Source organism: Lycium ferocissimum, chromosome 3, assembly GCF_029784015.1.
Source record: "Lycium ferocissimum isolate CSIRO_LF1 chromosome 3, AGI_CSIRO_Lferr_CH_V1, whole genome shotgun sequence".
Taxonomy (NCBI): domain Eukaryota; kingdom Viridiplantae; phylum Streptophyta; class Magnoliopsida; order Solanales; family Solanaceae; genus Lycium; species Lycium ferocissimum.
Genome location: NC_081344.1, coordinates 14,732,404 through 14,873,310, shown reverse-complemented (window position 1 = coordinate 14,873,310; position 140,907 = coordinate 14,732,404). Strand labels below are relative to the sequence as shown.

Below are 140,907 nucleotides of genomic sequence, written 5' to 3'. Positions count from 1 at the left end.
ATATTAGCTTGTTTTCCCCCGTGAGTGTTGTTTGAGTCACATGTTGTTCTCGAGAAATATGTTATGGATAGTAGTATAGAACCCCATGTTCACCGGAAAATCATATCTCTTGAGACCAAAATGACATTTGCTGATTTAAAAGATGAACTGGACTTTGCATGTCCCATTTTATGACCTCGCTTTCAAACTAGCGAGGTCTATGCTTTGGTGCTTGTGACATACTACTTGACTTAATAAGTGACCAAGACCTTTGTATGCTCCCTTGATAACTCTGTTTCAAACCCTGAGGATTGTGCCATTTGGTTTGTTGTTGTTTTAATGTCACAAGTCTCAGAAATTTTATTTTAAAAGGGTTTAAAGGATTTTGAATCTTGTCTCAGTGTTACACTCTACAAAATTTCGCGTTACTAAGGCTGCAGACGGCTTAATGTGAGCTCAAGAAGGAGCAAATATTACAAGTATAAAGGATGAAATTCTACTGTATTAGCATGAGGATAGCATGAGTATGATATTTGGAATTCGTACAATATGATAGGAATGATACGTTAAAAGATATATAGCCCTCGTAACCGTAAGCTGAGGTGGGGCCCACATGATGGGGGTTTTATAAAGGACATATGACAAGTTATATAGACAATATATGTGAAGTTAAACACAACTCAAGAAGGACCCTTGAGCCAAATCCAAGTGTAAGCCCTCCAAAAGATGTTTTTAAGTTACGTTTTCGGGTGATGCGACCGAGAGTTGATAACCCCATCATTATTTGGGAATTTGGGAAAACTTCCAAAAATGAAAGTTGTAGATAATTGAAATACCTTTCCAACCATATGTCGTAGGCCTTCATGAGACATAGGGATAAAAAAGATATGGACGTTTTAAGGCGAAGGTCAAGCGCAGTAAATGGGCTCGGCCCAACCCGGCTCCAAGTTGGGTCGAGGTGCCCACTTCCTTGCTATTTAAGGAACATTTTCACCATTATCTGCCTCATTTTCATACCAAAAAAGATCCGAAACTTTTAGAGAGAGATAGGAGGAGAGTTAGAGAGAGAAAGTGGAGAATCGAGCAAGTTCGAGGTCCCGAATCCCGAGGCTCGTAAAGGGTAAAGTATGAATCAAGTTGTTGCCATCGTTTCAAGCTAAAAGTTGAACTTGGGGGATGTTGGTTTCTGTGGTGGCTGCTCATATATAGGTATTTTTAAGATGTTAATGATGTTCTTAACATGACCATTGATAGATTTGACGGGTTATAATAGAAAATGACGTTAAAAGTTAAGTATCATTTTTGGATATCAAATAAGTTGGGGTCTGTTTTGGTATGATTAAATGGATAGAATTAGTTGGATATTGATATAAAATGATTGTTGATATTGTTGTTGATAAGTTGGTGTTCTTGAATTTGGGAGAATAAAGTGTATGAAGATATCGTATACAAAGCGTATCTGCATTTTGGCCGTGTTGTGTATATCTTTGGGAGTTGATGCTTTGAGTTTAAAAAAGAGGCTTATATGAGATAGTTGTTATTGTTGTTGGTTGCTGATTGCGTTGTTAAATTGAATTGGAATTAGAGGAAACGAAGATTTCGGGGAAAATCGCCCGAATTTACTTAAGTTAATTACGAGCCAGAGAAGTATATGAACCTCTTTCAAGTTATCTACGGTTTCCTTTACCTTGATTGTATATTGGCCGTTGTTTGGAAGCATAAGTTAAGCTAATCACGTGCGACAAGGTATGTCGTGCAAACCTTCTTCTTATGCGCTGATTGTTGTTATTCATTCTATAAGTACTCCCCATATGATTCCATTCTTAGACGAGTAAGGTCTAAATGTTTTTGCAGATGCCTTATTGATATCGTACTCCTATGCTTCCGGGCGGAACACCCATAAGGTGCCACGTCGAGTTGTGTATATAGTTTTACTAATGATTTGAGGAAATGAGTTTTATACTAAAGAAAACATAAAGTTTGATTTTCAAAACCACTCAAGGGGTGCGAGATTTTACTACTTCATTTCATTTACGATTTATATTTACATTCCATAGTATCATCCCTTTGTATTGACATGATCATTTATTCTTTGGGTAAGGCCATAAGATAAAATTGAGTAGAATATAGGTAGTAAGAATTTCATAATAATTCTACCCTCAAACCTGGAGGTATGTCCTTCTAAGTCTAGTCAGATACAAATTTGATAACTTCGTATGAAAAACTAAGGCTAATAACTGGATTGTGATGAATTGATTAGTGACTTATGATATGAATTGAAATTGATATTTGTGGATTGAGTTTGTGTTGATATGATGGTGATATTAAGCCGAGACGTCTGAAGGGCCATCATTATTAAGCGAGGCGTTTTCCGAAGGGCCCATCATTATTATGCCGAAAAGCTGCCGTCCGAAGGGACTATTGTGGTACTAGCCGAAGCGTGTGTGTGTTGGATTGCATTATTTACGAAAGATTGTTTTGAGATTTCGTGTGCACATTTATGTTTCTTCCAAATGGGCCGGCAGTATTGAGTTAGATCGTGTTTCTTCTATCCTAAATCAAATTATGATTATGATTTGTTACCACCTTACATACTCAAGTACATTGTCCGTACCGACGGCTTTTCACTGGGACGCCGCGTTCATGGCGTTGACCCCGCATTGTTTGGTTATGTTAAGTGTATAGCTAGGATGCTTGACGTCACGGGACCGGCAAGTTCACCTTTTCTCGGGAGCTTCTGCTAAGTCATGTATAGATATGTATGATTATGGGTATGTCGCGGCCCGTCCCCGACTCATAATGTTCGCTTACTTCTTAGTAGGCTTCGACATATTGTCCTATGGTATGTTTGTCGAGATGTCGACAAAGTGATGTCGATTGAGTCATTTGTGAATTTTAAAAGAGTATGTATTTTAGATGATTTCAATTGGCTTAAAGTATTTATTTGATTGAAAGTTTTCATAATCGTTATAAAGATAATGATTTCTATTTAGAAAAGTTTCATGTTTTTAAAAGTTTTGAAATGACGAGGTTTGATGAGCGAATGCCTAAGGGTTCGTCGAATCGATGAGTCGGGTGCCCGTCATGCCCTACCATTGTTAGGGTGTGACACTCAGTATATGTGAACTTGTACTAATGATCTGTGAACTTATAATAGTGTTTAAAGTCCCATATTGATAAAACATGCTAAATGTGTGATGTATGACCATTTTTTCTAAGCTGGAACCTGTTCATGCCTACTTAACAATACTGTATGGACTAAGTGAGTGTATATCCTTGTATAATGTTTGTCTGGACTTATGTGAATAATGGGATTGTCATGTCTTGTTAGTATACTGAAAAGAAATAACAAATGCATGTTCATATGATTACTGCCTATGCATATATTTGATTTACCCATGTCTATTAGAGGATAGCGCTTTTTCATCTCGTCTTTTGTGTATACGCATCGAACACGACTACTTAACTTAGAGCTTGGTATATGGTTTTCAAGTGTTAAAAGACTAAGTTAATGGGAGGTTGTCTACTAGGTATGGTTGAATACGAGGGGTGACTTACCTAGGACCCAAGGAGAAGGGGAGAGGACTTTGAGTTTCTAGCTAACTCACTCCAAATCTTTTATCCTAGGTTGGGCGGGGTTCCCTCATAGAATCCATGTCCCATGGGACCCTCCAAGTGATTAAAAGAACTAGAAATCCGTGTATATCATGTCTACTTACATGGGTATTTGTCTTGTATATTATCCTTCCTGATTTTACTTAACCGTATCTAAGTGAAACTTCAAACATTTAGGGTCTTAGCATATTTCTTTGATTGTTTGCTTTTGTATGATTGGTTCTTAGTGGTATACAAAGGGATATACTCGTATATACAGAGTATATTCAACTCTATATACACCCAGTGTATATAGGATGTACGTAGTATATATACGGTTGTATCACTCCAGTAGTATATAATTTCTTGTTGGGTTTTGTTGACTTATAGGCCTGTTTCATTCTTCAAACCTATTGGGCCTCTGCTATGTGTTAAATCTGATACATACTCAGTGTAGTCCGTTCATTTCCGCTGTAATAACTAATTTGGGCCTCGAATTCTTTTTGCATTATCAAGCTAAGGCTTGTTCGTTTTATATCATTTGTTTTATGTGTTTGCTTGATTTGCATATTTTATCTCGTTTAATTATGAAATTATATGATGTTTAAGTACTTAGATTAGTTACTAATCCTTATCCTTTTCCAAGCTTATATGATTCCTACTCGGGCCATTTGGGCCATATTCCTGCATAAACCTGTTGGGCTAGAGACGCAACTATCGTATTTCATCAAGTCTGCGTGATAAAAAGTAAGGGAAGCTAATATATTGAAGGCTCAACCATCGGTGAAAATGGTCAAGGCCCAACTATGGGTGAAAATAGTAAATGGTGGGCTTAGGTAGGCCCACCAACCTAACTCCCTTCTTATTTGATTCTTTATATGTAAAAATGTATTTTTAGAACACTTGATGATTATTGGAACCTTGTGGATGTAGAACTTAAGAACTATTTAGTATTCTAGGAGGTTGTTAAATCGTTTTAAAACTCGGACATTATCTACTTTGAAATTAGAACTTAAGCCCGATTTTGAAGTTTTAGAACGGGTTAAGACTATGCTAGGTATATGAATAAAAATGAGATTTTGATTAAATTTGAAATTGGATAAGGCAAAACGACTTTTCAAAATGATTAGTAATAAGATTTGGACCTTGGACCCTTGTTAAAGGAAAAACAATAAGCCGCTTTCAATATTGCTATTAAAATTGAATCGAATTTGGACAAGTTAACTTCGTAAATTTGCATCTTTTTTTAATACCCAAAGAACAATTTTTGGACTTGGGCTGATTTGGTCAAATTCAAGAACTGGAATCTTGACTTGATAGAATTCTGAGAAAAAAAATAAGACTACTTTGGGGTTCGAAGTCCAGAACTTATTTTTGGACCAAAAAAGTAAAAGAGAACTTCGTCATGGGCCCCAGAGAAAACGGATTCCGTACGGAATACTTTGACATATTATGGGCTGCAATGATGAAATTGGACTTAAGTAATAAAGCTCGTATTTTTTCTTTTATACATATATATATATATATATATATATATATATATATATATATATATATATATATACACACGTATAAAATCGGATATATACTCCATTTTCTATATATGTATAATAAAACCCGTAGGTACTAAACTCATTTTATTAGGACTAAAACGGTAAAGAGCGACTCTACTCAGAGAAATCTCGGGCGTGTCTTAGTCCCAAGACTTGAACACTTATGTGGATTTTTTAAAACCCAAAACCCCTTTTCTAAAGCAAATAATACATTAATCACACATTAAAGTTCGTAGGTCAACCGTATTCTATAAATCTTTAATACTAGGGTGCGTAAAACCTTCCCTAAGGGATCACCAGAACCCTTACCTCGAACTTTGATCCAAAAAAGATTTTCTCTTGTTTGATAAACCCTTTTAAACCTCGCTTTCCTAGTTTTCCTTTAATAAATTAGGTGGCGACTCTATCTAAAATCCAATTAGAACACCAACAACCTCTTTGTAGCTTTTACGTGCCCACATAAAAGTGAACCGTAACAAGTGGTTATTATCCATTTGGAGGTGTTTAACTCGGATGATAATAAGATAACCGGAGTAAAAAAGAAAAGAAAGGAAACAAACGCGGAAGTTATTTATCCAAAGGCACTAAAGGTGTGCATAATTCGCACATGTATGTTGTTTTCAAAGTAAAATGGAAGAGTCCATTTGCCTTGAAAAGAAAAGGAGTCCGAGTGAACAAAAGATTAAAAGCTAAGTTCGGGTACAATGCATCCGAGTAAGCTTTGATTATTTGCGTATCTTTATTTTTACATTAGAATAAGGAATTGTTTTCAAAATTATAATGATAAAGTGGGATGAAGAATCATATTTATCAAATTCGAAGTCAAAGAGTACACATTGAGAAATTAGAGAGGTACGACAAAAACCTAAAGAAAATACAAAAATCGAAAGGGTTATATTGTATAGTAGGTCACTAGTCTCAAACCATTCGTCATTCAAAGCATCTATTGTTCTCATCAAAATTGCAAGAAAACTCTTTCTACAAAGAAAAGCAATGCCTATAGTTCCGTAGAGTTAGCTTCTACGAGTTTCCTCTTCAAACCCCTCTGGAACCTTATGCGAGGATAAGTAGGGAACAACTTGGCAAGTCCATCAGTAGACATGTCAAGAAGAGCATCTAAGCTTTTTTGGTTGCTGCCCAATAGCTTCGCCTTCATATTCCATTAAGGGCAAGTATGAGGGCTAAGTGTCCGGAGCAACTCTAGCAGCAGGTGGTGACCTGAAATCTTCACTCCCCGGTCTGTCAACTTCAAGATCATAGATTTCCTCGAGAGCCATCTCTGCAGCCTCTAAGTTGATTCTCGCCAAGGCCGACGTAGGCAAGATCAAAATCGGGAGCGCTTGCCTCTTCGAATGTATCCTCTCGAGTTTTTAGAATGGCTAAATCAACGCATTTAAGTCACAATTTTTTTGCATCAAGCACGAAGGCGGTCTCGGAAAACTCAACACTAAAAATTTGGCCCCAGATGTTGTTCAAATCATCCTCAAACCTAGTAGCTTTATTCTAAAAACCTACATATGAGGAAGTCAAAATCTGAAGAGAGCTCTCCCGGTCCTTTAGTGAATTAGCTGCATCTTAAAAGCGCATTCTCAAAGAAGCCTGGAGAGAATTAGAATCTCGAATTTCAGCTTGCAATCTATCAACTTCAGCCCTTAAACGATCGTTATCTTCCTGGAGCTTGATTTCTCCACGGGAAGGAGCAATTGATCGAGCAAGTTCGGCAATGAAAATGGCAGCCACATGACTCTGATGGAAGAAAGATAAGGGGGTTCAACCAATAATATCGGGGACTTCCAAGGGAGTTTACAAAGAAGATAGAATAAGTACCTGCAGGAACAGATTCGCCAAGTGAGCCAGTGAGCATTCCAAACGGACAACCGGAGGTTTTGGATGTAGAGATGAGCCCGAAGTTTCAGCTTCAACCGGTGGAATGAAGCTCCTCTGCAATGGTTCACAGACTGGAGCAGCAGGGCTCTGCTCCCTGGACACAATTCAGTAGGACAGATGCTTTACTGGAACCATCGTGTAAAGGGTCCCGGGGGACAACATACGGTGCTCGCCATCATCATCAATAAAGACCCTTCGGGTTGAGCATCTCATTGTGCTTTGTACTACGCTTCCATGAGCCGGCGTCGGGTCCGAACTCTAGAGCCAATTCCCGTCGGGGAGGTTGATGCAAAGTTTGGCTTACGCTTTCGGATGGAAGAAGCAATATTGACAATGTTCGACAGGATAATTTTTTGAGTGGGGACTCTCCGAGAAATAGTTTGTCTCACAGGAAGGCCTGCAAGGAGAAGATGAATATATAAGGAAAAAGGGGGGGAGGAAGAGGTGTGAAGTCATACACTATTAATAAAACTAAGTGATAGAGGTTGTGCGTCCACCAAACAATATACGTAGGACCCGATTGTTTACCGGTTCACTGATAAATGAAGTAAGTAAATAACACAGGATATTACCATGGAAAAATCCTTGCTCGAGGGATTAAAAATCACAACCTATCACATAGGATTTCAACTCCATTACACCGAGCAACTTCAAAATACAACTCTTGCAATCTAGAAATTAACTCCCATAATCCCTCAACCCTTACAAACAGGGTATCAAGGTGAACTCTTGGCTACCTCTAGCCAAGCCACTAATACACCTAGACTAACCATAGCCTAGTGTACAACTCAAACGCTTATGAAGATTCACTTCCTACAAGAAGCCTTTGAGCGTTTAACACTGTTTGACTACCTCCAGCCAAACACACTAATACACCTTGACTAACTCTAGTCAAGGGTAACACCCAATATAATGAAGGTAAACTACCTATACAAAACTACTAAGAATTCGGAGTACCTACTGACGGCTTCTTTTCGGTAAGATAGTAGTTTACAAGCTTAAGAACAAACGAATGTAAACTTAACACTTCTAGACTTAACACAAATTTTTCCTGTAGAAGAACAAGTCCTTGGATTTGTTGAAGCTTTGTTCGGGAAGCACACCTTGATGTGTGAGACTTGCCTTTCCGGATCCGAACAATTTTTGGATTTTGCAAGAATCAAATCTTCACTTTTAGCATGATGTTTGAATATGTAGAGAAAGAGTGAAAGTGGAAACCCGTAAAGAACTCGCTATTATATGTTGCTTCTCGTTGTCTATCATCACATGAAGTGACAGTAGCTGACAACTGCAGTTGATCGTACGACACTTGGTGAGACTTGGTATTTCTATCATCGTGAATCGGTTCTCGCAGGTTTGTCAAGTCATCAAAACACCAAAATATAAGGTAGCATGGCTTATCAATTTCCCCCTTTTGATGATGACAAACACATAAGTTGTATTCCCCCTGAGGACCAGATCCCCACTTATTCCCCCTGAGGGCCAGGCTATAGCAACCAAAGATTAAAACAATCAATCCCATATCAAACAGAACAATGAATCAATCCAATCCCTCATTACCACTTATATCCAATCCCATTGTACCCATTATTCCCCCTTTTGGCATCATCAAAAAGTAAACTATGTTCATCATTGCTAACTCAGAGTCACAAGGTCAACACAGCATTAAAGAAGTTAGACAAGCAATTTTTCAAACATTGAATTCCCAAGTCAAACAATGTATTATAAAAACGTAGTAGTCAAATCAGAAAGTGCATAACAGAAAAAGTCATAGGTGCCAAATATCAATCAAACATGTGAGATCAAAACGGGAGAGCCTAAAAAGAGGGAAATTAATTATGGGAGGATTAAGGATTTTGGGAGGTCAGAGCATTTAGAAGTTTGTCCATGCTTTCACTGTTGACACATTGGTCCTGAAGCATCCGGTCCTTGAGCTCATCCACTTTTAGAGTTAATTTCTCATTTTCTATTTTGAGCCTTTCGATTTTAGTTCTTGCAGCCTTCAAGACATCTTGGGACCCAACTTCTTTCTCTCTTTCGGTTAATCAGCCAAGAAGCACATTATCGCCCTTTGACCTTATTGCGGTTAAATAGGACTCCTTTCTCGTGCTCCGGCAGAGTCGAGATTGTGGAGGTGCTTCCAACGCCGCTTTGCCTAGGTATACAATCACACTCTTCTAGAGTTTCCATGGATAACACATGTTTCTTGGATCCATTGGTAGCTCTGTCAGTTCTAACTTTAAAATGCTCAAACACTTTGGTCAGAAAGAAACCATAGGGAAGTCCATATTTTCCTTCTGGTGCATTCAACACCTTGATTATGTGCTCAAACATGATTGTAGGATGGTTGATGGTTTGAAAATTGGCTAATGCTTCTATAAGAACTGGTCCGCGATGGAGGCAATGGTGCGACCTCGATTCTTGGAAGCGGTGGTACGGTCAGCCAACAGAATGAGTTGATCGATACTCGTTTCATTTCCTTCTTCAGAAGTCTTGCCCTCGCACCTGCATTTTCAGCCATGTTTTAGGCAATCATGACCTTGAAGCAGTCCCAATGATAGTCCTTATTCCTTCAGTGGGAACCTTCAGAATCGCTCCTGATACCTTTTCGGTTAACTCAAAATTTGTTCCACTGACAGATGTAATAAGGGTGCCATAGTCGTCAGAGTAGTAGAGGTTTGCAAAGAACTCAACTACATGTGCCTCATAATTATTTGGAATTGGTGGAGCAAACAGATGGCTCCATTTTTGAAAATCAATAATTTTTGTCAGCGATTTTTGGGTCGACCACCCTACCAAGTAATACTTTTTGCTTCTTTAGATTTTCCCTTCTTTCATTTTCATTCTGAGAAACATATTTGCCCACTCTCAGTTTCTTTGAGGAACCAGATTCCTCATTGCTTAAACTTTTCCTTTTTTTTTTTAGGACTTAGATTTGTCACCCCCCCCCCCGGTGTGACTCTTTGTTTTCTGCTCCTTTTTTTTTTGCTTCCTTTCTTTGCTAAGAAATTTCTTTAGCATCATCATTTAAGGTGCAATTTCCACATCCACTACTTCTGGTCTTCTCAGTACCTTTTTCTTTGTTTGCCTTAGGAGTTGATTGTGTCGTTCGAGCAAAAGTAGTTCTCACTCTGGATGCAAGTTTACTCCCAGATCCTTTTCTTAACTTAAAGACAAGTGGTATGTCCTCGTCAGTAGATTCATTTGCATGATCATTTTGACCATGATCTTTCTCAGGTGCAATCTCAGCCAAGGGTACAATATTATGGGATACGGGTTCAGGATTTAACATCAAGTCTCGATTCAAGTTGGGAGAACCTGGTGTCTCATCCCGCACAGGAATTGTCTTGTGTTCATATTCAGACATTTCTTGTGTTGAAGGAACATGTCTCTCCTCTTCTTCTTCTAAAGGTCTAACATTTCCCATTTTACTTAAGGATTTGCAAAACCTGCTATAAGAACAACATCACTATCTATCTTACTGGATTGATTTTGACCAATCCCAGAGATGGTCCCGTTTACTTTTATAGGCCATTCCTTTACTGACTCTTTCACTAAATCATCTCCTTCTCTATGACACCCAGAAGTGAGAGAGTTACCCTTTTTCACATTACTATCTTCCTCAATTCCTTTGTTGATTTCTCCAGTTTGCCCCTCCTAATTGCACATAATTTCTTCCTTATACATGTCTTGAGAGATCGGGTTTTTGTTCTCTTGACTAGATTTCTCTGTTCTCTCGATGGATTGACTAGTAAGTTCTGCTTCATTTTCTTGTCCCTCAATCTCATCAGTATCTCAAAAATATTTTGAGACAGACATGGAGTGCTCACTATTGATGGAGTCAGGTCTCTCAACTTAGTCTGACGATTTTAGAGGAGGTGCTGACTCTTCAGGGGAGTGACTATTGACAGGAGATTTTGGTGAAGTGACAAAGGGATTCTGATCTGAGCAAGTTTGGGGTTTCGGGGAAGATAGAGGCTGATTCAATTTGGGTGAATTTTTGGATTTAGGTGGAGAAGAGGTGAGGTTTGTCCCAGAAGGGGCTTGAGAGGTGAATTCTTTGTTAGACATTATGAGATTTTAACTTAGAGAAGGATGAAAAGGTTCTGAGAGAGAGAGAGAGAGAGAGAGCAGGTTTGTGTGACGACGAGGAGAAGTAAGAGAGTGATTTGAATTTCTGATTTCAAGTGAGGGAATAGAGGAGCTATTATGGCTACTTGAAAAGGGTAAAGTGACGATTGGGTCGAGTTAGAAAAGGTGTAATATTCGGAGGAAGTTTTTAGTATTTCAAGAGTATTGAGACGACACTTAAATGACTCAATTTTTGTTGATGACATAAAAAAGGCAGATCTTGACTCCTTTGTTAATGACACATTATGCTATGTCTCTTCAAGCTTGCATTGTTTCGAGACATCTATGCATGTAGACTGTGAGAAATAGGAGGCATCAAGTATCTTTATGTTTGCTTTGACACGAAATCTTTGATTTCGAGCCTTCTGCACCTTTTCTACATTTCCTTCAAAATTATCCATTTACAAAGTCGTGGGAAGGTATCCTTCCTTAAGCACACGCTTTTCTTTTCTCCATTTAGGCAGATCTTCTCTTTTCTAGTGGTGATCAGGTTCCTCCCTTTTTGTCTTCTGCTTAGCAGTGTCTTCATTTCTCCTTGGTGCATTTATGTTGATAGGATGATTCTCTTCCAAGGAACTGGCTTGTTTCCAATAAGAGTACTCCGACCCTTCTGTTTTAAGAATGTTTTTGCTAAGGGAATGATAGGAGGCAGTGGTCTTTTGTTTTTGCCAAGGGAATGATAGGAGGCAGTGGTCTTCTGAGTTCCACATTCATGTCTGTCCTTTTATGTTAGTCATATCTATGGATGGGGTTGAGGACCAGGTCTTCTGCGGAGATTTTTCCAGCTTGATGTACACTTCACACAGGTTCTCCTGAGGCTCCTTATGCTTATCAGCTTCAGGGCTGATTTTGACTTGCTCAAGTTTGCTTTCGTGCTCACCCTGAGCTTTGTATGATACCTCAGATGACATGTTCATCAGTTCTTTGATGTTGTTGTTTAGAAGAAGGTTTTCTCTAGTAACTTCCTCAACTTGTTCTGGTAGATCTACGAGTCATACGACCATATCGTCCCTCTCTTATTCGCATCTTACTGTCAAGTTTCTCAGCTATCTCCTTCTTCTCTTTAATGAGTCCATGAAGCTCATTTATCAATTTTTTTACCAGGGAGACTAACCTTTTGTGAGAGTGACCTACGAGTCTTGCTTGATTGTCAAGAGGATCTACCTCATTTTATTTGGTTTCATCATTTGAGTCGGTTTCCTCTTCAAATTCCCTCATAGAGTCCTTTCATGCATCCAAGGCCTGCCTCATTGAGTCTTCAGATGCCTCCTTTCTTTTGAGCCTTTTGTCGAGCTCCATATTTCTTGTAACTGTTATGTTGAGGTTGTCCTTGAGGTTTTCACTATGACCCCTTTTCTTGAGGGATTCAACACCTTTCCGAACGATTTTCTGAAATCTATGAGTGAGATATGCAATTTCTAATTCGTCGTCATCACTTGACTCACTTTTTCTTTCAGCATTCAAATTCTTTCTCTTCTCTTCTTTATTTAGTAGAGCAGCCATGTGAACAATCCTTTCTAGGTGTTAACCTTTTAGAAAGAACTTGCTCTGATACCAATTGATAGAGGCTGTGCGTCCACTAAACAATATCTGAGGGACCTGGTTGTATACCAGTTCCCTGATGCAGTGCAGTAAGTAAATAACACAGGATATTACCGTGAAAAACTGCTCGCGGACTAAAAATCATGACCTATCACGTAGGATTTCAACTCCATTACACCAAGCAACTTCAGATTACAACTCTTGCAATCTAGGAATTAACTCCATAATCCCTCCACCCTTACAGTACCCCTACTGCAAGGAACTTTTGACTACGTCTAGCCAAGCCACTAATACACCTAGACTAACCCTAGCCTAGTGTACCACTCAAACGCTTCAGGAAGATTCACTTCCTACAAGCACTTTGAGAGTTCAACACCGTTTGACTACCTCCACCAAACACACTAATACACCTTGACTAACTCTAGCCAATGGTACCACTCAATAGAATGAAGGTGAACTACCTATACAAAACTACTGAGAATTCATAGTACCTACAACAGCTTACTCTTGAGAAGAGTAGGTTTACGAGTTTAAGAATAAACGAACAGAAACTTAACACTCCTGGGACTTAACACAACTTCAGTTGTAGAAGAACGGGTCCTTGGGTTTGTTGAAGCTTTGTTCTTGAGTACACCTTGATGTGTGGAGACTTGCACTTCTGGATCTGAACAATTTCTGGATTTTGCAAGAATCAAATCTTCACTTTAGCATGATGTTTGAATATGTAGAGGAAGAGTGAATGTGACAGCCCGTAAAGCAACTCACACGTTATCTTTGCCCGTTGTATTACTACGTAGTAGTAGCAGGCTTTACAACATAGAGTTGACTGTACGACACTTCAGGAACCTGATCTTTCTGTCATCATAACAGCTTCCTCGAGTAAGTTTGTCAAGTCATCAAAACACCAAAACACAAGGTAGCATGGCTTATCACTAAGCTTCACTCACCGTAACTTTTTCCTGTTCACCAATTTGAGGTCATGCTTCTCCAAGATCGAGTCATGTTGGGAGTGGCACGCAATAGTGCAACAACCCATTCAAAAATCCCGACTAAAAGCTCAGGCTCAACAGGAACCGCTATAAAGTAGCATAGATATGAAGAAAGGGTTAAGGAAAGTAAGAAGCGGTATTATAAAAAAAAAAAAGGAATTCCAGTAAAAGGCTTACGAGTATTATTCCATGCCTCCGGAAATGACTCGGGTGTGGAACGGTGAAGGTGACAGGTCCGGATCATCGCACACCTATGAAGTCATCGCCGGTCAAAATCATTTTCTGGGTTGACCAAATAGCGTCTTCCACGAGGATATAGATGAACCAACCCTCCACAGAACACCCGATGGGCATACAAGTGCATCAAGTGGTCTAGGGTGAATGCAACACCGGCTTGGTCTGCCAGAATATTAATACCGTAGACCAGGCGCCAAATTTAGGAGCAACTTGACCAATAAAAACTCGGTATTGATGGAAAAAGTCTTCAATGATTTAGGGAATTGGGAGGTTGAAACCTATCGCAAAAGGATAGGTATAAACCATGGAGAAAACTTTAAAGTGATGCTTCATCCTGGCTTCAGAGTTAACGGCAGAAATTTCAACTTCGGGAGTGAAGTTGCAGTCCTCTCGAACTTTGGGGATAGTATCAGCAGTTATGAAGAATTTGATTTCCTTGACAGATTGATAGTGGTCGATGATGCTAAAAGCTTCATGATACTTGTTATACCCCATTTAGACCGGGTCAAAGCGGAGTACAACATATTGGTGATTTCCAACTATTTAATTTAAGGAGCGCCACCTAATTTATTTTAAGGGTGAATTAGGACACCTAATTATTAACTAATCATTGCTAAACTAAACTCTATTTTTAAGGGTCTCACGAACCTAATAAGTCCTAGGTAAGGGTTCTAATTATCCTAAAGGGAAGGGGTTAGGCATCCTTTAAGATCCGCTAAATATTTACACGACCAAACTTAGGTTAGTATTAGAAATTAAGACGAAGTACAGTAAATTAGTATCTTATAAATAATTTAAGAAAAAGATATTTCATAAAAGTATATAAGTAATTAAAATAGAGGGCTTTGCAAATAAATAATATAATGCATTTTCTAGACTTAAATAAAGAAATAGCTATTTTCAAAAAGGACTGAAAATCATTTTGTTTTTATAAATCATATATCTTAGTGTCACTTATTTTCAAATAAAATATCTCGTATGAATTTTAAGGGGTTGTAAATAAATGTTGCTTTAAAGAAACTTGAGGGTTTGGGTTTGAAGTTAGCAATAATCTGACTCACATGTTGAGAAAATTATTTGAATAAAACAAAAAAACTTGAGCCTTTTGTTAAAAAAAGGTTTTGATAACTTAAAGATGAAATGCCACTTTTATTTAAAGGGGAGTTGAGTAAAAGTGATAATTTTTTAGTTCACAAAAGGGTTGCTCAATTAAATTAAAAAATGTAAGGTTATTATCCAAAATTTGTTATTAGTGCTCAAAGACATTTCCTTATTTCGGTTGGTGACCGGGTAAAACAAAATTGCTATTGATCTAAAGTATAGTTAGAGGTACGCTACTGTAAAATTAATGACTAAAAAAAATCCTTAACCTATGAAAATATATTAAATTAACAAACTCTTGAAGACGTGTTTCAAAATCTATTGAATTCTAATCCATCATCTCTAACTACCCCCATAAGATTAACTATTTGAAGTACTCTTAACTTAACCGTATCTAGGAAGTAAAATACTCTAACAAGTCAAAAATCCATAAAATATATAAAGTATAAAATTGATGACGCGATGGGAGGGGAATTCCGTTGTTTCTTCCCCTCTGTCGTATTCTGTTTGGGTGCGTTTTCGAGAACATGAGAGGTATCGCTGGAGATGTAAATGCAGATCTTTGGTTTAGCGGCAGCAAATATTAATCTCAAATGAGATTGCTTGCGGCGATGAGAGTCTTTTGTGAAGACTCCATGTCGCTCCCAAAGTGTACATGCAAAGAAAAAGGGAAATAAAGATTAGTATATGTCTAAGTATTTGTATTAAGGCATAAACAATTTACATTTAACCTAAGCGAGCACACAAATTGAGCAAATAAGTCACTAGGCGTCAGCGTAGTATTTAAGAGAAAAACAGTTAGATAGGATCGAGTAGGAGTTTTAAGTTACTTTCATTTTTTTTTTTTTTACAAAAGCATATCCAAAACATCTCTGGAAATGTAGTAATTTGAAGCTAATGCGAACAAACCAAATTAACTCACAACCAATGACCTTTAAAGAGACGAGTTTAATCTGATACTAGAGATCCTGAACATGACAATGATTTACGCACAAGAGAAAATTATGCAGTTTGGTTATAGCATGCTAAAGATGTGAAAAACACATTTCACTCATGCTTCACTACTTCTAAAAAAGACAAACATAAGGAGAAATGTTGCTGAGAACAAGACTACATGCTTGCATTCAGAAAATCATAAATGGAAGACGAGACAAGGTTATTTCCGAGGACTTTAACAAATTCAAAGTGGAACACATAACGGATTAAAGGTATAAGCTGGACATTGAATCGATCTGGGAGACACATCAGAGGAGGACAGCTCTCAAATGTATTTGATGCCTCAACCCTAACATAAACAATTGAAGCTCAAACTTTAAACATATGACTATGGTACATAATCTAATGGTAAGTTTAGATCGCCTAAACTCTGATTTTAAAGGACGGTTTTTAAAGAAAACATCCTAATCTTGTACTGGTTGAAAGAGAAACTGACTAAAGCAAATAAATTCCCAAGTTAAAGCATTAATTTCTAATTTTGTTATTTATATTAATATGAGCATGCCTTTGAAACCAGTACCTCATTAACTCCTAGCAGGAATTCATAATACAAATTAATCTCACATTAAGGCAGCAGCCAATAGCTAAAGCACATTGATTCATTAAGGAATACATAGCTTGAATTTAAATCCACAACACAACAGAAACAGAAAAACATTTGAAGATTTATAAGATTCTTATTACTCTGAAAGATTTATTCACTCAGCTTACCCATGATAGCAGGCCCATACTTTACTCTAAACTATTATTGGTTGTCTTAAAAGGTCACCTTTCTTCATTAGGATATAACAGAACAACTTATGGGAGAAAAACATCTATCCTTTTTCACTTTGATGACATTTATAAGCATCTGACGAAACCTAACATGCTTGAAACATTTTGGAAGAGAGAGGCCTCAAGGATTTCAAATAATGAATCAAACTAGAAAGAGATACTTAAACTATCACACCCCCTATTTCAACAAGATTTCCTTCAAGCTGTTTCGAGATACAATTTAAGCTAGGGAACATACTATTAACCAAATTACGAGACAACTCCAGAGAAAATGCTTCTAGCTACAAAAGGGAAACTTACATTAACTCATGATTTTTCCATAAATCTTTAACACTCAAGGTAATCACATTATTAAGAGATAGAGGCCTATTTTAATGACAAGCAGCAGTTTAAACATCAAGCCTAAATCAGTTTAACTAAATGGAAATAAGAAGGGAAAACTTATTAAAATTGTGATTACATTCGTATATATCAAAACTGGACACGATGGTGATAGCAATCATCCAAAACACATTTTTTCACCCGAATGAATTAAGGCAGCCAATAGCGAGCAAATAAAGGGTTGTAATAAGCAAAATGCTGGGAAAAAAAATGAGAAGGTTACTGATTTTGGTTAATTCCTACATTTGGACTGTAAGACGACCTATAGAGAGAACACAAAATGAGCTGTAGATATCTAACAACAACAATCTGAAAATAGGACTAAAAGTGAGGGAGAGGTTGGTTCGACAAACAACTAGCTATTCAACATTCATGTCAGTCCATTCCTGAAAGTGCAAGCATACAGTTTCGAAACATAATAATGATCTAAAGGGACCTAAATAAGGCAGGAAACAGAAAAGAAACACTCATCATAGGATAAGACATGGTAGCAACATAAGGCACGGGCATGCGTTTTGACAGTAGAGAGGTTAACGGATTCGAGGGCTGACCTATGCTACTATTTAAAACCTAAGGGGGTAATCTCAGACTAGTATCGCCAACGTTGAAGAAAAACATGGATATCGAAGAACTAACGATAACATTCTGACTGTCATTCGGACTTAGAACCAAACAGAACAACTGACCTAGCACACTTTCTAAACCAAAATATCATATGACTAAGTAGAACAGATTCCAATTATGGGCATACCAATAAATTAAAAACCAAACAATAGTAACTTAATCATCCACACATGAACTTATATGAAGACATCAACACTACTAAACTGAAACCAAGCTAAACTAAATTAGGGCATGAGCACATAAACACTGTTAACCGAAACTAAATTAACTAAAACGACATAAACATATACAGATGTTACTGAGCTACTAAACCGGAACTAAATCAACTAAACAACGAAACATACATGAACAAATAAGTGCTACTAAGCTACCGGAACTGAAATTAAAACTAACTAAAAGAAGGATTGTTTACCTCTTTCGAGTGCGTCAACCGAGGCTTCGAGTCTCGGATCTATACTCGAACGCGACGAACCCGAATCTACTTAACTCAACCCGCTTTCGATCAAAAAAAAAATGGAGCGATTTCTTGACGATTTTTCTGCCCTCTTTCTTTCTCTTTTTTTTTTTTTTTTTTTTTAAAACTATAACTATATATTTTTTTTTAAGGATCAGATTTCGCCCTCCCCTTATGACCAAACAAGGAAAATATTAAGCCCCTATTTTCAGCAACTACAGCTAACTTAAGGCTTTTTAGAGATGAACGATCGTTAGGAAAACCAGAAATCCTCCTCCCCCTATTTATAATCAAGAACTAGGGTTTTCAAGGTCCAAATTTTGGGCGGGATTTTGAGATCCCTTTTCGAAATCTAGTCCAAAAATCTGGTCAAAGTGAACGTTGACATATTTGGACGAACTTGCGGACCATCACGTGATCGATTCAGAGTTTCCCGAAATGGTGATACCTTGACTGGAATGAAGAGATTCACGCACCTTGAAGCGTGACAATGGCAACATGAGACAGAGAGGCGTCTGGGAAAAGTATTCTCTTAAACAAAAATGGCAAGACAAAATTTTCGTTTCAACTGATGGAGTTGGCAATATCGTGAAAGAGGAAATGAGAGAGAGAGAGAGAAAGGGGGCGCCACTTGATGCAGCTGAAGAGAGAGAGAAATTAACTGTCACACCCTAACCTTATTAGGGTGTGATGGGCACCCGACCCCATATTCGGAGCCGAGCGAACCCGCTGACTCTTATTACACATGTGAACTTATGAATCAGTTAGAAATGAATACATAGAATTTTTTTTTCCCATAAGTAAAATCCGACATCACATAAGACTCGTGACACGAAACATAATAACATGTAAATTTTCTTGGAGCCCTTACGACCGAAAACCCAATACCCACGACTGCGTCTGCCGCAAAGTCTCTAACTTCTAACAAAGCATCATAGCATCTATACTCCGACTCGGCAAAGACCGGCAAGCGGAGCCTACCAACTCATGCCGGAACATCCTCTATGCTAGATTCAAACTATCCGGGTGTACCGCGGCACGAAACGACCCCAGAAGCAGGGTCGCACGAGCAATGTCGAGTATGTAAGGCATGAAAAATAATACAAACAGAACATAAGTATGAATACCATGGGATCACGGAACATGTGATGAGATAAAAGGATAACCTCAGCATACGTGAATGCCTTTTTGGCCGGATGCCATGCATGCTTGTCTTTCATTTGAAAACATTTCTTTTCCATATACATAGAAAGTAGATCTTATATCGTATCATGTTATATCATAGCATATCATATCATATCATATCAAGTCATAGTATATCATGTAGTATCATAGCACCGAATAGCGTCGGCTCGCCCACATTGCGCCGAAATACTCGCCGCCCATAAATCCCGCGTCCGGCATCCCGCGTCCGGATGATAAACACCGACGGTGGCAATGAAACATGTTTCCCTTCCCATTCCCATGTATCCCTTCCCCACCCCACGTGCATATACATATCTCATATACATATATCATATAAGCGTAGGAGAGCCCAAAGAAAGTCATGTACCCGTCGGAGTGACATAAGATCGAAACCTCCGATTACATTGGAGTAACCGGTGGTCGTCATGTCTCGCCTTCGAGGAACGATTATCATAAGGCGAGACTACCAACGGAAAATAACATTAAAAGAAAACATGGAATGAAATCATGGACACCATAAACGTTAATTTATATGCTTTGAAATCTTAAAAAAAAATAGTATCATAACTAAGGAATAGAATTAAAGGTCAAGAACTAGTTTAACACTTTCATACTCGCATTGGACTCTTGACTTAAGGCTCTTAGTCATGGAATCATTCTTGTCATACTCATCATAGACATATCATTTCATATACTTTGAAACCTTTAAAATAGTCATTATCCAAAAATAGCTTAACATTTCATATCGTCGTATTCGTGGTAAGAACATATCCTCTTCCTTACATCATCGTTATCATTATCATCATAGAAATATTCTCATTAGAATAGTTACAACACTTATCGTTTGATAACGGAGCAATAGAGAAAATCCATCAATGCTGGGCCCACCTCGAGTCAAATGAGGTGGCGTACACAATTTACATATGTTACATTCCAAGAGGTCACTTATGAGAGTTTTAAGGTAGTCGGGTCCTATTTGTGCGAGTTCTAGATATTTAGGCAACTTTCCAACATTTTATGCAAAATATTAATTCACTTCTATTGAATGAAAAAGGGTTAATTTCAATCTCGAATTTCTAGGAAAGGAAATGTCCCCCGAGGCCCGTGTCCAAACCTACTACGTCTAAGACATGCCAAGAAAGGAAGGTGAAACCTTACATACCTTTTTCCGCTCCTTACGCTACTCCAACTTCAAGTCCCAAACTCTCCAAAATCTACAATTGGTCACATTTACCAAATATTGATTAGAGCTTTTAGGAATCCAATCTTGAATTCACATTTATCTAAAAAAATTTCAAAAGCATTTTCCTGTAAATGCGCCATCCCTAATTTCGAGAATCTAACCCGCCAATTCAACAACAACAAAGCGAGAATGGAACTCGGCCACAACAATATCAATAATCATATCTTCCAACATTCAACAATTAATTCAAAACACACACTCCAACATTAGTAGCTCCTTTACATAATTCAATAACATTTCCTTAATATTGCACTCATTTCTTGACATTACAACAACAAACAACATACTACATAAAATCGGCCCCTTAACCTTACACAACACACACTACCACACACATGCATATTCTCATGTTTTTTTTCATTCATTTTTCAATTCCACAACATACATGAATTATTCTTTCAACTATAAGAAATCATACTAATGTCTCACCAACTTCTTCCATAATCCTCAAACAATCACAATTTCATTTCTAACCATTAAATCCTCATTTCCCATCATAGAATCCACAATTACAACAATCAACATACTAAATAAAAATTAACTCATCATCTCTACACAACACTATTCCATCTTGGCCACAACATCAACACATACATGTTTCATGAATTCAAATCCACTCCCACATACAACAACATACATAACCATCCATAATACATATAAAAGAGAATTGAACACATACCTTCCTTTCCACACAACTTCTTTCTGGCTAGGGGTTTAAAATTGCACAAATGAATGGTTTAATGGCTCCAACAATGATCTCATGTTAATGAGGGCCTTCAACTTGCTTAGAATACTAAAATAAATAATTTTCTTGATCAACTTTTCCATGGCTCAAATTTTTTTTTTTTTTTTTTGGGAGCCATGGCCGAAACTCTTCACCTCTCCCTTTTTTTTTTTTTTTTTTTTTTTTTTCTCTTTCCAATTTCTTGAACTAAAATGAAGACTCCTCTTATATATATACACATCTCTTCCAAATCATGTGAGGGGCACATGCCCTCTCTCTAAATTTTTCTAGCAATCTCTCAAATTTCTAGGAGAAGATGACTTATTTTGTCATCCTTTCTTTTTTTTTTTTTTTTTTGTCACATGGCCAATTTGGCCCTTTTGAACTTTCATGAACCCTTTGGTGAAATTCCCGTTTGCCCCTCGACTTTCCTCAATATTACCATCTTGCCCCTACCTTCCACATTATTTCCATAGGCCATTTTTCAAAATTCTTTTTTACCTTTGGCCTTTCCCTTTATTTCCTACTAATAATATTCATAAATAATATTCATAACCAACTTGCTCATTAATATAATTTTGGGAACGGTCTTGCCCTTAACTTCTCGCAATTGTCCCGAACTATCCAAACGTACGAAATACGGGTCATAACATTAACCTAGTTGCTCCCCCCCTTTTTTTTTGACGTGTGGGTCGGGTAAAATGTTGGGCCGTATATTGGGTCCGTTTTTGGGCCTGAAAAATGGGCTGCCCCCCTTTTAAAAGATCTAACACTTTTAATAAATCATGCATTAGTATATGCTTAAGTGAATAAATTATGCAATGCAAAGTGTAATTACTAGTAGTTATATGGTAGTGAAAACTATACGATATCATAATAGTTGCGCGATAATATTTATAAGGTTTAAAAGTAAGTAAATGCTATTGTCTAATTATATAAAATAAATGCGACGCGTTTTGCATAAGACGGTAAATAGAAATGTTAAAAGCGACCATCGCGATTATAAATTAGGTGCTCGCAGTATGATGAAAAATAATAGCAATAATAATAATAGTGATAATAATATTAAGACGGCAATTATAATATTAATAATTATAATATTAAGTGCTTAAAGAGATAATAAAATAATAATAATAGCAATAATAATAATAATAAATATAATATTAATAATAATAAAAAAAATAATGATAATAATATTAATAATAACAATAATAATAATAAAAATAATAGGTGATGACTATAGTTGGACAGTGGGAAACGACCCAAATTAATAGAAAGCAAATAATTGTGGTAAAGTGTACATAACTATTTGCAAATAAATATTTTGGAAAAGGGGCGGGACAAAATCGGGTGTCAACAATACTTAAACCCAGCAAGAAGGATATCGGTGGCAAATGAATTAAGGTCAACTTCTTGGCTTGCTAGTGAGATTGGAGCTTTCCCAGAACAACGTCCAAGAGATAGAGTGTTATTTTGAGAAGAACGATTGAGGGATAAAGAATAGTTAGAATCTTTGCGAGAAAGGAAAAGATAAAGATAAGGAAGATTTCAAGAGAAGTTTCTTTTGTTTAAGGAAAAGAAAAGATTTGGTTGAATTTGGGCTTGATCTTTTGCCTTCTTTTGCCTTATATACACTTAATTGAGGAAGACGAAGTGTTTGGTATTCAAAGAGGCACAACTTTCCAGAAACGGCAGCTTTATGTCAGTCATCATGATTAAGGTTGCCGGCGCTTCGCAGTAAGAGCATTGAATTCAAGTTTTTGACGGTTGTATTTTTGAATGAATCATCGAGACGATTCATTTTCCGGCCATTAAGTGGAGATTGGTCCGGTGACGTTTCAAATCCACCCCCGGTGTCATTTCTCTCCATCGGAGAGTGGGGGGACTATGTGTATACATGACAAAATATAGGTTGACACATAGCATAACGAGAAAAAAAAACACGTGGTAGTTAAAGGTGAAATGCTGCTTAGTCGTTTAACTTAATCAGAATGAAGGACCTCGGATAAACCCAGAGCAATCCATCTAGGGCAATTGTCTCGGGTTAATGAAGGTTGAACGTTGTGTGACTAGTCCGGGTTCGAAGCAGGCATTACGATTTAGAATTAAAATAACATTTATTATCTATTATTACTCATTATTAGAATTTAATCACGGCTTAAGTGCTGATGTATTTGTACTATAAAAGGAGCTTAAAGGCCACCAAGAAGCATATCGAATAACAACTACTTATACACATTCATACTATTCAATCCTTAGCAATTAAGTTTACTTTATCATTCTTTTGTACCGGGTTAACATTAAATCTGCAAGGCTAGGCAAATAACTATTCCACTAGAGGAAAACCTATCAAAGGATTCTCTTCAAGGATCAACAGCCCAGACTTATTTAATTCATTATCGCTTTATAATTTCTTACTAATTTATTCATTCAATTTATCTAGTCATTACAAAGTTGAGGTAAAATATGAGTGGTGTATTATGAAGAAGTAAATATAGATACATAACTAGAAAGAATAAATCTGTATATGACTATGTGACAATCAATGGTAAAAATACTCCATTTGAAAGTTATCAATCTCATGTGCCCAAAAAAGAATGACTACTCTGTGCCATGTGAGCATGCAGGGGCAAAAGCTACCAAATAGCTAAATATAAGGGGATTATTAGGACCAAAGATTTGAAAATATACATTTATTTATTTATAATGTATAATATTTGTTTATAAAAAAAATTAATATCCTATACCGAAAGGGTGTATTTTGAGATGGAATGATACAACGTAGAGCGTCGAATAAAAGTGTCGGCCATTCTGTCCACCGTCCAGCTAAGACACTCAACGTCATTATACTCATACTTTCACCCAATACAAAAAGACAAACCCCACCTGGATTTTATCAACCTCGTATCAGAAAACAGTAAAAAAAAATCTTTGCTTTTCATGTGCTTACGGCGTACCTACTGAGCACAATAATTGAGTCTACTTTTCCACATTTTCTGATTTTATTTTCTTATTCATTTTCTTTCATTCACACCACAGAAAGGTGACAGCGGATTCTTGGCTGACTATTCTCATTCATAGACCTTAAATACCCAAATCACATTAATCACTACTACATACTCTAGATATATTTAACGGAATATATGGACAACTGTTTAAAGTTGTTACTAGTATAACTTAAGACACTCAAATTACAACTTATTTACATTGAGCACGTAAACACATGATAAAATGTTCATATTAGACATTTCAGGCTCGAGTTTTGGAAAGCTTTTATGGGTATTTTAAAACGTCTATTACGTATAAAAGTTAAGCACTTAAAATGTCACAATTATGCAAATCAACCTTATTGGAACAAGCTTAAAAGTTTACGCCTTAAAGGAAGTGACATATTTTAAATGGTTAACTTATTTATCTAATGACGCGCCTTTAAAATGCACAGACTTCTTAAAAATTTGAGTTGAAACTTGAAAGTATCTAATAAAAATATTTTTCATATATTCGGGTATTCAATGACATAAGCTATAATGTAAGCATTCAAATTAAATTTATTAATAAATTTAAGGGGTTATTAATGTATTGTGATATACATTTATTGCAAATTTAAGCAGCCACCAAATCGTGATGGCAGTTCAAGTGACAGACAAAAAAGAAAAAGGAGAAGATTTTGCTGCCTTTCTGGCAAATTCAGAGACCTTTTGACACTTCTCTCTCTTTCATGTACACAAACACTTTTCAAGGGTTCTATCTGTCTACTTGTTTCTTGTCTTCTCTTTTTCTGTCTTCTGCCGCTGTAGACATAACTTCAGTTAACCCATTTAACTCTTACTAAGTATATACTTGGCCTAAAAAAGGTATGTCAGGTTTATATAATCATAGCTACTCACCTTCTAGAGCTGCATCTCCACAGATTAGAACTAATCCAGATGTTGACACGTATGTTTTTTTAATTTTCTTTTTCTTATAATCTTGCTGAATTCTACATTTTCTTGAATTTTGTGATGTGGGTTGTGATTGCTATGTGTTTATTTTTCAGTAATCAGTACTTGTCAGAATTGTTGGCTGAGCATCAAAAGATTGGTCCTTTCATGCAAGTTCTTCCCATATGTAGCACACTCTTGAATCAAGGTAACTTCATTTTTATGTCCAGTTGCCTATTTCTTGATTCAGTTGAGTTAAATCTGCATTTTCTAGGGGCTGGGGGGTTGGGACTTGGGAGTTTAGAGGTTTAGCTGCATTAGTTCTGATTTCTTGTGGTTAATAGATGACAAGTTAGATCTAGCTTGATTGGTTTGTACCTTCATAGACCACCATTTGTTTTACTTTATCTGTTCTTGCCTACTTCTCACTGTTGACTGGTTGCGAATGTGGCCCAATTAAGGAAACTCTTTTTGGATTCTGTGTATATGTAAGTGATCATCATGTATGATTCTGTTGTTGGAACAGATTTGATTAGCTAATAGAAAGAAATTTAATCCTTAAGGCATTGGGGAGACATTTTTACTCCTGGTGAAAAAGGCTCATTTGCACCTTGATGTTCATAAACAAGACTCTATTTGTAAAATTATGCACATGGCAGGAGGAAATGATAAGGACGTACAAAAAATTAATTCTTCTTCAGGAAGTTGCATCTTTTCAAATGTTATACATGGCTAACCAATGTCCATGAAATTTTCTGCTATTATTTATCTTCAGAGGATTTGCAAGGACATATGAAAAAAAGTTACGGGGGAAATTGTAACTTTGACAGTTTAGTTCTCTTGTTAATACTTTTGGGAAATCTCGAATAATTAAAATAAGAAAAATATGACTTAGCTGATCACACAGTCATCCATGGAATAACCTGCTTGAGAGTGGACATTCTAAGCTGATCTTTGTTTGAAAGAATATCTAGGCCAGCTTGGAAAGTTCCAGACTTGTTCAGATGCAAATTAAATGTATGTTCTTCATGCTAACGTCCTTGATCTGGTTACTTTTGGTGGATATGCCTCTTCAGTTATCAAGAATTCTGAATTCGTGAGGTTAATTCAAATTTTAATCTTTCATTATCCAGATACAGATAGCATAAGATGTTTATTTCTCTTAACCTCACGGTACTCTATTGGCTTTATTTCTCAAGGTTTTGATGATTATGTTAGCAATTTTGTTGTTAAACTATTCTGTGCATTGTAGTCAAAGTGCTACTTAATCTTAATTGATGCTTGATCACCATAACTAGATTCTGGTTTTCAGGATTTTACATGTAATTAACTATTTTTTGTCATACTCATCATGCTATTATTACAATTTTGATTTAGTGATTGATTACTTTGACTACATTCTGATTTTCAGAGATTATGAAGATATCAGGAATGATGCCAAACCAAGGTTTTGGTGAGCTTGATCGGTTTCGGCATAGAAGTCCCAGCCCTATGACTTCACCAAACCTTATGTCAAATGTTGGTGGAACAGGATTGGGTGGTTGGAGTGGACTTGCGCAGGAGGTAATTGCCTTTGTCATCTTTTATCTGACATGTTGAAATTTGCCCTATACTGTTGGATTTCTTCTATTAACAGGACCGTCTCTTTACTCTCTCTGTGTCACATATACAAGAGGAAAAAAACTGTAAGATCAGAGCTATACAAATCTAGATCTAATGATTCAGCAAAATGTTTAGTAGCTGGTAGCATTTCTATGATTTTCTCAACAGTAGTATAACTTTACCGTAAGTTGCTTTATTAAACGGATAAGCACTAAGCTCCAATCCTTCAAGAACTTAGCTTCTTAACTTACCATACATACCATTAAAGCCTACAAGTAACGATATTGGGAAAATTCGCCACTAAAGTTGGAGTAGGTGGATTCACACTGAGTGTTGTAGCTAGGATTTGAACCTCAAATTTCAAGATTCTTTTAGACTATTATTGTAAAATGTATATTGTCTTGCAATAAATGATGGTCTAGATGAAGTAACCTGACTGATTTATATTATTCTTGAGGATTCTTATTATTGGAATTCTGCTGCCACCTAACATTTGATAGACTGTAAATGATAAACTATCTTTAGCAAGCTGAAGGGCATTCTATTTTAAGGCAGAGTGCATTACCATCTAGATAGTAGGGAATGCAGCAGCACTGCATGTCAAATAATTTCAAGTGAAGCAGCTAGCGAGCTCTAAATGGTTTCCTGAAATGCATAATGCTGCTCGATATAATACAGATATATTTAACTTTTATGGATACTTTTGGTGGGACCAGCAGTGAGAATTTGAGCAGAACAGGTGAATTGGTATTGAACACTATGGAAATTACTCTGGACCAAAATGGTTAATACGTGTAGCTAATACTCAGATCACCAAGCAGAGTTAGTTTAGTGTATGCAGATGGTGAATATATGACAAATAACCTTGATTTAGATTTCAATTAGAATTTGCATTTACTCATATAATTTCTGATGAACTTGATTCTTTCACATTTAAGAACTTTTAATAATGTCATCACTGACCTTAATGAATTATTCAAGTACTCTGGCAGTCTGGCTTTGTAATAAACTTGGATAGATATCTTAGATGAAAATATTTCATATTCTAGGTTCTGTTAGCCTCTTGGGGTGTTACATTATGTGCAAAAACCATATGTTATTACTTTTAATCGTAACTGTTTCTTATTTTCTCTGTTAGTATTTACTATTAGAACTAGTTTGCGTTTATTTGAATTCAGCGTGATGAGAAGTCTTAGATATTTAGAGCAATCACTAAGCAAGGTTCACAAATATTTGTTCAAACCTAATAGAAAACCGTTGTAAGTACACAGGCGAGTGCATAAGTTAGTGGAAGTTAGCAAGATCAATAACGGGGCGAACAAAACAAAGATCCTTAGTATATTTATTGCCTAATGGTGGTCATGATCTTGTTCTACTTGCAGCTTGACAATAGACTAGTTCTTTGCTTTGTATGAGAATGAACAAAATAATGAATCCTGGCATTCCTCCTTTTCAATTGCATGGTAATGTCCAAGAGTCCATAATCAAGGTCCGGATAAGGTTAGCTGGAACCAACATTGACAATTACCAAAGTGAGATGAGCTTGCCTGGTCTTTGCCTGTAGAAGTTGGAGAGTAAAGGTTTATATGTTGAGATGATGATTGTTGCAACTAGTTGTGACATTTATATTCGTGAAAGAGAGGATATTCTTCTGACATTTATATTGGTTCTTGTGATTACTTCCCATGACATTTTTTATCTAATAGCATCAGGAGATGGACCTGTTTGATCTAGAAACAAGAATATAAGGGGTTCTGAAGTTTTTGACTTGCATTCCATGTAATACTGAATCCACAAGGATGTGAATATGATCGATTATGGACATACAATTTGGGATTGACATAAATTATTAGGCAACATGGCTGACATGAATGTCTAATTTGGCTGTTCCCCCCTACAGCCTTGGAACAATTATGTTTCTTTCAGTGGTTATATCAACGTTCAAAGTAAATGTTAGAATGTTGACGACCTAAAAGAATATGGATGGGCCCTTACACAACAGAATTGGCCCACTCAAAATTTTGATTTGATTAGTTCTTTAGGCATAGCGGCGTGAAGATCAGAATTTGAAATTTATTGGTGAATGAGTGAAGAAGATGCAAATGATTTTGGAACTGTTTGAGCTGTTATATTAAGTGAGCGAATCATCTGGCATGTGAGACGCAAGGAAATCCAATCTGTCACTAGTTAATCTCTATAACTGTGTGCATCTTTAGTTTGCCCATGCTGGTGATTCATTTGATAATTGATTTCTGATGCATAAGAATATATCAATGGATTTTCTTCTTGTCTTTTTGCCCCTTTAAGTGTCAAGCACTTCATGTCGTGTGTTAACTGTTTTTTTTTTCTTTAAAAAAAAAAAAAAAAAAAAAAACTTATTTTCCCTATTTTATTCTAAATCCAGTTTCTCTATTTGTGGCAGAGATTAAGTGGAGCTCCTGGAATGTCAATGGACTGGCATGGGGCACCAGGTCCTAGTTCATACACTGTGAAACGGATATTGCGTTTAGAAATTCCATTAGACACTTATCCAAACGTAAGGGATTTATTTATTGTTTTCACACACTGGCTAGCAGTGCTGTATATTGGTTGGGCAAATAAACCCTTGTTTGAACTAACTTCTCGGTGGATTTCAGTTCAATTTTGTTGGGCGACTTCTGGGTCCCAGGGGAAATTCCTTGAAACAGGTGGAAGCTACTACAGGGTGTCGTGTATATATTAGAGGAAGAGGGTCAATCAAGGACCCGGAACAGGTAGTGCTAGTATTCTATTCTTTCTTAGTCCTGTTGAAATTTTGATTGACTAGAACATAAGTAGTTCATCTCATATATTTGACCATCCCAATTAGATAAGATGATTTTAAGTTAATGCATGTCCTCCTGTTTCTTCTTTTCTATTAATATCTGTATAGTTCTCTGACCTAGTTTCTTTCAGTATCATCATATAAGAAGGGTTATATTGAACTTGTAACCTAGGTCAGTAGGTCATTAAGGGTACGTATCCTTTTTGATTATTGAGTGGAGTCAAGATACCTATTAAAACAAATAAATTAAGTGAAGGAATGGGAAAATCTTGATTATATCTCCTCTTTTTTACTCTTTAGTGTATAGCTGTTTTCTTGTCATCACCTAGGTTGTATATTTATATATCTATTCACTTATTAGTTGTCATTTTTGCATAGGTCACCTAGTAATATTTGAGCAATAGAGAAGACTGTTTTAGATATTCCAGTATTGACTGGGCAAAAAAGATACCCCTATGTTAGGAGGAAGGGCCGGACTGACGGGGCCTGTAGGAGTAAAAGTCCTACTTGTTAGTCTAAATAAAGAAATTGTCATGACCATTAGAAGCACTGTTAAGTTTAGGTAGAGCTAAAGTTGGTGCAAATCAAGTTTCAGCCAATTTTACTTAAACTGATTAAGTAATAGATTTGTATTGCACATTTGCACATGTTAAAGCTTTGCTACAATGTTCAGTTTATGTACAAAAAAGGAATAGCATAGGAACATTAACATTCAAATTTTTCTGTCTGACGCTTATACTCTTATGGGTTTATGTTAAAAGAAGTTTCATCAGTGCTGCTAGAAATTTTTGAATGGTTCCTTTGATTTGAGTCATGGACCAAAATTGGTACTGATAATTTTATCTATACAGATCAATTAGTACCAACTGGAACTCATTCCTCTGTAGTTGACTGTAAAGCTATGGCTTTGTCAAAATCAGCTTGTTCCTTTGACTTCATGAGAATTAGATACTTATTTGTGAAGTTCTTTCAAAACTTCAATGGGCCATTTGTGCGAGCTGATCTTTGGAGTTCTAACATATTTTTATGTTTGATAATCTCAAGGAGGAAAACCTACGTGGAATACCAGGATATGAGCACCTGAATGAACCACTCCATATTTTAATCGAGGCAGAATTACCAGCCAATATTGTGGATATTAGATTGAGACGGGCACAAGAAATAATAGAGGAGTTGCTCAAGCCAGTGGTACGTACCTCTAATTTGCTCCTTTGAGGATTATTCTAGAGTTTATGCTACTATTTGAACTACACATGATTCTTTTTATATCTTTGATATCATCCTGTTCCTTACAAAGAGGACAAAATTCTCAAATTATTAACAGGTTGACTACCTGTTAATAACTGGGCTTCTTGTTGTTGTTGTATTAACAGGTTGACTACCTGTCAACAAAAAAATATTAGTTGACTATATAGGTGCTCTATGATGGAGCGGAACTGGTTTAAGTATCTGGCACCACAACAACTTATCATATAGTAGAGAAAAGTAATTTAAAGAAAAAGTATCGGAAACTTAAGCTTCGTCTCTATGTTTTCTGCATATTCAGAAATCATATGGTGGATTATAGTCCGTCATATCTATTTCTTTCACCTTTTCTTATAATTTGTACCTCTTTTTTGAAGCATAAACCTTTTCTTTAATTAGGCACATTTCAAGAAAAACCAAGATAAACCAGTTTCCATTTTCACGTAATCTTCACTGCCTTATACTTTGTTCGATGCTACTATTTACAGGACGAATCACAGGATTATATAAAGAGACAACAATTGCATGAACTTGCGATGCTAAATTCAAATTTCAGGGAAGAGAGTCCCGGACCAAGTGGCAGTGTCTCTCCTTTCAATACTGGTGGATTGAAACGTCCCAAGACCGGTCGTTGAGAAGTTCAGACATTCAAGTTCTTCATCTCATATCCGCGTAGCTACCTAAACCCAAGATATGAATAGAGAAAGAGGTCCCTTGTGCAGGTGACGTTGTGGTTGGCTTGTGGATTTTATTTATTTGTCAACAGAAGAAACAAAAAAAGGAAGGGAGTATATAGGAAGAATACATCTTGTGGGTTACAGTTGGCTCTTTGGATTAATTTTGGTCCTACCAGTTCTAGTAAACTTCCTACATTGGATTTATTTATGTGTTAGTAATTGTTGTATGAAAGGCGCTGCGTAAGCGGGTAAAAAATTCTTCTTGGTAGTAGGGAGGTCGCGAGTTCGACGTAAAGCAATATCTTATAAAAATGCGGTGGCTGCGTACGATAGGCACTTTTGTGAGTAAGTGGCACTTACATTCCATGGCATGGCAAGCTTGAAACAGGCTGAAATTTCTTATTTTAAAAAATTGTTGTATGAATTATTCTGTTACTGTCTCATTATAGTGCTAATGGTTTGTAAGCCTATAGGTATTTCTTCGACTTGGCCATCGTGTCAAGTTAAATCGAACAATTATTATCAAAGATGCACCAATGTAGGTGCTTTTACTACAGTTGGATTCATCACACATTTTATAATTTCAACACTTCATAAGTTAAAGCAAGCTTGTCCTGCACATACATGAAATATCATTTAAGTCGTTGTTTCGAAGGCATGAATTAATCTAAAAACTCAAAAGATAGTGTCAAGCTTAACATACCTCAGTGTAATCCTTAAATTACCAGTCCTTAGTTCTAAATGTTAAAGAATAAGTCGAGCGATCCCAATTTTCCGGTCTCCTATAAGCAAATCAAAGACATATTTTGCTCCCTGGGAAATATGACCAGTTTAGAATGGGCCACCTCAACTCCTAGGAAGTATTTTAACTTGTATATGTGGTTCTTGACCCGTTGACGGCTGAGGTGTATTTGCACCACTTTTATAGTGGGGATATATCTGCTTTAAATCGCAAAATTGAGGGGTATATTTGTATCTTTTCCCTATGGAGAATAATGTTGGTTCTTTTTTCAACTTTACTATCTAGTCCATTTGTTTCATCTTGAGAATTGCCTAAAATATCCCAAAAGCATAGCTTTGGAGTTTGGTGGTTTAGACAAATCTCTTTCTGAGTTGCGATGTTGATGTTGTGGGTTCATATGTACCATTCTGCTACTATAGTTCATTTGGTTTCAATGTGGCGTAATGAATATGAAAAGGTGACAGTTGACACCATATGAAAAAATCAAGAAAGAACCAAAAAGAACTTTCAGATTTGACTTTCAACGTATAAGTAGCAGCCTAGCACCAAACTCCGAAAATGTATCAGTCAAAGTTTGGATGTGACTATAAGGCAGCGTGTGCTAGTTGTACTGATACATGTTGTTTTCAGTTTTTCGTTTTTATTACAGTATTTTTTTTTTTTATAGAGAAAATTGAGAAGGGTTGAAGTAATTCTTTCTTCGTTTCATTTTGTACAATGATATTTAATTATGCACAATTTTAAGAAAGGACTTTTTATGACAATTTATACTTTTTACAATTTAAACGGAAGAAAATGAGATTTCGTATATTATTTTGAGATCTTTACGTGTTAAAATAAAAATATTTTGAGATTTTTTACCAAAAAAACTTATGTGTCACTAATATAATATGATATCAAGGATTAAGGGGAAAAAAGAAAACTAAAACAGTTTATGATATTATTTAGGTTGATGAGATCTGTGATATATAAATAGATACAATAGTATATTTGTTCATAAATTAGAATTTGAATGAAATAAGGCAGAAAAAAAAAGAAAACAAAGACCTCTGAACGAGCAAGAGGATTGGTTCCCACCTTAAAACACCGAGCATTTTAGGGGTCTAGCTTGCTGATAAAAAAATCAAAAGATTCAATCCAGTCCCAAGCGTCCCAGCTAGCTGATTGTGTTGAGCAATTATTGTGTTTTGATAGGGATGCATTTAATTGTGGAAATCTCCTTGTTTTAGCTTTTTATTCATAGTAACAATCTCCTAACTTTAAATTATCCAATTTGTAACATCTAAATTAATTGTAATATCTATAATTAACTCTTACAAATCTTGCATTTATGAAAAATTTCCCAATAAATCTTGTCCTAGTAACACTGATTACTTAGTTCAAAGCCACCAACCTCAATGTGGAGTTGGTGCTGATCGATGACTTTAAAAGGTTAACTCAACAACCATTTTTCCCATTTGCCATCATTTACATTTTCAGGCCCAGTGGGCCATTTTCACCAACTACTTCCCACTCTAATTACAAGGTTTTCTTCATTAGTTTATTTGCTACGTGTAACTTCCAAACATACTGCTTCAGACACCGTCCATTTGTCATATGCCCTTGTTCCTTTTTTTAAAACCTTGCCGTCTAGTTGCATTTAGGTCATAATAAAAGATTCCCTTATTTAATCTCTTTATTTCCATGCAGTTCCCCATTTTAGTCCCACTGTCATTTTTTGCACTGCTGATCTGAGAGCAAAAAATAAGTAGTAAGTAGTACATTATATTACATGATCTGCAGCAACTGAAAGAACTGTTAATATTTTCTTCAAAGTAACACTCAGAAATCACAAAAAGGTAACCCCTTTTCCTTTTCTTGATTTATTATTGTTAAATCCCTCACTTTTTTTTTCTTTTTTTTATGTATATTTGTTGCTAAAATAAAACTCATTTTTTGATCTTTTAGTGAATCTTTCTTCTTCCATTGAAGATCTCTTTTTTCCCTCTGTTTTCTCATGATTCTATATTTTGAGTACTAAAGATCATTTTATTGATGTATAAATATATAAGTAGTATTTTTTTTTTTTTGTATAAACATAACCCCTTTTTTGATCTTTCAGTGAATCTTGTTCTTCCATGAAAGATGTTTTTTCTTTCTTTGTTTCCTCGTGATCCCATTTGTGGGAGATCTTTATGATGTATAAATAATACCATTACTTTCTTTTTTCCCATTTTACTATATTTTTGTTGAAAAAAAAAAAAAAAACCCGCTGGTCTTTTAGTGAATCTTGTTCTTCTTCCATGAAAGATATTTTGTTTACTTTGTTTTCACATGATGTAATATTTTGAGTGCTGGAGACCATTTTATTGATGTATAAATAATGGCCATTTTTCAATTTTAGGGTGGCGGTACAAAATGGTGGCAATGTCTCAACTTCGTTATACCCCATTTACAGGCTACTATCAGAATCATACTCAAAGTTGTTACCTTTCTGGTGTCTCATCCAGATTTTCTAACAATAGCCTCTCTTTTAACCCTTTAAAATCTAGCCATAATATTGGTTATAAACAATTGGATCAAGGTTTGAAATATCAAATTATTCCTTGTGCTGGTGGAGGTGATGGAGGAAGTATTGGGATTGGTAGAGGTAGTGGGGGTGGTGGGGGTGGTGATTCAGATGAATCAAGATCCTCTTGGGATGGTATTGGACCAATAGGTGCTTTTGTTAATGGTTGGAGATCGAGAGTTGCTGCAGATCCACAGTTTCCTTTTAAGGTTCTTATGGAGGAAATAGTTGGTGTTAGTGCTAATGTTCTTGGTGATATGGCATCAAGGCCTAATTTCGGGCTTAACGAGCTCGATTTCGTGTTTTCCACGCTCGTGGTTGGTTCGATTATGAATTTCGTGTTGATGTATTTATTGGCACCAACGGCTTCCGCTTCGATCCAAACTCTCCCGTCCATTTTTGCGAATTGTCCGCCGAGCCACATGTTTCAGTCTGGTTCTTATGGGGTGTTAAGTAGGCTTGGTACATTTGTGTATAAAGGAACTCAGTTTGCTGCAGTTGGATTTGCTGCAGGGCTTGTTGGGACCGCGTTGTCGAACGGTTTAATCAAGATGAGGAAGAAGATGGATCCGAATTTTGAGACGCCGAATAAGCCACCTCCAACACTTTTAAATGCTGCAACTTGGGCTATACATATGGGTGTTAGTAGTAATTTGAGATATCAAACACTAAATGGTGTTGAGTTTGTGCTAGCTAAAGGTCTTCCTCCTTTGGTGTTTAAGACCTCGGTTATTGCCTTGAGATGCGCGAATAATATTCTTGGGGGAATGACATTCGTCATGTTGGCAAAGTTGACTGGATCACAAAAAGCGGATGAAGGAAAGGTTGTTGCCGTTGACGACGCACTAGCTGGAGAGAAAGAGAGGTTGTTGGACCAGAATGACAGTATGCATACTGCTGATTCTGCTTCAAAGTGATCGAGCCATTTTTTCCGTTTTTTCTTAGTATGATCTATAAATAAAAATGAATTTTGTTGTCTTTTTAGTCCACGGAATAGTCTTTCTTGTAGGAGCTTGGAGCGTGTCAACCACGTCTAACTTTGTTTCCCTAGAACAGAACAGGAGTTTACTGATATCGACTTGAGGATTGTTTTCTGTTCCTTTGTGTGCTTGAAGATGAGATGTTATGTTAAAAACTTCTGAAGATGACATTGTTGCTTTATTATTGTATGGAATGGTAACTAATGACTAAAGGCAATCAAAGGCTTTTCCCTGTTTTGTTGTGTATGGTACTGTCAATTATGTCGCTTGGACGCTTCAGAATGTTGGCGGTTGCTTTTCGGATCCTCCAAAAGTAGTGCACTTATGGAGGATCAAACATAGATGCGTTGACATTTTTTTGAAAATCCGAGTTAACATAGACTGCCAATGTAGCTATAGATGGTATCTCTCTTTTTGGTAATTATCTAAATAATTTTCCAAGGTACAACAAGAAGCTTATAGTTGAGTGATTATTTTACGTACTTTTCTTAACATTACATTGCATCTCCTGGTTGGAATGTTCTTTTGAGGAATTGGTGGGTATAAGTGTCTTGCCAACTAATAGCAGTACCTATATCAGTTCATTTTGTAAGTTGTTATAATACCCTGTTAACAACCTCCTACCGGTAGCCAAGTTTTGGACGGTGAAAACATATACAGTCCAACCTCAGTCCAACCTCTTCGCAATGACGTCGTCTGTTTGGATAGTCTTTGACTGCCGTAAAGAAATTCTCTCATAGAGCACATATAATTTAATATAACATAACATGAATAATCGGTTCCAAAAATATCTTTGCAGTCATAGTGAAATATTATAGAGAATAATTATCATAGAGATATCTGTCTCTATTGTACTGGTACTACAACAACATACCCAGAACATACAGAAATCTCAGTGGTCAGGAAGTACGATAAGAGGTTCTCGTTAACAAATCCGTGGTCAGGAAGTACGATAAGAGGTTCTCGTTAACAAATCCTTGGAATACAGATAAACAGAAGATATTAAGGTAATTCCCTATCATGTTTTTGCACGGATTCCCCTTCAAAGGCGCTGGCCTTTAATTATTGTCCCTTCAGTTGTTAGTCTTTAATTTTTGTCCTTCGTTTGAAAAAGTAGCAGAAAATATCCCGATGTTCTGAGTTCGAACCCCACTCAGTCAAAAAACAATTTTGCAAGGCAAGGTTTCGCGAAAATTCTACCTTCGCGAAATTTACTCTGCTAAAATTCTACAAAAGTTAAAGGCCTAACTTTTGCTCCAAATTCTGCCTTGCATTTTTTTTTTTTTTGACTGAGCCTGGGTTCGAACCCAGAACTTCGGATATTTTAGGCGAAGAGCAAAAATTAAAGACCAGTAATTTGAGGGCCAAAAATTAAAGACCACCCCGAAGAAGGGCAATCGTGCAAATTGTCCATTCCCTATTCTACACACTATTTTTTCTAGTACAAAAGCCAAGCAACTACTCTCTTAGAGAACCTATTAAGGTAATTATCTATTATACATACTAATTTTTCAATTATACAAAAGATAAGCAGCTAATCCATTAGCGAGGCATAGAAAGGCTGAGAGAACTCAGACTGTAACATCCCGACACATTGGACGATAGAAATGCGTCTCTGCTAGTGCTATCGGAAAATGAAGACGATGACTTTGGTTCGTTGAATGTGGCTTTAGAATCTACTGAATCCGCGTCAGTATCTGCCATCATGTTGAGAATAGACTGAATAGTTTGCAGCTCCCTCACCACATCGGACATTGAAGGTCTGTCTTCTGGTTTGTCCTCGCAACAATTGAGGGCCAAAGCAGCAAACTTTTCTATGCATTCAGAAGGGTAAGGTCCCATTGTACCGTCCATGACAGAGTGCATCTTCTCGGAGTTACGAGCAAAATTTACCTGCCAGTCATGGTTCAATGTTGTAATTCAATATTTCCGAAAGGGACTATTTAAACACGATAGAGGTGCTCTTTTGGCGACTTATGTCACTGGTTCGAGGCGTTAAGCCTCTTTACAGAATGCAAGGAAAGATTGCATGAAATAAATGTTCACGCTTCCCCTATCCCTTCCGTATGAAAATCACTAAAATTTAACAAATATTAAATTGTACAAACATCGTTTCAAAAATGAAATGTGTGCAGTTGTACTGAACCCATCAAGTTTAAATCTTGACAATGTGTTTATTCTAACCCTTGTTTTAGTAGGACTCAGGATTATTCACTTCGTGTTACACGGATAAACCACCTATTGAACACATGAAAGCAATAAGAAATGGGAATGGGAAGTTGTCTATGAGAGCAATACCTCGCGAACTATGTTTTTCCCGTGTGAGATTGGACGCATTCCGGTTAAGATTTCAAGAAATACAACTCCCAGGCTATAGACATCACTTTTATCTGTCAATTTATGGGTCAAGAAATATTCGGGATCAAGGTAACCCTGCATATATAAGTAGAGATTCAATACAGCTAAAACAGGTAGCCATGATAATTAGCTTTCAGATAGGGACTTGAAACAAAAGGATTTTAAATATAACTTTGTTGAGAATTTTAAGAAGGTAAAGACTCCAATAAAATAGAAGGAAAAAGTTGTGCATTTAGGGAATGTGTATATATATATATATATTTTTTTTTTTTTTGGGAAAAAAGGCATCCAGGGAATGGTATACTGTCCTTTTTGATACTGTAATGGCTCAACTTCTAATGTGAGTACTGTAAGTTTTTAAGCTAGAACAGAGGTGATGTAGCATTGCCAAAGTATAAAATAGCCATTATGAGTTGGCAGAACCCTGGCCACTATGAGGGAACAGATTCAAGTCCTGATTTGTCCGTCTTATTTATCAACAATGAAACTTAAACTTTCAAGCACTAGAATGAAAAAGAAATATAAATTACTTGCTTATAGAAAGGTAGGTGCAATTAGAAAAAAAAAAAAAAAAAAAAAAAAAAAGGAAAAGAAGAAATATGATAAAGAGTGTGTAAATCAGAAACTTTGACCCCACATTACTACAAAAAAATCCAGCTTGATGATGCTGAAACTTTACAAATCTAATCTCAATGCCACATTCTTCTTATTAATTGGAGACCTTTTTTTGCCTGCTTGTGTAAAGAAAACATGGACTTTTTACTGCAATTTCTTGATCTAATACCTTGGTATGAAAGAAAAAGATTTCCGAACAATATCTCCAGGATAAGTCATTTTCTGGTGTTGGTCCTTAGAAAATATTCTCACCAAAAGGAGGAAAAAATGACTTCCCACACTTTTTGTCGGAAGTCATATATCTTCCGAAAAATCTCAAGTCTTAACTTTATATCAGTACTTTACCCAAATTATTATCAATCATTGACACTCAAAAATTCATAAAAGACCATCTGGGTTCCTAATTTTATTATCAATCTTTACTAAATGTGTTTTACGGAAAGTATTTTCCACTCTACAACCAACATCGGAAACTATATTCTTGAAAATAAGTCTATTTCTGGAAATGACTTCCATTGTATTAAACACATCCAAAATTTTATTGCAGTTTCTTTCTACACAAGCAATCAGAAAATGCAGTTGAATAACTAGACTTACAGGTGTTCCCTTCACAATAGTTGAAACATGATTAGGTAGTACACCTTCATCATCCTGGACAGGTGCAAGCCTAGACAAGCCAAAATCAGCAACTTTAGCTGTCATTTTTGAGTCTAAAAGAATATTGCTGGCTTTGATGTCCCTATGGAATATAGGTGGATTAGCTTCTGTATGCAGGTAAAGTATGCCCTTTGCTGCACCTAGTGCAATCTGCAATCTTGCTCCAAACTTCAAACTTTCTTTACATGTAACTGTCAAAAAAATGGGATTAAGAGCCTAGTAAAGATATCAAATGTTATTTTGTATAGGCAAAACATGAAGTTTAATTTTTAATTTGCTAGATCTGGTTATTGGCTTGTTTAGGTGATATCTATGTAGCCATACAGCTATAGATCAAAGTCAGCTTCTTGACATCTAATTTTCCGTTTACAGACATAATAGTAATATTTATCATCTTTCTTCTTTTCCTTTTTCTTTTTTTCTAGTCAAAGGTAGTAGGTGTTCGATAGATCGTGAGCAAGCTAGTCCAAACAGCCACAATTATTTAAAAAAAAGATAAATATCACAGGTGTATTTGGTAGGGAGGAAAATGTTTTCTACAGAAAATATTTTCCTCCATACCAAACACACCCCAAGTCCCTCGCCTGGCTCTATAGACGCCCTAACTAAAAATAAGAACATGAAGATGATGGATCAAAATCAACCAGGAAAAGCATCTAGGAACTATTTCCTTACCAGAAAGCCAGTCTCGCAAAGTTCCATTGCACATGAATTCATAAACCAGCATCTGCAAATGCATAAACAGGAATACAACTAATTGCTTCACACGGATGATTTCACGGTATATATACTAAAGAAATGTGAGAATGAATGATGAAAGATTGCTACGTAGCAATATAGAAGCTATAAAATACAATGTGAGCCTGATCGCATATGATTGTATGACTGGGGAAAGGATCAACATGATGAATTGCATGTTAATGAGTAGATTCAAAAAGATTGGAGTTTTGAAGTTTTCAGGTTTATCATACCTGATCTCCTTCTTCATCACAGTATCCTAGCAATGAAACTAGATTCCGGTGATGTAACCTTGATAACAAGGATATCTCTGTCAAGAATTCGTTTTGCCCTTGTAGTGATCCTTCTTTTGCTCGTTTGATAGCAACAATTGTTTTGTCAGCTAAAATTCCCTTAAAGACAGTCCCATATCCTCCTTCCCCGACTTGATTTGAGCTATCAAAGTTGTTAGTAGCCAAGCTCATTTCTCTGAAAGTGAAGCTTCTAATTCCATCCATTTTTATAAAGAGATTCGACGCTGCATTAAGAAATATATGCTCGTCAACTTTGCAGAGGAATAGTTACAAGAAACATATAGTTCATATAAAGAAAAGGTAAAGCTCATCAAATGAGAGAACTTACATAAACGTTTCCTTGATAGGATGCTTCGGTATTTGACATGTCGTCTTTTGATTAATACGGCGACAATTATTGCAAAAATTGAAGCAAAAGAAACTGCTACTACACCAGCTACCAAAGCACCTTTGCTTTTATGTTTAGGTTGAATATCAGGATTCACTGCAGCAAAATATGGATCATATGCTAAAACCAACATTTGGAGAAAGGAGGTACTAATCATGTCAAAAAAGATCAACCATGCCCCAGTCTTTATGTTACTATCAATTTTATAATAATGGTAGCATCAATGATCAACTATGCACTGAATATTTAAAACTTCCCTTTTAATTTCATATTCAACCCTCGTATTGTTATGATGTGAGATTCTTTTTCTCTGATTGACTAGAAATGGCGATGACAGTTACAATCTTATCCACGTGATTTAACTCAATCAAGGGAATTTCGCAATTTTAATAACACAGACTAAATGATTTAAATTTGCACTAGAGACACATTGAAGAGATGAGAACTTACAATAGGAATAAGGTCCCAGCAGAGTGAAGTTCAGAAGCTCATAAGGTCCAAAAAGGTCAACTACTGAGATTTCCCAGAATTGCAGAATGTCGCTGATACGAATGACCTCACTTTTATTAAATGTACTGACCCCAACTGCTGGGAAAAGCTTCAATTGCATCCGGAGACGAGGCCCTTCTTCCCAAGAACTTGACTCGATCAACATTTGGTAACGGTCCAAATGAAGATCACTAGTCATATACTGCTCAAATTGATGCACATATGGATTGAAGTAAGAAAAACTAGGACTTTTCAGCCGCCATCCAACTCTGAGAGGCGAGGCACACGAGCAAGGAACAGGTGACCTTGGGACATATTCGTAATAGTTATCCTTAGGGCATGCATTAACAGGACAAGCACCATTGACGTAAGTCAAGTTACTCGTCTTTTCTGCTCTGGCTTCAGAGTCACAGAACTTGATGATATTTCTCACATTCTCGTTGCGGCAGACAGGATTGCCCTGCAATCTAAAAATTGTCTGATAATGTTAGGAGCACAAGATATGCCAAAAGTTAGCACAAATCACTAATTATTGAAATGTGGACATAAAGTGACAGTCACATTATACAAGTACTAATCAATAGAAATTCTAAGGTTTCGTCATTGAATATGGAAAGAAAAACCATACCTTAGAGTGACATTCACAGGAGGTTGAAGAGTACCCGAAATGTCCGAAAGTGAATTATTCCGAAGATCACTAGGTTTGAAAAGAAGATAGAAGGGTTAGAAAGACTCCCTCATAAAAATTTAGTCTTATGTGTAAAGGTTCATTTTTGAAGTAAATGATAGTACTCCCTCTGTCCCAATTTATGTGACATCCGTTCCTTTTTAGTCAGTCCCGAATAGAATGACACCTTTCTATATTTAGTAACAATTTAACTTTAAACTTCTCATTTTATCCGTAATGAGATATTTATAGCTACAGAAATATCTGTGGTTTATTCTAGACCACAAGTTTCAAAAGTCTACCTTTCATTCATAAACTCTATGCTCAGCCAAACACCTTCACATAAAATGGGATGACGGAAATGCTATTTAATATCAGAAATTTGATGTTACAATTTGAGATCAGATCTTACATCATAAGTGCCGAAGTTGAAGTAGACTTATTTTGCCAAATGTCGGTATAAAAGGAACCATTCAAAAGGTTGTTCTCCACTGACCTGTGACAAAGCCATCCAATCGATTTGTTATACATAAAATTGCCAAAAATGGTATATTGCCTTAAAGAAACAGTACTAAAGAGAAATTATTACAAGACACAGTGAAAGATCCTCACAGTTTCTGCAACAAAGGAAGAGATGAAAAACTCTTCGGAATAGGTCCATCAAGACGATTGTGTGACAGAATACTGCATGATGACAATGTACGACAACATATTAGACAGGGCAAAGCACCGAGAATTAGGTAATCATGATAAACATGAAATAATGAACTAACACAAAATATGGCTGAACTGAGACACTAATTATATGAAAAAAATCATGTAGCATGAAATCAGCAAGTATACATAGTTGTCATATTGTTGGAAAGCTTATTCTGTGGTATAGATCCAGAAAGTTGATTCCAGCTGAGATCACTGTACAAACAGTAAGCAGGAAGTTAAACAATTTAGAAGGCCTATCAGTCAAATAATCATGAAGCATGAAGTATAAAGGTCACTATGAAAGGATACAGAAGAAACAATTGCAAACTTGAACTTACAGATAGCGTAGGCTCTGTACTTTGCTAAGATCAGGAACGGATCCTTGTAACGTGCAATTCCTGAGACTTCTGCAATATTATCAGAAGGTTTGGGCATTATCAGGCTCTAAACACATGATTTGATGAAAAAAAAGGAAATAAGTTCTTGTGTGATGGTGTATATTTTATTGCATGTACAATAATTCTACTTGGGGGGGACATAACAACTTCGAAAATTGATAAAGATTTGTAAACCAATTTCTAAATTGCATGTAATATTACACAGGAGGAGGAAGCATTTAAAATGTCAAAGGTGCATAGCGCAAATTTATTCATCATAGAGTCACTTCCCTTATTGCTCTAGTAGCTCAATCTTTACTATGCTGTCCTTCAAATGTAAAACTAATAATGCTGTCATAGAGATAAATTAACTTTGTCTGGTCAAGCAAGAAACTAAAAGGAAGGAAAAGAGGATTAGGAAAGAACAAAGCGGAGGAATTTGTTCAAGGTGCACTTACAGTTTCACTAATGATGACATGTTTCCATAAGAAGCTGGAACCTCAGCACGGCTGAAATTGTTGTTATCAAGTTGGCTGTGCATAAGAAAATTCAGAACTTTAGCATAGTTTTCACCCCCATGCACTTCTCAGTGGAATTTCTAATGGCATAGCAGTTGTTGTATGACAGGAGAGGTTCTTAATTCAATCCAAAAACAAGGATTATTATATTTGTCTTATGTAAGATCAATATTTTAGTATTGCATATTACAAGGAATGACCATCGATGAATTTTTAAATTAACAGAAAGATCTAAAGATGATAATCAGAGGGTTCTAAGGACAGATCTGTAACGAAATGTTCTTCATCTTCAGTTATCCGGTCATAGGCAACAAGGTATCAGCATCCTTGAAATTTATAACTAGTTACTTCCAAAAGTTCAGTTTAAAGTTGCCCGTATATTCCATATCACTGCTAAGGAATTAGAGTAGCTTGTCAAGATATAGTGATACCCCTTGAGCAAAATACAGATGATGAAAGTAGCATATGAGGTTCAATATCATATTATATGTGTGTGTGTATAGACACTTACATTATTCGAAGACGCGGAAGTGCTGAAAGCTCAGGAGGAAGGTATCCTGAAAGATTATTATTGTCCACAAGCCTGTTGACAAGAAAAATTACCATCATGAAAACATTAATACATTAGTTTACAGGCATCAACAGATAAAGGTCATTTTAGAGTTACACAGATGTGTTTCGCCTCTATGAAAAAGAGAAGCTAAAAAGAATCTCTTCCGTTATCTTACAAGTGAAGCAGAGTGGACAAATTGGAAAGCTCGGGGGGGATTTGACCACTCAGTGAGTTGTTGTTCAGGTGGCTGCAAACACATAATATGTCACATAAGATTACAAAAGACAGAACCTTAGACTTCTTATAATTTCTATAACAATCAAATGAGTTGTACTCACATATGTTGGACACTGTTTAAATTGGAAAAGGATTTAGGAATTCTTCCGGATAACTGGTTCTCGTCTATCTGGAATATTCTCAGGTTGGGGAGATACCCAAGCTGATCAGATAAAGATCCTGAAAGCCGGTTTCCAGTCAAGAGCCTGCATGAACATAGCTAAGGGATTAAACCAATCGACAAATCAGGTTTGAGATCATGATCTTCCCAAGCATTAGGCTTTACTTCTTCCTGAAATAATCTTACATCAAGCACACTTTTCTGGAGAAATTCAAGAAGAAAAAAAATCTTCCTCTACTCTATCTAGAGGCGGATGGAGCAACAACAACATACTTAGTGTATTCCCACATTTGGGGTCTGGGGAGGGTAGGATGTACGCACACCTACCTTTGTGGGGTAGGGAGGCTGTTTCTAGTAGACCCTCGGCTCGAAAGAACAAAGCAAGATACAAGGCAAAAGAAGCATGATATCATGAAGAATATGACAAAGTAGCAAGTAAAAGCAAAAGAAGAGACCTATAGTAGTACACCTTGAAAAAGAATCTACACTATTACTAATTAATACTACTAATAAGGAGAATACTCGGCTACCTACTAACATACTTTCCTAATCCTTGACCTCCCCGCTTTCCTATCCAGGGTCATGTTCTCAGTAAGCTGAAGCTGTGTCATGTCTTGTTTAACCACCTCCTCCCAGTTCTTCTTCGGTCTATCTCTACCTCTCCTAACTTCTGTTATAGCCAACCCTCACATCTCCTTACTGGCACATCCACACACCTCCTCTTCACATGCCCGATCTATCTCAATCTCACTTCCTTCGTCTTGTCCGCCACATGAGCCACTTCCACCTTGTCCCGTATAACTTCATTCCTAACCATATCCATCCTAGTATACCCACATCCACCTGAGCATCCTCACCTCCGCTACACTCATCTTCTGGACGTGGGCGTTCTTGACTGGCCAACATTCTGCACCATACAACAAAGTCGCTCTAACCACCACTCTATAGAATTTACCTTTAAGCCTTGGTGACACATTCTTATCGCACAGTACCCCCGATGCGAGCCTCCATTTCACCTATCCCATTCCAATAAGATGAGCAACATCATCATCAATCTCTCTGTCTCCTTGGATTATGGACCCAAGATACTTGAAACTATCTTTTTTAGGTAGGACTAGTGCATCGAGCTTTGCTTCCACCTTTGCCTCTTGCGTCACGCCACTGAACTTGCACTCTAGATACTATGTCTTAGTCTTGCTTAGCCTGAAACCTTTAGACTCCAGGGTCTGTTGCCAAACTTCTAACCTATCGTTAACTCCATCGCGTGACTCGTCAATCAGTACTATGTCATCTGCGAATAGCATACACCACGGCACCTCCCATTGAATATGTCGTGTCAATTCATCCATCACTAAGACAAATAGGAACGGGCATGACCGGGAGATATAATTAAAAGGTTCAACTGAACTCAACATATTCGACAGGAAGCATAGATAAATATGAGCAAAAATCAATAACATCTGAATCCATAGTTTCGAAAATGTAACGGATTCAGTAGCAAGAACGTAAAGATAGAAACCATCAATCTCAAATTATAGATCCACCTCTGACCAGGGGCGGAGCTAGAGCTTCATCCATGGGTTTGGTAGATCCTAGTAACTTCGGCTTGAATCCTGTATTTGTGTTTAAAAATCCACTTAATATGTATAAATAATTTATCAAGAACCCAGTAAGCTGCTCTTTTTAAATCTAAAACCCATAAACTCAAAATCCTAGTTCCGCCTATGCCTCTTACTCTATCCAATATAAAGTATATCTCCATTAAAGCCGAATGACTATCTAGATCTCCTTTATGAGATAGTTCAGGGTTCAAAGCATTAGGGGAAACATGAAAGGTGAGTGCAAAATCAAGAAGATGGGAACAAAACAAAAAAAGGAATTAAATTTCATTCAACTTACAGAAGTTTCAAAGTCTTGATGTTTCCAATTTCTTCCGGTACACTCCCAGTCAAATCATTCCACATGAAATTCCTTTTAGAAAGAGAGTTACAAAGATAGTAGTAAGTACTAGCACATATAGAAAAATATCTTATTAAAACTCTATATCTTATTATCAAAATATCTGCATAATGTAGTATGTGTAACAACTCACAAAAAATGAAGATGAGATAGTTGTCCAATCTCAGGTGTTAAACTTCCAGAAAGATTCATAGCCATCATACGGCTGCACAAAGGAGGAATATGCTTAATGCATTTCATGCATTCACTCACACAAAAATACAAGATAATCACAGTAGTAAAGAAACATCTTTTGCTAGAGTTTACAGCTAATTATAAAATCGAGCTACGGAAAAGGGTGAAAAATACCCTTTTACTTTACGAGATAACTGAGTTATTCATACCCTTGTCGTTAGCAAGTCGTCTCGTATTTGCTAATAATGGTAGCGGAACACCAACTTGAAACATAACAAAGTATAATTTTTAACCATGTCCCAAATTAGAGGAGTAAATTTAGACCTTTTTCCGAATTATTCTTACACCTGGAATCCACCTGGTCCGCACTGGAACTCCATTAAAGATACAAGAGGCTTTGCTAACAGCAAGGATATGTGATGGCCCAAAGTGTAACAATGGTAAAATAAATAAGTTTATAAATAAATTTTGTATAGTAGAGAAGTAAATTTGGACCATTTCGCTATAGAAAATACATATAATGAGGCTTTGAATCTACCTAATTTCTCTTTGATGTAATAAAATAGAAAAGAATAACATACAGTTCCCTGACATGCAAGTAGCCTTCAGCTCCAACTTTGTGAAAACAAAAAACTCCAGTCCAGTTTGATGTACATGGATCACCCTTCTCCCAATCTTTCAGGTACCCCATATTATCAATCAAACCATTCTTTATAGATGCCAAAGCTGACACTGAAAACGGCACCAAGAATTAGTGGTTAAGAATATTCATAATGGACCTCACTATATTGAAATTAAATTAAAGTACCCATGCGTCAAGATTTACCACAGAAAATCAAAGCATCAGCTCTATCAAAGACAACATGAGACCAGCTTTTAACATGGATTACTCCCTCAGTTCAAAAAAAGAGTGACAATATTTATTTGTTAGTTTGTTTAAATTCGAAATCATTTAACTTGAATTACAAAAACAATTATTACGGCATGTTTAATACCATAAGTTTATAATCACACAAATATTATGACATATTTAAGACTAAAAATTTCACAAGATTACAAACAAAAAAACAACATTTGGGGAAAAATTAAGATCGCAAAAGGACAAAAAATTAAAGTACATATCAAAAAATGGTATGGCTGAAAAATTGCAAAGAACCTGTCTTTTGAGATACCACATGAATTGTGGCCCCTAGAGAACAGGCCAGTTTGTTTTTAAACTTTTTTTAAAAAAAAAAAAAATTATATAGGGGGTAGGAGAAGGGGATTTTAAGGTGGGGAATCGAACCCTCTCCAATTAGGTAAAAGTTTGGGTAGCTAACCAACTGAGAACATGCCATTGTGATGTGTGAAAGACAGCTCAAAGTTTGTCGCAAACATTTTACCACTAGCATCTATTAAAGGACAGATGTCTCTTGTTATTTAATTACACCTGAAAGCACTTCTATTTTATGAACTATATTGGCGAACCATAACTCAATTGTGCTCAAGAATACAGTAAGAACGATAATATAAGCTTTAAGAATGAGAGAAGAATTGCGTACCTTCAGAAGGATCAGTAACTTGAGCAACCGTAAGCAGCATAAAACAATAAATTGCTGTTGTAAAAACACATCCAGAATATCTTACTCCCTCCATCTTCAACCCCTACAAAAGTATTTTATTTGGTCAAAGATAATTAGTCTTTTCAAATTCTTATGAAGCCAGACAAGATATAAACAATAGTGGCTTAAAGGTAGTCCTGATTCTCTAAGAAATACCTAGACATGTATTGAAGTCCCAGTGTGATATAAAATAGTACCCTACAACATGACATATATATTACAGAGTTTAACTAATATCCACTAGCTTGGCTTGCAATAGCACATAACCTGTCTTATTTTGCAGGATTAATGAATCCCATTTTTGTGGAGGCCAGTTATCTATAAATATTTTTAGGATGACCTGATAGTATAAATACTCTATTTTTTAGTGGATAATATGTATATAAGTTAAAATTTCAAATTTGAAATAGAGAGATTGTTCTCAATAGACCATCAGCTTATATAAGTAAAGCATTTTAAAGCAGTTTGAAAAAGAGAATACAGAATAAAACTTGTAAAATCTTCATTTAACTTAATTAGAGTAATCTATTTATTACTGGAAAGAAGAACTCAAAGACATGAACATGCAGAAGAAAAAATGGTGAGAGAGAAATTCACCTGTTCTTTTTCTTTTCATCCAAAAATCCAAACGTGGGGTAAAATGCTCACCCACATAATACTATATACCCCAAAAGAGGAAGATTTGGTCTTGGTTTTACTGAAGTAATAGTGTAAAAAGATTTTGAAGAAGTCTTGGTGTTGCTGAAGTAATATTGTAAAAAGATTTTGAACAAGTCCAAAGGATAATTATGAAAATTGTCAACTGAGATATCTTGTGGGAGATGATGAATTGATGGTGGACTTCACCCGACGAAAATATAATAATGCTAAATGCTAATGCATGTGTTTTGGTAGGACTTAAATATTTTTCAGAAATTATGTCACTTTCTGTATTTGGTTCCCAGAAGGTACTTTCTTAATGATTCACCAAAAGCAGAAGGCTGATATTTTTCTCAAGTTTGGATCAAGATGTCCCTCCGCTCACTTTTACTTCTTGAGTATTTTAAAAAAAAAAATATCACTTTTAGCATATTAAGATAAAATAATTTATTTTTTTATATTTTACTCATAGTATTAATTACTCATTTCAAATTATTTTTAAAATTTAATCAAGATAGAGAAGCAGTAGAACCAGTCGCGGAGCCATGATTAAACAAAGAGAGTTAAAAAATATAAAGAAGCTGACAAACTTAAAAGTCGAGAAAATTCAACGTCTACTATATATATATATATATAAAATAATTTACACCTTGCATATGCAGAATAATTTTTTAGCTCCGCTACGGAGTAGAACCTTCTTCACTGAGGAAGAGGACGTAAAAGCAGGAGAAAATCAACAGAGAGAGGGTGACTGGGGATTGGGGGTTTTTGTTGAAAAGACAAAAATGTCTCACTATTAATGAATAAAACAAATAAATGTGAGGGTATTTTGGGTAAAGAGAAAATGAATACATTGTTAACACACTACCTTCGTGTACCCATATATATCAGTACTTTAATTAAAAAGCACATAAATATTATTATCAATTTTTAATACTTAAAAATCTCATCAAACCGCAGTCTTCTTCTTCTTATTATTATTATTAATTATTTTTATTATAAAGGTCATCCACAAAAATATGTTACATCCAGTAATCAAATGCCAGACTTTTTCCAGACCATATTGTCAAAAACACATGAGTTTAGGTGAGAAAGAGATGGCATTGTCGTTGTCTGATACTTTCAACATTAAATACATAAAAACCAAACATTGTGATAGCTAAAGATACACAGGAAAAGAGAGAGAAAAAGAATGGGTCATCAGAGAGTTGATATATTTGGAAAAAAAAGGATGACTTATTGGTGTTTGGATTATATGGAGAAGCAATAAATTACTGTCTTTTTGAGCAGTTGACTGTTGGATGCTGCTGGCCGACACTAGAGACTAGACACCATTAATAAAGGTTGCGGCAGAATAGATAAGATTTATTTAACCTTAATCAGGTCTCGGTCGAGCCTTAAGTATAGAAAAAATTCTATTAGGTAGCTATTTCTTTAAATGGGCCTTACGTGGCGCGAATTTGAATTAACCGGGGCTCAAATGTGGATATCGGACACCGAGTGACCAAAAAAAAAAGGCAATACCGACTAGACATTTAGTTTAAAATGGAAATGCAACAGAGATTGATGAAGAAAATCTGAATATATAATTAGTTGAATATATGTATCCAGATTTAGTAAGCCATAATCAAAGGGACGATGATGTTGCTTTGTTGTTGTTATATACAGCCTCACACAAAGGGGGTAGTTAATGCTTGGTGATGAAGGCCTTTTAACGACCTTTTAAAGTATGCAAGTCCCAAAATAACAAAGTTGCAACAACCCGAGAAGAAATCACTAAATCGTACCATGACTCATGAGTATATTGTTTAGATATTTTTTCTTGTGTTCGAAATTTATTGACCGACTAATCTGAATTCATATGGCGTCAGATATTATTGGTCTCCAATTGAATTCTAATATGATCAAGCATTTTGAACGATATATATTTAATTTTGTTGATATTATCGGTTTGTAGTTAAATGCTAATGTGGTCAAGCATCTTGAATGATATGTCTTAATAGCATATGGTCTCTGTCGGTCTAACGATTTTAAAAGATATATCTTGATTCGTATGTATTTCTGAAAGTTATTGTTAAAAACATCTTTGAAGATATAATTAGATAAAGGGATAATTCTGGGTCGAGCTCATCGCACGGGGCTTGCCTAGTGCGGGTTATCTCTTCTGTATGGTTTGCGAGCTATTGCACGGGAGTGTTGCGGTATTTGGCGGATCATTGAGAAAATTTGAAATCGATTTTGACTATGGCTACAAGAATGAAGAAGACGGTGTTTGATTGTGGTTAGGGTTTTGCCATGGTTATGTTTTCAAAGGGAAATGAAGACAAAATGGTAAAGGAGTATTTTTCCATATCTTCACGTTTGGGCCTGACCTGGGCTACACGAATTGACCAAAGCAGATCAGATGGAAATGGAAGAATAAAGGCCCAAAGTTAGAATATATCACAACTGTACATATACAATGTCATCATTATATTCCTTGTAATCATTTCTAGTTTGTTAGGGGTTTAGAAAATAGCCAAGTGTCATTTCTGTTGTAGAGGAAATGCCTTCATACTTGTATAAATATAGGACCATGTACAGATTACAATTCATCAATCAAAAGCACGAAAAAATTTATTTACATTGTTCTTCTACATGGTATCGGAAAGAAATGTGTGTAAACAAATGCTTCTTTCTTTTTTCTTTTTCTTGTTTTCTTGCTTTACATCTCTTGTTTGCTAGCTTTACATATTTTTGCTATGTCTACTTTACCAGAAAATACAAATGAAAGCAATGAAGTAACAGCAGAAACCACCTTAGTTGGTGATACGCTCGCCATACTACTGAACCCGATACAAAAAATGTAGTTGATTCTAGTCATCCTTTCTATATACATCCCTCGGATTATCCAGGGATGAGTCTTGTTTCCACAGTGTTTGATGGAAGAGGATATGGTGGCTGGAGAAGAGCAGTCATCATAGCTCTTTCAGCCAAGAACAAGCTGGGATTTACCGATGGATCTCTCGTTTGTTCTCACTTGATCGGCTTCTTCTCGAAAGCTTGGATCGGATGTAATGACATGGTTTTTTCATGGCTTCTTAATTCACTCTCCAAGGAGATAGCGAAAGTGTCTTGTACTCAATCGATTGCATAAAAGCCTTTGGAAGGACTCGGGAAGATAGATTTGGTCGGGCATCGTGCTAAATCGTTTTCTAATTACAAAAGAACTTAGTGTTGTTATTCAAGGAAACACTAGCATTTCAACTTATTTCACTAAAATGAAAAGTCTATGGGATGAATTAGATGCCCTAAACACTTTTTTCAGTTGCACTTGTGACTGTATCTGTGGTGCGAAAAAGAAAAGTGTAAAAGCTCATGAAGATGAAAGGCTACTTCAGTTCCTAATGGGACTAAATGACACATTCATAGGGGTTAGAAGTAATATTCTCAGAAGTAATATTCTCATGTCTTCTCCCTTACCCAGTATTGGTCAAGCATATTCCCTTATTGTTCAAGATGAAAAACAAAGAGAAATTCATGCTAATCCCATATATCCAAGAGACTCAGCAGCTTTAATGAGTAACACTTCAACAATAAGAAGGTTTAATAACTACAAGGGACAAAGGAACAATTATGATGCTAAGAAAAACTCTCTATTTTGTAACTATTGCAAGAAAACAGGACATACTATTGACAAGTGCTACAGGCTGAATGGTTTTCCAGAGGATTTTAAGTTCAACAAACCAAAGAAATATCAAGGAGTAGCACAGTCTAATAATGTTCTTGCCTCAATAGAGGGTAGCCAGCATGAAGACGACATAAGTTCAGAAATGAAGTCTCTAAGTCGGGAAAATGTCTCGCGAACTTCTACAACTTCACGAGAAAATGAACCGGTAATGGTGCGGGGCCATCAAATGTTTCTGATTTAAGTTGTCTTTGGTATGGTTAAGTTTTTCAATACTTTTGCTTGTCTTTTACATATTAACAGTGACTCTTGGATACTAGATAGTGGAGCAACTGAGCATATGACTTTTGATGAAAGTTTCTTTTTATCTATTAAGCCCCTTCCTAAACCCATTATGGTAAATCTGCCTAATTCACAACAAGTAAAAGTTACTCATTCAGGATCTGTTTCTCTCTTATCCAATCTAATCTTGCACAATGTTCTCTTTATACCCTCTTTTAGGTTCAATCTTCTGTCTGTGCACAAGTTGTGCATACAGCTTCAATCATATTTGCTTTTCACTCCTAACACTTGTTTTATGTTGCAGGGCCCTTCAATGAAGAGCCCTCTGGTTCTTGGTAGGCAACAAGGAGGTCTATATATTCTGAAGCAGAGTCAGCCAACAGTTTCTACAAAGAGTCTACCACAAAACAACCCTGATAGCCTATCTTTTAATTCAGCTCATGTATTTACTTCCTGTTTTAGTTTATTTAATTCCAATGTAAAAGAAAAGTTGTGGCATTGTAGACTTGGCCACATGCCTTTGAGTAATATGAAGAAAATTGTTTCAGATTGTGTTTCTTCTCCTTGCAAATTCCCTCTCCTTATGTTATTTGTCCTATGGCTAGACAAAGCAAATTACCTTTTCCTACAAGTACAATTTCCACTAAAGCTAAATTTGAGTTAGTACATGTAGATACATGGGGACCATATAAAACAATCACCCATGATGGTTTTAAGTATTTTGTGACAATTGTTGATGATTTTAGCAGAGCCACCTGGAGCCATTTAATCAGTACAAAGTCCAATGCTTTTTCTGTTATCCAATCTTTTCTTTCAATGGTAGAAACACAATTCAACTCTAAAGTTAAAATCATAAGATCTGATAATGCATTTGAGTTAGGTAGTGGAAAATTACAATCAGATTTTCTTCTTTCAAAAGGAATAATTCATCAAACTACCTGTGCTTCTACTCCACAACAAAATGGAGTTGTGGAAAGGAAGCACAAGCATTTGTTAGAAACATCAAGAGCCTTACTATATCAGTCCCATTTGCCTATTGCCTACTAGGGGGAATGCCTGTTGACAGCAACCTATCTTATAAACAGATATCCTTCTAGAATACTCAACTATAAAACACCTTTTGAACTTTTATTTCACACTAAACCTTCTTACTCTAACCTCAAGTGTTTTGGGTGCTTATGTTTTGTTTCTACCTCACCTACTCATAGAACTAAGTTTGATCCCGGAGCTTTACCTTGTGTATTTGTGGTTATCCCTATGGGAAGAAAGGATATAAAGTTTTCAATCTTAAAACCAAAAGAATTCAAGTTTCAAGAGATGTTGTTTTTCATGAGGAGTACTTTCCTTTTTATTCACCTAGTTCCCAACCTAACAGTATTTTTTCTCCTACACCAAATAATGTTTATCCAAATCTTCCCTCTGACTCTACTGATCCTTTTACTGATTCTCTTTATTGTAAATTTCCCTCTAGCACAGATATAAACTCTAATTCTGGTTGTTCTGAAAATGATGATCCTTCCTCCATTTCACCTTGTCAAGATCTTTCCGTTAGCAGAAATGACAGTTCTAGTCCTTCTTCCTCTTTTCCCCATTCTACTGAAGTTCTGTCACCTTCCACTACTCAACCTTCCACTACTCTATCTCCCATTATTCCTGATCCTCCTTCAGAACCTATCATCCAAACCATTCTCAAACAAACATCTCGAGCTCATAAGAGGCCAACTTACTTAGATGATTACATTTGTAATGCCTTACAACTTACAAATGTTAGTACTAATTGTTTTCTTAGTCCTGTCACCCCTGAATCTTTTTCTTTCAACAGTTTGTCTTCTAAAAATCAGATAATGCTCAATTCTGTTTCTAGTATACAAAAACCTGTTAATTATGTTCAGGCAGCACATCATCCTGGATGGCAAGAAGCTATGGATAAGGAAATTGCAGCACTAGAATTGAACAAAACATAGGAAGTTGTTGTCTTGCGTACTGGTAAAAAGGCTTTACCATCTAAATGGGTGTATAAAGTAAAGCAACATTCTGATGGGAGCATTAAGAGACTTAAAGCAAAACTGGTTGTGAGGGGAGATATACAAAAAGAGGGTGTGGATTACAATGAGACATTTTCACCAGTGGTGAAAATGACAACTATCAGGTGTATTTTGGCTACTGCTCTTAAGAAAGGCTGGGACTCTTCCAATTAGATGTAAATAATGCCTTTTTGCATGGTGAGCTTGATGAGGAGGTTTATATGAAGTTTTCACCTGGAACCTCTCCTCCATCACCAAACCATGTCTGTTTGCTGAAAAAGTCCCTTTATGGACTTAAACAAGCATCTAGACAATGGTATTCTAAGCTCACATCAGCTCTTAATTTTAAAGGTTTTAAACATTCACTCAATGATTATTCTTTATTTGTCAAAAAGGCAGATAATTCTATCTCTATTGTGGCAGTCCATGTGGACGACATACTATTGACAGGCAACAATGAATCTGAATTACATGCTCTTAAAATTTTTTTGGATGAAGAGTTCAAGATTAAGGATCTTGGTTACCTACATTTTTTCCTTGGTATGGAAGTTGTTCGAGAACCTCAAGGGTTGATCCTTTCTCAAAGAAAATTCACTCTGGATTTGCTCCAAGAGTTTGACTCACTTCATCTTTCTCCGACGCTCCATTTGGATCCTACAATAAAATTAGTTGCTCAGGAAGGTGTTCCTATCAAAGATCCAACCTTTTATCGACATTTATTAGGTAAGCTCATTTACCTTACTCATACGAGGCCCGATCTCTCCTTCACAGTCCAGCATCTCAGTCAATACATGCAGGACCCTCGAGGGCCTCATTTGACTGCTGCTTTGAGAGTGTTGCGATATTTGTTGAAGGACCGGTGACTTGGACTTTTTATGTCGCCTACTTCTTGTTTCAAATTAATGGCTTTTTGCGACTCCGGTTAGGGGAACCCGTCCAAATACTCGAAAATCGTCGACTGGTTACTACATTTCTCTTGGATCTTCTCCTATTTCATGGAAACCTAAAAAAGCGACTTCTATATCACTTAGTTCCGCCAGTTAATATAGATCTATGAGACGGCCGTTGCCGAGCTACTCCGGTTAGTGCGATTGTTCGATGATCTCGGCAAACCCCATTTCCTTGCCAGTTCCATTACACTCCGACAGTATTGCAGCCATTCACATCGCGAAAAACCCCATTTTCCACGAACGAACGAAGCACGTCGAAATAGACTGCCATTTCGTTCGTCAGCAATATCTTGCAGGTTTAATTTCACTATCCTATGTTAGATCTTCATCACAACTCGCTGATCTATTCACTAAATCACTCACCGGTCCCGTTCATCACAATCTTTTGGGCAAGTTGGGTGTTTGTTCCTCCCCTCCAACTTGAGGGAGGGGGGGGGGGGGCTGTTGCGGTATTTGGCGGATCATTGAGGAAATTTGAAATCGATTTTGACTATGGCTACAAGAATGAAGAAGACGGTGTTTGATTGTGGTTAGGGTTTTGCCATGGTTATGTTTTCAAAGGGAAATGAAGACAAAATGGTAAAGGAGTATTTTTCCATATGGACTTCTGCACATATCTTCACGTTTGGGCTTGACTTGGGCTACACGAATTGACCAAAGCAGATCAGATGGAAATGGAAGAATAAAGGCCCAAAATTAGAATATACCACAGCTGTACATATACAATGTCATCATTATATTCCTTGTAATCATTTCTAGTTTGTTAGGGGTTTAGAAAATAGCCAAGTGTCATTTCTGTTGTAGAGGAAATGCCTTCTTACTTGTATAAATATAGGACCATGTACAGATTACAATTCATCAATCAAAAGCAAAAAAAATTTATTTACATTGTTCTTCATTTATTTCTCCAAGGAGTCAAGGGTTTACCACGTGCGCACCCGAAGATAGCAATTTCGCGGTTCCCATGTCATAAAAAAAAAAAAAGGATAATTTCATAGACCTCCCTTCAGGTTTCGCTCTATCACAATGACCTCCCCCGTGGTTTACAATATTACACTTAACTCCCTTATTTTGATTCTTTTATAACGATTCTTTTCACCTATTTTCATTAATGTAAATAAAATACGGACACATCTGCCCTTCTCTAATATTAGATTCCTTAAATTAAATTGTTTTTATCTAACTATCATACTTAACACATTCTTTAAATCCCTTGGTGAAGTTCTTGATACCAATTGAAGAACTAATAGTACTGAAACTGTTTGGAACCATCGTGAACATAAATCTCTAAATCTTCCGTAAGGAAATTAATCTCACAAACCAATAGAAGCAAAGTCTAAACAAGCTAAACTTAAAAGAAACAAATGACACAATTTTATGAAACGTAACCCGCAAACAATAAAAGGAACAAGAACGTAAATAAACATGTGTAAAAACTGAACAGATCTATTTTATTATCATAAACTCTCAGGACTCATCAATTATTGAGCACTTCAATGATGAACGACAACAAATAGGCCACTAAGGGAATTAAACAACAATAGAATTTTAAATTCTTAATTAGAAGCAAAGCAGCGTTCTATTATAAAGATGTTTATAACTGGACAATCAAAATCCTAGGTGAATGCAGTTAAGTTTTCTAATACTAAAATGTAGTAAAATTAATTGAAGTTTCATAAATTAAATTAATTAAACATAAGAGTATATTACTAAGGATAAATTAGTCAAGTTAGACTTCTTTCATATTAATGAAAATAGGTAAAAAAGAATCGTTATAAAAAAATTTAAATAAGGGAGGTAAGCGTAGTATCTTAAACCACAAGGGAGGTCAGTGTGATAGAGCGAAACGTGATTGAAGGTCTCTGAAATTATCCCTTAGATAAATAAAAATTTAGTATTTTCGATTAGTTTTAGCTGAAATTATTACAATATTTAGGTGATTAATTAGCCTATAAAAAATGTGAGGGGAGGCACGTTGAAGATATAACTAAATAAATAAAAATGTATGATCTTGTAACATAATGAATTCTTAGTCTGGTTATATTTGTGTTTGGAGGAATCTGAGTATTTAATTAACTTTAAAATCTTAAGGTAATATAGGTAGATGACCCCTCCTAACCCTTATCAACTCTCTCAGAAGCCCTTGCACAACACATATGAGATACTTATCAGTTGATACTCATATAGTATTAAGAAAAATGATAAGTAGATAAGATATTAGTTAAATGCATTTTCTCATTCTCCTACCACGATAAAACGGATAAAGATTACCAAAAGAATATTTAAAAGTATGTCGAGTTATCCATATATAGAAATAGAAAGTTGTGCCAATTAGTAGTACTGTTTTTATTGGCTTTCAGATCCTTAATATAATGAAGAAAAAACCACAGATAATAATAAAAAGGAATGAGATTAACTTAATTTCATGATCAAAAGCTATAGGAAGCTTTTTTTTTCGCACTTTAGAAAAAGGTCATTTTATTGTACAGTACTAGACGCAAAACTAACCTTAATAGGAGACTATAATAGCACAAACGGCCAATATACGGATTATGAAGCGAAAACAAAAGTGAATAATACAGACAGAAAGTAGTAACATAAACTTAAGATAAAGGAAGTAGTAATAACATAACCAGTTGACCATAGGTAAAGATGAACTGATAATGTAAAAATTGTTTACACTAACGGTGTATGTTACTTAATCACTTATTATGGTTATAAACCAGAGTTCATATCTAATGGAACAACAACAGCATCATGATTATATACAAGTCTTTTATGCTTTCGGAGTTGATTCAACTTGCTTATATAGTTACATACCTCAGACTTAATACTGAACTTTCAATACTTCAGAATCTTACTATTAACATGTTGGTAAATGAAGGGTATATATCAAGTCCTTAAATGCATCAACGAGGCCTGATGGAGGGAATGACACCGCTCACAAGCTCAATTCCTTCCATAGTCGTGTAGGTGGTGTGTCTGGAATAAGCTGAAGTTGGTGATGAGGATGACATTCCAGATGTGGAAACATCTAAATCGGGTGCAATATTATTGTCGAATGCAGCTGGAAGCATGTAAGTTATGTTCTCTAACTCTCTCGCCACTTCTAGCATTAAAGGTCTATCCTTTTGTTCCTCCAGTGAACACCTGAGGGCCAAATCCACGAATTTCTTGACACAATCTAGGGAATATGGACCTATACTCCTGTCAATTATAGAAGACATCATCCCTGATTGGCATGCTGCATTCACCTGTCATTAGTACAAAAGTAACTTTTCTTACTCTCTTCCAAATAGAATGACACTTTTAACTATTTTGGAGAGTCCTAAAGTTTTCTTTTTTAGTATAGTTTTTCCTGAACTTCTATAGACTTGAGCTTTAACTCCACGAGATAAGAAATCAATGTCTGATTCACATCGAAAAATAGATGTGTTGATCTTGCATTCTGGTCCTTTTCCATTCTCGTCTTCTAGGATGGTGAGTACTAGTTATGGATCAGCTTAAACATTGAGGACCTCACATATTCATCTAGGTCAAACCTTAATAAAATTAAGACTCAGGGCATGTTATTAATGCTGATCTCAATTTCTAGCTATCACAACATTTTATGTCAAAGCATCCAACTTTGGGAACTCGTCCTAAACATTCGACAGTACGGGATTAGTTTGGGGCATAACACCTGTCTACTTCATTACTGAGACCACTGGATATGGTAAAATACTTTCATGCTAAACAAAGTATGAGAAGACTGATATTTTTCTCAAGTTTGGATCAAGAACTCCCTCCGTTCACTTTTACTTGTCCAGTATTTTAAAAATAAATTTTCACTTTTATTTGTCACTTTTAGCATATTAGGATAAGATAATTTATTTTTTCCTATTTTACTCATAGTACTAATTACTCATTTCAAATTATTTTTAAAATCCAATAAGTATATGCACCAATTAATATAGATACATTGATAAATTATGCACTTCATATATTATTTTTTAAACAGCGTGAAGAGTTCAAAGTGGACGAGTAAAAGTAAACGGGGGAATAGTATATTAGCAATGTACTCATTTTCTCTTTACCCAAAATACCCTCACATTTATTTGTTTCATTCATTGGCACTTTCGTCTTTTTAATCAAAACCCATCTTATTCCCCTCTTCTCTCCACCTTCCTCTTCCTTCTCGTTGGTTTTCCATGGATGACGAAAATCCAAAACAAAAAATAATTTCAGTTAACTTTTTTTTCTCTCCATTTTTTTGAGGATTTAATGATTGTAGTTTGATAATTAGCTCTAGGCATCTAATAGAATGGATTAAAGTGACCCATTTCAAAATGCTTAGTAAAATTACTCAGTAAGGATTCGAATATGCAAACTATCGAACTCATTTGATTATTCATTATGAAGGAACGAGAGGAACAAACAAATACACAAAAAAATATTGGCTGCTTTGAAATGGGTTGATTAATCAAGCTTTTTGGTGCAATATCTCATCTGGGTCATTATTTGCTTTCAAACAAATGCACCAACAACTCTTTTGAGGTAGTAATTTTTTTCTCTTATTTGTTACTTATTAAAAACTGGAAGAAAATATCATTAGTATATAATGAATTTCTTTGGAAAGATTTAAGATAAAGTTAGCTTATTGACAAATGACAATACTTGAGATATGAACTACACCAGTTTATGGCAAGATAGAGAAGCAGTTCAACCAGTCGCGGAGTCATGATTTAAATAAAGAGAGTTCAAAAATATAAAGAAGTTGACAAACTAAAAAGTCGAGAGAGTTCAACGTCTCTTATATATACATAAAAAATAATTTACACAGAATAATTTTTTTAGCTCCGCTACTGAGTAGAACCTTCTTCACTGAGGAAGAGGACGTAAAAGCAGGAGAAAATCAACAGAGAGAGGGTGACTGGGGATTGGGGGATTTTTGTTGAAAAGACAAAAATGTCTCACTATTAATGAATAAAACAAATAAATGTGAGGGTATTTTGGGTAAACAGAAAATGAATACATTGTTAGCACACTACCTTCGTGTACTCATATATATCAGTACTTTAATTAAAAAGCACTTAAGTATTATTATCAATTTTTAATACTTAAAAATCTCATCAAACCGCAGTCTTCTTCTTCTTATTATTATTAATTATTTTTATTAGAAAGGTCATCCACAAAAATATGTTACATCCAGTAATCAAATGCCAGTCTTTTTCCAGATCATATTGTCAAAAACACATGAGTTTAGGTGAGAAAGAGATGGCATTGTCGTTGTCTGATACCTTGAACATTAAATACATAAGAACCAAACATTGTGATAGCTAGAGATACACAGGAAAAGAGAGAGAAAAAGAATGGGTCATCAGAGAGTTGATATATTTGGAAAAAAAGGATGACTTATTGGTGTTTGGATTATATGGAGAAGCAATAAATTGAAGTCTTTTTGAGCCGTTGGCTGTTGGATGCTGCGAGCTGACACTGGAGACTAGACACCACTAGTAAAGGTTGCGGCAGAATGGATAAGATTTATTTATTCTTAATCAAGTCTCGGTCAAGCCTTGAGTATAAAAAAAAAATTATTAGGTCGCTATTCCTTTAAATGGGTCTTACGCGGTGCGTATTCAAATTAACCGGGCCAAATATGGATATCGGACACCGAGTGAAAAAAAAAAGAGGCAATAGCGACTAGACATTTAGTTTAAAATGGAAATGCAACAGAGATTGATGAAGATAATCTGAATATATAATTAGTTGAATATATGTATCCAGATTTAGTAAGCAATAATCAAAGGGGACGATGACTGCTTTGTTGTTGTTATATACAGCCTCACACAAAGGGGGTAGTTAATGCTTGGTGATGAAGGCCTTTTAACGACCTTTTAAAGTATGCAAGTCTCAAAATAACAAAGTTGCAACAACCCAAGAAGAAATCCCTAAATCGTACCATGACTCATGAGTATATTGTTTAGATATTTTTTTTTTGTGTTAGAAATTTATTGACCGACTAATCTGAATTCATATGGCGTCAGATATTATTGGTCTCCAGTTGAATTCTAATATGATCAACCATTTTGAACGATATATATTTAATTTTGCTGATATTATCGGTTTTTAGTTGAATGCTAATGTGGTCAAGCATCTTGAATGATATGTCTTTAATAGCATATATGGTCTCTGTCGGTCTATCTATTATAAAAGATATATCTTGATTCGTATGTATTTCTGAAAGTTATTGTTAAAGATATCTTTGAAGATATAATTAGATAAAGGGATAATTCCATAGACTTCCCTTAGGGTTTCGCTCTATCACAATGACCTCCCCCATGGTTTACAATATTACGCTTAACTCCCTTATTTTGATTCTTTTGTAACGATTCTTTTTACCTATTTTCATTAATGTAAATAAAATACGGACACATCTGCCCTTCTCTAATATTAGATTCCTTAAATTAAATTGTTTTTATCTAACTATCATATTTAACACATTCTTTAAATCCCTTGGTGAAGTTCTTGAAACCAATTGAAGAACTAACAGTACTGAAACTGTTTGGAACCAACATGAACATAAATCTCTAAATCTTCCGTAAGGAAATTAATCTCACAAACCAATTGAAGCAAAGTCTAAACAAGCTAACTTAAAAGAAACAAATGACACAATTTTATGAAACGTAACCCACAAACAATAAAAGGAACAAGAACGTAAATAAAAATGTGTAAAAATTGAACAGATCTATTTTATTATCACAAACTCTCAGGAAGGTACTTGTTCAAATAGGACATTTTAGGTGGAAACTTGTACAAAACGGAAGAGATCTTATTCTTAGAATTTCTTTTGAAGGCACTACCTAGTCTTCTCATCAATTATTGAGCACTTCAATGATTGAACGACAACAAATAGGCCACTAAGGGAATTAAACAACAATAGGATTTTTAAATTCTTAATTAGAAGCAAAGCAGCGTTCTATTATAAAGTTGTTTATAACTGGACAATCAAAATCCTAGGTGAATGCAGTTAAGTTTTCTAAGACTAAAATGTAGTAAAATTAATTGAAGTTTCATAAATTAAATTAATTAAACATAAGAGTATATTACTAAGGATAAATTAGTCAAGTTAGACTTCTTTCATATTAATGAAAATAGGTAAAAAGAATCGTTACAAAAATATTTAAATAAGGGAGGTAAGCGTAGTATCATAAACCACAAGGGAGGTCAGTGTGATAGAGCGAAACGTGATAGAAGGTCTCTGAAATTATCCCTTAGATAAATAAAAATTTACTATTTTCGATTAGTTTTAGCTGAAATTATTACAATAATTAGGTGATTAATTAGCCTATAAAAAAAAAGTGAGATTAATTAGCCTATAAAAAAATGTGAGGGGAGGCACGTTGAAGATATAACTAAATAAATAAAAATGTATGATCTTGTAACATAATGAATTCTTAGTCTGGTTATATTTGTGTTTGGAGGAATCTGAGTATTGAATTAACTTTAAAATCTTAAGGTAATATAGGTAGATGACCCTCCTAACCCTTATCAACTCTCTCAGAAGACCTTGCACAACACATATGAGATACTTATCAGTTGATACTCATATAATATTAAGAAAAATGATAAGTAGATGAGATATTAGTTAAATACATTTTCTCATTCTCCTACCACGATAAAATGGATAAAGATTACCAAAAGAATATTTAAAAGTATGTCGAGTTATCGATATATAGAAATAGTAAGTTGTGCAAATTAGTAGTACTGTTTTTATTGGCTTTCAGATCCTTAATATAATGAAGAAAACACCACAGATAATAATAAAAAGGAATGAGATTAACTTAATTTCAAAAGCTATAGGAAGCTTTTTCTTTCGCATTTTAGAAAAAGGTCATTTTATTGTATAGTACAAGACACAAAACTAGCCTTAATAGGAGACTATAATAGCACACAAACCGCCAATATACGGATTATGAAGCAAAAACAAAAGTGAATAATACAAACAGAAAGTAGTAACATAAACTCAAGATAAAGGAAGTAGTAATAACATAACCAGTTGACAATAGGTAAAGATGACCTGATAATGTAAAAATTGTTTACACTGACGGTGTATGTTACTTAAACTCAGTCACTTATTATGGTTATAAACCAGAGTGATATCTAATGGAACAACAACAACATCATGATTATATACAAGTCTTTTATGCTTTCAGAGTTGATTCAACTTGCTTATATAGTTACATACCTCAGACTTAATACTGAACTTTCAATACTTCAGAATCTTACTATTAGCATGTTGGTAAATGAAGGGTATATATCAAGTCCTTAAATGCATCAACGAGGCCTGACGGAGGGAATGACACCGCTCACAAGCTCAATTCCTTCCATAGTCGTGTAGGTGGTGTGTCTGGAATAAGCTGAAGTTGGTGATGAGGATGACATTCCAGATGTGGAAACATCTAAATCGGGTGCAATATTATTGTCGAATGCAGCTGGAAGCATGTAAGTTATGTTCTCTAACTCTCTCACCACTTCCAGCATTAAAGGTCTATCCTTTTGTTCCTCCAGTGAACACCTGAGGGCCAAATCCACGAATTTCTTGACACAATCTAGGGAATATGGACCTATACTCCTGTCAATTATAGAAGACATCATCCCTGATTGGCATGCTGCATTCACCTGTCATTAGTACAAAAGTAACTTTTCTTACTCTCTTCCAAATAGAATGACACTTTTAACTATTTTGGAGAGTCCTAAAGTTTTCTTTTTTAATATAGTTTTTCCTGAACTTCTATAGACTTGAGCTTTAACTCCACGAGATAAGAAATCAATGTCTGATTCACATCGAAAAATAGATGTGTTGATCTTGCACCCTGGTCCTCTACCTTTCTCGTCTTCTAGGATGGCGAGTACTAGTTATGGATCAGCTTAAACATTGAGGACCTCACATATTCATCTAGGTCAAACCTTACAGTATAAAATTAAGACTCAGGGCATGTTATTAATGCTGATCTCAATTTCTAGCTATCATAACATTTTATGTCAAAGCATCCAACTTTGGGAACTCGTCCTAAACATTCGACGGTACGAGATTAGTTTGGGGCATAACAGCTGTCTACTTCATTACTGAGACGACTGGATATGGTAAAATACTTTCATGCTAAACAAAGTATGAGAAAGTTCACACTCAAATGGTCATTAACTAGGGTAAGGGCGCCAGCAGTTATACTGATTCAGATGCTGTATCTCAATTTTATAAAACAGATCACATCTGAATTTATTGAGGTTCTTATTAAAGCAATAAAGAATTGGTTGGAACTCACAAAGGCAAATGATCTCTATTTCTTTAGTTTAGATCCATTATCAGACACTGAAGATAGAAGAGCTACCTAATGTACCATTAAAGATTTCCATCTTCACGAACAAAGCGAAATGCTAAGATAAATTGAGTGGGGACATCAAGTACCTCTCGGACGATGTTCCTTCCATGAGATATAGGTCGCATCCCTGTTAAAAGCTCCAGAAATACGACACCGAGGCTATATACATCACTTTTCTCTGTCAACTTGTGATTCAAGACATACTCAGGATCAAGGTAGCCCTAGATGAGTGTGAAAATTTGGCAACTGTCAGCAATCTTGAAAATCAGAGAGAAAAATAATTGATAAGGTAAAAAACAATATTGAAATACTAGACGATCATAGTATGTGTATTCATGATCAAACTTCAGACAATGAAGTCGAGAAAAAGAGGAAGGCGAGAAGGCAAGAGCAACCAAGCAAGTGAGCGAGAGAGAGATTTCGGACAAGATTCACTCCAGCATATACCTTTTTCTATATATTAGATTCATTAGAGTAACTCGACAATGGAATCAAACTTGATTAGTTAGGCGTAAACAGGTAGATATCTGAAAATCATAATTTTCTCATTGTTAATCCCAAAATAACAGTGACTGATTTTTTACTCTAAAATTAAGGAGGCATGACATTCTGAGTCCGCAAACGGTTTCACAATTTCAATATTTTCCCTCTCAAACCTATGGCTTTCATTCCATAAAGCATTCAACTGGAGTCAAGATTCAAAGTTACTATCCTCCGGAGTGTGTGTGCATGTATATATGTATACAGCAAGTCTTAACCATGACAAATATTTGTATTAGGAACCACTAAGATTTAATCGCCAGATTTTAGGAAACATGGAATCAGATGTTGACATACAGCACAGTAATTTTCTAAGGAGGAATCATGTCAGGCATCCATTATTGAAGTGCTTACAAAGATGAGTTTATTACACTGTTAATAATTTATTGATAGGAGATTTATACCATTTAATTAGAAAAATGTCTCACTACTAAATAATCACTATTTCCCCACTGAAAAATGTTCAGTGGCTATTCCCATAGAATGACGGTGGGAAATATCTAAAAAGTAGTGTTTTCACGCGGAAAAATGGGAAAATCATGTTTCATAGCACAAATTTCCCACTGAATGTCGGTGAGAAAAACTTATGTCTCTAGTAGTATCTTCTCGGTCATTTTATCATTGATTTTAAAGAACATCTAGCTTTTCTATTGCGGGCTTCAACATATAAGAAGAGTAAAGCCTTACAGGGGTTCCTTTCACAACAGTGGTTACACCTCCACTCGTTTCAGCATCAGGTAATGGTGCAAGCCTTGAGATTCCAAAATCAGAGACTTTTGCGGTGAACTTAGAGTCTAACAGTATGTTATTTGCCTTGATATCACGATGAATTATTGGAGGATCCGCTTCAGTATGGAGGTAGAGGATGCCCCTGGCAGCACCTAAAGCAATGTATAGCCTAGCTCCAAGACCCAGTGGTTCCCCATATCTAGCTGTAACAGTAAGTAAAATATTTAATAAATCTTATTTTGGAGATACCTGTTCTAATTATTCATATTGGAATTTACAAAGAATATAAATTTTCACATGATAAACTTGTAGATTTCCACACGTGTGAAGAAAGTAGAAAATAACAGTGACCATCAGAGTTTAAATGAAGTAACAACTTCAGAAAAACGCTCTATCTGAGCGATTAGATTTACTTTCATCTATGCAAGCATTTTTTACTAGAGGAACATATCTTTCACCCCCTTTTTCCGGAAAAGAAATAAAACACCAGGAAAAAAAAAGTGAAAAGAGGGGAATAGATGAGCTTGATTCTAACGATGGAAGTCAAAAGACACCATAGGCAAGGGAAGGATACATCACATACCAGAGAGAAGATCATGTAAGGAACCATTTGGCATGAACTCATACACCAACATCTGCATGCACAAGTAACCAACTATTACTAAAGTAGAATAAAAAACCACAAAGCATAATATCCATTCTTATCGTTCCATCTGTTTTTTGATTTGATCACTTTTTCAGAACACATGCATTTCACTAGTGCGACCAGACTATGCAAGTATAAGAGGGATGTAATTGCAAATGATGAGCTGCTCATAGATGGGAATGTTGGTTGAACTTAATATTTAGTATTCTAAGTATTGTAGACTGGATTTTCTCACAAATTGAATCACTTGTGATAAAAATTGGTGACAAAGAAAAGATGTATGACGAAAATAATATCTCAAATGACTTGTGCTTGAGTTTACTTTAATTTAAGAGAAGAATCAGCTAAGTCTATGCTGCAATTTAACTATCATTTGTGTGATACTTATCATTTCATTTATCTGGATTGATACCAAATGGATTTCTCTAAGTTGCAGAAGGTGATAGACATTATGCTTGATTGCTTCTGCACATCGGGAGTGAGATCCGAATTGATCAAGGATGTGAACAAAAGTTTTCAATTTTGACCTAGGTGTTCAACCAGAACTGGGCAATCAGAATTCAACAAGTGGCTGAGACGATCACTGCATATATATATATATATATATATATATATATATATATATATATATATATAACATACATACATAGTGTATTATTTTTACATACGTACATAGTGTATTACTTTTCCAGTTTGGAGATTCTTACTTGTTCACTTCCTTCATTACAGTATCCCAGCAAAGAAACCAGATTTCGATGATGCAAACGTGACAGAAATTCTATCTCAGTATAGAACTCCTTTTCCCCCTGTAATGAGCCTTGCTTTGCACGTTTTATTGCCACTATTGTGCCCTCTGACAACATCCCTTTGTAGACCTTTCCATAGCCTCCTTGGCCAATTTCAGCAGTACTGCTAAAACTGTTAGTTGCTGCCTCTAATTCCTTAAAACCCAATGCCTTAACACCTTCTATTCTCATTGGAAATTTTGCTACTACAAAAGAAATGAAAGGAATATCGCTATGAGTTCCATGTGGTCTTGGGTAGGTTTGTTTAAGCAAGAAAGACATCAATGCCACAGAAGATTTAATTACTTTAGATATTCATTAAATACTTTAGCATGACATAAAAAGAATGAAGACTTAAAATCTGCAAATGAACCCTTAATACAGTAGTTGGCTTTAGATAACTTTGTTCACTTTAAGAATATCAATGAACCATGACTAAGAAAAGAACAAAAGTAATAGTCTATTTAATGTACTAATAACAGAAGCAATACAACAACGGTATTACTTAGATGTACATGCGAAGCACACACTTTCTATTTCTTTCTTTTGTACTTTTGTTATAGGGGTGATGGAGCAATGGTGGAGAGCTTACTCTAAATATGTACAATTTTCCATAAAACTGTAAAACTCTGTGAAAGTAAGGAAGTAAAGCACCATACTAGCTAAATTACAAATAAATGTACTAAGAAAGTTAATTTTCCACATAGAAAAAGATGGTCACTACTCAATACTGGCAATTCTGTGTTATTTCGTGGTTAAATAGAGAATCCAAACAAGAAAATTACAGTAAGGAAGATGAGATTCTATGCTTTTTGTCATCTTTTTGTTCTTCAGGAGCTGAGCATTGGAACTTATCAGGTGTGAAGCTTGCCATATATGTATGAAGCACTCAAAGAATGTGGTTTCACGTTCTTTTTTGGTGATTCATCAGAATATCCAAGAAAAGTAAACCTATAGACTACATAACCAGCAGGTCCTAATGGGGCGAGTGAAAGAAATGGAGAAGAAACTCCCCACAGCTGAGGAAAGAAGATTAACTCACATGTTTGATCTTTGGAAACATTGGACCTCCGACGCAATTTACGCAACACAAATATTATGGCCATAAGTAGCACAGCTGCAGCACATATGGACCCAAAGACAATTCCAACCAAGGCGCCGCTGCTTATTCTGCTTTTCCCTCCCCCTAACGGGGGAAAAAGGACTGCAAGAAGAAAAGCATTCGTAATTTAATCTTGAGAAAGAAGGAAGAAGGACATGAACAGAGCAAGTTATTGGCTCTCTTATATGATAGTAACATTTTATTTTTATTTTTGAGAAAGGTAACAATGTTATAATATTCAAGGCTGAACTATGATCCATCTTTACAGGTTACCAAAAAAACAAAAAAACAAAAAAAATAGTAAATTCTTGTTCTTCTTACAAAGATTCTATAATGCCTAACATAGATTATGAGTCATTAACAAATTCTTCTTTACACCAAAACCAAAAGAAAAGTAGGCAATTCATGTTGAGTTTATGAATGGGGCTGTTAACATATTTTGAACGTACCATATGGTTTACCTAAGATTTTAATTAATTAAGCACTTATAGTAATGTAGTCAATTCAGTCCCTTGATCCTATTGAATATCTAAGAGATCACTAGCATCTGTATCAGGTTAGCATGTCTATGAGGATGTTAAGTGTCAAAACTTGCATGGTCTCTAAACCATTCCATTGAATCTGCATACTTGCATACTCAATGACAACAAGAAGAAACTATGCTCTATATCACAAGATAGCTGATATAAACAGACATTTTCAGAAACGAAAAGGAGCGCAATGGGAAAGATAGTTTTTACCAGAGCGTGACCAGAAAAAGATAAAAGAAATTAATAAGAATCATAACAATTATATTCAAGAATCATCTTTGTAAAATTTGATAACGATCATAATAATTATATTCAAGAATCAGTAGTTGTAGAGAAACTTGAACTAAAAAAATTGTGTTTGTCTCTCTCCATTCATGACCTCAGTTGTAAAAAAACAAACGAGATTCACATTGGTTTACTCTAAACTCCTCAGGAAATGATTACACAACTACAACTGAGGCTGTCCACAATTTCATGAATCTGATATGTCAGTAACATTACATATTATATCCTACTGATGCAAAAACGCAATGGGTTTTGAGACATACCAGAACTATATCCCATGGCAGTGAAATTGAGCAGGTCATATGGGCCAAATATATCACTTCCAGTAAGATTAAAGGTGGCAAATTTGTTTGCAATCCGTACTATCTCACTGTCATTAAATCTGTCAAAATCATTGGTTCTAGAATCATTTGTACGTGGAGGGAAGAATTTTAAAAACAACCTAAGCCTAGGACCGCGTTGCCATGCAACCGAATCAATGTGTATTTGATGATGATCCAATTCAACACTTTTTATTATCCACTGTTCAAAGTCACTATAATGTGGTGGAAAGTCTGAAATGCTAGGGCTTCTTAAACGCAAACCAACTCCAAAAGGTTCTGCACAAAAGCAGCCATCCGTTAATGCTGGGACATGTTCGAAATTATTGTTGCAAGGCTGCTGGGCTGCACAACTTGGTCTGGAATTGTTCAAGCCTCCGTACTCTTCATCCCCATCTTTTGATTTACAAAATTTGATGATCTGATGCTCATTTGCATTTCCACAAACAGGATTCCCGTATAGCCTGAAAGTTGTTATAAAGCGTCATATTTGATGAATGCTTAATTAGAAATATCAAGGAGTGCTAAGAAATTAAGTGCATTGCCATTGAAAATATCTGCACGTTAAAATATCAGTAAATGGGTTAACCCCAACTCATTATTATGATTGTGCATTCAGTAAATATGGCACACACACAGTTGCACCCCAAACCAGAGGTGAATCCAGGATTTCAAGAGGATGAGTTCACCTTAGAATTTTTTTTTTTTTTTTTTAAAAGACGCAAAATTGCATTTAGTAGGGGTCGATCTCACAACCTTAAGGGAATAAAGGTAGCACTTAGCTAGTGCTCCATTCAGTCTAGTTAGAGCATGTGTTCCTTCAGTTAATAGTTGATATATTTTACGGATTATATACATAATATACCGAGTTTAGTTGGGTGACCATGTATTCACGTGACCCATTTTTTATACTTGGATTCGCCCCTACTCCAAACATGCATAAAGTTAGCATGAAGCCAGAACATATTTAACCGAGATAGAAGTTGAGAAACTGTTTTTAGAATTATATTATAAAAGCAAATGTATACTACGCTTGGAAGGTATTGCTGGCGCATGACCTCCATCAAAATTAAGAACTTGTTAATTCTTCATTATGTAACCTGTTAAAGAGAGCACTCATGCCTTAAGTATGGCATACTACTTATGTCTAACAGGGATCAACGACGAGAGAGGCTTTCAATAATGAAGGTTTCAGATTAAAAGAAGTAACTAAACTCTAACATATTAGCCCATGAAAAGGAATTCTCCCAGTTTCAATAACATGTGTGCTACAGAATGTATATATTCTTTCCTAGTATTGTACACTGTCATAGATAGGTAGCAGATATTTAGGATGTCTAATTTATTTCTTCCCTTAGTTAGCTCCTAACACTATTGTATTTATACATGTTTACCTATTGAATAATACACAAGTTATTCTCTCCAATTCCTTGCACTGTTTCACAACCAGACCCATATTGCAATGGCATATAGAAATTACTATAGATACATAAACTTGACCACGTTGTCTTTGAGTTTCTAATTAAAGTGGACTGCCTGCAGAAAAACACCCAATTTTCTAGCACGGAAATAAAGTTTTGAAACTACTACAGAAAGTAAAAGGAACTGAAACTGTGTTGGTTCACTACTCTATCTCCGTCAACTAAATACTCGAAGTACGACACTATACCAATGGAATAAGTTTAGCAGGAAAAAAAGCAAACCAAGGCACCGTTATGCACACTATAACAATCTTTGACTACCTTGCAACTTTGGAGTTTCACCCTAATGGGTAATTCCATACTGAGCTTAGAGTATGTTTCAGATGAATGTTAAAAGTATAAGATGAACGTTATGAAGGTTATCATAACCCAAAAAAAAAATAAGACTAGCTTTTAGTCCAGAAGGGATTTGCACATCCCTTATATAGTAAGGAGAAGTTTTCCTTATGAGAACTTCTGTAACAATAAACCGACAGCCCTAGCCTGTCGTCGCTCGTTTCTAAACTTGTAGTCTTACAGAAATTTTATAGCTAGTGTAATGCTAATATCTATAAGTTCGCTATAATTAACACAAATGTTGTCATGGGGAAACTCTATAGCAAGTCTGCCTGAGAGTTCTTCACGTTAGTTCTCTGTTTAATCACAGAAATAGAAACTAAAGATTCCACAGAATTGCTTCAGAATTTAAAGCTTCTAGAAAACAGGACCATGAAAGTTAAATACAAATTGAATTAGGGAGCTTGATTTGCCTCATATAATTGTAAAAGCTGAAAACCGAAAGTAAGTACACAAATATGTTATACTCCCTCCGGATAAAAAAAAAGAGTCCACTTAGTCTTTTTTTTTTTTTTTTGGATTAAAAAAAGAGTCCACTTAGCAAATCAAGAAAGAATTAACCTTATTTTATCATATTTGCCCCTATTAAGTGTTTTATAATCAAATTTCAATGCCTATTTAATTAGGGGTAGTTTAGTCAAATTACCTATTTTTGTCTAAGAGTTAGTATTTTCTTAAGGGGTGTGTAAATGGCTAAGTGGACTCTTTTTTTTATCCGGAGGGAATATGTATTTACAAGACTATCAGAAATAAGGTCTTACATTAAATCAACATTTGGAGGAGGGTCAAGAATCCCCGAAATATCTGAGAGTAAATTACGTTGAAGGTTCCTGCACAAAGGAGATCAACTGGATCAGCCTGTCAACCTAATATATTAACATTTGAGGGGTCTTTCTAGTCAGACATGGCATGGTTTAGTAAGAGGAAAGAATACATGCTATATTACCTCTAACAAAACGGAACACTAGACACCTTGTTATATTTAACTGTATACAGATAGAAAACCCTTGTTGCCAATGGATGCATAATTCCTTGTCTGTACTTCATTTTTCATGATACCTTCTTCGTATTTCCAGAAGGACCAAAACTACATGTGGACGGAATAACTACCGAAATGAAATAGGCACACAATTTGACTTGATTCTCTACAAAAAGCTTTTGTCTGTATCTTACAGTTAATAACCTTAGCTAGCCAATAGATTGTGGGGGCAGTAGACAACACAAACAACAAACAACAACACTCAATGTAGTCCCACAAGTGGGGTCTGAGGAGGGGTAAGATGTACCCAGATCTTACGCCATACCTTTGTGGGGTAGAGAGGCTGTTTCCAGTAGACAACACAAACATGAAAAATAAAGTTCTGATAAGAGGAATATGAACAAATGAGACTCTTACAATCTAAGTTTTGCATCTGGGGAGAATGTCTTATTCTCCCAAATGTTAGTGGGCACAAAACCACTTAACCTATTATTGTTGAGTGACCTACAAGAAAAATAATTTGAGGAAAGGTAGTGTCAGTACTGCATTTATTAGAGTATCGAAATGAAATTTAAAACAGAAACAGGATCAAGAAACAAAGATTGAGCAAATGAAGGTCCTTACAGCTTCTGCAGACTTGGAAGGACAGAAAAGTTCAATGGGATAGAACCATTAAGCATGTTTCCTGACAGAATGCTGCAATCATCGTCAAAGTAGTAAGTTCATTATTGAGAGTCTGATACCAAGACTGAGTTGCTCAAACATCAAAAATAAAAGTGTGTGTGTAACACACTAATGTCCATTACCGCCACCTACCGACAGATACGATAGAGAGTGGGGGAGGGGGAGGGGGAGGGGGGGGGGGGAGGTGAGAAGAGGATGCAAATGGGATTAAAAGATGGATGAATCAACCAGGAAAGATCTGAGCAGTTTCATACAGAACCAGAAACTTACATGGTTGTGATATTATCGGACAGCTTATTGGAAGGTATATTTCCCGTGAGTTGGTTTCTGCTAAGGTCTCTGTGACATGGGAAATTATATCAGATGAATTGCCACTGGTTGTAAATACAACTCTTTATATTTCAGCACATTTGAGTGGCAGATGAGTTCAACTTCATCTGGTATATAAGAATTATTAAGCAGAATTTATGAACATTATCAAGAGGTTAGAACAACAAGAACATAAGCTTCAAAATGTCGTTTAACCGGAAACAGGAATTTCTCAACGAAGTATACTTACAGGTAAAGAAGGCCTGGTGTTGTACTCAGGTCAGGAACTGTTCCTTGCAAGTTGCAGTTCCTAAGACTCCTACAGGTTTGATGAAATAACATACATAATATTCATTAAAGAATGGTGAATACAATCATAGCATGACCACATTGTAAGCTTCATATGATAATATAATTCCTCTGACAATCTTTACCACTTTCTTTAGATTGTTACTCCATGTTATGCCAAAAAGGCCTAAGAATGATAATACTGCTCTAGCTTTACCTTTTTTCATCAATAAAATGAAAATACTGCTGTAGCCTTTCTCATTTCTTATAAGGAGGGGGCATGTGAAACCCCTATTGGGAGTAAATGATTATGGAGAAAACGGTTTGTTAATCCTCTTTTATTATTCTACCGCCTGACAAAGGTCACATCACGAGGACACTATTTATTTCTGATTATTCACTAGGGGACTTGTTTTCTGATCAAAGTCTGGGATAAATACGGTCTTTAACCTTGAGTGATGGTAAACATACTTTAGAACTCTATATTCTTGCTTCGTGCAAATGGGCATATATATCATCAGACAGGAAAGGGGACAAAAACCACCCAAGAGATTTGTAACTTACAACTTCAAGAGTTTGGACATATTGCTGTAAGAAGCCGGAACCACAGAGCCTTCAAAGTTATTGTTGTCAAGTTGACTGCAAAAGTTGTTATTGTGGGGGGAGAAGGAGTGGGGTTGTTCATTAATGCAGAGATGACATTAAATTGTTGAGAAAGTAGACACATTGAAACAGCAAAAACTTAAAGAGTTCAAAGACAGGTAATACAGAATCGTTAAGCTCGGCATCAGTGCAAGCTCTGGTGGAAGGTAACCCGACAAGTTGTTATTGTCCAGAAGGCTGAAATAATGCACATCCAAGTAAATCCTAACATGAAACTCATAGAGCAAAAGTTCCTTGCTCCTAATAGTTATATATTGCAGGTTAAGTGATTCTTACAAGTGTTGAAGCCGAGGTAAAGCAGACAGCTCTGGAGGAATTTGACCGCTTATTGAATTGTTATTCATATGGCTGCATCCAGAACAAGAATGATTAATACAGAAACTAAACATATCCATACCACCACAAACCAGTAGAGGATCTTTGGGTTCTAGTGGAGAACTCACAAATGCGCAACTTTTGGCAAGTTTGCAAACGATTTTGGTATTGGTCCTGATATATCATTTAAGTCCAACTGAAATTTAGTTAAGTTGGGAAGATAACCAAGCTCTTCTGGTAAAGGACCTGATATTTGATTTCCACTCAAAAGCCTGCAAGAACAGAAGAATGGTAGCTGGAGCGGCGCTTCCCATGAATGTGCACAATCCATATATGCAAGTTATTTATTAGATATCTTCAGCTAAAATATCTGTAAGCAATAGTACTTATTGTAAACTGTGAGACATATGCTTATTAGGGCTTCAACTGAAGCAGGGATTCGGAAATGTTAATTGAAGTTTATATGGAGAAGTGAAATTCCAATACATGTATATGTAACTTCCCATGATTAACATAAAACTTCTAACAACGAAAATGGCCATAAGAGAGCTTCATTCTCAATAAAAATGACTTCAAGTATTTGGTATACTTAGTTCTGTAGATATTTCACCACAAACTGCTGGCATTAAATAAAACATCAACTCCCAACCATCACTTTGTTCTCAAGATTACAATGCAGACAGGAGCTGAAGTGGCTAAGTATCATCACTATCTGCCTTACATGTAAACAGATACTATGTACTATCAATTGTCTGCCTTCTACAGATTGACTGCCATTGAAAAGTTCTATTTTCACTACCAAAGAATTAGAAGCGCCTCTCCTATTTTACACAAATGCAGAGTACTCCCTCGTTCAATTGATGACACTCTTCAAATGCTGGGACTTTGTGTAATGTTTGATAATATTCCATCGTTTTCTCTATCAAACTAACTTTTTAACCATTGTTTTAATATTTCTTCAATTAAAAAACATAATATACACGGGTTAAATTAACATTTCAAACTTTGTGTCCACTCAAACACTATCATCTTATGTTCTCGCATTTTAATTTTCTGATCACTAGAAGCAAATCTTCACTAGCACAACGACCCCCTCATAACAACGTTCAATACAATAGAAAGTAACCGAAAATGAGTTTACAAAAGGCCAAAGGTTTGTCCAAACTATTGTTTATTTTCAAGTCATTATATCAAACAAAAAGGGGTTCTCTTAACACTAATCACCATATAATAATAATAATAATAATAATAATAATAATAATAATAATAATAATATACTAAAAGTAAGAAGCCTCATAGTTGAAAGTTGGATTAGGAAATTACCCTTCAAAAGTTAAGTGACCATTTTGCCATTCAATTAAACACTACTTATTTTTTTGATGACATGGGAACCCGCAGCCGCTACCTTCGGGTGCGCACAGGGTAAACCCAACTCCTGTGCAACAGCTCACAAACCACACGGGAGAGATAACCCACCCTAGGCAAGCCTCGTGCGACGAGCTCGACCCAGAAGGCAATTAAACACTACTTTTTTGGGACTAAAAAGCAATTTTACCGTTCAGTTACTAATAATCATTATCATATATCATATCATATCATATCATATCATATACTATTCTAAAAGTGGGAAGACTCTTAAGTGTAAAGTTGAATTACCAAAATGTACATTAAAAGTTGAATGACATTATTACCCCTCATCTAAACACTATTTTTATAACATTTTTGTACTAAATAGTAAATTTAATTTCCAATAAATGATTAATGAAACATTAATTAAGAAGTCAACCACTTATTTCACCAATTTATTATGTTCCTTTCAAATCAGTTTAATTCATCATATGCTATTTTATTATTGTTTATACCGTTTTAAAACGTCTGTATTGATTAGCATGAAATACACGTACGTGTCCAAAAACTAGTGTTTCATTAAAATGAAATATGATAAATGAATCAATACATTGGCCGGATGCATTCTCACTTGCTACAACATTCAATGTATTGAAATTGTTTTCATATTCCAATATTTATTGTTAGCAGTTAAGGAGAAAAGGTGGAGAGGCACCTCTTAATTAAGTGATTTTATAGCTGCAAATCAATTTTGTTTCTTTCCATCTTCCAGAGTAGTGGGATATGTATGCAGTCTTTTCACATTCTCAGTTTTATTCTATGAAATTATTCAATCTCTATATAAGCTCAGTACCAGATTTCTCTTGCTTCTGTAAAAGAACTCTCCTCTCCTAAAAATTCTATGGTTTTTCCGCTTGCAGCAACTCATTCTACAATATTATGTCACAGGTTAATTTTTTGTTTTTCTTTTCTCAAATTCTTATCTTATAGCGTTGTATACTGAATCAAATAGTGTATCTTTATTTACTAATAGATGATTCATGTTTCATTGTTGGATTTTGATATGTTATCTGTATGATTTAATGTGTATATGTAACTTTCTGCCAGAACATTGGACTTTGTGGACTTCATATTTTCTAGAATCCACATCATTGTTCATTTTCTTCTTCTTTCTTAAATGCATTTTGCCAAAAGCTTAAACATATATTATTGGTTGAAAACCTCTACAATATTTTTGGTCATAATAGTCTTAGTGCAATCCAGTCTATTTTCACATTACTCATACTAACAAACTACATGCCCCGTTTTTTAATAAGGTCTTTCATGTAAATTAACTATATTTTTTTCCTGGTAAATTCACAGATGAAATGATTCATAATTTTGAATTAGTCAATGGCTACATGTACAACTAATTTTGTACATCATTTAAATACTTAACCAATTATTATGCGCCATCAGAAATAACAATTACTTTTTTGTTGACGTACACCGTGAATTGACGATCTACCCACCCTAAGGAAAACACACGTTGATACAATTTCTGTACAACTTCTACAAAACATTACTTTCATTCGATAACAATTTCTTGATATGCACGAGGATGTAAAAAAGGAGGCTACAGTTTCTACAAAAAAATTTTAAGTTGCGAAACATTTGCAACCCTACCCGATATCGCTCAAATTCACATTTAATTAAATATGTGCCGTTAACATATAAAAAGAATTACTGTAAGTTGAACCTTGATATATTATAAGAATTGCATAATTTAAGTCGTATGAACATTATTTTTCAAATTCATTTCATAACAATGATTAGTATGATTATTACGCTTTGCAATGACAACAAATATAGGTCGAGTAGGCTCACTATTCATCAATTTGAGTTTTCATTTTCCACTTCTAATTTTTATGCAACTCATCGCACATTTATTTAATATTTGTATTAATTAGTATGTGTCCGAAAACTAGTAAGAATGAAATTGAGGAAGTAATTTCTTTACTAATTGAGCACTGAAGAGAAACATACAGTAGCCTCAGAGCAGTAATGCTGCCTATCTCCTTAGGTATGCTGCCACTAATGCTATTCCACATGAAATTCCTGGGGAAAATTATAAGGAAATCAAATCGTCACCACCAAATATCTGAATAAAGGAATTAATTAATTAATTAATACTTGACAAATGTGAACTAATATCAAATGGATGCTATACAATTGTAGGGACTCACAAAATTTCCATATGTTTAAGTTGGCCAAGCTCAGGAGCTAGTGTACCAGATAGGGACAAGTTCATCAGACGCCTGCATATCCACATGAAACAAAGAAACAAATTGTGAGCTACAGCATAGATTATGAACTCAGTTACTCATGAACAGGGGCAGATTCAGGATTTATATTTTATGGGTTCAATCTTAAGACTTTTAGCATTGAACCCATTATGTTTTTTAAAGTTGGGGTTCATATCTACTATTTATTGCAATTTATAATTTTTTACATATAAATTTAGACTCCGCATCGAAAGCTTGAGGTTCAATTGAACCCCTAACTTGTAGGCTAGATACGCCTCTGCTCATGAACTGTTTGGCCAATCGGGATTGAAAAGTGTTTTTTATTAGAATTGCTTTTTGAAAAAAGTACTTTTGGACAGTAACAATTTGTGTTTGGCTAATCAATTTGAAAATCAGTTTTGTCAATATTCGAACAAATAACTAAATATTTGTGGTTGGCCAAGATTCCAAAAGTGTTTCTTGCAAAAAATTACTCCTTCCGTTTCAATTTAGTGGTCCTACTTTCCCTTTTAGTCTGTTTTAAAAAAGAATGTCTCTTTCCTTTTTTGGTCACTATTTGATTTCAACTTTCGACATGACATATTTAAGACTACAAGATTAAAGGATATTTTAGAAAATCCTATATATCTTTAGTTTAAGACTGTACAATTCAAAAGTCCTCTTTACTTTCTTAAACTTCGCGTCAAGTCAAAACCAAACAAATAAACAATTCACACCGAGGCAGGTTTCTTTTGAGGATTCTTTTCAACTTTTAAAAAATAATTTCTGCTACTATTAAAAACACTTATTTTTTCCTAAAAAATTGGCCAAACATACATGCTATCAACGTCAAAGAGAAAGGCATAGTCTAGGAAATCTCGTAGGGATACGTACAATTCTTTGACATGCTGAAAACCTTCAGTTTGGTTTTGAATGCAGTGTACAAAAGGCCAAGAAGTGCATGGGTCTTTCTCCTTTTCCCAATTCTTCAAATAACCCACCCCATCTTCCAGCCTCCCATGAATCGCCTCTAGTGCCTTCACTGAGGATCACACCAGTAATTAATTACTCCACTAAAGTTTTTTTTCATCAATAAGTGCAAATAAATGAAGCTTTAATCAAAATAACTCAAAGAGATAAAACAAAATAAGATTTATTCGACTATCATCCAAGAGATGGTCTCTTTAGAGACGTACACATATACATCTGATCAAATAATGCTGTAATGTAGAAAAAAAGTCTTTGATTGTATGTCTACTTTTGTGTAAATGCATAGAAAAATTACGCGCGTAAAATCTAATTAATTATAACTACGACTATTATTTTAATTTTTTTATTATTGTGTGTTCTTTTTGGAACAAACTAAAATATTTTCCAAAAATATATTCCAGAAACAAACATATTAAGTGAGTTACTTTAGACTATCAAGTTCCCCATACGAAAGTTCTGAACTCTTTTCTAATTATATGATCATTTGGCTCCAAAATATTCTTTTTGGGGCCAAAACTTTGTTTTTCTTCCATCAAAATATTTTATTCATAAATAAGTACATTAATTAGTATGTAAACATATAATTAAGTAAGCTTTAAACTATTAATTTCTTCCATCAACATATTTAATTTTTTTTATTCATAAACAGGACAACAGGATACCTTCATTTGGATCAGTGATCATTTGTTGTCCATAAGCTGAGAAACATGTTGAAAGAGCCACAATCAGTAATACTACTGCCTTCTCATTTCTACCTCTGCCCATCACCAAATATCTTTAAACCAAAAAGGTACGTTAAAAGGTAAATCAATCATGAAGTTAATAATAGGAATATCATAATTACCTCTTTGAACCACTAGTAATAATATAGGAGTACCTCCAAATATCTCTAAACCACCAGTAATTTATCTCTTTTTTGTATCAACTTGAATACTAATATCATAGTTACCATAAGTTCACAACAAGATTAATTCCAAAAATAGAATACTAAACCACTTACCAGAAACGTCAAAAGAGATTGAGAAGTTAAAGAGTGCTGAACCAATGTATAGAGAATGTCTGCATAAATGGTAGTAGGAAAATAGCAGTGCCATTTTAAACATGCAGTAGTAGATAGGGAACTAAGCTGAGGTTGACACTTGACCATGGCAAACTTTGAACTCGTCAAGTTTTCCTCTTTTTATATGTACCAGAAAAAGAAAATTAACTTACAGTTGGTAATGGTACATTGTCAGTATAAGTTGACAAAAAAGTAATTGGGCAGAGGGATTATACAGTATGGCAATTTGCTATTTATGTAAAATATCCACTTCTGTGGAGAATAAACAATGACTAGGAATGACTACGCAAGGGGACTTGTTAAAACATTGGGAATGAAAAACTCTTTCCCCCTGTACATTCTTGTATTCTATTACACTTCGGTAGTATGATTTTATTTCAATATATAAAATATCCACTTTTGTAGAGAATAAACAATGACAAGGAATGACTACACAAGGGGACTTGGTACAACATTGGGAATGAAAAACTCTTTCCCTGTACATTCTTGTATAGTTGTATTCTATAACACTTCGGTAGTATGATTTTATTTCAACCATTTTATTTTAATTATGTGTAACATTTTCATTTATCATTTCTTTCTCCCGAACAATGAGCCTAGATATCTAAATTATGAATTTTGCTTGTAGGGTAGTACCTACTTTTTATTTCACTAAAATGTCCCTAATTTTTTTATGCCAATACATTAAATGGAGGGACCTTTTTGTCTTTCACAAAAATCTCTCCTTTTTTTCATTCCCAGATGGGCAAAGGTGTAAATATAACTTTCAATTTTGCGATTTAGAGTAGATATACTCCTCGTTACAAAAATGGTGTATATGTAACCCTGTCATTACAAAATGATGCAAATATACCCCTGCCATTACAAAATGGTGCAAATATACCCTTTTCGCTGACGGAATTTAAAAAAAAAATCATTTATGTTATTTCTAGTTAAAAAAAATGTCACGTGACTTTAAAAAAAAAAAGTCTACCCATTTTTTTTTAATAGACATACTTTTCTAAAGCCACATAGTAATTTTTTTCTGATGGGTCGGATCTGGTTAGTTTTAAAAATGGGCAGACTTATTTTTTTTAAAGTCACAGAGATATTTTTTTAAACGAACCATACCCAACGCATCAGAAAAAAATTATCATGTGGCTTTAAAAAAATATATCTACTCAAAAAAAATGGGTAGACTTTTTTTTAAAGTCACCTGATTTTTTTTAATTAAAAAATAACCTAAATAATTTATTTAATTTTAAATCCCATTAGCAAAACGGTTATATTTGCACTATTTTATAACGTCAGGTAGGGGTGGGCATGGTACGGTATGGTACGGTATTTAAAACTTCGGTATGGTAATTTTGATTTTTAATTTCTAAAAATACTATACCATTACCGTATCAAATTAATTCGGTATGGTTGGGTATTTTAAAGTTCGATTTCGGTATTTTACGGTACGGTAAATCGGTACCCTAGTTTTTCCTACTTCGACTTATATATACTCATATCGTGAAGAATTATGACTTCCGCTACTTGAAAAACGTCTCAATTATTATTGACTAAACAGCCTACACATGTAAAAATACTCAAAGATTACACAAAAAAAGACATTTAAATCAAGATAAAGTAGTTAAAGTTCCAACGTTTAAATAAAGTTTTTTAATAATACTAGTTTATATATTTGTTAGTATTATAATACTAAGATATATGAATTGTATATGTAATTATATACTTCGGTATGATATTCGATATTTCGATATTTTCTTTATGAATTGAATACCAAACTTTTTAAAAATGCATACCAAATACCGTATCAAATACCATAATACTGAAACTGCGATATAAAAAATTTTAATATGATAATCGGTATCTACCATATCATGCCCGCCCCTAACGGCAGGGGTATATTTACATCATTTCGTATATTACTTTTATAACGAGAGTAAATCTGATCTAAATCGCAAGGTTGAGGAGTATATTTGCGCCTTTGGCCCAGATGGAACCCAGCTCAAACATGTTCTATTGCCTCCATCTATGTCAATCTCTTATTTTTCCACCTCCATCTCTGTCTATCTATCTCTTTGTTTCTTTTTCTTTTTCTCGTAATGAAGTTTCTAATCTTTTTAAGCATGTAAAACCAGCAACCAAAAGCTATATCAAATCTAGCCCATTTGATCGTTATATTTGAAAATGTAAACCCAGTAATTGAGAGCTAAATCAAATCTGACCAATAAGTTATAAAGAAAAAATGTAAACCCAACAATCAAAATCTAAACTAAATTTAACCTATTTCCTTGTTATAATCTGAAAATTTAAACACAACAATCTCTTTAAGCTAAATTTAAAAGTGGGTTCTATTTAAACTATTCTTTGCCATGTGAAATTACAGCAACTTAGTTAATTTATGTCCTCTTTAAGTAACCCATTCACAATCCCCTAATTTATGGAGACCCATTTACAAATTAATGCACCAAGAATTAGATATAATGATTGTTGAGCAAAACAAAATGTAATTTTTAAAGAGAAGGAGAAGAAATTGAAAGCTTTTTGCAAGAGGGAGATGAAAAAAAAGGAAAATTCAACATAGAGATTAGTGAGACGGCAGACAGAGAAATGAGGAAGGAGAAGTAAGGTTAACTTTTTGGCTAAAAGACGAAAAAGCCTTTCTCATTCACGAGGACTTAGAATAAAATTAAGGGCATTTTAGGAAAATAAAAAGTCAGTATATTCCTATCATACAACTTTTAGCAAAACCCCTAATTTACTGGGATACATTTTACTTTTTATTTTGTTTAAAAAAGAATGATATTTTTTTATATTTAAAAATAATTTAATTAAAAAATTTGTCTTAGTGAAATGATTTACAGCCACATAAATATTTATGACTATTTTAAATCACAAGTTTAAAAAAAAAAAAAAAATTCAAACTTCGTGACTAATCAAACTATATCACATAAATTGAGACCTATCTACTGCGATCTCAACTTCACTCTTCGTACACTGACTAAACTTGCAATGCATACGATCAATCTTTACCTCCATATTGCTTCTCCATAGCTCCAACTTTTGGTTGGCACCTTGAGGGGTCGTTTGGTGCATGATATAAGCTGGAATATTCCAGCACTAATTTTTTATATCATATTTGATAGAAGGTATAAATTTATCTTATACATTGTACTACATAAAGTATAAAATGCATCCCAACTTAAAAGATGGGATATCCTTCTTATCCCAATAATCCCAAGAGATGGAATAAATTAGTTTCAAAATTATAATTCTAAAATAATTTTGGCTAAGTACCAAACACCCTTGAGTGTAGCACGTCAGCAGACAGCGCATCATATACCATGGGACCTCATCCTGTATTACAGTAATGTAATATATTCTTACACCATTTTAATATAATAATATAAATCAAATTAGGAAATTAAACTTCATATTCATTCAAATAAATTGCGTACACTCGGTAGCTCATTGCCTGTAGATTGGGCACTTTAAACAGAACTAGTTATAAACTTTTCAATCTAAAACCATGATAAATACTGTTAATTTAGAAAGATTTCTCAGAATGGAACATGCACGGCAAACCACCTCAGGCAGAAAGACAAGCCATATACTGATATACAGCTTATTATTTTCTGATGAATTTGTGCGTGCATTTGATGACAAAGAGCCTTTTTTTAATTTTTGATTATACATCATTTAACACCATGTCAGTCGAAGATATAAAGATGGAAAGTAAAAAGACTAATTTAGAACCATGGAGAGCAGCAAATTATTGAAAGTAGTCAGCCAAGGCATATAGATGTATATTTGCCAAGGTTGCCCAAGGATACACCCCCTCTTGACTTCATTGAGTACAAGTTGTACTGTACAACAATAATGAATGTCACAGTTATATGACGAAGAAATTGTTGTCAAAAAAAAAAGGCCAAAATTGTCAAGGTCATTTAAAAGATGGCTAATAATGAGTTTGAAGATGAAGACTATAAGATAATTGAGAAGGCAATTATAATGAGAACAAGATTCTTATTAAAAATTAATGATACATTTCAATCTGAAGAAATGTCTAATAAATTACCAGAGACCTAGTCCTTGTGCATACCGTAATCCTCCAACAAGAATACAGCATGAATCTCAAGCTATATTAGCAAATATGTCATTATAATGTACATTACAATATGGCCAAAAAGCTCATAAGCTTCAAAAGAACATGTCATTTCAGAATCCAACAGCCACAATCTTGCACTCGGATGAATTTGTACAGAGCAAGAGGCCAAAACTGATGGTCCAAAAATACATGCCTACTACATAGGGTACCAAAACATTCCCTTAATACCCTCTGGATCAGGTTCAAAACCTAGATTCCTATAGAATTCCACAACTGCAAGAGAAGAAAAGTGAAACTTCAGAAGCCTATTTAAGGTGAAATAACAAGCTTTTCAACAAGTACTAGTCAATATGTTTCAACATCAAAGAAATCTTTACAGGTCTGAGACCCTGATTGGTACCTTTACTATCTGCAAACAGTGAAATATTTCCAATGTCCCTTTGGAGAAGGGTCTTTATCAGTTTCTCAATAAGAACTTTTCCAAGTCCTTGTCCCTTTGAATGTCAACAAAACCATCAAATGAATTATGTTAGTTCACAATATCATCAAAAAATAAGATGAATATCAAGAAAACCATTACTAATAGTTCCACATAAATTTGAAATAAGATGCATTTAATATACAGACAAAAGAGGATAATGGTTATCAAGTAGAATTACAGTCCTTTCCTCTTCAACATATATAAGCATTTCCTGAGAAGTCCTTTTAAGTTCAAAATGCAAATGTAACTCAATTGCGCTTAGCCAGATAACACCTCAGTATCCTCGCAACACGTCATCTTTTATCTTCACTATTTTCTTTTAAAACAAAAAACAAAAAACAAAATCCAAATGCATCTCCTTTCCTTCTCTCTCCTCCCCTTCCCCCCCCCCCCCCCCCACCCAACAACATTTATTTATTTTTTTATTATTTTTTTGGGAGAATGGTAACAGTAAAAGAATTGTTGTTTCTTCGTATTTTTTTGACTGGCCCACATTCCCTTCTCATCTTTTATCTTCATTATTTTCTTTAGAAAAAAAAAAATTCCAAATGCATCTCCTTTCCTTCTTCCTAATTTTTGACTGGCCCGCATTCCCTTCCCCTCCCTCCAGCCTGGAAACCACCATTTAACATTAACATGCCTGCACAAAGGTGGAAAGGACCAAGGTAACTAGGGAAAGAACTCAGACATAGTGAGGGAATACCTTCAGTTTCAACAGTTGGACCCTATCACCTAGTGGAATTAGGACCAGGCTTCTCTTTTTTTTTTCTTTTTCTTTGCTGTTATGTTTTTTATTTTGGTGCAGGGTGGATGAAATGGAGACTCGTTTCTAGAGTGTTGTGCGATAAGAAGGTGACACCAAAACTTAAAGCCAAGTTCTACAAAGTGGTGGTTTGACCAACTTTGTTGTATGGGACGGAGTGTTGGCCAGTCAAGAACTCTCACGTTCAGAAGATGAAAGTAAATGAGAAGCTGCAATGGATGTGTGCGCACACTAGGTGAGATAGGATTAGGAATGAAGATATCAGGGACAAGGTGGGAGTGGCCTCGGTGGAGGACAAGACGCGGGAAGCGAGACTGAGATGGTTTAGGCATGTGAAGAGGAGAGACACCGATGCCCAAATGCAGAGGTGTGAAAGTTTGGCTATGAACGGTTTCAAGAGAGGTAGAGGTAGGCCGAAGAAGTATTGGAGAGTGGTGATCGACAAAGACATGGCGCGATTCCGCCATCGAGGACGTAACCTTAGATAAGAGGTTATGGAGGACTCATACTAGGGTAGAAAGTTAGTAGGTAGTTCCACTTATCCTCTTGTACTAGTAATCACAGTTTTGCTCTTTAGTTTCTTGTCCTCTGATTTGTGCTGCGATCTGTTGTTTCTTGTACTTCGATTATCTTATTTATCTGTGGTAGCTCCTTTTTTCGGACTGCTTTATCGTGGCTTTTGCGCTTTTGTTATTTTTATTTTCATACTGCTTTGAATTGTTTGTCCTTATCTGACCTTTTTGCCATGCTTTCTCTTGAGCCGAGGATCTTTCGGAAATAGCCTTCCTACACTCCAAGGTAGGGGTAAGGTCAACGTACAATTTACCCTCCCCAAACCCCACATTGTGGGATTTCACTGGGTATGTTGTTGTTGTTGTCTTTTTCTTTGCTGTTATATTCTTTTTTAGTTCTCTTTAAATCAAAATCTTCTTTTTTAGTTCTCTTTAAATCAAAATCACTATATCTACGTACCTTATGAGCGTGATTGGCACACATTTTGGCCATATCAAACATATTGTCTCCACATAAGCATGGCCAACAATTAGAGGCGCTTATTAGTTTTGTCATTTTGTCAAGTTGATGTGTTTAAGAGAGAAAAAAGAGAGTTGGAGCCGGCTTTAGCGGGGACAAGTACATATGCTATTTTAGGCTAACAAACAATATACATGATTAGGTCCCATGATGTTATCTGCAAACCAAATTGTGTTAATTGGCAACTAGTGAAGGTTCCAATCAAAAGCTTGAACTATAGAGAAGCATTCTAAAGAGTAAGGGTTTTAAGATAAGTAGAAGACTGAATATATGCCCCGCAAGCTTAGCCAGAATAAGAAGAGAGAAGTAAGACAAGATCAGACTCAAGTGTTGTACCAAAGTACATGCAAATTGCAATTGAGATACCTAAACTTGATGTTCCAGAAAATGGTTATAATAGATAAAGACTTACAGATAGAGCCAAAATAGCATGATTGAAATGGAGAAGTGCCACTAGAATGTTATGAAATAGGAGGTAACTTACCAAAGTGAAAAACAAGTCGTATAGAACAATGATAAGACCAACCATGTTATATAGGAGCGAATTTGGACCTCTAAGGTCCAACATATTCACAAGATTAGCATGGCAGATGTGAATATAAGATGGATATGAAACCATACAAGAGTAAAAATGATTACGTTCAACAGTAAGTGCAAGAAGCATTCATAGATGATAAAACGAGAGGAGGTCATTTGAGATGGTATTGGCATGTCATATATCGACCTCCAAATGCATCGGTTTGTACGTGTAAAACCATGGTAATGAAGGTGTTAAAAGTAAGTGATCTAAAATCACATAGAAAGAAGTTGTTTCGAAAGACGTATAATCTCTTGGAATTTATACAGACTTTGAGCAAAATAAGGCTCAATGGAAGAAAAATGTCCACATAGGCAATACTAACTAGTTGTCATTTAGTCTTGTTAGAAATTAAAGAGAGCCTCTATTGCTAGAGAACTTAAATCTTCAAATATTGGACTGGCACGAGTTTAAATGGAGTAACATGGTCAGTGAAGATTGGGATTGAGCATAGTAGTTGAACTGCAGATGTAGGAATATGAAGATTTAAGGTTGACAATTTAGACCAGTAAAAAAATCAGAAATTAGTAACTATGCGCATACGAAAATATGTATCTTAATTGTTGCTCCTCCTAATCACTCACATCATTAAGAAAATAAAAAATTGTGTTACTACTATGAAAAGTTTCAAAAAAGGAACTATCCTGACTGGTACACGTTAATGACCAGTAGCCTGTACATAAATATCTCAACAGCACGAATAAATGTATTTAAGGCGCATAGAACAAATACCTGATATGAAGGATCAACAAGAACATCCCAAATTGTTGCATTGAAAGCATGATCTGATGTTGCACGAGCCATTCCTATCAGCTTCTTTTCTCCATTCCCCTCTGCCAAGTAACTTGTCCAAGTAGACTAAGGTTCTTATCACTTACTTTTAAAACTCATTTGCAAAGATATTAAGATAATTGGGTATAATAACAGAAGAAAAACATATAAATCCCACTATAAAGTTGTTCCACCTACATACCTTCTCCTGATGAGAATTTCCTGGAATGCAAAGTTGCAACTATATAGCTATTTTTCAGAGCTGCAGCTAGCTTAGACAGTGGCCTTCGAGGCCAACCAACCTGTCAAACCCATCACATACTATAACAACATAAGTTTAGTTTTACAAACATCTAAGAAGAGATTATTTGCAGATGCATTAGTAGGAACTTGAAAACACACAACTTTCCAGAATTTAAGAAGTGCTGGGTCCTACTAAACAAAAATTGCTTCAACCAAATTAAACATCCACAATGAAGGATTACTCTTTTTGAACTTTGATTTGCATTTTGTTATCCTTAACATAGCTACTCAACTTCTTTCTTAATTGAAGTCCCGAAAGTGCCCATATAACCTTAAGATGATCCAATTTTTTTCTCGAAATGGAGCATTGTGATAGGCCATTCCAATAAATGGGTTGTCAGTTTTTACTAGACATAAATGGTGAAAACACGTTCGGGGTAGCACACCTTCACTGTTATTTGACGTCTAAGAACTACCAGTCTGCTAAGTCGATTTAAAAGGAAGGCGCGTAGGAAAAAGACAACTGCCTTCAGTGAACTTTTTAAAAATCGAAAAGGGGGCATTATTTAAGAGGCGCCTCCTAGTGAAGTTTAAAAAGCCGTGAAAGGCGCATTTCTGTACAGCACCTTCAGACCTACATTCTTTCTGCACCTGTTGGACTGCTCATCAGCCTTTTGCAGGCCCTGATGGCTCGCCTCTGGCCAGTCTGCTAGACAAGTAACAAGTACTCACACATTTCTTTCATTCCACTAAGGACAAAATCACGGTTGCTATTGTTCCTAGCAGCATGAAAATTTTCAAGTCAACCCCTGGAAGGGGTGAAGAGTACACAAGAAGCTGAAGACGATGAACTTCATAATAGTAATATTTTGCATTATATCAAGTTGCATATTGGAACTTCACATCTATATGCACCAAATCATCACTGCTTTTCACATGAAACGTATGTTGTCTAAACCCCTGAAAAGAAAGCACCAAATTTTCACCCCAGTGCAAATGGTTTTTGACAAATGTAATCACCTTATCGCATAAAGCTTGGAGATCATACACATCAACATCTCCGCCAGAAGAGAATATAATCTGTTCAACTGTTCCATCAGGTTGAGCCTTTTCAACAAGAACAAATTCCTCAGGCAAAGGCTCTTCTTCTTCTTCTTCACTGGATGGTGTTTCTATAACCTGTGTTGTGTTATTCTTGACAAACCTGCACCGTGGAGCATCACAAGGCTATTTATTTAAGTTTTATAAGTCGAAGCTACATATTCTATTATAACTCCAAGACAATCTATTGAATGTTATTAAGAAAACTAATACACACTCCACATGAAACATCCTGGAGACAGCTATATAAGCATTGTCATCAATAGTTTGACGTTGGAAAGTACTTATGAAAGTGAACCTATCCCACCACATTGCATTTACTTCATGTATAAGAGAACCTATCAACCTGTCAACTATTACAAAGAGAACCTCCTAAATATACATCTTATATCCATCGGAGAAATTGCTCCACCTTTCTATCACCAGGGATGTTTAACAATAAAATGATAAAACCATATCATTGGCCAGGATTTCCAATAATGATTTCTAGCGAGGTTGATGAGAAAGAGAGAAATAAACTTTAAGGAGCTAGTAAGTTGGTAGCAAACATCGCAAAATATAAGCTTTAGTGCACTTTTTGTCAAATGGGAAGCTTGCTAAGCAATTTCAAGTACCCGGATCTGATGGATTCCCAGAAGCCAGCCTTCAAATTAGAAGCCTTTGGTTGTCTCTTAACTGCAAATGTGAGAGTAAATGTAACTTTTGTATTAGGGGACAAATTATTGAAATCCAATAACGAAAATAACCATTATGGCTTTGCTGTCTGCTCGTTATTGGTGTTTCCTTGTATTTCATTTTTATGCAAGTCGATCACCATGAGGTTCCTACTATGTCAACTAGACAGAAGAATCAGAAGGAGATGAATTAAGTCTTGACTCGGAGTCTCGGACTCAGGAACCAAGTTGGAGAGGAAACAGTAAGAAACATCGAAAAACATGATAGAACAGTGGAAAAGAAGCAGGCTTTATTTCCAAAAGTGAACATTAAAATTAACTAGTTGCACCAAAGTTGACTGCTTTGAACTGCCAAGAAAATCATATTTTCACAAATGAAACTAAATAAACTAAAAAAAAGCTACCTTTAACGAAACCCAAATTAGGCTTGACAATTTAGCAACTTCCTAAATATGAGGTTGCATATACCATAACTAATCACCTATTACTCATCAAAGCTTTCCACACAAAAATAGAGACTTACAAATCAAGAATTGACAAAATGGAACATTAAAATTAACTAGTTGCACCAAAGTTGATTCCTTTGAAGTGCTCAAGAAAAGCATATATTTCACAAATGAACCTAAATAAAATAGAAAAAGCTACCTTCAGTTACAAAACCCAAAATAGGCTTAACAATTTAGTAACTTCCTAAACATGAAGCTTCACAATAATCTTGCACAAACCATAACCAATCATTAAAGCTTTTCACACAAAGACAGAGACTTACAAATCAAGAATTGACAAAATGGAACATCAAAATTAACAAGTTACACCAAAGTTGACTGCTTTGAAATGCCAAGAAAATCATATTTTCACAAATAAAACTAAATAACTTAAAAAAGAAAACTACCTTTAACAAAACCCAACTTAGTCTTGGGAAATGGCAACTGATTTGAAGCTTGACAACAGCAACAATTAAGAGAAACAATAGTTGACCTGCAATACATCAAAAAGAAAACATGAAAGTTATATTTAAACAACAAATATTTTTTTTTAAAAGGATAGAAAAGTGTGTAGATATTGGGAAAGACTGACCAGTGAGTGGATACTAAGTGAAGAGTTTGCATTTGCATACTATCTTTCAATGGATTTTTGTGTAAAAGATAATTCTTGAATAATATGAACGGTTTGCTTCCTTTGCGCTTTTATGTTCCAAAACCACCACGCTTTTATTGATACTTTGCTTTATTTATTTGTATTTAATTATCTAAGGGCAAACAAAAGAAATTTCTAGTGCTTCTAGTTCTTCCTTAAAAATTAAACTTTTTCTTTCACATGCGGTCTAGTATCCACATTGAAATCTGATTATATTAGAATTCGCATAGCTTGAATTTAAAATCTCTCTTTAATAGCGGAACAGCCCCATCACCTTACCTACCCGATCGTGTGCCCGATAATTGTTTAAAAAAATATTAATATCAAACAAATATTCTAAAAGAGGTAGAAACAGGTTATTATTGATGTATTATATATTATCTTTTATTAAAATTAATATCAAATGAAAAGGGGAAATTTTATTTTCGGGGTTAACAATTCTCTTTCCTTACCAAAAAAACATTTCTCTTTCTTGTACTTTGGGTGAGTGTCTTCTCGAAAACGCTTACACACATTATTAAGGGAGATATGTTATAAAGTGAGAGCAAAACAAGAAATTAGACAATGTAAATAAAAAGATACAAGAGATGAGAATATAAAGATTTTCTATACTCTTTTAAGTGTGTACAATAATACAGAGAGGGTTACAATCACAATGGCAAGGAGTAGTGAAAAATTATCTATATCATAGAGAAGATTAATGGGAGTTATTTCTTTAAGAGTTATGGTATTCACCATGTGCACTAATATTTCATAACACGATATAGCTAAATAACCTTTTCTTTATTTGGGGGCTAGTACCAACTAATAAGAGTAAAATGATTATGCGATAAAATAATGAAAATTAGATAGATAAATATATTAAATTTCGAGATCATCATTATGGTTCTGTTCTATAATTTCTTTTGCTTTTTTTTTTTTTTTTTTTGGGTTGGGTTGGGGGGCGGGGGCGGGGGAGGGTTTATGACTGAAATATCAAAAGATTTTAGACAAATAAAAATAAATTTCTTGAAATACCACTCTTACCACCAAATTAATCCCTCTTGCCATTGGATAATCTCTCTGCTAATTCTACTGCTTCAACTTCTCTAGAAAATTGGTTTTAGTTTATCTATCTATTTTACACTTTATTCAGTTATCATCACAGTAGTATTTTAGGGACTTTAGAGTACAAACAAGTCAAATTAATCCTTGATGTTTATTACCATCTAATACCACTAGCAGTTTGTATCTTGTTATTCTGTATCTTGATATTTTGCTTTCTTTTTTTTTTCTAACGTTACTGTGCCAAGTACCTTTTCTGAGCCGAGGATCTACCGGAAAGAGTCCAGAACCAAAATACCACTAAAAAAAAGGGTTTGAACCAAAATACCAAAAAAAAAAAAAATGTGACAAAAGTAATACTGCGTTAAAGGACTTAATCGTAACAGCGCAAAGTTAAGTCTTTTAACTTTGAGAAAATGCGCATTATAGAACCTAGTAAAAAAAAAATCTATAGCGCAATATTTTACTGCGTTATAGAAACAGTAAAAAAAAATATAAAAAAAATTGGTCAACTTTTTTTTTTTTTGCAACACTTGTTTTTTTCACACTTTGACCAACGATTAGTCGTGTGTCAAGACTCCGAAACGTCAATATTTTATATAGAACCTGATATTTTTTTCTGAGTACAGTAATATAGGCTCAATACATCAAGGGTACGTAAACGTTCGGATTGTCATTTTAGGGCGGTGAAAAGGTACCCGAAGTAAGTTTTGTTTGAAAACTTTAGGTTTAAGTGTTCTATATACATAGACGTCCATTTTTTTTTTGAAGATTTATTGTCATTAGCTTAAATTTTTTTATTTTTAGGGTTTAGATTTAAGTTTATTATTTTTTAAAGCGTAATTTTATTTCGAATATATGTGATTTTTTGCGTTCGGACGTCCGATTTACGCCTTCTTCTTTTTTGCAACATATTCGAAATAAAGTTACGCATTAAAAAATAACACACTTAAGAAACACTTAGTGTTTTGTCCATAAAAAGATCGCAACATCTTTTTTTAATAAATCTTTTTTTTTTTTTTTTGCAACACTTAGTGTTTTTTTTCATATGTTGACCAACGATTAGTCGTGTGTCAAGACTCCGAAATATCAATATTTTATATAGAACCTCATATTTTTTCTGCGTACTATAATGTAGGCTCAATACATCAAGGATACGTAAACGTTCGGATCGTCGTTTTAGGGGTTGAAAAGGTACCCGAAGTAAGTTTTGATTGGAAACTTTAGGTTTAAGTGTTTTATTTTTTAAGGTTTTGATTTAAGCGTGTTATTTTTTAATCAAGACATAACTTTATTTTGAATATAATCTAATTCAATTAGATAAAAACATATTTAAAAAATACAGGGAGAAAAGTTAGTTGTAAAGTGGTCAAACTTTAGATGGTCGTAACTTTTCGCTCAGATGTCCGTTTTACGCGATTTTTTTTATTATGCGTATTTTTTTGAGATCTATTTGGACAAACCGTCATAAGACTGTTTGGCCGAGTTGATTTAAAAAAAAAAATACCTATTATCCTATTCAATTTTAATTTTCCCCCAAATTGGTGTAAAGTTTTTAGTTTTCTTTACTTATAATATGATGATACGCAATAGATTTCAACATAAAAATCCCCGGGCAATGTAGCTGTGAATGTCAATTTCACTTTTGTGGTTTCAATTTTTGAAAATAAAGCTGACTAATTTTCTCGACATATGAAGTTGACTAAAATAACCTTATAAAAATAGAACACTTAAATCTAAAGTTTTCAAACAAAACTTACTTCGGACACCTTTTTAACGCCTAAAATGACGATCCGAACGTTTACGTATCCTTGATGTATCGAGCCTATATGATTGTATGCAGAAAAAAATCGTGTTCTATATAAAATATTGACGTTTCGAGTCTTGACACACGACTAATCGTTGGTCAAAATATGAAAAAAACACTCAGTGTTGCAAAAAAAAGTTGACCAAATTTTTTTTAGTTTCTATAACGCAAAGAAAACGCGTTATAGAAAAAAATTATCGGGTTCTATAATGTAGTATTTTCTTGCGTTAAAGGACTTAATCGGCTGTTAGGATTTAAGTCCTTTAACGCGCAAACAATACTGCGTTAAAAGTACTTTTGTCACAGTTTTTTTTTTTGGGTATTTTGGTTCAAACCCTCTTTTTTAAGAGTATTTTGGTTCTAGACTCCTACCGGAAACAACCTCCCTACCCCACAAAGATAGGGGTGAGGTATGCGTACATCCTACCCTCTCTAGACCCACTTGTGGGATCATATGGGGTTTGTTGTTGTTGTATTCGGTATTCTGATATAAAATTTGGGAGTAAATATATTTGATATTTGATTGAGTATATTAGTTAAATTCGGAATAAATTTTAAATTGAATCCCACTTTACCCCCCTAACATTTAAGGGTTGAGAAACGACACTCCCCTCACATATTGAATAGAAACGACACTCCCCTCACATATTGAATGGGAATAATAACCCCCCTATCCAATATTTTTCGGTGAGAATAAGTAATTAATTCCAAAAAAAAAAAAAGTCACTAAACTAGCCATTGAAAAACGAGATTTAATCTTTGTTAAATCTTACCTATATTTTTCTCTATATGTCCAAGTTTTGAATTTCGTCTATATATATAGATATATCAACAATTAAAATTAAAACACAAAATTTGGTGGATTGGAAACAAAGAGAAGATAATTTAATTGCTTATGTAAAATAGTGCTAATAGTAATTATAATTTATCAGTATATCTTACGACAAGTAACAAGAGAAAGTATCTATTTATATTTTGGACGAATTCAGAATCATGACTAATATCATATATGATATTTGTTTGATTAAATGTCAGATACTAAATGGAAAAAAAATAGTTAAATTATCATAATAAGAAAAACTGAATTGGAAAAGGGTTAAAGAAATGTATATATTCATTATTAATTAAATCTAAAGAACAACTCAAATAATATTTAAAAAGATTAATTTGTTTCCTTTAATTTCACAGAAATATCGTTAATTTGAGTGTATTATATCGAAAAATTAGATGATACTTGACATTTTGTTAAAACAATATGATATAATGTACTCAAACAAGCGACATCACAATTCAACATCATTAGTGTCTTTTAATATCGTCTGTGTCTCGCGCGGGCACTAATCTTTGGACTGTATAATAATTAAGATCTTGACCCTCTTGTCCCAAAAAAAAAAAAAAACGAATGACACATAACCAGTGTTTTAAAAGGCGGGAGCATAAGGCAGGGCGTTTTACGTCTACCTCAGCGAGGCATAAACCCCGAGGCACGGGGCGTAAGCCTCATGGACTTTAATTTTTAGTATTTCATCAAAGGTTATAATTATAATAAATACTTTTAAATAGGTAAAATAGCGTAAAAATTTGAAGAAAACTATAAATATATGCTCCATCCCCACAAAAAAACTAATCAGAACAATCTATTATATGCTACTTACAAGCACATTCGATCGTCGTTACTTTTTTTGAGATAGTACAAGACAAGATAAATAATTGGAAAAGAGTATATATTAGGCATTCTAGCAATAAAAAAAGGTCGTGACTTTTAAATTTAATGTTTCGGTTCCTTTTTAAAATATTTGAGTAATTACTAGTTGACTTTTGAGAATTTGGGCATTATATTGAGGACTTATTTAACAAATTTTGTTTTAATTTGAAGAAGTTTTATGGGCTTGCGCCCCAACACGCCCCAACAAAAAAACTTCGCCCCAAACTCCCAGACGTACGCCCCGAATTGCTGGGCGTACGCCTTTTGAGACTTTCGCCTCGAACCATCACCCCGGGGCATTTTTGATACTCCCCGCCCCGAGGCTTGCCCCGAAAACGCCTTTTAAAACACTGCACATAACTTGAAATTTATTAACAGATTTTTTCAAGTAGTTGTTATACATTATTATCAACGGAATAGGTGAATTGGACAATAATAAGAGATATATATTTTTGTATTTAATTCTAGAAAGAAAAAGAAAAAGATCTTTATTAAAAATAAAACATTCTCACCTTAAAATATTGGATTTTGGGTGGGGGGGGGGGGGGGGTTATCGTTCCCATTCAATATATGAGGGAGGTATCGTTTCCCAATCCTTAAATGTTAAAGGGATAAAGTGAGATTCTATGTGACAATCATGGAATTATCTATCCATATAAAAAGTTATAATCTCAGGATAACCTGATTTTGAAAAGGACTCCTAATTTATTAATGGTGCTCATAACCTGATTTTGAAAAGGACTCCTAATTTATTAATGGTGCTCACTACTCATTGCTAAGATGAGTATAGAAATTGTGGTTACATATTTTTTTATGAGCGTGAATTAGAAGAGTAAGATTCTCGAATTGTCATTATTCTTGTCAGTTGTCACCTACACTATCTCTTTAACATAAAGATAAGTGAAAGAAGAAATAAAATGGAGGGGGTAAAATGAGTTATGCGATGAGGTAACATGTCATGTGGCATTCATTTTATTAAAATATTAGTGTCACGTAATCTTAGACAACTCTAACAGAGGAGGAATATATATGGCAAAATATTTTTATACGAAAAGTGTAAGGGATAAACTTGTAGAAGAATATATTTGACCTTTTTCCTAATTTTTTTGAAGTAGGAGTAATAAAATGGGAATGTAAACTAACTACTTTAATAGATTATGTGACGAATTGTCCTATTAACAGAAATAAAACTAGATACTCATCTGAAATAATCTGGCAGAAATCGAGTTTTGGAATTGTATGCAATAGAAAAAAAAAAAAAACTTGATATATATATATATATATATATATATATATATATATTAAATGATATTAATTTATCATGATTAAATTATAATTTAAGATAAAAAGGTTGCATTAATCAACTTTTATAACTTAGTGAAGAGAATGTATGTGAAGGTTTTTTATTAAATTTATATAAACACCAAGTACAAATAAGTTTTTAATGGGACAGCAAGTGGCTCCATCTAGTCATTAAATCGTACTACTGTTTTTGGGTCTGGAACTATAGTGATTTTAAAGTTTTACCTCATGTTTCAAACTTTCAATTTTATTTTACACTCGTAAAACCTCACTTACTATAATTAGCCGAGCTTTACTAGGCGAATCTATATATGATTCGACAAGATTCATGCAAGTAACAAGTGTATAATTAATTTGATACAATTAAATACTCCAAGAAAAGACAAAAATAAGAGTGAGTTGGTTTCTATTAAGAGGAGAAAAAGAAGTCAAATAAGGAAGTAGCAGTATGTCGGCACACTTTGTTTCTAGTACTACTCTAGGAAGAAACATGAAGAGTGAAAGGTTCTACATTTCTTGTTATTCTATTGTTCATAGTCAAAATATTTTGAGACAGTTGAGATTTTTACTACTTTCAAGAATAGTAGTATGAGTGGGGATCAGAGTGGACATTCAAAAGTAACAAACTGTTGGTGGTGGGATGGGCTTTTGCTTCTCTGCCAGAAAGTACTACATGTGCTTTTTTGTAGAATTTTAAGGTACATAAATTCATTTTCATTTGGTTTCTTTTTAAGATTTAGTAACTTATATGGACCAATTCTCATAAAAAATTATATTACTAGTATATTTTAATTTGTTGTAGCTGATAATCTGTGTTGATTTTTCAGACTATTAATCTTACTTCTATTGACGATTATGTGTAGTAATTATTTAGGTAACTTGATGGTTTATAAAACACAACAATAGACTTTCCTAGATTTCTAGTAATCTAGTATCATAATGAGAATACAAGTTGTTGTAGCTAGCAATTCGATTAGAGGTTCGGCAAAACCCAGTAAATTTAGGGTAAATTATGTATTTGTGTTAAAAGATTCACTTAATATGTATAAATATTTTGGCAAAAATCACTAACTTTCTTTTTTGGAATATTCTAGAACCTATAAACTCAAAATTCTAACTACTCCTCGAATTATTCTCTATTTTGTGTTTGATGATTTCAAATTCCAATGAAATTATAGCGAGGGCTTTCTGTTGAAGTATATTTCCACTTTAGTGCTTTCTTTAGTGATTCTTCTTTTCACTTTAACTTCTTACTATATATGTGGCAAATGAAAGAGTGCTGATAAAGGAAATAAGATACCACAAAAAAGTAAGAAGTTTTACGTTTTGAATCTTGTGCGCGACGGTGATCATTTCGGTCGAGTCGTATACTCCCTTTATTCCATTTTATGTGTTTTATTTTGATTGGATATAAAGTTTAAGAAAGTAAGTGAGGCTTTTGAATTTTGTGATCTTAAACTAAAAATGTGTATAATGCTCAATATGCTTTTTGAATCTTGTAGTCTTAAACATGCTATGTGGTATGTTGAAATTTAAAAGTTATAGGGTGTCTGCATCCAGGAGTACGGCCCTTCCGGACCCTGCTAACACGGGATGCTTTGTGCAGTGGGCTACTTTTTTTTTATTAAATATAGAAAATGGAATTTTTATCGAAACAAATTATAAAGAAAAATTAAACACATAAATTGAAATAGAGGTAGGAATAATTTTTAGTGTTTTATGTTTTAATAAAACCTTGCCCCTTCTTACTTGATTTATTATATCTTGGTCTGATAATCTCTAAAGGAACTGGTAATATAGTCTAAATCTCAATAAGTCGTGCAAAATTTTTGATTTTTGTTTGTAGACTTCTATACTACTGTTCTTTCTCTATTGCTTTGAAGCCAAGGACCACTCTTCATCTGACAGTTAGCATGTTATCATTAAGGAGGGGTCTGATTTTATTTTTTCACAAAGTTTTCTATGTGATAAAGACATTTGAGCCAAATTTGAAAGCCATCTATCACAAGTTAATATTTTGGTTTATTCCTTATGATCCAGGTTATTTATCTGATCAATTTTCTCCCAGGGAGAAATGCATATCCATAATTATTTTAATTGTTTTAGAAAAGAAAGGAAATATGAATATACTGTCACTAGTTGCAGAGACAAGAAGGGACAATGAATCTTTGCTTTCAAGGTAGCTTTAATCATTTCCTCAAGAACACTTCTGTCCATTATCATAAGCTTGTTGCTTGTACAGAAAAACCTCGGACACGTCCTGTTGTACATCTATATATATACTATGTTGTTCAAGTTAACCTCAACTTGTCCATTCACTTCCCAATATGGTCAACCAGGAGCAGAATTTTAGCTCTAAGTTCCTTTTTGTGGCTGCTAGTTTTCTACTTTTAGTACTTATAAAGTATGCAAATTGTGCTCAGTTCGATGAAGCTGAGAATCGGTTAGCATATTCTAGTACAGAATATGGGTATTCAAGAAAATTTCTCATTTTCTTGTTATGTTGCAAGAATTGTTTGTTTCTCTAATCTTGATTTGCATTTTTCAATGTAGAGGAGAGATGGAAGATGGTGATTGGATGATGGTGCAGAAGAGAGCGAACCAATTTGTGGTGAATGGCCAGCCTTTCTATGTGAATGGATTCAACACTTACTGGTTGATGGTGTTTGCTGCTGATCAGTCTACTAGGGGAAAAGTTACTGAGGTGTTCCAGCAGGCATCTGCTGTCGGTCTATCAGTATGCCGGACGTGGGCCTTCAACGATGGCCAATGGCGTGCTCTTCAGAAAACTCCTGCTGTTTATGACGAAGATGTTTTCAAGGTGCTTATCTTATCGCCCAAATTTTCCTGTATATACATATGCTAACCTTAAAAGGACTAAAGCTACAGGGTCAGTGGGGATTCATATAGCCGACTTCAACTCTTTGAATTAAGACATAGTAGTTGTTGTTGTATAAGAGTATAAATATGCTAATATTAAAAGGACTACAGTTAGACCTCTCTATAACAACAATTCATTGTAATAGTCTAGTTTTATTTGAACCGACTTTCATATTATGTTATATTGTATGTTCTCCATAAAGCCATCTCACTATAGTAGCCAGAAAATATCCAGACAAATTAATAGAAAGGTTTGACTGATCTGCATTTTGCATTGTCCTTCCCCGGACCCTACTAACACAAGATGCTTTGTGCACTGGGCTGCCCTTTTTTTCAGATTAAACAGGAAAGCTAACAAGTACGATGTTATTGTTATTCAGGCTCTGGATTTTGTGGTGAGTGAAGCCAAGAAATTCAAGATTAGGCTGATGCTGTCACTAGTCAACAACTGGGAAGCATATGGTGGCAAACCCCAGTATGTAAAATGGGGTAAAGCTGCTGGGCTGAATTTGACTTCTGATGATGACTTCTTCTCTCATCCCACACTCAAAAGCTACTACAAGGCTCATGTAAAGGTGCATTATTCATTTCCATAATAATATCACAGCAACACATTATAATTATCTTCTTCTGTAGTTCCTTTTAGTGAATACCACAATGCAGCATGAACTTGCTTTTAATTTGTTTTCTGCAGACTGTGCTGAATAGAGTTAATACCTTTACCAACATGACATACAAGGATGACCCTACTATTTTCGGTTGGGAACTGATGAATGAGCCGCGCTGTGAGTCAGATCCTTCTGGGGATAAACTGCAGGTTTGTCACACTTTAACTACTAAGCTAAAACTGAGTGGAATGCCTATTGTCAAAGCAAATAACTAGGTTTGCACTTGCCACTTAAATGTCATTCTGTTGACATTTTATAGGCTTGGATACAAGAAATGGCAGTTTATGTGAAGAGCATAGATCCGAAGCATTTGCTGCAGATCGGACTAGAAGGTTTCTATGGTCCCTCGACTCCTAATAGGGCTCAGGTCAACCCAAACTCCTATGCTCAAAAAGTTGGAACTGACTTCATTAGAAATCATCAGGTTCTTGGAGTTGATTTTGCTTCAGCTCACATATATCCAGACTCTTGGTAAGCACACTGAATATTGCAATATATATTGCCTAACCTCTAATTTGCAGCTACTGATCAAAACATTTTGTGCTGCCTCAGGATTTCACAATCAATCTCTGATGCTCATATTGAATTCACCAAGTCATGGATGCAATCACACATTGATGACGCAGAGAACTATCTGAACATGCCAGTCGTATTTTCAGAGTTTGGTGTTTCTGCAAAAGACCCTGGGTACAATTCAACCTTCAGGGACAAACTAATTGGTACAGTTTACAACACAATCTTGAATTCTACTAAAAGGGGAGGAGCTGGAGGTGGAAGTCTTTTATGGCAAGTCTTTCCAGAAGGAACAGATTACATGGATGACGGATATGCAATAGTACTTTCCAAGTCGCTTTCAACCTCAAACATCGTATCTCTTCACTCTAAGAGGCTAAATACCTTCAATTCCCGCTGCTCATGGAAATGCCACTGGGGTTGCAAAAAGAAACATGTCCTAGATGACTTCCAACTTCATGAAGAGCTTTAACATGTTTAAGAAGGTATGCCAATGTTTGCGCGAGCCTTGAAAGACTCCATATATGTATCTTATGTGTAACATAAATCAAAGTTTGTCATACCAGACACAACGATAAGCCAGAGTATGTGCACAAGGATTGCAGAACGCCAATAAAGAAAAGTTAATATCTATATGTAAAGTATGTTCTTAAAGTTAATACAAGCTGCCTTTTGTTGCTGATTTACGCCACTGTTCTACTTACTGGGTAGGAGGTCTGTATAAGACACAACTCAGAGATGAGAAAATTGTGTCAAACTTGAATTTATCCTACAATATACAATAGCATTATGATCTGATACATCTGCCTTAATCTCATTATTCTTCCATTAACAACTTTTTTGGAAGAATTACTCAGAGAGACATGTTTCCAACTAATAGCTTTTTCGGAAAAGGGTCAAATATAGCCCGGTACTATCAGAAAAGGGCCAATTATACCTCTCGTTATACGTTGGGTCCAAATATATTCCTACCGTTATATTTTGGCACAAATATATCCCTTCACCGTTAAAAGTTGACCAAGGTGAAGCCCAATCTCACGTGACATGACATTAATATTTTAAAGAAGTATGGCATGCAACCTCACTAACCAAATCCAACCTACCATATCATCTTTCACCATCCCACGATCTTATTTAAAATCAAAACCTTTATGTGCTCTGGCCAAGTTCTTAATCTATTGACCAAAGATGATTAAGCAGTAAGCATTTTCATCTCCACTTGAATCACGTGGAGTAAATAATGGAGCAATATTGGTTTTTTCTTTCTGTAAAACAAAAATTACTATCTGTTTATATGTTTGAAAAAAAAAAATGAAAAGACCTTATTCGTTGCGTGCAAAGTTACAAATTCAAATTAGCAACTAACCTATCAACCTACCAGTCCAGTTCTTCCCCTTTGACTTCTAACAGGTTTTAACCCATTTCTCTCTCTCTTTCATCATCCGTGTAATATCAACCTAATCCGAATCCCAACAGTGCAAAGTTTCAATGGGACTGAAAAATTCTGGAACTGTAACCATTGTTAGAAGAATCCTTCAAAAGCTGCTAGTGGTGGTGGGGGTGGGCGCTAATGGTGAAAGATGATATAAAAGGAGGGGGGGTCGGGATAAAATAAGGTTTGGTTAGTGAGGTGGCATGTCACATGGTATTTATTTTATTAATATCTCGTGAGATTGATCTCCGGTCAACTTTAATGATGGAGGCGTATATTTGAACTCAAAGTATAACGAGAGAGTATATTTGGCCTTTTTCCGTAGTTTTTTTTATCCATCTTACAAAATTTTAAATGAAGGAATAAAGTTCAAGCTAGGATTTCATACTTTCTTATGAAACATGTTGCTTTTGTTACACCATGATAGTCGAACAACACATACATATCAGAGTAAATATGAGATGACAACAAGAATAGTAATAGAAGGTAAATAACTGAAAGACACAACATATCCAGGAAATTATTAAACTAATTTAAATTATGAGATGAACCAGCCAAAATTAAGAATTTGTAAGAAATAAAGAAAAAAGAAGAAATAAGTCTACAATTATTGTCAAAGTAATAATTTTCTTTGATCATATCCCAAAGCTCAAATACATATTATCAAGGGGAAACAAAAAACAAAATCATTCCTTTTTTGTTAAAAAAGTGCAACAATCAACCACGAATCCCATTTTAAAGTACAACAACCTTAGCAATCCTTTATAGTATCATGCGTCTGATGAAAGGTCTAGATAAGAAGTCTCTCAATCAGTAACAGAAAATGAAACAACTTAAATAATGGAGTAGAAGGACAGGTTTATCATTCTCCCAACTAATGACCTCATCTGGCTACTACATCCTAGAGAAGAAAATGAAACAACATGAAGTGCTATATCATCAAACCATCCTAGCACAAGGGACTGCTCCTCTGGAGAAAGGAAGATGCGGGCCTCACGTAAGTGTAACCCTGAAAAGGGTCCGTAATATCCTTTGGACTCGAAACTGGAGAATCAACCAATGACATATCTGTCCAGCACTTGTCAAAATTTGCAATGCAGTGTGTTCCAGCAACTTCAGGACAGAAACTTGGCCGCATCTCTCTTGCCTCCAACTTCTTCCAATTGATTGGCTTGAACCATTTATGGTCCTTGATTTCATCACTACCCTTCAACCCACTGCCAAGCCTTTTGATTGGGTCCTTTTGCAGCAGCTAGAAGAGGGAATATTGATTAATCTTATGGTAAAGAACAAAGAATTAATCTGAGAACACATGAATAGCAGCATAGCTCTACCCAGGAAGTCATGAAAAATTGTTATAGAACTGTAAACAAGTTAAGATACTCCCTCTGTCTAACTTTGAGTTGCATAGTTTTACTCGATGTGAAGTTTTGAGAAAGAAATGAATACTTTTGAAACTTGTGGTTTTAAATATGTCATAACATTTGTTTCAGTTTAAGACTTTTGAAACAAATGGTCTTAAACATGTCATAGCATTAGCGTGTATAAACACTTTTCATTAAAGGTGTAAATTGTTTCTAAATATAGAAATCTGTCATTCTTTAATTAGAAAATTGTGTCATAAAACGGAACAGAAGGAGTACCCTCTTTAGTTACAACAAGGGTGTGAGGAAGAAAAGGATAATTTTATCTGGTTTTTACTGCAACTGCACAAGTGAAATACAATTCAACAAGAGTTGCAGAGAGAATAAGAGGAGATGAGGAAAATTACCCCTTTCAGAAGGGAATGTGCTTCACTGGACAAAAAGGCTGGCAGCTTGAGTTTGTCCTTAACTATCTTCTGCTGAATCTTTTGCCTATTTCCAGTGAAAGGAGGCTGCAAACACAGAAAAACAAAGCATTAGCAGGGAATGTACAGTTGAAGTTTCTGAAGGATGCGGCCTTTTCCTTCCAGGAAAATGAACATACAACTGAAGAGTTTCATCTTAATATTCATAGAAGAGTCCAATTGTTTCTGTTCAAACCAGAGTAAAAGCTTGTCGGAACAGCAGGTGGCTCTTAAAGCAAGTCAAAGAACATAGTCGGTGCAGGCTTTTTCTCATAACAAAAATAATTAGGTAATGGCTAAGACTAGTGACAAAAGGAACTTGCTCTCCGGCTATATGTGCAGAGACATGAATACAGATGCTGACCTTCCCCGTAAGCATCTCAAACAACAAAATTCCTACACTCCACCAATCAGCAGCCTTATCATGGCCCTTCCCTTGAACAATCTCTGGTGACATGTACTCTACTGTTCCACACATGGAGTTCGATCTTGTATCCTCATTGAATTGCTTGGCAAGTCCAAAATCAGTCAGCATGGCCTACAACAAGTAAGGGAATTGAAGAAATTAAATACATAACATTTACATGCAAAGAAGAAGAATACAGATGGGTGCTTGCACACACAAAAACAGAGGGAGGGAGAGGTGAATATACATGGCCATCCACATCCACTAGAATGTTTTCCGGTTTGAGATCCCTGTGCATTATTCCATTTGCATGAAGGTGACACACTGCGGATACAATTTCAGCTGCATAAATTCGTCCCAGATCCTCTCTGAGAAGCAAAGCAGGAATTAATCAATTCATAGTTTCAGCTTCACAAAGTAACAGATAGCAAGAAGGGAGAATCTACCTGAAAAGGCCTTGTTTATAGAGCTGAAAGAAGAGATGGCCACCATTAATGAAGTCGAGCACAAGGTAAAGCCTATACTTTGTCTGCAGGTTAAAACCATGAAAAAGTATCTGATCATCAGAAAGAGCTCCAAAGTTGAAAGATTGAATTACAATCATACAGTTCTAAAGATTGCAAGATATTACTATCCTTATGTGGTTGCTCAATGATTGAAGACCTATTGAATAAGAGTCTAGGAAATCACCTGGAATGAGTACCTAAGCTGGACAACAAATGGGTGATCTATCTTTGTCAAGATATCTCTTTCCGCTTTCATATATTCAGCATGGTTCTTCTCCATAATCTTATCCTTTCTCATCACCTTCATTGCATAAATATCTGATGTACCCTTCTTTTTAACCTGAAATACTTTCCCAAATGCACCTTGGCCAACAACTTTCATGACTTCAAAATCTTCAAGGCAGACAGTTCCACTTTTTGCTGAGTCATTGACGGAAAGCTCCTGGTCTTCCTTAATTGTCTGTTCGATAACATTCTCTACCAGTTCCAGCGAATCTTCTGCTTCATGAATGGTGAGCCTCCCAAGTTTCAGTACTTGACTTTTATATGAAGAAGGACCAACCAAAGAATGTGACCTACTGTGTACAATCTCCGGATCATCATAGACAAGCTCACTCATATCTGCTGGAAACACACTCTCAGACATTCCATTACTTGTTTCATTTGAGGCCAGACAAGGAGGAGGACCAAACACATCAGAGAAATCAAGTTCAACCTGCTCTGAAGGAACTACACCGGGGGCAGTCAGTGGTAAAAGCAACGGCCGGTGGAAGGATTTTTGCAAGTTTGTTTTTGGCGGAGCAAAGAGCTGAGAAGAAACCATGTTTCCAGCAGCTCTTTGACAGATGTAGATGGCCAAATATTAATACTATGGTAGGCAAGCCTTTCCAAATGCTTCAAAGGAGTGCACGTTTACCGTAGCAGTCTTAAAGAACTTAGAAAGCAAGCACAACAAAATCCAGCAGAAGAAGCCGTTCTTGTTTCCCGATTTACAGGAAACTGCAGATACCACAGTAGTTCTAGTATTCATGAAGATGCTGATTCAAATCTGTCATACACGTCAAAACAGAGAGAGTGAGGAGCATGTTAGGAAAATGTAGTAAAGTCGAATGAAGTCCTGTTAATACTTTAGAAAATAGAATCATTTTTTTTTTTTGCGGGCAAACTGGTAACTTTACTTAGAAAATAGAAATTAAGAGCCCCCTAAAGGATGCAAACTACTATAGCACTCAATGCAGTATACAGACATTCAAATTATTACCAAGTACTTTGCGCAAATAACTCAAAAAGGATTTAGTACTCTAGAAGAATTGATCAGTTCAAAACAAACAAATAGTCGAATACCAGTGTACTAGTATTCCAAATTGTTGGTCCATGTATTAGGAATAGTAGTAATATCAGCCATTAAGTTCAAACTTGTTCAATTATAAAGGAAAAAAACACTTTGAACGAATATTCATCGCATCGTTCAAGAAAATGAAGAAAAACAACTTACTTGACAGATTTATCCCCCAACACACACACACACACACAGAGAAAGTAACATAATGCAGAGTAAATATGGCCATATGCTGCACTATCTACCTTATAAACAAACTGCACTATCCATTTTACATCTCTAGAATTACCACACAAAAAAAATAAATCAACAGACGAAAATATGCTGCACTATCCAGTATACTTTACTTCTCAATCTGTAGCATTATTGTACAAAATTACTCTCTATCTCTCTCAAATCTCCAGTGTGATTATGCAGCATCTAGCTTTATATATACACTTAAAAAACCAAGATTTAACAATAAAAAAAAAAAAAAAAAAACCACCTACCGCTTATCATTAACAGTTTCTCTAGTCCTAAAAGGCAAGTTCTAATTGACAATAAAGAAACTCAACGTCACTGCTATGCATGTTAGGAAAATCCACTCAATAGCATATTGAGTCAACACAACAAAGTGTTATTAAATTACTTTCCTTTCGTTACAGGACTTGTCTAGTCCTATACCAAATTTAGCTTGACCTTTCTTCAGCATTCACTTTCTTGGTCCAAAAAGAGGAAAAAAATAAGTACATTGTTTAGAATGTCCCACACTAATTCTCTATTGACATGGTATTATTTTTTATCACTCCCTCTGTTTCAATTTGTTTGTCTTAATTTCTTTTTTAGTCTGTTTCAAAAAAAAAATGTCCCTTTTCTTTTTTGGCAACTCGATAATTCCAACTTTCCAGGTGGCATATTTAAGACCACGAGATTAAAAGGCATTTTGGTGCATTCCACGTATCTTTAGTTTAAGACCATTACTTTGTTAAATTCCGTTTCCAAGTCAAAACCAGACAAACAAATCTAAACAGAGAAAGTAGTATTAATGTACCAAAACTATAAAATTTCAGCCAAAATTCAGATATTGCGCCAATAAATGAACAGAATTATACCAAAAGACTGTTTTTTTCACTGGCCTAAAGAAAATAAAAAATGAAACAACGAAAACTCGGTGAATTATTATATTTTGAGGAGGTGAAAAGATGGAGATCTGAGCCAAACACATAAAAACAAGACAAATTCGAACATACAAACACACAACTTAATGACGAGATGCATTTTTCCAAACCTAGATCTATGAATAATGCTTCAAAAAAGAATTTCCTCCAAAAATTACAATTTCTGTAAAAACAATAAAATACAAACCTAAGAAGAAATCACGAAAATGCGCTCAATTACAAGGAAAAAACAACGATTCATAAAAACAAAATTACAATTACTAACCTTAAAAACGGCGATTTATATAAACAAAATTACAAAGCTAAGAAAGAAATGAGGAGAAGGGAACGTACCTTGAGAGTTTTGTTTTAGAGGAGAAATGGGGGTTAGCTTATGACGGGATCCGTCTAAAATGCATTATATTTCGCGTTTCCCTCTAAATAGCCAGTTGTCGTGGGGTGGGTAGGTGGGTCAAGGTAGACGAGAGGGATTATGGATCTGCAAGTTTTTATTTTTTTGCTGTTGATAATTGACACGTGGCGTGATTCTAATGGTTTTCAAGTGGACCCAACATTTAGCATGGCATATTCCATGGTAGTAGTAATACCACAGCATATTCTTTGAGGTTCCAAAATTCCAATTGGAGTCCGTGGAATGTGTGATATATGTGGAGTCCGCAACTTAAATGGCTCAAAAAAGTGATACGAAGTACCAAAATAACCCACTAAAAAAAAAATTATATAACTATTTTTTGCGCACTAATTTAGGACCAAACTGTAAATTTTCAATTAAGTCCTATTGCGCACTAATTTAAAGGCAATGTATTTAATAAATCCCCCAGCCCTTTGTTCATTGGCCAAAAGTTTCGAAATTCACATTTTTTTTCGTACTTTGATTAAAAATTAATCACGTTTAAAAACGTCGAAATATCAATATTTTATATAGAACCTTATATCTTTTTCTGCGAACAATAATGTAGACTCAACACATCAAGTATACCTATACGTTTGGATCGTCGTTTTAGGAGCTGTAAAGTGCTCCGAAGTAAGTTTTGTTTGTTTGGAAACTTGTTATCTTTTGGTTTAAGTGTTTTATTTTATAGGATTTTGATTAATTTTGGACATCGCACAAGTTATTATTAAACGACAATAAAAACTAAGATAACTAACTATCATTAAGAAAATAATACAAAAAATAAATAAATATAATATTAACATAAATTGTACATTTTATTTACAAATACATAATCTCCATCCCCCTAGGTCCCACATGTGGGAGCCTTTAGAATAACGTTAGGCCTAAGGTGAATCCCACCACCCTCGCCATCATCTCCACCACCCCTCCCCCCCCCCCCCCCCCAAATTTTCTCTCTTAATTTGTACATGCTCTATGGCATGACATTCCTGCATTCCCTTCCTTGGGGGCTTGTTCAAAATATGCTTCCTATGGGAGACGACGGTGGCCGAAATGTGAGCTTCAGGAAATGACTCAATCTCAATAGGAGACGGGTCCAGAGGCACAGAAGAATGAACCTGAAATAACATATAAACAATTTAGTTTAGATTTATGCTAAACTAAACATGGAATAACATCTAAACAATTAATTAATACATTATTTTATTGTAAAAAATCAAACCTGTGTGTCGACAGCTCCCCGAGATGGTGGCAGAGGGCTCATGAGCCGCTCCTCACGGCCCCGTGAGCCGAAGACGTAGATGGTGCCGGGAGTGTGAGACGGGTCCACAAAGCAGAAGAATGAACCTGAAATAATATATAAACAATTTAGTTTAGATTTATGCTAAACTAAACATGAAATAACACATAAGCAATTAATTTAATACATTATTTTATTGTAAAAAATCAAACCTGTGTGTCGACGGGCTCCTGAGATGGCTGGTGAGAGGGCTTCTGAGATGGCTCCTCAACGGTCTTCTGAGCGGGCCCGGAACCGGAGACATATCGAAGTCCTTGAATAAGTAATCGAAGTCCAGCTTCATGCTACCCAATAGATCACGAGCCGACTCACGCACTCGTGAACGACGAATCGGCGGTTGTGCGGTGCGATGGCCGAATACGTGATCCGAAAATAAACCGTGTATATACAGGTGTCGACGGATGCTCTGAAGTCGACGGTCGGTAAGAAGTCGACGGGATCTCTGAAGTCGACAGAGGCTGCTGGGCTGGAGCTGGAACTGGAGCATGCTCGTCAGGCTCATCTACTAGACCACCAGCCCCTCTGGCCCCACCCCCTCTGTGACCAGCCCCTCTGTCCCTACCACCTCGGCCACCAGCCCCTCTGCCCCTACCCTCTCGGCCACCAGCCCCTCTGGCCCCACCCCCTCTGTCACCCGCCCTTCTGGCAGCACCACCTCCGGCATGACCACGACTACCCGTTGCCTGATGCGGGACTCTAAAACACGCTCGTCGAGATGTTCGAGCTCCTGTGCCTATAGCATACCACCCTCGGCTAGCTGAACCATCCGCGTTGCATATCCCGCTGTCTCGGGTGCATGCATATGGTCCAAGCTCTCCCAGAGGAACCTCTGTACGGTCCGTAGCTGCAATTGTTTGCAAATATTAATGATTGAATAAATTTGTAACGTAATACATAAGACGATTAATTAAGTTTAAGACTAATAAAACTTACAAACGCCTCACACTATCCTGTGAGTGCTGCATATCCTCGGCCACCTGCACGAGGCCTCGCGGGGTTGCCAATCAAGCTGCGAGTGATCCGTGTGTACCACCTACGTACCTCCGACCGAGGTCGCATGTCCAACCACCGCTAGCGTCCCCACCCTCTGATCCCAACGGTGGACCCGGAGCTGCATAAAGGCTCGCCGTGCATCAGTGACAGCCGCACGCTCGTCCCACGAATAATGGTCGTGCTCCTAAGTAACTTGCTCAGGTATATTTTGTACATGGCCGAACTGTCGTAAGACGCGGTTGGGCGCGTGATCCTCAACGATATCTATAGGTATCAACAGACACCGCGACCTCCACGTGGGCTCACCAGCCCTACAAAACACGCAGCTGATCCAAAATCTGATCATACGGCGTCCATATAAAAGCCTGTAAAAAGAATTGAATTAGTTAACAATAAAAGACTAAAATAGTAAAAAAAATAAAAAAAAATAACATACTAATGTTATATCAAAAAAACTTACCGTATCCACCGTCATACGATCTAGCTGATCCCTGAATAGGAGAATACTGTGGTGCGTATCCACATCTCGGATTACGCCTCCCGTCCATCTCCGCTCGTATGGCGCCGCCTCAACAATATAGTCGAGCGGAGGGTCAGCAGCTGTGGGCTGAAAAGGTCTCATCCTAGTCCACATCTATATCTGAAAAGGTCATTAAAAAAATGTTTTATTAGTCGTCATTTCAAAAAGCTATATTTAGAATAAAATTACACACACTTAAATATATTACCTGCAGGAGTGGGCAAAATGCAGGACAAAATGCGCACGCCGACGTAATCCGATACATGTCGAGCCCAACCGTAACAGACACTCTAGAAACAAAGAAAATCCTCAAGCTACATGTAATAAGCCGAATATGATGAGAAGGCCCAACGTAGGTCAACATCCCCGAGGTGTGTCCTCCGTAATCGGATGCTCCATGTCTACGAGGCTCAAGTGAGCAGAGGAATGCATCGACACCCGAGCACCATATATCACCCTCCCCGAGGCGCGAAACCCGAGCCTAGTCAACTCCTCGCCGATACGACGACATTTGCTGAGGCTCCTTAATATACAACGCGCGTCCATACCCGAGACCGTAAATGATGATGGAAGGCCTCACCAACAGGAGAGATGAAAGCACGGGTGTCGCTCAATCATCCAAAGAGCCCTAGGCCGTACGTGTCCTAGCCGACGCAACGGAGACACCGCCCCGATATAGTATATCTAAGACGCGACTCGCGGGGCCGGCCCTAAAATATCCCATGCTTATTCCATCAACCTGGGACGGACCAAGTGTCTGACATCTACATTCGAATCCCATACTAACTGGGACCTATGCGTCGTCGTAAAGGCGCTCGAAAGGCCCCGAATGAAGGGGGCGGGATCCATGGAGGTGTCGTATCTATTTTACGCATTTTTAATTAATCATTAACATGTAATATTAATTATGTAATCTTTTATCGAAAAATTATACTAAGGATGTTCAATCCTAAACTAAAGATGTTTAAACCTAAACTAAGGATGTTTAATCCTAAACTGAGGATGTTTAATTCTAAACTAAGGATGTTCAATTATACTAACTAACTAATACTTTAACGGGAAATTATATTAACTATCTAAATTTGCAAATTAATAATTGTTAATTAATTATTATACTAACTACAATTAACTAACTAATATTATATTAATGCTATTTTAAATCTTAAACTAAGGATGTTCAAACCTAAACTAAGGATGAAATACAATTAACTAACAAATATAATATTAAGGATATTAAAGGTTTAACTAAGGATGTTCAAACCTAAACTAAGGATGTTCAATCCTAAACTAAGGATGTTCAAACCTAAATTAACAAATATTTCACGAATAAAAATATAAAGATTAACAATTCATTATCATATAATTAGCAATTAGCTAGCAAATAATTAATAAATAGTTAACAAACAATTAACAAATAAACAATTAACTAATGAAACTATTAACATATATTTAATAAATAATTAACAAATAAACAATTAACTAATCAAACTATCAACAAATAATTAATAAATAAATAACTAGCTAATCCGACAATTAACAAATACTAAATAAATAATCAACAAATAAACAATTAGCTAACAAACAATTAACAATTAATTAATTAAAAAAAATATTTTTTTTTAAAAGGGGCAGTGGACTGCCCCATTTGCGCAAAAAAAAAGTGTGCAGTATTTTTTTTTGAAATGCGCAACTAGTACACAATAATCATGCTTAGGATAATAATATATTTAACAATTTAATAGAAAATTCGTAGTGAAATACCTAGATTGAAGGTTGTTTTTAGTTTTTGAAATCGAGTTCTACGCCGCTTTATTCCGAAATCAAAGCTTTGAAACTTGTTCCTTGCCTTGAATATACCAAGAATATTGACTTTCGGGTTAAAAAATAACACGGAAATGATGTTTTTAATAGGTGGGGACCACTGTTTTCTGGTTTATCGTCGTTTTTTTTTTAAATGGTGGGGGACCGTCGGGGTGGGGAAGATGGTGGGAACTTTTATTAAAGAAATATTGGACAGGAAGACTATATTTAATTTAGCGCGCAATGGTTATTGACTTAACTATAAATTTACTTTGGTGTTAATTTAAACCTTCCTCGATTGCGCACTAAATTACGGATGCTATTTTCTTCCTAAAAGGTTAGTTTGGTAACTTTTTTTTTAATGGGTTATTTTGGTACCTTCGACCACTTTTTGGGTCATTTAAGTTGCGGTCTCAATATGTGTGTGTGCTTATTCAATTTCCTTTATTTATTTTCTTGTTATTTATACAAAAAAAGGGGGGAAAATACTCCTTTGTTCCGTTTTATCTAGTGAAGCTCAGAATTAGGGGTGTCAATGTTTTTAAAAAAACTTATTTAATCGATCGAATTGTCCGTACCGAACTGATTATTGGGTTCTTGAAACAAAATCGTAGATTTATATGTAAATCTATAACTGTATCGAATAATTAAATTGGTTTAAATTTTATAAAATAAACCTTAAAAATATCGAAGAATAAGTTTATGCATGTAATTGAGTTTTAAAATAATGAAACATTAAAACTTTTTTTTTTTTTTGGATTGGGGTGATGGAAACGATGACAAGCTAACATGTAATTAGCACCAGTGTCTCCACCCTGAAACCTATTACTTATGTTACTCCTATTGAAACTAAATTAGTTCGAGCTAACATCTTGAGTAGTAACTCGCAAGCTACAAGATATTCCAACGATCTTGAGTAGCAAACTTACAAAGTTAGATATATTTCATCTTGTGTGATTTAAATTTTCTTATTAGATACTTACTTTTAGTAGACTCAGTTCTTGAGTTCCTTCTTGATTAATTTATTTCCACTCATGATCTAGATTTTTATTTTTGCTTAACTTTTTTTATACTACTATAAATAGTGGAATGGGTCTATATTCTTTCACATGTTCCCTCGATTCATCATTTTTTAAACGGCAAAACTATTTAGATTTTTAAAAGTATTACTGAAGTATGCATGGTGTGTGTTCTAATCTCTATTTGTGACTCTTATATGATGTTTAAAAAAAATATCAAAATTAATCGAACCATACCGAGACCGAACGGAAACCAAGATGATAGGACAATTTCGAAAAAATTGATTTTGGTCCTACAAAATAACTGAAAATTTGTGATCTCTTGATCATGAATAAGTTAGGTGTGGTTACGATTAAAAAAAATTAACGAAAACTTATGTTTCTTATTCACTGATAGAAGCTTGACCAGCTGAGTTTTGGTCATCGAGTAACACATCCTGGCGCCTGCTGAGTTGCTAAGCTACATGTTTCCAAGTACGAATTGCCATGTATGAGAAGAAAAAAAGTATAAGATTAAACACTAAAAATAGATAAAAGACTATATATTATAAACTTATAAGCTAATAGCGGAATCTAGGATAGTCAAACACAGTAATGAAGACAGAGATGTAGTAATGAGAAACCATACAGATTTTGAAGGTATTAAAAGATGGAATTGGAGATTATATATAGAATGTTATTGGTCAAATGACTCAAATGGCCAAGTAGCAAAAACTATATTTCAAATGGCCCATGCAGGTCTCGAACCTGCGACCTTCGCGTTATTAGCACGACGCTCTAACCAACTGAGCTAATGGGCCTTGTTGCTTTGTTCGCTGTTATGTTCTATTTAAACCTTCTATTCGAGGAAATCGAGAGCAGTTCACACAATCTTCTAACTTTACAGAGACGGATGTCCTGTCTCTTGATTTTCTTTCCTATAAATCCTTGGCTAGTCTTCCCTTCTTTTGATCCATGTAATCTGTTAGTATATCTGTGTTCAAAATCAGTAAATCAGGAACTTGAATTAATCTCGAAAAAAGTAAAATGCATAAAGTGAAAATATTCAAAATCGTAATTTATCAAAAATTGTGCCCCCAAAGAGAATTTAATTCTATCACTATATCCGATGTTATGGATTTCTTCCTAAACCTGCGATAAAATGAAAAGTATATCTGATGTTGATGGCATAATGGTACTTCAAACCCCACTAAACGTTAATTCAGCAGCAAATCACACAAAGACTCGAAATTTTGTTTGTAAGAAAGTATGCAGAAGTTTGAAAATTCAAGTTGGCCAAGGACGAGAAAATGAGGTTATTCCTCCGAATTTATACGAAAATGAAAGCACGGTCGGGTTTTTCCCAAGATGAAGAGTTGCAATCCAAAGAGTGTCTTTTGGGTGCACTCCAAAAGATTATCTTTTTTCATTTCCCCTTCACACCTTAAAATCCCAACAAAGTCTATATTATGTAGTTGTAATATTAATTTCAGTAAGATAATCAAGCACTCGCACAGTTGTAATATTTTTAGTTCATGCTTCATTGCAATATTTTTATCAAGATTAAGGTATAATACGAAGCTTTAAGTCAAAATTCAACTTTATCTCATATTTAATGGGTTAATTTCACATATCATCATTGACCGTTACCTATTCTAATAGTAAATCATAATAGTACTATTTTTGTCATTTTAGAATAATTGAACTAAATTGTTCAAAAGGTCAAATTTATCCTACTCGGTTATGACACATCACTTGTATGCCAATATTTTTTAAATTTCACGACAAAAGGTCAAAAAAAGAATCCGCGTAAAAACTACCCATTAGGCCTGTGCACAAATCGGTTCAACCCGAATTTCCGAACCGATTTGAAACAATTCGGATAATTCAATTTGGATAATACAATTCGATTTCGATTTACAAATGCAATTGTAAAATATTACGGTTTAACGGTTTGGATACGGTTGGCTTCAAACCCGAATCACAATTATCAACAAATATCAAACCGATCCGAACATAAACCGAATTTATATGCCATTAATGACTAATACTCTAATAGTCTCGAACACAACTATATATACGCTTAATACTTAATAGTGAAGTAATATTTATGTAACTTGAAGTGGCGCAATTGAATGTCGCATGCACCGGATATTCACGGTGGTATATACTTCTTTGTTGGCCTCAAGTTTCGACTTTACAACCCCAAACGCAACACATCATCACCACACATCTTTAAAGTCTTTCATCTTTTCAGCGTTAACTTCTCACGAGTCATCGCCTTTCATATGCATAAATCTTTTTCCTTTTTGGCCATTGCCTCCACCCATGATTTTGTTTGTTCTTTGATCTTAGCTTGTACAAATTAGAGTTTTTTTTTGGTGTTTTTGAGGATAAGACTTTTGAAACCGAGCTTTATTATCTTGTCTCAACACACGAGTTGCAAGTCATAAAAGCATTGGATTATTAATTTGGTATATGTAATGTGGTGTTGGCGGATTTGTATGTTTGCACAAGTTGTCAAGCTCTTGTTTTGCTATTTATATGTTATTATGCTTTGCGTAGTTTATGGTTTTTTCTTGGTTAATGTCTTGGTTATAAGGCCCCCCTAGAATTTAAGCATCTCATTAATTTTTGTTATGTTTACTCTAAACACGAAATGAAAATAGTTACTTGAATTTAAATTTCAAACAAACGACGAACAAATCGATTTGTGTAACCGAACCGAAATAATAAAAAACGAATCGAATTAAACCAGAATGGATCGAGTTTGGTTGAGAATTTTAGAAAGTCGAAATTCGAAATTTCCAAGTTCGATGATGCCAAACCGAAGAGGGGAAGGCTAATTGCACAGCTTACCACCCATATTTTAAAAAATTGAAACAAAAAAGGAATAATTACAATAGAAGTCGTTCCATTCTAAGAAATTACATCATTCCAAACATAATTAATTTCCTTTTCAAGTTATTAAATTCCAAACGTGTAGAACTAGGATGATGATCCCCAGGAAGCTATCGTGTTGTATCATGTTTCTTTGTTCTTTTTTCAAACTTATCGAATCCTTTTTGCAAAAGAATTTAAAGTTTGTGGCTTAGTGGCAAAAGAGATTCCCACAAGTACAATAGAGCATGGGGTGACTCCCAATTGTAACACTTTAGCATTATTCGAATTCAATTCCGTATTCCGACCTACCTCGCCCATGACTAATGATTGTAATGGCAACATTAATGCATGTGATGTTCCTGTTACAATGATTGTAATGAGCAAGCAATGCCTCTAATATTGATACTGACTTCAGTACATATAGATGTAAGTATTTTAAAAGCTAAGAAGCTTAATAGTGCTTCGTGTGGAAGGAGAATACAAGTACCTAAATGTAAGCTTTCCATAATAGTAGAGACGTAAGAATATTCCACATGACTAGCATGGAGGGATTTTATCCAAAATGATGTTTGGAAAAAAAGAAGTTCATCATGTTTCACCCAGTTATATTATACTCCAAACAAATTTAAAAATATCAAATTAGATTTTTAGATAACTATTACATCTGTCAGTATGACACATCAATTAGCTAAACTATTCATTTCATACGTGGCAATGTAGTTGGACTTATGTCGATCCAAATGAATCATCCTTTCCGCGGAGGTAAATCTTTACCTGATAGGCAAGAATTATACGTGCGTTGCTGTGAATGGGCCTTTCCCCGAGAAATTCCTGTTCCTGCACTTCCACTAAAGGGTAAATGATCTCCAAGAAGAGAGGGTGGTGATCAGATTTGACTTCTAGGATTCAAGGTCATCTAGTGAGATAGAAAGTTACACTTTCATTTCCTATTTAATGTAGGTTAATTAAAATAATATTTCTATCACACAAAAAGTGCAATACAAATTAAGGTGTCTAACTTAAACGCAAGTTTGTACTCCATATATCTTAAAACTTTCCATTTAGGATGATTCTCCTTTATCAAAACCACAGTTTATTTTCTATCCGTTCTTTCTATCAGTTATTAACGTATATATTCATTAATTGGGATACATTTTAATATTGTCGATAAATGATTATTTTTTGGGGAAAAAAAAGCACATGACATTTTTTAGAAATCATTTGTGTCATTATTTAATTTTTGATATGTTTTCTTTTTTAAAATGTGAAAGTAAGCTCTATATCAGAAGTGAGAGCTCAATTCTTAGCAGATCGCCAGAAGACTTGTCTTGCCACAATTCATGATTGATCACCAAAATATGATACAGAATATCATGTCGGATGTACCACCATGAATTTTGATGGATGGGCTTGCCATAAGTTATGACAAATCATCAGGATTTTAGGATAAATTGTGTTGTAATTTTGAAATAAATTATTCATAAATTGGAGCGGCTTAGCAGCAGTTTTTGAATGATGGCTTTGGCACAAGACCTTGTAAAAATATTAACATAATAAAATTAGGATCGAACGTGATATTATGACACAAAAATAATTAGATTATCAAGGATAGTTGCGTAGCTTTTGAGCCATACTGCATATTGATGATGAACTATGTCTTGCTTTCTACTACCATTTCACAAGACAAAACCTCTATAACTAACAAACACAATAAATGGTATGAAATAATCATGATATTGTGTTTATATAAGGATTAATTAGAGAGGGGTTCTAATTGAAATTAATGAAACCTCGATGGACCTGCTTATTGTAAACCTCATTGGGTTGAGCCTACATTCACTGCCACAGTAGACCCACCAAACACATGAAGTGTACGACCCAATTATCAACTATCATACTTCTAATTGAGTTAATGTTTACGGACTATCATCGAATACAAAACGTTTAACATATAAAAAAAAATTTAAATTCCATTTTTCTTACAGTGTAAGCAATCACTAGGGTTTTAGGACGGATCTTCAAAAGTTTTTGAGAAATATCATTATCACGTTGTTGCTTCAAATTTGATCCAAAATCTATTGGGATCGATAATAACAAGACATTATACAGAGGCTAAGTACAATTGCAAATCTTGAACAACGACATATCAGAGACAACAAAGAAAAATATACTAAAGACACATAATACCTAGATATGATTTAGTCAAGTGACTACATGTGAGAAAACTAATAATATAAAATAAAGCATAGAAACTATCGGGAGATAGTCTCCCCTTAAATAATACTCTTTAATTTTATAGGATTCTTTAATCAATAAACTCACTTAATCGTCTTTTTTCAACAATCAAACTCGGCAGAATCTAATAATTTTTCAAGTTTTTCTAACCAAACCATCTTAAATAAGTAACGAGTCTTTAATTTTTATTTTATTTTTATGTAGGGCGATCTAGTAGTTCAGTTGGTTGGGTACCTGAACTTTCACGTCGTTGGTGAGGGTTCGAATCCCCACGTTGTAAATTGTAATCCCCTCCCCATTTTCCCTTCCCCTACCTTGTATATAATAATTTTTTTTTTTTAACAAAAAAAGTCTTTAATTTTTACGACACTTACGAAGAAGATGGAAATGTGGAAGTTGGAACACAAATTCTAGTGGATGTCTATATTTTGCAATAATCTTCTTAATAGGGACAAAAGTTAAACACATGTCCTTAAGGAGGCTATCCGTTGATTTTTTTGTTTAACTATATGATATCTGGAATTACTGACCCGACTAATCCAAATTCGTGTAGCGTAGAGCTCATTTTATAAGGAAGGAGCGTACTATGAAGTTTTCAATTATCAAGACTCAAATCGAGACCTTTTGCTTAAGGTTAGAATGATCCATTCATTTCATTATCACTTAGCACTAAAATGCATGTCACTATTAGGCAGTGATACATATAGTGGATTTCTGACTCAACTCGATGGAGCATCCAAGCTCGCTGATCGAGTCCTTAAAAGAGAAGGCAAGGCTAAGCGAAGTCCACGTATTAAAATTAATAGTATTTATATTTAAATATCAATTGAAGTAAGTAATATATAAAATCAAAGTACTAAGATAATCACAATAACCACTTCCGTCATACCAAACATTAAAAAGACGACTCTTATGCAAACATTTTCTTGAAATATAAGCAAACCGTAAGAAATCAATCTAAATCCTGTTTGGATTCACTTATTTTAGGTGCTTTTAAAATTAAAATTATTTTAAAGCATTTTTATAGTATTTGGGTAAATTAAAAAGTGCTTTTAAGTAAAGATAACAAAAATAAACCAAAAGTCATAAATTAAGACCCGTTTGACCATGAAAAATTTTCATTTTTTTCTGAAAAATTATTTCACTTTATTTGAAAATCAACGGTTGGTCATAAAAATTCCAAGATTTGAAAAACACCTAAAACCTTGTTTTCACCTTTTTTTCCCCCACTTTTAATACATTCAAACAACCAAATATTATTTGCAAAAAGTATAACCAAACACAACTCTATCTTCAACTCCAACTTCATAATTCCAAATAAAGTAGTAAAAAATATTTGATTTTCATAGCCAAACGCCTACTTAGAATTCCTAACTTACGACAAGCCCATCCAAACATGCTCCTATTAAACAAAAAAAGAAATTTATTGGATAAACCAAATATATAATAATAATATATAATAATAATAATAATAATAATAATCATAAAAAAGAAAGAAAGAAAGAAAGAATGAATGAAAAGGGGATGGAAGTTGGAAAAGTTGTGAAGTAAAAATAAATTGTCTTGCCGGTGGGACAAGGGGAGGTAGAGAACACCGACGAGTTAAGAAAGAAAACCCCAAACACATACATACATAATAAGCCGTTATTATTATTTCTCTCTCTCTCTCTCTCTCTCTCTCTCTCTCTCCCACTCTTTCTCTCTCCTCTTTCTGGCCAATCTCCATCAACATCAACATTTGTCCTAAACAAGAAAAAAAAAATTCAATCTTTATAATTTACTTTCCTACAAAAACAGGTTCTTTTTTTTTGCTTTTGTTTTGAATTAAGCTGATCGCAATACCTAGATCTGTCTTTTCTATTCTTATATTGCTTAATTAGATCTGTCATCTTCACTATTGGATTACATTGTTGGGGGTAATTACGCTTTATCTAAGGCATTTGGTTCCTTTTTTTTGTTTTTTAAATTCTGTTACTTTTTGAGATCTAGTTTGATCACTGTTTATTCAATTTTTTCTTCATTTCTTATGTTTGTGCCTTATTTGGCTTTTGGGTTTTCAATATTTGGTGGATCAAATGATAAATGCATCACCTTTCATATAAATCTGCTCCTTTTTTCTCTGCCACTTTCAGAATTTTGATCCTTTGAAGTTAAATTACAGGGAAAAAAAACATCTTTTTATTGGTGGGGTTCTTTGGAATCTGCAATCTTGAAGTTAAATTACAGCAAAAAAAAAAATCATCTTTTTTTTTTTGGGCTTCTTTGAAAGCTGCAATATCACAAGTTAAATTACAGGAAAAAATCATCTCTTTTTGGTGGGGTTTTTTGGAATCTGCAATATCACAAGGCTTTTTGAGGATTAAGCAAGAAATTCCATCAAGTATTGGCATAAGAATTGAGCACAGCTATTCTGGTTATAGATTGTTTGAGCATTTCAATAGCAAATCAAGATAAATAATGATTTGTGGCCTTTCCGATGTTCGTAGTCCATATGTTTGATGAAGGCATAAAAGGCAAGCTCAAGATTTTCAACTAGCAGGGGTTAAACTGTGGATAATTTAGGGATCTGAGATAATCTTGGGGTTTTAAGTTTGATATTTTCGTAATGCGATTTCATTGGAGGAGTATTTATGACTTCCGGCAAGCCATTGCTGTCATCGGCTGAGCCTTCTTCAGCACCAAGCCCTAATCATCATAATAACTCGTCATTAGGGATCTGCTCGTTGGGATGTCTGCCCCAGAATGTATCAGGTTCCGGTGATTTGGATGAGCTACCAGGGACCAATTTACGTGACTTGAAGGAGGAGGTGGAGAAGGGTAATCAACCACTAGAAGATACAAATGGGACAGTTGAGCTACAGTCGTTTTCATCAAAAAACACCTCACGTGAGAGGAAACGCTTTGTGTCATGGGGTGGTACCGAAGACCAACCGCACGAGCAAACGACCTTTGAAATATCCAGTGATTCTTCTAGGGTGGCTTCATCTAGAGCAGCGTCCACCCGGACGTCATCCCAGAGACATTTTGATGAGTCCAGGTCTTCATCCCGTGGCCAGGATAAGCTAAACAAATCCCAGAGGCTTCTTCAGAAAAGTATGCAGCTTGATAATGACTTGTTACATGGAAGTAACGCGAGGTTGATCCATGTCAATGATCCAAGAAAGACCAACGATCAGTTTGAGTTCACTGGAAATGAGATCCGAACTAGCAGATATACAATAATAAATTTTTTGCCTAAAAATCTCTTCATTCAGTTCCACCGGGTCGCTTATTTATATTTTTTAGCAATTGCTGCTCTGAATCAGCTTCCACCTCTTGCAGTTTTTGGGAGAACTGTATCTCTCTTTCCTCTTCTTTTCGTGCTTTCTGTGACAGCTATAAAGGATGGTTATGAGGATTGGCGAAGACACAGATCAGATAGAAATGAGAATAACCGGGAGGCTCTAGTACTTCAATTCGGCAAGTTTCAGTTAAAAAGATGGAAGAATATTAGGGTTGGTGAGGTTGTGAAGATCCTCGCTGATGAGACAATTCCTTGTGATATGGTGTTGTTAAGAACAAGTGATCCTAGTGGGATTGCTTATATCCAGACAATGAATCTAGATGGTGAATCAAACTTGAAGACAAGGTATGCTAGGCAAGAAACAACTTCATTAGCGAATGAAGTGGAGACACTTTTGGGAGTTATCAGATGTGAACAGCCTAACAGGAATATCTATGAGTTCACAGCCAACATGGAGTTGAACGGGCATAAGTTTCCACTCAGCCAGTCAAATATTATCTTACGTGGTTGCCAGCTGAAGAACACAGAATGGGCATTAGGAGTGGCAGTTTATGCTGGGCAAGAGACCAAGGCTATGCTAAACAGTGCGGCATCTCCCTCTAAAAGAAGCAGGTTGGAAACGTACATGAATCGGGAAACACTTTGGTTGTCTGTTTTTCTTTTCGTCATGTGCTTGGTAGTAGCAATCGGGATGTGTCTATGGCTGAAGGAACACGAGAAGCAGCTTGATACCCTGCCTTATTACCGGAAAATTTACTCTGAAAAAGGAACACATCCTGGTAAACCGTATAGATTTTATGGGATTCCTATGGAAACATTTTTCTCCTTTTTGAGTTCCGTCATAGTTTTCCAGATAATGATACCCATATCTCTTTACATCACCATGGAGTTGGTTCGCTTGGGACAGTCGTATTTCATGATTGGAGACAGGCACATGTATGACGATAACAGTAATTCAAGGTTTCAGTGCAGATCCTTGAATATCAACGAGGATTTGGGTCAGATACGTTATATTTTCTCAGATAAAACAGGAACACTTACTGAAAATAAGATGGAATTTAAAAGAGCAAGTGTGTGGGGAAAGAATTATGGGAGCCTTTCTGCTGCAGGTGCATCATCAAACACAGATTTTGGAGGTATGGTTATCAACTTATCATACATATTGTACTTTCCGAGCATAATTTAAATCTTTTAACCATATCATTAGCATTATTAAACTATGTACAGTCAACTATGTAGAATACTAGAAGTGTTTTACCTATTATGCATTGTGAAAAGGAATCGAAGAAATGAATGCAACAAAAGAACTTATTATCAAAAAATGGAGGTTTTAAGAACTAAAAGAAAGGAATAGGAATCCAGAAAGCAGAGTCTCTTTTTTAGCGTCGTTGATGTTAGTCTTTGATTTCACCGGATCAGAAATGTCAAATGGCTAATGATTGATTCCTTGATGGTGCAATCTTTTCTCAATTAAGAGTTTGTATGGACATATCTGTTCAAGTTCAGCTGCTTATTATATTTCTTGATTGTGACCTCACATTATGGTGTGTACAAACTAGATGCTCTTTACTAAATAACAGATTTGTAACTTAAGCCTCAAAAGCCCCAATCTGCTAATAGTAGTATCTGTACCTGTTGAAGTTAGTTTGAGCTTTGCTTGATGCAGTTCCTTACTTTCCTTATATTTGAGTTCATTAGATATTGTGGAATGCGCTCATTTTCAACTGCAATTGTACAAGCTATGCAAATCTTGTATGCTTTTATCTTGTGTATGGGTCGTACAAGTCCTGGACCCAAAGCCTCCAATTAGTTGACTACTTGACTTGTCTACCTAGAGATGATATTGTGCAGTGTGATATGTTTAAAATAAAAAATCCAATTTGCTTGACAATAAGTTCTCATTTTGCACCCGAAAATAAAAATAAAAATGAAACAACCGATTGAAAAAAAGAGAAAAATTGGTATGTATATTTCTTACATCTATCACCCAAGGGTGTGACTTACCCCCTGTTTGGATGGTGGTTTCCCGTGGTTCATTCATGTATGGTTTTCTATGAAACCATGTTTGTTTCTATTGTTCTTAAAATTATGTGGTATGGTGTTGTAAACCCATGGTTCATGAAATGTCCCAATTTTTGTAACCACGGATTTGGTGGTTTTTCCGTGGTTACGTATTTCATTTCTCCATTATACCCCACCCCCACCCCCATCCTACCACTCACCCCCACCCCACCCCTGCCCCACCCTCCACCATGGTCCATCCCACCCCACCCCTGCCCCACCCTCCACCATCTATCCCACACCACCCCCACCCTACTACTCACCCCCACCCCTGCCCTACCATCCACCCCTACCCCCAACTACCTCACTCCTCTGCCACCCACCCCAACCACCACCCACTACCCCTCACCACAGCCCAACTCCACCCCACAACAACTCACCCCCACCTTACCACCCACTACCCCCACCCTCATCCTACAACCACCCACCCCTCCACCACCCCACCCACTACCCCTCACCACCCCCACCCAATACCTACTTATTTTTTAAAGTTCCTACTGTATTTTTTACCTGAGTTTTATTAATATATATAAACTAATTTCTAATTAAGAGTTAAGGGTATTTTAGTAAACTTACAAGTTATTATACAATACCATAGTCAAACCAAACAATACAAATGTTATTAAACCACAACAAACGACACAGTCTATCCAAACATGGTGTTCATTAATACAGTACAATACAATACAACACCATACTGTACCATACTATACTGTACATTAATGAACCACGGGAAACAACCATCCAAACAGAGGGTTAGGGGTCAATAAAGTGGGAGGAGAACCATGAGGTCTCAGGTTCAAACCCAGTGGAGGCAGAAAAACACTTGTGATATCTTTCCATCCGCCTAAGCCTTGGCGGGTAGAGTTACCCGGTACCCGTGCTGGTGGGAGGTAGCAGGTACCAGGTGGATTATGGAAAAGTCGAGGTGTGCACAAGATGGCCCACACCACATCCATAAAAAGAGCAATATTTCTTACGTTCATAACATTTTTGTGAAGCAATCTTCTATTTCTTTATTCTGATAATCCAAAGGAGACGTAATGGTTTTGTTCTATGAGCTACCTTTATCTTGCTCCCAATCTTTTGTGAACTCAGACCCTATACAGTAAGTCAGTAACATAATCTATTGTTCTTGTCAGCATCCGATGAAATAAATGAGTAGCAATGATGAAGTAATGTTGAGTTCCAAATAATGTGGCTTCATTGACATAAGGTAATGACGAAAGTTAAGTGAGTAGCAACAATATCGCTTTTGAGCCCTTGATAACCAATAAACACACATTTGGGAGCTCAATTGGCTAATATGAACAAAACACGTGTCCAAAAAGTACGAGGAGGTAAAGAATATAACGGTATGTGGAAATAAGACAAAGTGCGAGACTTGATTCCAGACAACAGATGAATGCATATGATTAATCAAACAAAAGAATGAGGAGACTGCACCATGATAAGAATGCTGAGATTGTATGCCATAAAATTTAAGAGTGAGAGGTCTAATAATAACCCCATGAGATTTCGTAAGCCACTGAAATTTAGAAGATAACTATTTTTGTGTGTGGAGTGGACAATATTGGGAACAAATGAAGGACATGCTATACAACTAAGCTTTTAGAAAGAAAGAAGAGCTGCAAAGCATGGATGTTGCCGGTTAGCTCTCATATGGGTTATAGGGAAGGAGAGGGATAATACAGCTCTTGAAGAGATGGAAAATAACTTAGTACATTTGAGGAATAAGTCTTGTTTTTGGTTAGTTTCTGGTGGGCACCCATGAGGCCCTGTTTGCTTAGATGATTGGATGTCTTTTGAGAGAATGATGTTTTGTTTGTGAGGTCCTCTACTTTTTGGTATACATGAATTTGTCCCAAATCAATAAAATTATTACGTATCAAAAAATGAAATACTTTTGTGCATTGACGATCGCGAATGAAAATCCCAAGTTGATTTTATATTTTAGCATAAAATGTATGGAGGATGAAGAACAATCTTTCATTAAGAAAACCCAAATTCGATGCAACTGACTTTCTTGAATAGTCATCAATGAAGATAAGAAAGTAGCGAAAATGAAACGGAACTGAGTGTCCCAAAACATTTGAAGGAGTAAAGAGAAGGAGATTCTGCTCAATTATCTGGACCACAAAGAAAATAAAGCAAGTATGTGTGCCCAATTGACGCAAATCACGTTCTAAGGTAACAAGTGAGACAAATTAGGTACCTTTTTTGTAGTTTAAATTTAGATAAAACTATGATGAGCTGAAGTTCTTGGAATAAGAAACCTAACAATAGAGCGCTGGAATATTCTATGGAAAATATGGAACAATATATGGATTTCCTAGAGGAGTTAGGGGGTCTGTAGCTGCCCTGTTATGGCAGAGGTTGTATAATTTTGTACCATCTTGGTACTTTTTAGTAAACTTTACCTTGTCAGAAAAAATATATGTTCAGATAAAGTATTAAATTTTATTTGTTACTATATGTATTTAGATTTTTTTTTTTTTTTTTTTTTTTTTTAATTGAGTAGCTTCTTATCCCTTATTTCTTTTTGGTGCACCCATGAGGTTCTGTGTTAAATAGAAGATTGGATGTCTTTCACTGGAAACCATATATCTTTTTGTAGGTTTTCTACTTTTTTGGTATGCCTCTTGTATACAGGCGTTCTTTTGCCCATGATTTAATGGAGTTTATGTACTTAATAAAAAAAGCTTATTTAGTTAATTGTTGCTACTGTTCGATTCAATGATATGCCTTATAGAATGGGTAATTGAGCGCGTGCATATCTTTGCAGATTAAATGATATTGAAGTGCAAACTGCATTACGTTATGTGATGTTTCCTTTTGTGATTTCTCTTTTCGCTAGCTATGCTTGTGCTGCAGACCGGAAAATTACTCTTGTAATCTTTTGCGCAGAACCAACAGCTGCCCCTTCAAGTGGAAGAAAATTGAGGCTTAACTCAGAAATTCCAACTGACTCTGAACTTATGGAATTGTTACATATTGAACTAGCTGGGGAAGAGAGGATTGCTGCACACGAGTTCTTTATGACGTTGGCAGCATGTAATACCGTGATTCCTATTGTTACCCATAGTTCATCTTCATGTGCTGCACTGGATGAAGTGCATGACACCGTTGGCACCATTGAGTATCAAGGTGAATCTCCTGACGAACAAGCACTAGTTGCTGCTGCTTCTGCGTATGGATATACACTTTGTGAACGGACATCTGGTCATATTGTGATTGATGTCAATGGTGAGAAACTAAGGTAGTTGCTCTCACTCAAAGTCTCTAATATGTAGGTAGTTGCACATTGACGCTTTTTACAACTTCTCAAGTAAATAATGTGGATTAGTCTAGTAAGTGTGATGTACTCTATCTATAACATTGAAATGTTTACAAAGCATAATTTGTTTTCTCTCCTTAAATTTCACTTTGTTTGTTTTATTTTGTTGTAAATAAACCTTTTTCATGCAATAGTCTGTTCTCCGTCCTTCAGAATTGTGGACTGATTTATTGGCTGCTGCAGATTGGATGTCTTGGGACTGCATGAGTTTGACAGTGTGCGCAAAAGAATGTCTGTGGTAATCAGATTCCCAAGCGGTGCTGTAAAAGTTTTGGTCAAAGGGGCTGATACTACAATGTTTAGCATTTTAAGGAAAGACCACAAAAGCCACGACGACATACAAAATGCCACTCTTAACCATTTGAATGAGTACTCGTCTGAAGGTTTGCGGACCCTGGTTGTTGCTGCAAGGGATCTTACGGGAGAAGAACTGGAGGAGTGGCAAATCATGTATGAGAATGCTAGCACATCTTTGACTGATAGATCAGCAAAGTTGCGCCAAACAGCATCTCTTATAGAATGCAACTTGACTCTACTAGGGGCCAGCGCAATTGAGGACAAACTACAGGAGGGCGTACCAGAAGCTATTGAGTCTCTGCGCCAAGCAGGAATGAAGGTTTGGGTTCTTACTGGAGATAAGCAAGAAACAGCAATTTCAATTGGTATGTCTTGCAAACTCTTGACCTCAGACATGCAGCGGATCATCATTAATGGCACTTCAGAAAATGAATGCAAGAGGTTATTGTTTGATGCTAAGGTCAAATTTAGGGTAAACCCTGCAAGTTGTAATCAAATATCTACATGCCAGAGTGATGCAGAAAATGGTTATCACGGAGTTCCTGCTAGTATGAAGTCAAGTAATTTGCCAGAGCCGCATGCAAGAGAGGAAGGAGTTTCTGATGGACCTTTGGCACTCATAATTGATGGGAATAGTCTGGTATACATCCTAGAGAAAGATCTCGAGACCGACGTATGAACCTTATCTCCCTTCTAAAGCTTTATTGTGATAATATGCATTTTGAGGGTATATATTGCCTCTGTTTTTTCTATGTAGCTTGAGTCCTAATTGTGTGATTGCAATCCTTCCACAGCTATTCGACCTTGCAACCTCATGTAGGGTTGTGATTTGCTGTCGTGTTGCTCCCTTGCAGAAGGCTGGAATTGTTGACCTAATAAAGAGCCGCACCGATGATATGACACTAGCCATAGGTGATGGTGAGTTAGCTAGATCCGGTGCCTTGTCTGTATAAGGGAAATCTTATGTCAGAATCTTGGTTGGTTGTTGGAAGAATGCAATTCTATGATTTGTGCATAAAGTTTTGAGGTCATTTTTAGAGTCATGTTTTAAATTTTTGCATATGCATTGCATTACTGTTTGTTGAGATGCATTTCATGGGATGATTTTCTGCGTTTGTTTGCACCTAATTTTTTAAACTTCCTAGGGGCTAATGACGTTTCAATGATCCAAATGGCGGATGTTGGTGTTGGAATATGTGGTCAAGAAGGGCGGCAAGCAGTGATGGCATCAGATTTTGCTATGGGACAGTTTCGGTTTCTGAAAAGATTGCTCCTTGTTCATGGACATTGGAATTACCAGCGAGTTGGTTATTTGGTTCTTTACAACTTTTACAGAAATGCTGTTTTTGTTTTCATGCTTTTCTGGTATTCTTCTTATTCCTTCTGACCTGCATTCTTTTGTATGATATTGGGCAACAACATGAATCCCTTCCCTCTGAAAAGAAAATGAAAAGAAAAGAGGAAAATATACATTAAAATACCTATTGTTCAAAAAGATAAATAATTTTATTGATGTGGGAAACTCATGTATACAAGCATTATACCAAAAACTAGAGAACCTACATAATATATTAAGATAACTCTTAAAACAAGTCGTGGACTTTTGAGTTAGGTGCACGCCACGGGTTCGAGACCTGACACATCCGAACTTGCTGCAGACAAAAGTCTGGTAAATGGAAATGGGTAGAGGGCGCTCCAATTATCCACCGAGCTCGAACCGTACGACATTAGCCCTCAGCGATTTCTCATTATTAAAAAAAAAAAAAAAAAAAAAAAAGAGGAAACGAACTCTTAAACAAGTTGAATATGTACATTTTGCTTTTAAAAAAAAAAAAAAAAAAAAAAAAAAAAGGAAACGAACTCTTAAACAAGTTGAATATGTACATTTTGCTTGAGGAAGAGCTTGTGGCTGATTTTTTCTTTTCTTTTTTAGGCAAACGCATCACGTGCCTGTCTGAACTAGTTTTCATTTGTCTAATGCCCATTTGTATATTTTCTTTGTGAATTAACCTTATAATCTCTTTATTGGCTTTGTCTCTTGAGCATTTAAGATGTCAAAAGACTCTGATAGGTTCTGCTATAAGTCAATATTGTCCCTAGGGTAGATGATCAGTGGGTTAGAGAAGAGGGACGAGGGGCAGTTTCCAATAATCAAGGATGTATAGATTCTGAAGTCTGCTGGGTTTGGAAGAGCTGTTGCTTTACATGTGTGTTTTAGCATCCAATATAATGGGACTTTTGAGCAGAGATACTGAACAAAAGGAGTGTTTAAGGATGTTTTACTTTGGGTCAATTTCTGCTGTGTGACCAGAGGTCACTGGTTCGAGTTGTGGAAACAGCCTCTTGTAGAAATGCAGGGTAAGGCTGTGTACAATAGACCCTTGTGGTCCGGCCCTTCCCCAGACCCGCGCATGGCGGGAGCTTTGTGCACCGTGCTGACCTATTTAATGATTCATGGTTGAAAGTTGTCTCTGTTTAGTAAGGATTTTGAGTTCTGCTGGATGAGAGTGGCTAATCATTGTGTTGACTATGGATTGCTTCCTCATTCGTGACTGAAACATTTTCGGTGACGTGGTGCTCTTTATTCTAGCATTTGATTTCTCTTTGGGGTTGAGTTTGGTTATGGTGTCTTTGTCGAGATCTATGCTAGTTTTAGTCTTCTGTATGGAATCCATCTTCTACTTTGAAAAGGTTCAGGAACATTGATAATGCATTGGCAACCTAAAGCCAAGTTCTTCTACTAATAATGGTTAATTCTAACTGATACTTTCATTCTGAAAAAAAAAAAAAAAAAAAAAAAAAAACTCAACCGTGCTTGTACAGAAAATTGAAATGCTGAAATCCAAAGAGTACCTGTGGGGTGAAGATGTCTGTTGATATTGTCAACGCTATGTTCTGCGTATCAAAACATATAGAAATTAGTGATGGTACCAGTTGTGGAGCTGCAAAATATTCATACTCTGGTGCGGATTTGTAGATGTTAGTGGCAACATTACTGATAACATACTTTGGGGCTGCTGGAGAAAAAACCTTAAAGGTAAAAATGTGTGGCAGCCAGTAATTGACAAGTTGAAGAAAGGGTCAAGCTAATGGAAGAGGCAATATCTGAGGGGGGGAATTCATAGCTTAAAACTTGCAATTTCTACTTTACCCGCGTATTACAACATTTCCCTATTTCGCACGTAGAGGACCTTGTTTGATAGGAAATGATGAGACTTGCTTATGTGAAGCAGAGGAGGGGGAGGAAAGTATCATTGAGTAGATCGAAAGAAGATTTTAGTTCCTGTAAATTAGAGGAACTCGGGATAAGAAGATTATCGATGTTCAGTGTAGCACTGTGGAGCAGCATTTTCATCATATCTTTTGTTTCTTGCATTTCTTTCAAAATTGTTCTGAAAAAATGACTTTCTTGAGCCGAGGGTCTATCGGAGACAACCTCTCTACCCCACAAAGGTAGGGGTAAGGTCCACGTACACTCCACCCTCCCCAGACCCCACTTGTGGGACTATACTTGGTATGGTGTAATATAGCACTGTGGAAAGCAGTTAAGGAGTTTGTGCAGGCAGATTTTCTTGATGCTTAAAACGGCTGGCCTGAATCACCGTACAATACGACATTGATGCCAAGGGATCCAAGAAAAGAAGCTTTTCTCTGACAATAGTGTCTCGTGACCTAGAAGGCGGAGGAAAATTTTAAGCTGAGTTTGCAGTTTATGTAACAGGAGAGTAGAAAGCATATTGGTTATTTGCTTCTTTATTGTCACTCTTCTCAAAAACATTGGGTCTAATCTCCAGATGGTTGATGTGGTTTTTTTTTTTTGTGGGGGGGGGGGGGGGGCGCTTGTTCTTTAGCATCATTGATAAATTTTACCAAGGAAAGGAACTCCGCGAACTGGGATAGAGAGAATGAGTTCTTCCCTTTGTAAGCTGTGCCTTCGACATGCTTTTGCTATGCTGAGGACACATTCTTACTATTTGTCTTCTACATGCTGAATACTTGAGTTTATTTATCAAATCTACAATGTTTGTCATGCATTATTGTCCCCTCTTCTTTTAGTTGTCAAATTCTCGCGTTTGATGATCTAACACTAAAATTATAATGAGTTTGTCATCTGACCATATTCCTATTCTTGGTAATTTTTAGGTACATACTGTATGCAGCCTTTTCTACAACATCTGCGTTGACAGATTGGAGTAGTGTGTTTTATTCTCTCATCTATACTTCCATACCTACTTTAGTTGTTGGTATCCTGGACAAGGACTTAAGTTATAAGACGCTACTGAAGTATCCAAAACTCTATGCTGCTGGCTATAGACATGAGAGTTACAACATGAAGCTGTTCTGGATCACAATGCTTGATACAGTGTGGCAGAGTCTTGTACTCTTTTATGTACCGGTGTACATCTATGATCAAAGCGATATTGACATATGGAGTATGGGTAGCTTATGGACAATCGCTGTTGCGATCCTTGTAAACATGCACTTGGCAATGGACGTGCAGCGGTGGTTAATATTTACTCATATGGCAATATGGGGGTCAATTATTATCACATATGGCTGCTTGGTGGTGCTGGACTTAATACCTGTCTTCCCCAATTATAAGTTAGTATTTCCTTGTGAAGTCCAATAATATTGGTTCTAAGCATTTTTAAAGTTATTGAGGTCTATGGCATGGTACTAACTTAATTCTTTTGTCTTCTTGCAGTACAATCTTTCAATTGGCAAAGTCGCCTACTTACTGGCTGTCAATTTTGCTTATTATAGTTTTGGCTTTGCTTCCTCGCTTTATTGTCAAAGTTATAAACCAAAGTTTCCGTCCTTCAGACATCCAGATTGCTAGAGAAGCAGAGATCACGAAGAAAAGCCACAGCTATTTTATGTCTAAGACAGATCATGATACAAGCTAGTGTCTCCTGTTTATGTTGTCAATCACCCTATTTGGTGTAGCTTCCTTGAGTTTCCCTCTACTTGGCTTCCTGTGGCGTGCAGGATTAGAAGTAGGTAGGTAAGTCATTTTACTCCTGTACAATTAATTTTTTTTTTTTGTCTGTCCATCTTTCTGTATCATGCCTATGATGTCCGTTATTTTTTTTTCTTGAGTTGGAAGTAAATAATAACTCTTACCTTTAGGAATTTTTTCTCTAGTGTTTCATTAGCTTTCCGTATTCACTATCATCTGGTTATTATAGATCATTTTAGAGTTAAAATAACAGTTAAGAAAGAGGTTGGCAGCATCCTGTCACAAATTATTAAATTATGCTTTGGAGAAGTGTTTGCTAAAAATTACCAATGCCATCTTTCTGATTCCTGGCATTGACATCTACCCTTTTTCAAACTATATCAAGTGAGTCAGTAGTGTAGGGATGGAAAATTTGTTATGATACGGTTTTTACTTTTGCTCAGTTGGTGCTTGGGGAAGGGGGAGGCTAAGAAGAGTGAAGACTGGAAAGAGCATGCAATCTGTGACATCAACTGTTGTGTCCCACATTAGTTTAGGCAATCCTCATCTCATGAGCTAGCTTGAGTTAGTCCCAGTTTCATCTTCTTAACATAGTATCGGATTGACACCCATCCAAATTGTTGGTTTATCCAGTGTTGGCCCCTCATGTTATTGTTGTTCATGCTCTAGATGTCTAGTCCTGGGTGTGCCGGGAGAGGAAGGTGTTAAGTATCCCACATTGGCTGAGAGAACGGATTGTTGTCTCGTTATATGTTCATAGACAATCCTCATCTCATCAGCGAACTTGAGTTAAGGTCCAAGTTTCTTTTTCTTAACAACAACAATTTGCAACAATTGTACATCAAAAAACAAACCAAAATCCGTCATGTTGGTTGTGATATGTGCTTCATAATAGTTTCTGTATAATGCATGTGTTTTTTTTCCTGGGTATGGTTCGTTGCATGTTTAGTTTTAGCTGTAGCTTGTGGGATGATCTGTGAGTTCTTTGGTTGCTTCATAGTTCATACCTGGTAACTTACATTTGCTATGGAAAGCCATTTCTCCATGGAAGATATTAATTTTGAAGATATTAATTTCTCCATGCTTATGATATCTTCTCATAAATGCTTCAGATGAACTACCCAACTCAATGTCAGCAGGTGAAATTGGTGACAGTGTGAAAACGAGATGGCGGAACCATGTAACGAAAGATAGGGAAGCGAGGGTTAACTCAGCTAAGTTTGTCGAGAATGGAAGAACAGCATAAGACACGCATCTGGTTGAGGGGCGACGGGACTAATGAAGGTTTTGAATGTTTTTTGTTATTTGTTGTTGATAACTATTGGGCTGTTTTCCAAGAAGTAAAAATGATAGGCTGCTTGTTAGGTATTCAGCTTAATTCCAGCAATTCGTATAAAGAAAGAGAAGAGGAGAGAAATGCAAGTGTATCATAGTTACCTGTAAAGATTGAGGTTTCTTATCCTTATATCTTGTAACAAATTAAAGGAAAGAACTTATCCACGGTTCATGAACACACGTCTTTAAAAATCTGTCACCCCTCCTTTTATTTTAGCATGCTCAAAGTTCTCTCTGATATAAAAAAGGTTTACATGTTGAGTCAAGGTGTAAAGTTCTTATTTTAATAAGAGCAGCCGTTGGTTTGTTAGCTCTGAACAGGGGGCTAGTTTGAGTTGTTTCACAGTGTAGTTGATGTAGTAGTTAACCTGTACTGGAATGACAAGTTCTCCTCTTTCTTCTATCAAGACCCAGGTCTTATTAGAGCAAAGCTGCCAGGCCATTATCAATAAAGTTTTTGAGCCGCTGAAACACTGTCTGTACATGACCAGCTAAGGCTAAAGTTCCATTAAAGAGCGTTCTTACGTGGTAGAACCTCTTCAAGCAATATAAGGTTTTCATGAGGCTGAGCTTGAGCCACCATCCAAGCACGAATATCGCCGTTTTAATTATCACGTGACATTTATTTCCATTGGATTGCATATGAGTGCCCACTAGCTTATAGATATGAACAATGGAACTGTTTACCCAAAAAACTTTTGTTTGCATAAATGCATAGTAATCAGAGAAGATAAACAATACCTCGGGGACGTGTTTCCTTGTGGAGGTCGAGGATCACAGTTGACGAACCCCACTATCATATACTATCATAAAACCCATAATTTAATGAACTAAACAAATTCCCTTATTAAATCTGAGGCTTGTACTTGCCAAATTCTTAAAATTGTCCTTCCGAAGTCCTAACTACTCCTTAGTCAACCTGCCAACCCCCTCTCTCCTTTCCCCCCCCCCCCCCCCCGGCCCAAATCCAATTAAAAAAAGAAAAGAAAAGAAAAATTAACACTCCAACAGAATATAATTTTTTTTAATAATACAGCAGTGTGAATCTTGATGCTCTGTCCAAAACCTTTCTCACAGGTAAAGGAAGTCGGCATTAATGCGTTAAGGAAGTCGGCATTTAGCATTAATTAGCATATGTGTGAACACTGATCATGAGCAATTTAATTACTTCTCTCTCAATCCTGCTATCTTATTCAACCCTTTGCCAAAAGCTTCACATAAAGAAATCAGCGTTTGACATTAATTTGCATGTGTGAACACTGAGAATGAGAATAGACAATATTTTTAGACCACGTTATGTTGGTAGCGATGATCACTCCAAAATCTAAAGTGTGAACGTAACATGCTTCTCACTTCAAACGTAAGTCATCCCGTCTCATTAATGACATAACTTGCTCTCTACATATCGTCTTGATTTAAATATGATTATGAATTAGATCGTTCTTTAATGGGTTCTTTGGAGCTATCCCAAACATGCATTTGTATGTAAAACTCAGCACACAAGGCCACAATTTTTCACTAAGGAGATTCAAAATATAAAAACTCACGAGAAAGCTATCACGAGGATTCAATATTTACAATATTATATATACATAAAAATCTTTGACCTTGTATATACAGTGTTTCTTTGGCGTACTTTGGCGTTAGGGGTTCGGATAAACCCCTACATCAGCCCCTGAGAAAAAAGCGTTCATCCTGGATTCTCTTCCTCAAGAAAAATGTCTATCAATTGATCCCTATTCATTCGGTCAAAGTTTCCACTTTTCACGCCCCTCTACGTTGAGATGCACCATGTTGTACAAACACAAATAAACGGTTAGATTGAGAGGCAAACATTTTTCATGAAAAACATTTTCTTTCGTACCAAACATACCCTTAGTGTTAGATTCTTTCGCTAGAGAAATCATACGAACAAAATTACACCTCACCTAGTGTATATGTTACGTTCACATTCAGGTAATTCATTATTTGTCTATTTTCTATGTCAAGGAATGTTCATGATTCTCCCTACACCTCATTCTTCATACTTATCAGTAAATTGACTCAGGGTACAGTTTAGCCCTAGTTTCTTGAATAGTTATAAAATTATTATCTTCTAGATTTATAGTTTCAGAATTCGTTCATGGTGATTAATTTGAATATCATGAACTCACTACGTAATCAATATAGACTTGTGAATTGTATCTCACGAGCCTCGCATGAATACTTAGAATTATTATGAACGATTACCAGTTTTATATTCATAATCGGAATCGCATCATGTTATCGATTATATCTCGGTCTCGTGCTTGTTATTGAATACATGTATTAGGGCATCAGGCCCACAGATATGGACCTAAGGACACAAATTATGTATACGTATACTTAGGCACCAGGCCACAGATTTTGCATGCATATTATTATTATTGGACCTAAGGTCATATACCGTAAATAGGTTATTCACTATTCAAAACAGGAAGTATCCATACCTTCGATTCATCATTATTTCGCTTATCATTATTTCGATTCGACTTATTATTTCATTCAGTTGCTTTACATACCAGTACAATTCCAGTGTACTGACGTCCCATTTGCTCGGGCCTTGCATCTCATGATGCATATATCGATATACAGGGTATAGACGCAGCTCGCTAAGAGGCTTTCAGATCCAGCTAGCCAGTGGTGAGCCTCAGTTCTTCGAGGCCTTACCTTCATCTTTACATTCGATCGGTTAGCGAACAAGATATTTCAAATATTAAGGTATGCGGGTGTGTCTCCGGTAATCGTCCGTATTTCCATATTCAGTAGAGGCTACATAGATTATATTCAGTCAGATATTTCGGTATTTTGTTGGATTATTGAGTTAGCCCCTTTTGCCTACTACTTATTCAGTATTGCAGACTTTCAGTAATTCTTCCACACAGATATATTTCAGTCAGTTATTCTCGCTCGATTATCATGTGTTTATCATACTTAGATATCAGTATACCACACGTTGATCCGTACCCACCAATTGATTGTTTCGTTCGTACACACGTGCGAACGTGCACCGAGTGCGTGTTACGCGAGCCGTGGTTCGGGGCGTGACAAAGCTTGGTATCAGAGCCTAGGTTCGAGAGTCTTAGGGAGTCGCGAAGCCGTGTCTAGTGGGGTCTCGTTTATGTGTACGCGCGCCCACACATGTAAATAGTTGGCCGAGACATGCAGGATTGTTTCACTTCTTTCATACTCTAGATCTTGCAGTTAGAATAATACCTCAGGAAAGTCTTCTAACATTGCAAAATTACGTATTTCAGAAAAATACCTACCAAGAGAAAGTATCGCAAAAAGATTGCAGCTACTAGTGAGGAGGCTTTTACCGAAGCCGATCTAACTATAGATTCACAGTCTTGAGGGATGCGCACTAGGGCTCAGGATTCAGACCTCCCGACTCGGGGGGAACCCTCGAAGGCTCGTGCCCCCAACTGCACCTCCCCAAGTGCCAGCTCAGACTCCTTCCTTTTCCGAGACAGATATTGGCAGATCTATCCATTTGCTTACTCAGTTAGTGGCTGCTCAAGCTCAGCGTCAGGGGTCATCAGGGTCCAGATTTAGGACTCAGGAATTTTTGTGCATGAAACCCAAGAAGTTCATAGGAACAGACAGAATTTTATCAATGAGTTACAGAAGATTTTCAGGGTCATGCAAGCTACAGAACGGGGGAAGCAGTGGAGTTTGGTACCTTCCAACTCAAGGATGTGGCTCACTTATGGTATGAGTCATGGAGATGTCTATGCCGGTGAGGATGCTTCTCATCTTTATTTGGGAGGAGTTCGAGACCGCCTTCATTGACCATTTTCTGCGCAGAAAGCTAAAGAGGCTAAAGCCTGGGAGTTTGAGCGCTTGAAACAGGATAGCATAAGTGTGACCGAATATTATGTCAAGTTCTCTTCACTGGCCAGGTATGCTCCTGACATGGTCAAAGACATGAGAGCCTGAGTCCGGTGCTTTATGTTGAGACTCAGTCCAGAGTTTTACGGTCCTGCAAAGATAGCGGCTCAGAACAAAGACATGACGATCACTAAGATGTTGACTTTTGTGAAAGAGAACGAAGATGATATGAAAGCAGCAGAGGCGAGACAGAAAGAACAAGACAGAGAGTTCACAAAAGGGGCCAAGTCCACTGGCCATTTCAGTCAGGGAGGTGGTGGCAGACCATTTCAGAAAGGTAAATCAGCAAGACTTGCCCCCATGCCCCCCCCCCCAAAATTCGGGGAATGATCGAAGAACGAAGTGCGGAGCAAGCGGGCTCCCAATCTCAGTCTAGCGTGGGTAATAAGGGTTTTTAACACCCCGTCTGCAGTAAGTGTAACAAAAGACATTCGGGAGTTTTTCGTTTAGGTATGGATGGTTGCTTCTGGGGATGCGGGCGAGCCTTGGCTTCGAGAGAGCGCCCATCGGCCAAGCGAGGCGCCGTAGCACAATCCACTAGTTCAGCAGCCCCTCGTGCTTCTCAGGCCCAGTCAGGGCGTGGTACAACTAAGTCTGGTAACCCAAGTCGCGGTCGTCAGGACATAGAGGCTCGTGTTAACGTAGTTACAGGTATTCTATCAGTGTTCAGTTGGCTCTACTCTTTCTTTCGTAATCCCTTTCATTGCTACAAAGTTTAGGGTAGAACCCAAAAAGTTACATGAACCTTATGAAGTGTTGAATCCAGTTGGAGAATCAGTTTTAGCCAGACGCATCTATAAGGGTTGTCTAGTCAGAGTTTATCATCGTCTCACCACAGCAGATCTAGCAGAACTATAAATGGTAGACTTTGATGTAATCATGGGCATGGATTGGTTAGCATCCTGTTATGCCACAGTAGATTGTATAGCCAAAATAGTTTAGTTCACATTTCTTAATGAGCCAGTCTTAGAGTGGAGTAGGGATTCAGTAACACCCAGGGGTAGATTTATTTCCTATCTTAGAGCCAGAAAGATGATTTCCAAAGGGTATATTTACCACTTAGTCCGAGTCAAGGATACAGATACCCAGACTTCCAGCTCTTCAGTCAGTACCAGTTATCAGTGAGTTCCCAGAAGTGTTTCCAGATAATCTACCTGGAGTCCCTTCCGATAGGGAGATTGAATTTGGGATTGATCTACTTCCTGACACTAAGCATCTATTCCGCCATATAAAGTGTCCCCAGTAGAGTTAAAAAAGTTAAAAGTCCAGTTGAAGGATTTTCTTGATAAGGGATTTATAAGGCCAAGTGTCTGACCTTGGGGCGCACTGGTCTTGTTTGTCCAATAGAAAGATGGGTCCTTACTTATGTGCATAGACTATGGCCAGTTGAATAAAGTCACCATTAAGAATAAGTATCCTCTTCCCAGAATGGACGATTTATTTGATCAACTTCAGGGTGCATAGTGTTATTCCAAGATTGATCTCAGATCAGGCTACCATCAGTTAAAGGTTAAGGGAGTTGATATCTTGAAAACCGCTTTCAGAACTCGTTATGGTCATTTTGAGTTTCTTGTCATGTCCTTTGGGTTGACGAATGCACCAGTAGCTTTCATGGATCTTAGATTAAGTTGTTTGATTTGCTGCGCCATAGGTGCGACCCGAACACCATCAACTCTATCGGCCTGTAAAGAAGGCCCTTCACCTCGCAATCCTAACTGAATGAGACTTAAGTTGTTCCTTGGGCCTAGACCATACCCTCTACCCTTTTGTAGTCCCCCAACTACTCTACACCAAAATTTTATCTCTAATTCCGATGGAGGACGGCTCAGCTGGCCTTCAGGCTGAGTTTGGATGTACTGCTCCACTTGTTGCATAAATTGATTCTGTATATTTAAAAATGAAATTTAGTATACAACAGATTTATCATAATTAGACTTATATAATTACTTAAATAATAAAATTATCACTTACATAAGAATTCTCATCCCTGTTCTTGACACATTCGATCAGATCCGACTTTGACTTCTTCTTGTTTGTGTGGTTCCTTCGGAATAGCTCTACCTGAGTCGACACCTATCCCGTCGCCGTTTTCTATGAAAAAGTTAAAGATAGAATTAATAACTCAATAATGACATATTGATCGTAGGTAAGTTTAAAAGTATAAACTAC

General features: G+C 35.7%; 8 protein-coding genes, 1 long non-coding RNA gene and 1 other non-coding gene across 19 annotated transcripts; 4 read left to right on the top strand and 6 right to left on the bottom strand.

The window, feature by feature from the left end:
• Positions 1-25,004: 25,004 nt before the first annotated feature.
• Positions 25,005-31,873, top strand: LOC132049828 (KH domain-containing protein At2g38610-like). Its single transcript, XM_059440777.1, has 7 exons — positions 25,005-25,330; positions 25,431-25,522; positions 26,726-26,877; positions 29,339-29,452; positions 29,553-29,669; positions 30,764-30,907; positions 31,453-31,873. The coding sequence occupies exons 1-7, from the start codon at positions 25,251-25,253 to the stop codon at positions 31,597-31,599; spliced, it is 846 nt and encodes a 281-aa protein (XP_059296760.1). The 5' UTR covers positions 25,005-25,250; the 3' UTR covers positions 31,600-31,873.
• Positions 31,874-33,932: 2,059 nt separating this feature from the next.
• On the top strand, positions 33,933-36,155 carry LOC132049827 (protein RETICULATA-RELATED 3, chloroplastic-like). The gene is made up of 2 exons (XM_059440776.1): positions 33,933-34,221; positions 34,767-36,155. Exon 2 carries the CDS (start codon positions 34,781-34,783, stop codon positions 35,846-35,848), a length of 1,068 nt encoding a protein of 355 aa, XP_059296759.1. The 5' UTR covers positions 33,933-34,221; positions 34,767-34,780; the 3' UTR covers positions 35,849-36,155.
• A 698-nt stretch (positions 36,156-36,853) lies between these two features.
• On the bottom strand, positions 36,854-49,261 carry LOC132049826 (probable LRR receptor-like serine/threonine-protein kinase At1g06840). The gene is made up of 21 exons (XM_059440775.1): positions 48,992-49,261; positions 48,335-48,437; positions 47,375-47,525; positions 46,753-46,824; positions 46,560-46,631; positions 44,602-44,745; positions 44,439-44,510; positions 44,222-44,293; positions 43,651-43,725; positions 43,154-43,222; positions 42,960-43,028; positions 42,729-42,800; positions 42,529-42,612; positions 42,078-42,146; positions 41,411-41,916; positions 40,901-41,056; positions 40,513-40,796; positions 40,217-40,268; positions 39,482-39,732; positions 38,210-38,344; positions 36,854-37,804 (listed from the first exon to the last, which is right to left on the bottom strand). Exons 2-21 carry the CDS (start codon positions 48,426-48,428, stop codon positions 37,454-37,456), a joined length of 2,850 nt encoding a protein of 949 aa, XP_059296758.1. The 5' UTR covers positions 48,429-48,437; positions 48,992-49,261; the 3' UTR covers positions 36,854-37,453.
• A 14,706-nt stretch (positions 49,262-63,967) lies between these two features.
• LOC132049825 (probable LRR receptor-like serine/threonine-protein kinase At1g06840) lies at positions 63,968-81,042 on the bottom strand. 5 transcript variants are annotated; one of them, XM_059440770.1, is made up of 21 exons: positions 80,912-81,042; positions 80,574-80,686; positions 79,816-79,963; positions 78,883-78,954; positions 78,683-78,754; positions 75,439-75,582; positions 75,272-75,343; positions 75,101-75,172; positions 74,897-74,971; positions 74,295-74,363; positions 74,006-74,074; positions 73,676-73,747; positions 73,469-73,555; positions 72,834-72,902; positions 70,199-70,719; positions 69,061-69,222; positions 67,941-68,224; positions 67,171-67,222; positions 66,546-66,790; positions 65,405-65,539; positions 63,968-64,617 (listed from the first exon to the last, which is right to left on the bottom strand). In XM_059440770.1, the coding sequence occupies exons 2-21, from the start codon at positions 80,674-80,676 to the stop codon at positions 64,273-64,275; spliced, it is 2,868 nt and encodes a 955-aa protein (XP_059296753.1). In that variant the 5' UTR covers positions 80,677-80,686; positions 80,912-81,042; the 3' UTR covers positions 63,968-64,272. The 5 variants fall into 5 exon arrangements, with proteins under 5 accessions (XP_059296753.1, XP_059296752.1, XP_059296756.1 ...); XM_059440769.1 differs by having other exon boundaries at positions 80,574-80,609; XM_059440773.1 differs by having other exon boundaries at positions 79,816-79,958; positions 80,574-80,609.
• Positions 81,043-84,965: 3,923 nt separating this feature from the next.
• On the bottom strand, positions 84,966-91,941 carry LOC132049823 (histone acetyltransferase TAP1). The gene is made up of 8 exons (XM_059440768.1): positions 91,787-91,941; positions 91,602-91,687; positions 90,650-90,710; positions 89,955-90,138; positions 88,894-88,993; positions 88,653-88,753; positions 85,468-85,561; positions 84,966-85,340 (listed from the first exon to the last, which is right to left on the bottom strand). The coding sequence occupies exons 1-8, from the start codon at positions 91,822-91,824 to the stop codon at positions 85,264-85,266; spliced, it is 741 nt and encodes a 246-aa protein (XP_059296751.1). The 5' UTR covers positions 91,825-91,941; the 3' UTR covers positions 84,966-85,263.
• LOC132049824 (uncharacterized) lies at positions 85,958-88,644 on the bottom strand. Its single transcript, XR_009413156.1, has 2 exons — positions 86,195-88,644; positions 85,958-86,105 (listed from the first exon to the last, which is right to left on the bottom strand). It is a non-coding gene; the product is annotated as an uncharacterized LOC132049824 (long non-coding RNA).
• A 6,278-nt stretch (positions 91,942-98,219) lies between the features above and the next one.
• LOC132049822 (mannan endo-1,4-beta-mannosidase 6) lies at positions 98,220-102,449 on the top strand. 5 transcript variants are annotated; one of them, XM_059440766.1, is made up of 6 exons: positions 98,220-98,402; positions 100,258-100,525; positions 100,965-101,159; positions 101,279-101,401; positions 101,512-101,723; positions 101,805-102,449. In XM_059440766.1, the coding sequence occupies exons 1-6, from the start codon at positions 98,293-98,295 to the stop codon at positions 102,235-102,237; spliced, it is 1,341 nt and encodes a 446-aa protein (XP_059296749.1). In that variant the 5' UTR covers positions 98,220-98,292; the 3' UTR covers positions 102,238-102,449. The 5 variants fall into 5 exon arrangements, with proteins under 5 accessions (XP_059296749.1, XP_059296750.1, XP_059296746.1 ...); XM_059440767.1 differs by lacking the exon at positions 98,220-98,402 and adding an exon at positions 99,387-99,495; XM_059440763.1 differs by lacking the exon at positions 98,220-98,402 and adding an exon at positions 99,589-99,883.
• A 1,453-nt stretch (positions 102,450-103,902) lies between these two features.
• LOC132049821 (serine/threonine-protein kinase AtPK2/AtPK19-like) lies at positions 103,903-107,415 on the bottom strand. The gene is made up of 6 exons (XM_059440762.1): positions 106,122-107,415; positions 105,878-105,960; positions 105,679-105,799; positions 105,390-105,563; positions 104,969-105,073; positions 103,903-104,449 (listed from the first exon to the last, which is right to left on the bottom strand). Exons 1-6 carry the CDS (start codon positions 106,758-106,760, stop codon positions 104,147-104,149), a joined length of 1,425 nt encoding a protein of 474 aa, XP_059296745.1. The 5' UTR covers positions 106,761-107,415; the 3' UTR covers positions 103,903-104,146.
• Positions 107,416-115,185: 7,770 nt separating this feature from the next.
• TRNAI-AAU (transfer RNA isoleucine (anticodon AAU)) lies at positions 115,186-115,259 on the bottom strand. Its single transcript has one exon. It is a non-coding gene; the product is annotated as a tRNA-Ile (tRNA).
• Positions 115,260-121,233: 5,974 nt separating this feature from the next.
• LOC132049820 (phospholipid-transporting ATPase 1-like) lies at positions 121,234-135,021 on the top strand. 2 transcript variants are annotated; one of them, XM_059440759.1, is made up of 9 exons: positions 121,234-121,353; positions 121,718-123,975; positions 127,808-128,159; positions 128,421-129,207; positions 129,329-129,452; positions 129,680-129,899; positions 132,678-133,136; positions 133,240-133,539; positions 134,607-135,021. In XM_059440759.1, the coding sequence occupies exons 2-8, from the start codon at positions 122,187-122,189 to the stop codon at positions 133,439-133,441; spliced, it is 3,933 nt and encodes a 1,310-aa protein (XP_059296742.1). In that variant the 5' UTR covers positions 121,234-121,353; positions 121,718-122,186; the 3' UTR covers positions 133,442-133,539; positions 134,607-135,021. The 2 variants fall into 2 exon arrangements, with proteins under 2 accessions (XP_059296742.1, XP_059296743.1); XM_059440760.1 differs by having other exon boundaries at positions 121,268-123,975; positions 133,240-133,535.
• The last annotated feature ends 5,886 nt before the right edge of the window (positions 135,022-140,907 follow it).

Bases quoted from the DNA above. Each gene is read 5' to 3' on its own strand.
- LOC132049823 (XM_059440768.1), bottom strand. From the start codon at position 91,824: ATGCAAATGCAAACTCTTCACTTAGTATCCACTCACTG. The intron at 90,139-90,649 runs GTACTTGAAATT...TCCACGGTGCAG, and splicing joins TGGGAATCCATCAGATCCGG to GTTTGTCAAGAATAACACAA. The intron at 88,754-88,893 runs GTATGTAGGTGG...GTTACTTGGCAG, and splicing joins GAAATTCTCATCAGGAGAAG to AGGGGAATGGAGAAAAGAAG.
- LOC132049828 (XM_059440777.1), top strand. From the start codon at position 25,251: ATGTCAGGTTTATATAATCATAGCTACTCACCTTCTAGAGCTGCATCT. The intron at 29,670-30,763 runs GTAGTGCTAGTA...GATAATCTCAAG, and splicing joins CAATCAAGGACCCGGAACAG to GAGGAAAACCTACGTGGAAT. The intron at 30,908-31,452 runs GTACGTACCTCT...TACTATTTACAG, and splicing joins AGGAGTTGCTCAAGCCAGTG to GACGAATCACAGGATTATAT.
- LOC132049822 (XM_059440763.1), top strand. From the start codon at position 99,618: ATGTTATCATTAAGGAGGGGTCTGATTTTATTTTTTCACAAAGTTTTC. The intron at 99,884-100,257 runs GTAGCTTTAATC...TTTTCAATGTAG, and splicing joins AATGAATCTTTGCTTTCAAG to AGGAGAGATGGAAGATGGTG. The intron at 101,402-101,511 runs GTTTGTCACACT...GACATTTTATAG, and splicing joins CTTCTGGGGATAAACTGCAG to GCTTGGATACAAGAAATGGC.
- LOC132049825 (XM_059440769.1), bottom strand. From the start codon at position 81,014: ATGTTTAAAATGGCACTGCTATTTTCCTACTACCATTTATGCAGACAT. The intron at 80,610-80,911 runs GTAAGTGGTTTA...CATGTTTCTCAG, and splicing joins AATCTCTTTTGACGTTTCTG to CTTATGGACAACAAATGATC. The intron at 74,972-75,100 runs GTATTACCTGTC...CAACTTTTGCAG, and splicing joins ATGCCGAGCTTAACGATTCT to TCAACTTGACAACAATAACT.
- LOC132049826 (XM_059440775.1), bottom strand. From the start codon at position 48,428: ATGGAGGGAGTAAGATATTCTGGATGTGTTTTTACAACAGCAATTTAT. The intron at 41,917-42,077 runs GTATGGTTTTTC...GACAATTTTTAG, and splicing joins CCTGTGAATGTCACTCTAAG to ATTGCAGGGCAATCCTGTCT. The intron at 40,797-40,900 runs GTAAGTTCTCTC...TTCTTAATGCAG, and splicing joins CCTATCAAGGAAACGTTTAT to CGTCGAATCTCTTTATAAAA.
- LOC132049821 (XM_059440762.1), bottom strand. From the start codon at position 106,760: ATGGTTTCTTCTCAGCTCTTTGCTCCGCCAAAAACAAACTTGCAAAAA. The intron at 105,961-106,121 runs GTGATTTCCTAG...TTTAACCTGCAG, and splicing joins AGCTTAGGTACTCATTCCAG to ACAAAGTATAGGCTTTACCT. The intron at 105,074-105,389 runs GTCAGCATCTGT...CTGTGTTTGCAG, and splicing joins TTGAGATGCTTACGGGGAAG to CCTCCTTTCACTGGAAATAG.
- LOC132049827 (XM_059440776.1), top strand. From the start codon at position 34,781: ATGGTGGCAATGTCTCAACTTCGTTATACCCCATTTACAGGCTACTAT.
- LOC132049820 (XM_059440759.1), top strand. From the start codon at position 122,187: ATGACTTCCGGCAAGCCATTGCTGTCATCGGCTGAGCCTTCTTCAGCA. The intron at 129,453-129,679 runs GTGAGTTAGCTA...TAAACTTCCTAG, and splicing joins GACACTAGCCATAGGTGATG to GGGCTAATGACGTTTCAATG. The intron at 133,137-133,239 runs GTTAGTATTTCC...GTCTTCTTGCAG, and splicing joins CCTGTCTTCCCCAATTATAA to TACAATCTTTCAATTGGCAA.